The 142,007-nt window shown below is 38.9% G+C and overlaps 5 protein-coding genes and 2 long non-coding RNA genes across 9 annotated transcripts; 3 read left to right on the forward strand and 4 right to left on the reverse strand.

Moving 5' to 3' along the window:
* Positions 1-3,115: 3,115 nt before the first annotated feature.
* On the reverse strand, positions 3,116-4,058 carry LOC122656297. Its single transcript, XM_043850781.1, has 2 exons — positions 3,881-4,058; positions 3,116-3,654 (listed from the first exon to the last, which is right to left on the reverse strand). Exons 1-2 carry the CDS (start codon positions 3,958-3,960, stop codon positions 3,174-3,176), a joined length of 561 nt encoding a protein of 186 aa, XP_043706716.1. The 5' UTR covers positions 3,961-4,058; the 3' UTR covers positions 3,116-3,173.
* Positions 4,059-22,639: 18,581 nt separating this feature from the next.
* Positions 22,640-53,125, forward strand: LOC122656479. 3 transcript variants are annotated; one of them, XM_043851011.1, is made up of 8 exons: positions 22,640-22,675; positions 22,782-22,912; positions 24,198-24,267; positions 24,380-24,539; positions 25,773-25,854; positions 26,729-26,945; positions 52,187-52,251; positions 52,772-53,125. In XM_043851011.1, the coding sequence occupies exons 2-8, from the start codon at positions 22,820-22,822 to the stop codon at positions 53,024-53,026; spliced, it is 942 nt and encodes a 313-aa protein (XP_043706946.1). In that variant the 5' UTR covers positions 22,640-22,675; positions 22,782-22,819; the 3' UTR covers positions 53,027-53,125. The 3 variants fall into 3 exon arrangements, with proteins under 3 accessions (XP_043706946.1, XP_043706948.1, XP_043706949.1); XM_043851013.1 differs by lacking the exon at positions 22,640-22,675 and having other exon boundaries at positions 22,746-22,912; positions 24,198-24,252; XM_043851014.1 differs by lacking the exon at positions 22,640-22,675 and having other exon boundaries at positions 22,746-22,912; positions 24,198-24,252; positions 24,383-24,539.
* Positions 53,126-62,835: 9,710 nt separating this feature from the next.
* On the reverse strand, positions 62,836-63,305 carry LOC122656159. Its single transcript, XR_006332052.1, has 2 exons — positions 63,259-63,305; positions 62,836-63,124 (listed from the first exon to the last, which is right to left on the reverse strand). It is a non-coding gene; the product is annotated as an uncharacterized LOC122656159 (long non-coding RNA).
* Positions 63,306-64,636: 1,331 nt separating this feature from the next.
* LOC122656207 lies at positions 64,637-65,686 on the reverse strand. Its single transcript, XM_043850680.1, has 2 exons — positions 65,264-65,686; positions 64,637-65,163 (listed from the first exon to the last, which is right to left on the reverse strand). The coding sequence occupies exons 1-2, from the start codon at positions 65,558-65,560 to the stop codon at positions 65,068-65,070; spliced, it is 393 nt and encodes a 130-aa protein (XP_043706615.1). The 5' UTR covers positions 65,561-65,686; the 3' UTR covers positions 64,637-65,067.
* A 9,824-nt stretch (positions 65,687-75,510) lies between these two features.
* Positions 75,511-103,071, forward strand: LOC122656861 (thioredoxin-like fold domain-containing protein MRL7 homolog, chloroplastic). Its single transcript, XM_043851543.1, has 5 exons — positions 75,511-76,275; positions 102,389-102,473; positions 102,597-102,708; positions 102,808-102,912; positions 103,010-103,071. The coding sequence occupies exons 1-4, from the start codon at positions 75,515-75,517 to the stop codon at positions 102,909-102,911; spliced, it is 1,062 nt and encodes a 353-aa protein (XP_043707478.1). The 5' UTR covers positions 75,511-75,514; the 3' UTR covers position 102,912; positions 103,010-103,071.
* Positions 77,423-82,569, forward strand: LOC122656862. Its single transcript, XR_006332184.1, has 3 exons — positions 77,423-77,455; positions 78,713-78,717; positions 82,401-82,569. It is a non-coding gene; the product is annotated as an uncharacterized LOC122656862 (long non-coding RNA).
* An 18,296-nt stretch (positions 103,072-121,367) lies between the features above and the next one.
* On the reverse strand, positions 121,368-121,952 carry LOC122655902. Its single transcript, XM_043850284.1, has one exon. It carries the CDS (start codon positions 121,874-121,876, stop codon positions 121,442-121,444), a length of 435 nt encoding a protein of 144 aa, XP_043706219.1. The 5' UTR covers positions 121,877-121,952; the 3' UTR covers positions 121,368-121,441.
* Between the last annotated feature and the right edge of the window lie 20,055 nt (positions 121,953-142,007).

Consider the following 142,007-nt stretch of genomic DNA (forward strand, 5'->3'; position numbering starts at 1 on the left):
AGCATAACCGCGGCACCACAGCCACTGCCTGCACACGCACAAACAACAACTGTGGGATGCTGCCATACGCGTACAGGCAACATCATAAGGATTTTGTACATAGGCCGAGGCTGCCACCTTGCAATTTAAAGGGTATGAAAAGGTGATCTGAAATAATAGTTTATTTTATTACAAATAAAAAGCAAAGCAATGATGACAAAGAAATTCAAAATTTGCATTGACTTAATTTTCCTGTCTTAATTTGTGCAAGATACTATATTCTTGGACTAAGATTGGTAGGCTGGTCCTATATAATATTACTAGGGGGTCGATTGGTGCTTTTTGCTGCTGGACACATTTGTTCTATCAACAGTATGGAACCTAACTTGATTAGTATTAAATCGGGTATAAACGGTGCCAAGAGTATGGGGTTGAAGATTCAAGAAGTGTGGTGCTCAAACGAGCAAATCACCGACGTTCTTCCATCTCCAACCAAACATCCTTGGCCCTGGGAACTGATCAAAGACCTTATATATATCTCTAATAACGCCCCTAATATATGCTTTACTTATAAGAATACCTTCTATATACAACTAGCTGTTAATCTGGCTAAATATGGTCAATGTAAAAACAATGTGTATTACTCTAATGTTTAATATATTCTGTTTGACTTTCATCAAAAAAAAAATTTGCATGGACTTCAAAGACACATCTTTTAAATCGAAACAAAAGTTTTTTTTTTTTGTTTTGAAATCAAATTTCACTATTTTCTTTTTCTTTGCTTCTAATCGGCTACTGTTCATGAACAGTACCAAAAATGATTTTAATAAAAAATAAATCCTAATTGGAAATACATCATTAACAATTAATGGTCGAACATGTAGAAACCCTACCCTACCATACTCTCTCTGAATTCGAACGGAGAAATCTTGCTCTGATGCCAATTGTTGGAATTGCCCCAATAACGCAACGGATTTGGATTAGGGTGGCAATCTTTTTCATTCGGATTCAAGAGAACAAAATAAAAATTCAGAAGAGGGACTTATCTCAGTTACCTTAAAGTCGCAATCGAAGCTCCTCCTCCAGATAATAGTTCTTCCTCACTGAAGCAAGAGGTGGATTGACTTGATCAACACTTTGTCACCATCAATCATCCGCAAAACAAAGTAGGTCACCAATTTCTTGGGTTTCACAAAATCCTCACACACATTCACACCTCAAGTAAAGAGAAGAGAAGAAGAGAAAAATTGAGAGAGAGAGGAGAGACTCAAAAAACGTGGAGTGCTCTCTTCCTCTCCTCTTTTGTATTTTTTATCTCATGATAGATCCTTACTTGGCCAAGTACACTTTCCCAAATTCATACTTGCCAATTTTTCTCTTTCTCACGTGTGGTTTCCAAAAACCAAAGTGTTGCTAAATTGGTGAAAACCTCCACTTTTTTATTTTGTGTAACACATTTGCTTCCATAATGGGAAGAGGTAGAATCTAAAAGGGATTGCTATCTTTTTAATTATGGCCAAACATATAATCTAATTATATTTTATTTATTGTCATAAACAAAAAAGATAATTAACCAATTTAATATTCCCAAATATTGTCATGCACAATTAAACTCTTTAATTTGCATATAAGACATTCCACTAATCCAATATCGCATAATGAGCTATAGGGCATCTAATTAAATGCTGCCACACCCCAACTCATTGTACAAGTCCAATTCAGAGATTCTGTGATTGTGATCGGACGCCCAAAAAATATTTCAAATAAATTTAAATACATAAATAATTATTTTTCATATTATAAAATAGTTTTGTAAACAATTTACAAAACCGACACTGATACCAGATTTCTATCCGATCCATCACTGATTTTATCTCTCTTTGATATTCCCGAATTAACAGCAGTGGATTCCATGTTGAGCATCTCTTTCATTAACAATGCGTGATCAAGTGTCCAGTGCACCGATATATAGTCCGTAGGACGTTAACCATTGGCTTACCAAAACAAGTGATCCAGCACTGCAACGAATAGGATCTCTTAGGTCAAAGGTCAACCGACGGGTATGAATCTCGTTCTCAAACAACTGGCAGTAGCACATGTAAGATTCTTACCAGATTCTTTTCTATACACACACAATGTTTACCCACATTTATGCACTGAAAACTCATTTCTGGTAACATACAATGTGACGACCATATGAACGGGATGCCCGATCCTGTCCCTAGCTGAGAACCGTTTTGGGTGAAAACCCATGGAACAACTTACAAGCCCAATAAAATATATGTCATGCGTAAAAAGAAATAAACACTTTATTAATTAAACCGGATTTGATGGACACATATCCAACAGAAAGAGATGTGGATCTGGAAAGGAGAGAGAGGTAAGAACACTGAGAACTCAGTTTCTTTTCCTATTTGAAATCTATCTTGAAGAAATTATAGACACCCAAGTGGCTTCTATTATAATTACAAATCCATTCCAAAGAAAGCTCCTTTTTTAAATCACTAAGGTCTCCATTATTAGGGAAAGGAGAGTGTGCTTAGCATCTTTTTCTTTCCCCGACAATAGCCTTTTAACCCATTCTACTACTAATCATACCACTCTCTTATGATCTTTTTTGTTTATGCCTAATGGGTTTCTAATGATGCTATTGGCTTATGAATTTGGGTCCCCACATTTCCATCTATTCATGAAATTTTTCTACTTATCTGCCCATCTCATTGTTCTCCTAAAAATGAATACAGATCCCTTAATTAGCGGAAGTTCTTAATTAAGACCTTACTTTACAGCCAGAGACTTCACTCGTGAGTGAGAGAGAGAGAGAGAGAGAGAGAGAGAGAGAGAGAGAATGTTGTGGTGGTACCATCTTTTTGTGGTCCAAAGTTTATTGGAAATGCCAAATTGAAGTTTAGGAATATTTGAAAGAGAAAGAACGATAGAACTATATTTACTGCCATTTACTTTGCTGGTCTAAAGTTTATTTGAAAGTATCAAATGTAAGGATAAGAAAATCCAATCTTTCTCTCTCTCTCTCTCTCTCACACACACACACACAAAAGAAAGGAAAAGAGAGAAGAAAAAGAAACTGCTTTCCTAATGAAAAGAAGAACCAGGTAACAATTCTGCAACTTCAGAACTTGGTCTTTCTTTTTTTAGGGAAAACTTGAAAAAAAAAAAAAAAAAATCAATAAAATTTAATCATCCCCAGCCATAACCATTCTACTAAGAGGACTAGGCCCAAGTTTTCTTCTCCTCATGGAACTTCTCTTCCTAATTACTTCCATCTCATTCCTTCTCCGGGCTTTCATCATTGCTTTTTCTTCCACCACAAATCTTCTCATTAAGACATTATCAGTTACCGATTTTCCGCGGAAAATTCTCCTTCCCTCTGCACTAATTCTTGAACTATTAAGAACCTTTTCTTGAGGAGGCATAGCCAATGGCTTTGTTGATCTTGGATAACTGTTGCTTCTTCTTGGTGGAAGATCAGCTTGAAAAATCTCAGTGTAAGAAGAGATTGGTGCACATAGACAAACTCTTGTGAATGAAGTTGCAATCTTGAGAGAAGTACACTTCTTTAACTTTGAACTACTTGAATTTGTTGTGATCTCAGTGGATTTTGATATGGGTCTCCATAAATTTGCTGCTTCCATTGCTCTCTGATACCAAGGCTTCCTATAACATAAGAATGAATGTTAATTAGCTAATGAGGGTAATTATTTACAAAAAGAAACTCATTTAATTAAGAAAGGACCTCAGTTTCTATGTCTATACATCAATAGACATATAAAGATCAATCAAGCAAGAAAGCTTAGTCAATTTGGTGATGGCTGATGCTTGTGACACTGTGTGTGTGTGTGTGTGTGTGAGAGAGAGAGAGAGAGAGAGAGAGTTTCAATACCTTGTTTGTGAATTCTTTGGATCTTGCATGAACACAAGCAAGATATGAGAGAGTTGGAGAAGAGAAGGAAGGGAGTTCATCTGGAATTCCGGATAGATGGTACTAAAGTGTTTGTTTGAATTGTCAATGAAAGATGACAAGGTGATCCATTTCTTTTTCTCTCTTTTTCTTTCTCAAAGGATTCCTCTCTCTCTCTCTCTCTCTCTGTAGTACAATGTTTTCACTAATAAATATTGAATCCACTTTTAGCTTTTGTTTTGCAATTACAGAAGTACCCTTATCTGGTACAATTTTTCTCTAATTAAATAAGCTTGCAATGGTGTTGTAATCATGTGTGTTGTATTTTAATCTTTCTTTGTATGTAGTTTAGTTTAGTGTTCTTTGCTTTTTTTTTTATTTTCCTTTTTCCTTTTTCTTTAAAGGATGACTTTTAATAATCTATACGAGTATACAAACATCAACGGTCTGTAATCTTCCATAAGCTATAGAGAGAGAGAGAGAGAGAGAGAGAGAGAGAGAGAGAGAGAATCTTGAAGTGGAAATGCTATATTATCCTTATCAAAGGGAATACTTTCACAAGCATAGAGACCCTTAAGAATCATGTAATCATGCTTAGATTATTTTATTGATCGTTTACTAGCATGCTAAGATGGTTTAGAACTTTGGATCAAGACTCTGAAGAGAGAGAGACAGATTGAGATTTGAAGTGGGAAAAGTAAACAGTTGATTTTGTCAATCTTGACAAATTACATAAGTTTCCCATATTTGAAATTGAGATTGAAATTGAAATATTTTATACTACTATTACTACTACTACAATGAAGTTAATCTCACACTAATCAAATCCAGTTTTGATGCTGTCAAAGAAGAACTTTATTTAGGGAAACGTGAAAACTCATGACATTGTACATAACCTACCCCAGCTCTTCCCATAAAAAATAAAAAATAAAAAACAAAAAAAAAACATACCCCAACTCTTACGAGACCGATGTGGGACTATTGTACATAACATTATCTCATCTTTTAACAGCCGCCGTCCTCGTTGGCCCACTCCAAATCAAGTAACCTTTTCTAGGCGGCTCCACCCTACTCCAAGATTCTGCACAGCCCACCCCGAATCATGTAGCCTTTTCTAGGCTGCTCCACCCTACTCCAGGATTCAGCCCGGTGGCAGGTAGCCCCCGATGTGAGACTATTGTACATAACATTACCCCACCTTTTAACGGCCAACGTCCTCGTCAGCCCACTTCAGATCAGATAGCCTTTTCTAAGCGGCTCCACCCTACTCCAGGATTCTGCCCGGCAACAAGTAGCCCTTTCCCAGCAACTCACACTCAGGCGTTAGGTCGCGCCTCCCAAGTAGTCAACCACAAAGGACAGATCAATGAAAACCCCAATGTAACGATTGAAAGAACTCACCCTCATAAACCGATCGACAAGGGAAGAGAACCCAATATTATATATGCCCACACCCAAGCCCTTAAGGGACCGATGTAAAACTATTGTACATAATAGTATCTTTCCTAATTCTGATTAATCTGCCGTAGAAGCTTATTGTGATACGGTTTCACAAAGTATGTTTACCTTTTCCTTATCATTTAAATTGAAGTCAAGGATATTTCCACTTCCCCTGGTGTTGTGGGATAAGAATTAAAAAGGTAAATACATGTATAGGGGAGTATGCGGAGAGTTCTTTTTTTTTTTTTTTATTGTGAAAGTGTTCATCCACCTTCGTTGAAAGAAAAGTATATCCATTAGGGTTAATATTACTCCCTCGTACTATATGAAGTCAATAATGTCCCCTCATTATTCTCAATACCCTTTCCATGCCATCTAAGAACCTTAAGACCCCGTTTGTTTGACGGGGACTCATGTTGGGGGAGAATTGGGGTGTAAAAGTACTGATGTGGCACTTCAAAATCCCACTCCAATCTTGTTTGTTTAACCTGGAGTGATGAACTTACAAAAGCTTAGGGAACAATATTAAATGTTTTGTTTGTTGATGTAGCACTTAAAAATACCACCCTTATGTTATCTAAAATCTCACAAAAAAAATAAAGGACTTTGATTACTATTCATGGAAAAGTAAAAATCTCACTTCTGTTCCCCAACCCACTACACTGTAGAACCCAATCCCACAACATTTCCACCCCATACTCCCCATCAAACAAATGAGGCGTTAATGAAGAAATTCTTCTTTCACCATGGATGAAAGAAAAACTCCTGTCTTTTCTTTTTCTATTACATAAATAATATCCACATGGATGGCATGATGATTCGTTTTGTGGGTGGTGTAATGTCCGCAACCTCAAAAGCTGGTGTTAAAGAATGGAAAAGCTATATATAATGATTAGAGGTCACACAAATAGATACACTTTTTTTTTTGGTTGAAACACACAAGTAGATACACTACAGTGCTATTAAAACCTTGAATCTGTGATTAGTTTCGTAGATAGAGTGGACTGGCTTAATGTGCTGAATTAGTCCGTTAGAGAAATTTTGGGTTAGAAGTATTTTTTAATGGTAAAAAAAAAATATTTTGGAATTAGAAAAGCGAAATATATACATGGTGTTTGGCTTGCGCATGTATAGCTAAGTTAAGCGTAATTGCTATACAAAATTTATCTCCTATCTTGTCATAAGAGATATTTGGATCTAGATTACTTATATATAACAAGTCTTTAATAAGATACCAAGGCCAAGGCGAAGTAGTTGGAGATGGAAGAACATCAGTGATCTTTTGGTTGGAACACTACACTTCTTTTATCTTCAATCCCATGCAACCCCATGCTGGCAGTATGGTCTAGGCCCGTCCTAATACTGAATAGTTCTGATTCCAAAAAAGTGGTGGTTGTAATACTACAGCTATTAACAAAAATCTTCCATCTAACAAAAGAATACGACCATCCTGCCAAACTTACTCCTGGAATCTAAAATCCTGCACAAATTAAAACAGGAGATTTAAGTTTTGGTAGGAAAGACAAGTTAGAAATAGTAAGCACCTCCTCATTGCTATCTATTACAGGGTGGGATGAAAAAGGTGGCGGGGGGGATATTTAAGTATAATAACCAACGATTGACCTGTTTAACTATCCAAATAGCATTTGGTTTAACCCAACTTTTAACCCTATTCGGTTAAAAATTGTTATTATAAAGCGGTAAACACCAATAGAAAATGGATCTTCTTGGGTGCCTCTTTTTTTTATTTTTTTATATATATTTTTTTTTTATTTTATTTTTTTTTTTTTTTTTTGTGAAGTAAGAAATATATAAACTAACGGAAAATAGACGTATCTACATTGTCCATATGGTTCCAAAACATCTAATGACTTTGAATTGCTTCCTCAACAAATCTTGTCATCCAAAAAATTAAAGAGTTTTAAGTAAAGCAAAAAAATTAGTATCATCCTGTACAAGCGTATTGAGATCAACCAAAAGGGGCAAAATATCCCAAGGCCAAGCATTCTTGGAAGGGTGAGGCACATGCCGGAGAAGATCCTTGTTTATAACCCAGATCTTTTTCACACTTAGACCTAGGCTTGATAGCTATTTAAGGCTAGTAACTATCGATGTCACTTCCGGCTCTAGAATATGATTCGCAATCAAAAACCCTGTAGCTGCCAAAAATGAGATATCCTTGTGATGAGATGCAAAAATACCAGGCGGAGGAATCTACATCGGGTTTGAAGATTCCTACGCAAATTAACACAGAAAAATTAAGATAAGGTAAATGAATATCATTGAAAGGTTTAGAGTTAGCATGAGGGCAAGTAAAGCTATCACTCTAAGTTGATAACAGAGGAGGATTAATATTTAAATCTATAATCCAACGATTAATAAGAGACATTGTTCTAATTGGATCAGTTTTAGCTTTCCCATACACAACTTTATTTCTTGTATCCCAAATGAAATAAAAAGTGATAATGAAACACAGAAAAAACCATGTTAGGGATTTTAAATTGAGACGACTATGAATGAGGAAGCTAATACAGAAGATTGCTAAAGATGGGTCGGAGAGAAGCTCTGTTCTCAAACCCAAAGGGCCCACAGCTCATATGTGTTTAGCCCAAGAACAGGAGAGAAGGATGTGTCAGATAGATTCCATAGAAGATCCACAAAATACACAGTCGGGGTTGACTAGGTTGATTCCTCTATCGCATGAAGATCCATGAAAGTTTTGGAATAATTCCTCTTGTTGGAATTGAAATTTCCTTCTTTGCATGCACAAAAAGATAGAAGAAGGGAATATTATTGATCTTATGAACAAAACATTTGGGAAGGTAAGTTGAAAGTAAAGAGATATTCCATCGATGAGAAGGGCGAAAATGACTTACCATATATCCTATCTGTGAGTAGTATTAAGAGAGTGAGGAATTGAGAACTCTTTAATAGATGGTATCCAGGGGTCATCCCAAAAAGAAGTGTTTAAACCATAACCAATTTTTCAAAAAATTACACCTGTAAGGACAAGAATAGTAATGGCAATGTTATTCCAAGTCCAGGAGCCACGCTTGGCCATGATTTTGGGGTTGGAGATGGATTTGTTAGGATAGTATTTCCTTTGAGGACTCTTGCCCATAAGGCGGATGGTTGGGCAATTCAACATCAACAAAGTAACAAAGTTTAAGGATAAGGGCCGAATTGGCAATATAAGCCTTGCAGATACCCAAACTTCCAAATTTGGTAGGCATACAAATTTTGTCCCACACTATAAGAGAAAGTTTCTTGGATGAGGAATTGCCTCCATTCCAAAATTTAAGGCAAATCGAATCAAGATATCTGCGAATTTTTTGAGGGAAGGAAAAACAAGACATAAGGTAAGTTGGAATTGATGAAAGCACCGATTGGATCATGATCCGACGACCTGCATAAGATAAGAAGTTAGTCTTCCAAGAAGCAAGTCTATTAGTAACACGATTACGATGAAACCAAGGTCTTTAACTTTTGAACGGGAATGAAATAAATTAGCACCTAAATAAGTGGAAGACTTAGTCATTTCTTTGATGCCAATAATAGAGCATAGGAAATGCATGTCAAAGGGGGAAACATTTTTGCTAAACCAAAGCCCGCTTTTGTCAAAATTAATTTCTTGACCAGAAAGGTCAGAAAATAGATTTAGAACAGCTTTGATCATTCGTAGATCCTCAGTTGTAGCCCTACAAAAAATGAAAGTGCCATCTGTAAAAAGAAGGTGAGAAATATCCGAAGCAGATCTGGCAATCTTGATACCATGAAATAAGTTAAGATCCCTGTAAGCAGTTAATAAACGAGAAAGGACCTCCATCACAGAGATGAAAAAGTAAGGGCTTAAGGGGCAACCTTGTCGAATACCCCTGGATGCCCTACAAAAATCGAAGGGACTACCATCCATTTTGGTGGAAAAAGACATTGATAAAATAAGAGAATAGATCAATTTTCCCCAATTATCAGCGAAACCTAAAAAATAAAAAATGGCCTTAACAAAACTCCACTCTAATCTATCATATGCTTTAGACATATCAAGTTTGATTGCAACAAAGCCACCCTTTCCTTTTTTATGGTTTAAATACTGAAAAATTTCCTGGGCAATCATAATATTATCCGAAATTTGTCACCCAGGCAGGAAAGCGGCTTGAAAAGAGGAGATAAAAGAGGGAAGATGCAGTTTTAACCGGTTTGCAAGAATTTTAGCCAAAATTTTATAAGATACATTACAAAGACTAATAGGTCCAAAGTCAGATACCTTACACGCCTTATCCGATTTTGGAATAAGATACACGAGAGTGTGATTGACCCCATCAGGAACAGAGGCATTTGTAAAAAAAATGGAGAACAAAGGAAAGCACATCAGTAGATAACAAATCCCAAAATTTCTGAAAGAAGCATGCTTGAAAACCATCCATACCTAGAGCCTTCCAAGGTCCAAAAGAAAACACCACCTACCTTACCTCATCCAAGGAGGGTGGTTCGCAGGTGGATGAACGGTTCCCTTTGGTGATAATGGGTAGGAAGAGAAATTCCACAAAGGAAGGATCCAACAAGTTCATGGTTGAGAAAATTTGTTGAAGATGAGTGGCAAAAGCATGAGCTATACTTTTTGGGTCTTCAAGTTTAGTTCCATCATCATCCAACCGATAATCAATCCTCCTTTTTCACAGATTGGTTATGGAGATTGTATGGTAAAATCTCGTATTGCGATCACCACCCCGGATATACATATTTCCAGATTTTTGCAACCAGAAAACTTCTTCTGCATCAAAAATCCATTTTAACTAATTAGATCTTCGAGACAGATCAACAGTGGGGGAGGGACTTGTTTTCAAGGATAGAGAAGCAATTGAAGAGATTATTCTTAATCAAGTCAATATGTCCAAACACATTACGATTCCAGGTTTGAAGAAGTTTAGCGAACCAGTGAAGTTTGGTAGGAAGAGGGTCAGAACCCAGATCACGCCACTTTGTGGAGCAAAAAAAGAGAAAAGGTTGGGTGGTGTGTCCAAGCTTCCTGATAATGGAACAATCTTTTATATGAGACCCTGGAAGCATGAATTTGAAGGATTAATGGATTATGGTCTGACCCAACAGAAGAAAGTTTGGTCAATCTAGCAAAAGGGAAAGCATTTAGCCAATTTTGATTGGCCATGGCTCTGTCAAGACTCAAGACATTCCCGCACAAGACCAGGGGGTTTCTGCTTGTTCGACCAAGTAAAATCCGAACCCGTCATAAAGATTTCTTCTAGATAAAAATCTTGAATTAGAATCTGTAATGTTTGAGCTATAGGGGAAAGATGGAATTGAGATTCTCCAAGTTTTTTGGACTGTATTAAAATTTCATTAAAATCCCCAATAATCATAAACAATTCAGAAATAGATGAGATGAAATTAGACAAATCCTTCCAACAATCATCGTGCAACGAGTAATGAGTGGGAGAATACAAGCAAATAATCCAACACTCCCCTAATAGGGGTTCATAATACTTGATTCCAATAAAATATGTATGTATAGACTAACAAATAACTTTAATATGTGGAGTCACAAGAACCCAGAGGCCTCCTCTACCTCCCTTTTTTCCATCACTATTGATAAAGGCAACATAGTCAAATTTTTTTAGAAGACTAGAGAATTTCAACGAAGCATGATCATGACATTTGGTTTCACATAAGAAAACAATATCCAGATTATGCTTTTTTAAATGGAACAAAAGATATTTTTGGGTGAGGGATCCATGGATTCCTCTGACATTCCAGGAAAAGAATAGCATTGTGAAAGAACAAAACTAACAAGTAAAAACGATGATGTAAACAAGTAAATAAAAAAAGAAAGTAGAAGAAAGGCAGAAGAAAATCATGGAAAGCAAGCACCGTACAAAAAGGAGAATAGTTGTAGGGAATGAAGGAGAGGTATAGATATCGTCGATTCAAGTCCCACCAGCACAGAGACAAGCTTAGTAGGATAATGAAAAATACAGTAAAGAATTTATAAAAAATTTGATCAAAGAAGGACGATACCCGGTTTGGATTTGATGAGCCAATCACTTCCCTAAGATTGTGAAGACCATCATCCCACACCGAAGGATTTTCAATTGTAAAGCCTCAAGCCGCATCCAAAGATTGATCTGTCACCCAGTCCCAAACAAGGGAAAAAGATCCTCAGGGTTCTGTGAAGAGATGAGCTGATGAGCAAGAAACAGATGGAAGGCGTTGAAATCAGATTCAATTGAGGAAGAAGAGGTAATAAATTTCTGTTTCTTAAACCAAGGAGCAGGGGTCAAGCTCCTAGAGAAACCTTTAAGACCACCAACCGGAGTTGGCAAAAGGGCCCAGGCTATAGAAGTGTTGATTAATTTACACTGTCTGAGCATTAGGGAAGAAACACCCTTGTGAAAGAATTAGGCTTAATAGGAAGAGTTATAAATTCCATCGTAGCATTTGGAGTAGCAATATGATCAACACCCGTCGTCGTCTCCGATTGAGTAGACACCCCAATGTTGGCATTTAGAATAGGGGCCTGATAGTTCTCCTTGAAAAGGGATGCAATAAATTTGTATTCACTATCTTCCTCCTCCAAGGTAACCACGGGAGTTTGAGAAGGCTTCAAAGGAATAGAATTAACATCACACTTTTCACCAAAAAAAAAAAAGGATTAACATCACACTCCATCGGAACCGAATAGGCTTCAAAATCTTCAGTACAGAGGTTGTCCAACAGGGGGTCTGGAAGGCTCTCACTATCTATTTCAAGCTCCTCCATATACCCATGAGCTAAATAATCCAGAGCCATGGTGAATGTAGGATTTTGATGCAAGCCTCAACATAGGCTGCTAGACTTGGATCGAGAGAGTGACAGAAATAAGCTCCAAAAAACTTGAACTCGGATTCAAGATTTTTTAGAACTTCACTAGTTTGAAAAAATGAATATAACTCTCTGTATATTACTCATCATGAGTTCGTTCTAAATCCAAATGAAAGAACACTTGTGGGCTACAAAGTTTGTGGAATACAGTTTTCTCAGATTCTTATTGTATAATGATGAAAATTGGCTGTGGAAATAAGGCTTGTGTATGAATGAATTTTGGAAATGAAAAACAACGAAATAATTTTGGATTTTTGTAAAAGGGATAAGTATGGGACCGCAACACCTCTCTTTTAGGATGTGTTGCAGAACCAAGAGTTTTGTTGCAACTCTTCTAGGAAGCCAGTAACACAAGGAAAGCACCAACTCATCAAGAATGTCTTTTAGGTTTTAATGAGAACTATTTAAGGTTCAAGAAAATGCATCAAGCACTTTGTATTATCAAAACTCAAAGTCTTACAAGAAACATATCTAGGCCTTTTATACACAAATAAAGAAAGCCCTAAAAATTACTGCAGCATCTCAACCCTTAATCTTAATGATGTACCATGGTTAATATTTAAAAAAAAAAACCAAAAGATAACATAAGGGGCTGTACTTGTCATAGATGCTTCTAGCCTCTTTGTATTTTTCAAGAAAGACTCTTGGGGGAGTGGTTGAAGGAGCTTGGACCAAGAGAATCTTTGGTAGAAGGGTTACCACATCATCAAGCACTACAGAGATGGCTCTTCAAGTTATTTGGGCCAGATTTTTGGAGCTGATTGGGGTTGGTTCTTGGTCTTCACTTAGCCTTGGGCCTTGTGGATTTGATGGGCTTGAGCCTTGGTACGGACTAACCTTCTAAGTGGCTCTTGTGTAGCAATGTGCTCCTGTATAGCAATGTGATGATTAGGCAACATCATTCTACTCTTCATTAAAAGAAGTCGTCCTTGAATTCTTGTTCCGCCCAAAGCTATTTGAGCTCTGTCGGGGTCAAATGAAAGCTTAGGGATCATGTCATGCATGAAACAACCTGTAAAAATGGGATTTACGGTAAGGAAGGCAACTCTTGTGTTGGGAATGGTGACACTCCATTTTAGCCTTTGAGTTGTTGGCGTGGAATATTGACAAAGCCGGTGCTCGCCATGGAGTTCTTAATGATTTGGACTAGCATTTGACGAGATGAAATTGAAAATGTCTCCAATAATCGATCAGCATACATACCAAAGGTATTATTCCAATGGTTTGTGTCGTCGGTGCTTCAAACAAAGTTGATAAGTAGATTTTCATTTCATGTTTCTTGAAATATGACTTCAGTCGAAGATAGTGGGAGGTGAACAAGCCTTTAAGCTCAAGTGATGCTATTGTAGACACTGAATTTTGGCACCTTGGAAGTGTGACTCGGCGATGATGATTAAAGCTCAACTGGCTTGCGTGGTGACCAAATGGTAGAAAATTACCAATTTTACCCTTACCCCACTTTTTGTTACCAAACTGTCCCAAGTAGAGCCCAAATCTCTAGGATAGCCTTGTTTAACCATTTTAAGCCCACATGTGAAATTTCACTCCAATCTGACGCCGTTTTGTCAAAATGACTGTCTTACCCCTGGCCTGGTTCTCGGTATCTGGACTGCCCGATTTGGCCCAAAACACTTTGGATGACCTTATTTGGTCATATTAAGCTTTCACGAAAAGTTTCGGCCAAATTGGATAACTTTTATGAAAATGACCATTTTGCCCCTGGCATGGTTCTTGGTACCCAAGCCACCCGATGTGACCTGAAATCATTTGGATAACTTTATTTGGTCATATTGTGCTTACACATAAAATTTCATGTAATTCCGATATCATTTGGACCTTGATCAGTGTGAAACACCATTTACATGCTTTCCTTGATATCCGTGCTATTTTTAGGCAAAATCTGACCATATCTGCCACATGGATGGAAAGTACATGTTGAGACCTTCGCGGCGATATGTGGCGCATCAAAATCGGCCATTCGGATCAAAAGATATTGATGTTTGAATGTGGACCTTTAAAATGGAATCTCTAAAAAGAATATATAAAAAATAAATAAATAAATAAAAAATGGGACAAAGTGAGTTGACCCGAACCGGGTCAACCCAGCCTGACCCGACCCAGCAGGCCTAGGCACACACATGCCCAGGCTGCACAGCAAGCCTAGGCACACGCAAGCCCAGGCCATCACTCACCTTATCCCCAGCCTTTAAGGGCCCAAGGGTCTTTGAGACCTTTCCTCGAACAGATTTTCTCCTATAAATAGGAGGCCATTTGGAGGGTTTAGGGACCGAGAAAATTCATGAAAAAATTATCATTGTGAAGTTCGTTCTCCCCTCTGTCCATCCATTCCAGAAACATCTCCATATCATACTTCCATAGACATATAAAATGCCTCAAATACCCCCTGTTCACCACTCTTGCCATTTGGGGCAAACACACTTGGAGTGGCTTTTGGTGCCTTCTGGCGATAATTCCGGCCATCCAAGGATATGTAGACTGAGCCCAGACACTTCCACGCTTCAAGGGTAGGTTTTATATATCTTTATTTAGCTTTTATGTATTTCTTTTGATTTTCTTTAGTTAAAAGAGGTTGTTTGCAGTTAAAAAATCTTCAAAAATAACACAAGAGTGGTAAATTTCTGAAAATTTTAGGGAAGAAGTTCCCCACTATGCTTGATGTCCATTAATTTTCTTAGCTCCAAATCACGGTTTTTGTGATATTTTTGCCCCTGTGAAAGATTTTGGATTATATAAAATCTGAACCTGTGGGTGGGGATTTGGACAAAATCATTATGACCATGTTAAATATCATATTTTGATTAGTGGGTGTGGGCTCCGTTTTGGTCCAATTCGGATCTGTGATGGAGATTTTGTATTTTTCTTTGTTTTCCCTTCTTTTTAGCATTTCAGAAAATATTAAAAATAGTATAAATGCATAAAAATTCACAAAAAAATTATGGGATACATATTTCATCAGGATTGATTTTATGGGATCATTAATCACTGACATGAATGTTTGATCATTTTCATAGGTGTTCCTTACCATGTTGGGGATGTAGATGTCATTTTTGTATTTGTTGTGAAAATCCAAGAAAATCAGAAAAAATACATTTCTAAGCATTAAATTCTATTTTAAGTTGTTTTAGAATGTTTTCATATGCATACATGCCCACCATGAATCATAACCATGCATAAAAAGTCACTTCTGCCCTCGGGGGTATTTTGGTCATTTTGTGACCAAATCATATTTAGGGCCCTGGAAAGGTTTCTATCACTTTATTTGCATGTTTTAACTTTCATAAGCATGTTTTAAGTATAAGTTTGCATTTTCATGCATATTTGTATTTTTGCCTTAATAGGGGCATTTTGGTAATTTTACCACTTTGTAGTATTGTATATATTTTAATAATTCACATGCATGCCATTAATCATGTTTTAATCATTTCAGCATTTAAATGTGATTTCTTGCCTTTGTATATATTTTGGTCCTCTAGGGTATTTTCATAATTTTGGCCATTTTGGCTCTACATAATCACCTAACTTAGGGGTAGTAAGTAGGATTAAAACATTAATTTTAATTAGCCTAATTAGGTCCATAAATTTCAACAAAGATAATCAAAACACAAAAAATAAAATAGTTTAATTAGGTGCATAATACGCATAACACAACAGTATACAATAGATTTTGGTCTGGGAAGACCGGCCGTCGGCCGGGCGGTTGCTGGGTGCCTAACACCTTCCCAACCCGTAACTTGACACCTACCCAGAGATCTGGAGCAGACCATCCATTGAGTCATTGGAGTTAATTAGCGCCCTTCTCCGAAGAACGGGCACCATTTGTGGGTCCTAGACCCTGATCTAGGTGGCGACTCCCTACACCATCAACAACAATCCCCACACCGCTCCCACACTCGGGTGCACCACGCCAGAAAGAGGTCGCGGATCGATCTTCATCCATTGCGCCTACAGCCATCTAAGCGGAGAATTGGCTCCTCGATCTTCAACTGAGTCTTGAAGAATATCATAACTTACCTCATATTATGTTGGCTTTTCCAAAGATGAATCATGACTTTCCTTTTCTTCATCATGAGGAAATTTTGATTTGGTTGGCATAATACAAAATCATGAGGTGCTTCCAAATCAATTTCTAGTTTGAGCAGGTTGAAGTTATTATGTGCATTGAGTTCTTCCTCAGGCTTTTCATCGAATACTAACGGTGCCCTTGAATCAAAGGAGACACAATCATTCAACTTTAGTGTTTCTGATGTTCCATAAAATGGATAGATATCCGGTTGCACTTCTGAATCAAAATCTGATTTGTTGTCTTCTTCATTTTGATACTCGTCAGAGATTGGATTTGAGCTCCAATCAACTTATTCTTCGGCATTAACATCGACTTGTTTATCAGGGTTATCCTCTGTAAATTTATTGCCCCTTTGAAGGCACATAAAAGGCCTCTTTTTTAGGTGGGTTGTTGTTAACAATTCACATATAATACATTCTCATTTATGACATCTTTGAAAGTATTCAAAATTTAAGATGAAACGTCCTCAATTAAAGGAGTTCTAAGGGGTTTGTTTGAAGGTGCTAGAACAGGTTTTTTGCTATTATAAATAATGAATATATACTCTTTTTACCATCATGGATTGCCTCTCTTTCTTGCTATCAAGGGTGGCCAAGAATCAAATAGCATGCCTCCATAGGAAGCACATCACACCACACTTCTTCAAAGTATCGAGAAGCAATAGAAAAAAAACCAAGTATTGTTTAGAGACAATTACCTCAACATCCTTTTGTATCAATGTGATTTTGTATGGTGTAGGGTGTTTTTTCATCTCCCATTGTAACTTTCGTGTCACCTTTTCCGAAAGAAAATTTCTATGCAACTGGAGTTTATAATGAACCAACAAACCTTGTTGCAAATAGTGCATGTTGAATGAAATATATTGTGTAGCCAACAGTTTCTCTTCTTAAAACTTCTGATACTGCAAGCCTCAAGATAGGTTGTTGGACTCCGATCGAGAGATTGATAGAAATAAGCTCCAATAAACTTGATCTCAGATTCAGGATTTTCCAGAACTATGCCAGTTTGGAAAAATGAACATAACTCTCTAAATATAACTCAGAATGTGTTGATTCCAAATCCAAATAAAAGAAAACTCGTGAGGTACAAAGTTTGTAAATTATAATTTTCTCATGTTCTAATTTTAGGATGGTGAAAAATAGTCATGAAGATAGGGTTTGTGTAAGGATGGATTTTTTAAATGAAACAAAGAAGTAATTTTGGACTTTTGTAAAAAGGATAAGTATGGGACTGAAACACCACTCTTCTAGGATGTGTTGTAGCACCAAGAGTGCTTTTGCAACACTTTTAGGATGCAAGTAACCCAAGAAAATCTCCAGCTCTTCAAGGTTGGTGAGAAACCGTTCTAGGTTTCAATAAAAACTCTTCAAGGTTCAAGGGAATACATCAAGCACTTTGTATTATCAAAACTCAATGCCTTATAAACAACATAGCTAGGCCTTGTATAGGAAAATGAAGCAAACCCTAAAAATTACTACAACATCTCAACCCTTGATCTTAATGATATACCAATGATTGAGATTAAAAGAAGAAATGAAAAAAAAAAAAATCGAAAAGATAACATAGGGTGTTGCACTTGTTATAAATACTTTTAGCCTCTTTGTAGTCTTCAAGAAAGACTCTTGGAGGGAGTAGTTGAAGTAGCTTGGACCAAGAATCTTTGGGAGAAGGGCTGCCAGATCATCAAGCACTAAGGAGATGACTCTTTAAGTTATTTGGGCTAGATTTTTGGATTTGGTTAGGGTCGGTCATGTATGGGGTTGGTTTTTGGTCTTGACTTGGCCCCGACATTGTGGATTTGATGGGCTTAGGCCTTTATATGGGCTGACCTCCTAAGTGGCTCTTGTATAGCAATGTGATGCATTTGGGTTGCATCAGACTTGTATATATATATATATATATATATATATATATATATAAACTAATACTGGTTAAGAATGCCAAAAGCAATATATCAAAACTTTTATTTGAAAGGATTCTTCTTTTTTTGGCTAGAAGGATGGAATTTTACTAAAGAAGAAAAGAAAATGAATATACAAATATTAACGTCTGGGCATTCCCAGATGGATACAACCACAAAGGGAGAATGGCACCCAAAACCTTCAGCATTGCCATCAGCATGGGCCCACAAACGATATCTTAAAAATGGAATCTAGGTCTGGACATAGCATCATATGCTAGCTCCTCATTGATGTGCATCAAGAAGTTGACCATCACTAATGAGGTGTCCGACTTTACAGCTTCCTTCGCCAAAAAATTCACAATTGAATTAGCTTCCCTAAAACCGTGGGTAATTTTCCACGTGATTGAATTAAGGTAAGGCTATAGAAACAATCAGTCATGCACCACAAACCATGGATAACGTAGTATTGGTCATCTTTTAATTAATCTTATTTGTATTTATATTTTTGTAATATTTTTAATCTTTTCCTAGGAAGTTCTATAATTGCAAGAAACTTTCATGTAATCTTTTATATCTTATAATTAATCTTTAATTGTATTTCATCTATATGATGAAGATAATCATTATTTAATGACCGAACCATCCCTAAAGTTTTCCGATGTTATGTTTGTTGATTATACGATCCATTCCTCTATGTTTTAGTGATGAAATAACTTGGATAGTGACACTGGGATTATTAACATGTATTTAATTGTGAAATATCTATAATCAATCCTACATTCAAAGACATCAAAGAGAGTACATGATGGAGTGTATACAAGCATATTGGAGCAAAAGGGAATGGTTGTCTAAAGCTTGAACTAGAGAGCCTTCAAGATGAAGATGAAGAACTTGTCCTTGAAGCATCATGAAGAAGAAGATACCATTAGCATAGGTTTCTATGCTTTAATGTTCATTCTTGTAACCTATTTTGTAAGTAACTCTCATATACTTTAAAGGCCACTAAAAGACACAGAGGACCTTGTTGGGACCGTGTCGTTCATTGCATTTCAGACCCTTGTTAGGAAAAGCCAGCAAACAAAGACCTTTAAATTAAAAGTCGCCATGTCATGCCTCCAAACCCAGAAGGGAGTAGGGACGCAACACCCCATTAAGGGAAATTGGTGATCCTATCTTTCTACTAAATTCCATAAAACTGAAATAGATAGCTGCTGATCCAAGAGAGAGATAACCCCAGGCTTACTTAGCCCCAATCTCCAGATCACCCACAAGTTAGGAACCATACCAACCCTCTCATTATGAATAACATCAGCAACATAACCTAGCTTATTAAAAAATAGGGTAGGGAAACGAATCACCTCAATCTTCAGTTCAGCTATACACAACATCCAGGGAAAACTTTATCAAGATAGACTCCAACGCCTCCTAAGCAGCGCTCTTCTTAACTCCTCTAATATTCCAAAAAAGAGCTTTCATTGGATAACTACAGATTTGGAAGCTAAACGGTCAGACCGTTTGTGAGCCGAAACCTCCACCTCACGCGCCTTCTTCCCTTTGCGCTGCTTCAATTGAGCCTGCATACCAGCCTGCTCCGCAACTACCATGGCCAAATCAGTCTGAGTGACCCCATCCGCATGAACCACCACCATACCATCAATGAGAGTCGTAGGTGCAAGGGAGTCCACCACATGAGCCTCCCCAATCGGAAGCCGAACCTCAATGGAACCACCCCTAGCACGCCCACCAAGCGCATCCCCAGCAGGCCTCACCGAACTAGAGCCACGATTGTTCACAACCCGGCCATGACCCATAGCCTACCACCTTGACCCCGATCCATGCCCAGATTCATGGGCCATATCCACACCCACAACCACAATTTGAGAAGGAAATCTCCCTAAGGGAGAAACGTGGTCAGCACTCCTAAAAGGATCTGCCACTTCATCAAGAATCCCAAGAGGATATTGAGTTGGAGTAAGGATAGCATTACTTTCCAAAGGAGGGCGCACAATCAGGGCATGATTATCTCCCTCCCCTACCAAAGCCGCACACTCCTCATCCTCCCCAAAATGGGAAGAACTTTCCTGATTTGCATCGCCACCTTCACCACCACTCGTGGAACCTGACCCAAACCAGTTTGTGAGACTGGTGACTGCATTGACATTGAAGTCCGGTCACCATCTTTGAAACCAAATGATCTAAGATCCAATCTTAATCAGACTTCTCCGCCAGATCAAAGACATGTTCGACTCCGAAGAGAATCAAAAAATAATAAAACCTTTTCCAATCGGGATCGTGTACACTGACTCTTTCAGTCTCCACGAGTCCCTGATCGCAGAATGCAACTGAGCAAAAGACACTTGCTGCAGATTAAGCCGACCTATTAGAGCAAATTTGAACCTTTGAATCTGTGCTTCGTAAGCTCCTTGAGAGATCTTCACTCGAGTAACACCCCCTTCATCAATAGGACTTGGAAGAGTTGCCATGTCCGGGAAAACAACCTTCCCAACTGCATCTGCAAAAGACTTCCCACTCCCAATGGCAGGTGGAACCACCGTCGAGTCCCCAACCCGAGTAGCCACACCCCTCTCACTCGGAGGATGCTGATCATCCTCATCATCTGCATCTTCAAACGACTCCACCTCCTTCTGAAGCACCCCCGCAAGACTCCCACTCGCCATCCCTCCTCTCTCTCGTGCACCACCAACTATCACCATCATTAGATAAGGGAGAAAATATGATAGCAGAGAGATATTCCATTGATTAGAAAAGCACAAGTGACTTACCAGGTCCCGCGCTAATTAAATTAAGAGAATGGGGAATTGAGAAGTCCTTAATAGACGGGATCCAGGGATCATCCCAAAATAAAGAATTCTTCCCATTGCTTATTTTTCTCAAGATCATGCTTTGAAGGACAAGGAGGGAGTTGGCAGTGCTTTTAAGTCCTTATAAAGGGGGAGAGGAGTTTTTTTTTCCCTTTCAATTTCTAATTATATCTATAATGGGTAAATTTCATGGACACCCCCTGTAGGTTAGTCAAATGGCATGGACACCTCAAAAACTATCAAAATATCAACCTTCCCCTTGATGTTAAGCATAGGTAGCAACCAAAGTTGAAATGTCCATTTTAACCCCTTAGTTATTTAAATTAAAACCTCTGATTCCATCTTCTTGCCTCTTCATACTGTTGGAGAACTACATCATTGCGATCTTGGGCGACTATCACTTGCACAACTCCAACTCTAGCGACAATCAATTGCGGCAACTCCATCTCCGGCGACCATCACCTGTGGATTATGGGAAAAAAACATATTGAGACCCAATTGAATCGAAAAAAGTGTTTGGCGGGGGTGACACAAGTAGTTCATCTTTATCACAAGGAGCAATCCAGAGCTTCAACTTCGACGATATAGTGATAGAGCGGAAATATGTTTCCTTTCTTAGAAGCTTCTGCGAACTTCTCTATATCGTTGTGAGCTTGATGAATTGAAGCACAAAATCACATCAAAGAAAACTAAATTCAATGATCAAAAGCTTTCATTGAACCGAGATTTCAGAAAAGCATAAAACCCCGAATCCATTACGATCGAAAGTTGAGAGAGAAAGTAAGAAAAAGAATGATTTCAGAGAAACCTAAAGCTGAAGCAATGGGAGTATAGCATTTCAAAGTGTGGAAACACGAGTGGGAGCTTGCTGAGCTTCTAGTAGAGAACGAAACCAGAGGAGTTAAATGGGTACTTGACGGAACGAAAGGGGACAAAAGGGTCAGTGTATCCATCTTCAGAGAATTCATTAGAGAGACTGGGATAACAAATTACTACTCTGTTTTTGGATTCAGTAAGTGTCGTTTTGATGTTGGTTCTTCTCTGGAGCCGAAGGAGTTCCTTGTAAACACTAAGGCGGTGTGGGATTCTTGCCATGTTTTCGGTCCGTAATGTCTATTTCTGGATTACTCAGTTTCGGAAACCCTTATAGTCAAACATTTCTTCATTTAGAGTGAAGAATTTCCCCTGATTATGGAAAACACATACCGATCTTGTTGTTTTTGCGTCTTCCGCCTTCAGAGGATGGAAATCGAAGAAAGAATGGTGTCGATTGCAGAAGCTCCCTTCCTTGTCCTTGCTTCTTCCGCCTTCCAACCATCGAAGACGATGATGAGAATGATGTTTGTATTTGGGGTTTAACCTTAAGGGTATTATGGGAAGTTTATCCTGTGGTAAGGGTACTTTCGCCATTAAAAAAGTGTTAACAATCACTTAACTGTACAAACCTAATGGAGTGGACTAAGTTGAAATAAAGTCATATTATAAGAGATGTCTGATATTTTGATAGTTTTTGGGGTGTCTGTGCCATTCGACTAACCTACAGGGAGTGTCCATGAAATTTACCCATCTATAAATAGTTCATTGACCATGCATTTACTCGTGAAAGTGGTTGATTCGGACCATATACTCGAAATTCCAACTGTTGCAACCTGCGAGTAATCTCTCTCTCTCTCTCTCTCTCTCTCTCATATTCAGATTCTTCAGTTTCAAAAAAAAATATTTTGTTTTTGTTTTATTGCTAATCTTGAAACCCATTTGCAGCGTGTTTCGTAAAGAAGCTTCCTTATTTCAAGGAAGATATGGTCTCCAGGTGTTCAGTTTTTTCAAATGAGGTTCAGTTCATCCCTAGTTTTGGTGGAATTCGATACCTTGCTGAAAATCGTTCCTTTAAGGTAACCCAAAATTGAAACTAAGAATTGACGAAGCGAGAAAGTAGAATCCATTCATTAGGTCTTTTTCTTCCTTATTATATATTTTTCCTTAGAGTAAGAATTAAAGTTACAAGTTTGAATAATTTGGCTCAATCAGGGAGGTTAAATCTAGACATCACAGTTTATGGGGAGATTTGCATTCCTTTTTTAAGTCATAATTGAGTAATGTCATTGAAGAAGTACTGTTCTTAAACTTGTGGAATTCGTACCTATTGAAGTTTAATAATAATGAGTTGGTATTAAATCCAAGATAACTCTTTTTTTTTTTTTTTCCGTGTTGAGGATTATATTACAGCTTGTTAACCTAAATTTGGGTGACAGTTCATTAGAAACAATCATAAATGTGAATCTTCTAAACTAGTTCAAGCTAAGTACCTTAGTGATTTCAACCCTTCTTATTTTTCAGAGGTGGTTTGATGAGGATCTTTTTAAAATAATTAAAGGGAGAAGTTTTCACCTTTTTAATCTAGGATACCAATTAATTATCAAATTAAAAAAAAAAATCAATAATCTTTTTTGGTCTGGATTTCCTAATGCTATACCAAAAGAACTTGAGGCAAGGAAATCAAATTGATCATCTTACTCTTGGATAGCCAATTGTTCTTCAACAAAAAACTTAATGTATGTTATGCCCATATGTGTAGCCAATTTCCGGTCCCAATATAGCTTAGTTTTAGACTTTTAGTTCCTTAGGATTTGGTGTTAGATTGATCTCACTCTTGGATAAATGCATGCATGAAATAGCCTTACCTGCATCCCGGTAAAGCAGAAATGTGACATCTGGTTCTAGGCTCCCAATATTTCTGGTATGCAACTGAATGACACATTTGTGGGCAAGACTTAACCTTTTTGACCTCTTGATTCTTCCTGGTTTTTAATTAAATAGTTTAAAATTTTGAACTATTAATTTTGTGGGTTAACAATAACTTGATCCGTGGAACTGCTAAACTCTTTTGGAGTGAAATATTCTGTAATTTAAATTATCTTCTTATTCATATTGGTAATTTAAAGGGTCTTTCAAGGCGCCACTATACCTAGCAAAGTATGATGCTTCACTATTTGCCACTTGGTAGTACATGGGTTAGATGCTTGTCTGGTCGCCACTCATAAGGATGTATCCATATACTGCCAGGTGGCAAATAGTGAAGCGTTATACTCCAGTAAACATAGTGACGTAAAAATTTTCCCTATTTTAAAATGTCTTGCACGCCCTGAAATCTTCTCACATAAACTGGCAAATGTGTAGGCGTGGTTTTTAGATCAGTTTGGAGTTCTTCATGATGGTAAACAACCTTATCCAGGTGCCGTTTCAACTTGTAAGTTTTGAGTTGCTATTTGCATTTGTTTAAGCTTCTAGAATTAGGTTGCTCTTCAGTTGCGTTGTATTAAGATGCTTATAATTGGTTAACTGTATTTTCTGGGTAATAGTAGAAAAACTTGCAAGCAATGGAGCCAAGATGGTGATAATTAGTAATTCATCGAGACGTGCATCAGTTACCATGGAGAAATTGAAGAGCCTTGGGTTTGATCCTTCATTGTTCCTGGGGGCAATCACTAGTGGAGAATTAACGCATCAATACCTGCAAAGGTCATAACTGCCATATCTTCTGTAAACAAGGATTAAGATCTTTTATGATGTTAGGGCATCTGTGTTGTCTAATACTATTATGGAATATGGAGATATACAAGTCGCAATTTGTACTGTTGATTCATCCTGCAAATCACTCAACAATAAATCTGCAGTATTAGGACCTGATCATCTATACTCAACTAGGTTCAGAATTAGCTCTGAAGGACCTTGACCTTAGTTACAAAAAAACTATATTTTCCTCTTCTCTTATGGTTTTAGTACTAGTTAAGGCATTAAAGTTGCGTTGTGCCATTCGTGCTAAAAAACATCAGTCTAGTATGTGCCTTGTTAGGAACTTAGGACAGATATATTCTTTTTATTGGAGAATTACACCCATATGAGGATATAATGAAGCACTTGGGATTCATTAATTTGTATTTTTGACTTGGAGATTTGTTGATCCTATTGAAGGTTGGGAAATATTTGACTTGGTTTTCTTTTTCTTCCCTACAGAAATAGAGAATGTGCTCCTTCCTCTTTGTAGACTACAGAAACAAATCATAGTTAATTTATCCAAATTATGGTTTTACCCGAGTATTAGTTAGGTCACAAACAGTAACTTATGCATATCAATAAGTGACTTGTTTATATTGAAATATCGAAGCCAAAACATGTATTCAGTGAACAAGAGTAATCCCTCATTGCTTACAATTGTCTGAAGTAAATGTGATTGTTTTAAGGAGGTATCTTGGCTGTGGACCCTTGAAACTCAGAGAAATCTCATGTTTCCTGTTCTGGGGTCTGCATCTGGTGGAGATTGATGTATGGTAAGATTGACTCTTAAGATCGTAGGAAAAATTCAATCCCAATAGGATCTTTAAGCTGTTCTGCACAAGTCATTAACTTTCCCTGACAGGTCTAAAAGAAAAAAGAAATGTTATATGTTAGTAACATCCCTTTGAGCCAATCTCTAGTATGGAATATCTATTTCTGGGATTCATTAAGTGGTCGGTTGTATCCTTCTGGCATGTGCACCTCATGTACAATATTTCTCTGAGAATAAGATGCATGGTCTTCATCACCCTGGTATTTCTCGTGTGGATGTAACAAACATACTGGTTTGGGTTTTGGGAACATCCATTTTATTTATTCACATTTTCTTGAAGAAAAATCATGGTATTGTTATCGGTTTTTTTATGCATTGATTGGAATCTGAAACTGTGATGGGGTTGTCGATTTTGATGCAAATAGGAGGGATGATGCATGGTTTGCAGCATTGGGAAGGGCTTGCATTCACATGACATGGAGTAATCGAGGTGCAATATCTCTAGAGGTATGTAAGAGTTGGAGTGGTTTAAAGAGATCATCTCTGCATCTTTATTTTACATTTTGGGGATATCCATGAGTCAAAAATCTCTACCAAAATTTGTTTACAAAATGCAAGCTTCATATGACCATAAAGTTGACTGAACATATGTTTATGAATAATTGTTATTTAAGAGTATCACTCTCTCCAATTTACCTTTCTAGAGACTTGTCCTCTGTTCTGTCAGTGTCTGCAATTCCAGTGTATATCTACAAGCTTCTTGCCTGTCTGCATGAGGTTGTCTTTGTCACCCTTTCTATCTTTTCCTTCAGAGCTTATGAGTTTCCTAAATTGTTGGAACCTTTCCGTTGAAATTGAAGGAGGACCATTGTCCTCCCTTAAGTTTTCTTACCTGTAACTCAAAATACTTCTTTCTGAAACATGAATGAAGATTGACACTAATGGTATGCTAGTAATTAAATGTAATTGAAGCATAATTAGCTGTTACGAATGGAATGGCTATTTGTGAATCCAGATGTACATGATATTTCCAGTTTGAAAGAAGTGCAATGTTTAATCGTCATGTGCATTGGAGATATAATCTTTCTATTCCTATATGTGGACTGAATTCTAACAAAAAATGGTGAACAAAAGTCTCTCCTGCTGAAAGTAATCCAACAGACCCAAAATACCTATCCTATGACTTTTGATACTTTAGTGAACCCTGGCAAAACATCTAGACACGATCTTACTTACAGAAGTTTCCAAATGTCAATTCTAATTGCTGACCACATGATTGTAGTTCATTAATTCTGTATCAATTTATTTAACTACTTCAAAATATGTAGGGAATTTCAGTATGCTGTAGCTGTCAAATTTCCTATATAATTCCTCGTTTCAGGGTCTAGGTTTGCAAGTTGTGGAGAATGCTGAAATTGCGGACTTTGTTCTGGTCCATGGAACTGAAGCACTTGGTCTTTCGTCTGGTGCAACACTTCCTATGAAACTCGAAGATCTTGAAAAAATATTGGAGCATTGTGCTGCAAAGAAGCTTCCTATGATTGTTGCAAATCCAGATTATGTGACTGTTGAGGCTAGGGCTTTGAGTGTTATGCCTGGTAAGGATTCTGACCTAATAGAAATGATCTGACTGGATAATTACTTAAATTTAAAATATGATTCCTATGCTCCTAAGTGCATCTGTATACCTGGCTCAGGATCCCACTGATTCATGATGGTCAATTGTTCAGTTACCTTTTCAATGGCACCTACCCTGAACTCTGGGAGGAACCAGAACTTATAACCTCCTGTGCATAGCTTTTATTTTGGTTAATGGTCCTCCCTATTTGATAACTTAGTGTTCACCTCATAGCAACTGTATATGGATGCTGCCACAAGCCTTATACTAAACCGGGTGGGAAACCATGCATAGCAACTGTCCATGAGTATGAAGCCAGTCTAAGGTAGACAGTTGGGTTATGTCTATGTTTGTAGTTTTTTCTGAAGGATTGGAAAGAGCCCAATAACAACTAAACCTTATCCCAACTAAATGGGGTCAGCTACATGGATTCATGTTGTTAGCAGAACAATTAGAGATGTAATGCTTGAATGATCTTATGATCAACCCAAGCCTCTTATATAATGAAAGAATAAATTACATAGAACACAAATAACCCTACTATAGCCGACCCTATTAAAGAGTCCGTCCTATACATAAAAATAAACTCCAAATGACCAGAATACCCCCACGGTATTCTGGTGTACATAATTCAACACTCCCCCACGAGTTGAAGCAAAGATGTCAAACATGCCCAACTTGACTAGAATGGGATGAAACAATCGGCCAGCCAGTCTCTTAGTGAAGATATCAGCTAGCTGGTCACCAGATTTCACAAATGGAACACAAACCAGTCCTTCCAACTTCTCCTTGATAAAATGCTTCTCAATCTCAACATGTTTGGTACGATCATGCTGTAGCGGATTATGAGCAATGTTGGTCGCTGCCTTGTTGTTACAATACAATATTATAGGAAGACGAACAGGAACACCAAGGTCTTGTAGTAGACCCTTAAGCCATAATAGCTCATAAATACCTTGTACCATAGCACAGAATTCTGCTTCAATACTAGAATGAGCGACTGCATTCTGCTTCTTGCTGTGACAAGTGACAAGATTCCCACCTACAAAAATACAATACCCAAAGATAGACTTTCTGTCAAGAGAACTAGCACAATCAACAACTGTATAGGCCTCTATCCACAGGTGATCATGAGGAGACATAAGAATCCCTTTCCCTGAAATTTCAAGTAACGAAGAATATGAAGAACAAACTCCATATGAGAAGAGTAAGGGTCATGTATAAACTGATTCACATGACTCATCGCTATAGCAATGTCAAGATATGTATGTGAAAGATAAATCAGCTTCCCTACCAAACCATGATATCAACTCTTATCAACAGGTTCACCCTCCTTCTCCTTGAGCCGCACATTAGTATCCTTAGGTGTATTAGAAGGATGACATCCTAATAACCCAGTCTTAGACAATAAATCCAGGATATACTTCCTTTGAGAGAGAAAGATGCCCTTTGAAGATCGGACAACTTCAATTCCAAGGAAGTACCTTAGTTTTCCCAGATCCTTAATTTCGAACTCCTGTCCAAGAAACCTCTTCAGCTGACTGACCTCATTACCATCATTTCTAGTTACCACAATGTCATCAACATAGACTATGAAAATGTTGATCTTATCACCCACCCTTTTGATAAACAGAGTATAATCAACATTACTCTATTTATATCCCATAGAAATCATAGCCTTGTGAAACCTGCCAAACCACGCTCGAGGTGACTGCTTCAGTCCATAAAGTGCATGCTTCAATTTGCAAACTTTGCCCTAGGTTTTGTCACATGAGAAACCTGGTGGAATATCCATGCATACCTCCTCATCGAGTTCTCCATGGAGGAAGGCATTCTTCACATCCAACTGTTGCAGATCCCATCCCAGATTTACAACACTAGACAACAATACTCTGACAGTGTTTAGTTTGGCAACTGGAGCAATGGTCTCCTGATAATCAATTCCATATGTCTGAGTGAACCCCTTGTAATGCAGACTCGGGGTCAAATAACCCTTTATCGGGTTGCTTGTGGACCCACCCAAGCAAAGGAGCACCTAAATTCAAAGTTGATGGCAAAATAGTAAATAGTTTGAAGATTTGTAAGACCAATGGCAGAACTGTAATTAATCTGAGATGGTAAAGGAGTGGCCGAACTGTAATTTAATGGAGTCGACTAGAAAAGAGAAAAGTGAATAGGCTAATAACGTGTTAATGGGAGGGGTGTTCTTGGAATTAGACAAATAAATGGGATAAACAGAATAGCATTAGAAAATATGGGGATTTTATGCAAATAATATGAGTTTTCCTCACTTGCAATTTTAAAGACTTATTATGTCGTTTTCAACCTTGCAATAACACGATAGAAAGAGTTTCTGGAATAAAATTGCAGTGCCAAGGTCTGCCGATTCCAATGAGAATTAGCCATAAAATTCTGCTTGCAATCGATCAGTGAAATCTGAAATCAGGGACTGATATTGAAGATGATTCCAGTGGAGAAACCAGATCTGCTTTATCTTCAACAAGGGCTTTAGGAAGAGAGCTCCTGGAGTTGAAGTCGCTTCTGGTAGGCAAGTATAAACCCCAAACCTGAGATTGAACAGAGGGAAGTTCAATCGGTTTTTGCAAAGGCCTGACGGTACTGTACTGCTGAACAGGGTTCCATGAGTAAAGGGTGAAGATACTCAGAGAAGAAGAAGGAGATGATGAAGATGAAGAAAATCAGGAGAGACTAGGGAGGTACACACACCCAATGGCAGCCATTGGTTAAACTCAAAATAAAATTTATTCAAAATTCTCTAATCTGAATCATATGCTGGTTACAAGAATATATTTAAAGACTCAACAATCCTATTCCTACCATGAAATTGAAATTGACTTCGACTCTACTCTGGACTCTAAAATTGAAACAGATTCTTGCTACTAATGACTCTAACAAGATAATAAAAATAAAAAAGGAAAATTACATTATTATCCCTTATTAAACCTGCGCCTAATTGCATCAACTCTCCTGGTCTTAAAAGAACTTGACTCCATCGAGTTAGGTTGTGAACCCAAGATGCTTTGTAATTATTTCGACGATGAGGTGGCACATATCTTGAGGTAGACGATCGAACTGCAACTCCATGAGCAGGGAGGAGAAAGTGATCCATAGCTGGAGGAGGAGAAAACTGTTGTCGCCACGGCATATCCTTCAATGCATGAGAAAACATTAGAAATGTACACCCTCCTTGCCTTACTTTGATAGTGTTTCGTGCACCGTCATAGAGAATACTAGCATGCCGTTGCCAAGGTCACCCTAGAAGAATGTCGCAATGCGCCAACAAGGTGACTAAGCAAGGCACATGGTACTGTAATGGCCCAAACTGTAGCTGCATTCAAACTATTGCAGTGGCCTCTTCTCGAGCTGTAGGTCCAAAACCTCGCACATGAATGTTCTTGAAAATTTGTTTCTATGGAAGGTTTTGTGCTCGAACAAAATCGACAGAGATGGAATTTGCTTTTGCCTAGTATCTACAATTGTATGAACATCTGGAGAACTAGTCGTACAGAAGAATACCCTTCTACCTGAAGAGGGGAGCTTTATCAACAAGTCCATTTGCGAATGATGTAAGGCTGGCGGAGTGAGCTTCAACTTCATCATCATCATAAGTATTATCATTCTCATCCAAAGGGTAAGGGTATAAGTTTACATCATCAACATCATCCTTCGCTGTTGGTTGTTTCTATGCTACATTTATGGGGCAAGTTCTGGGAACATTTGTTGCCAAAATGACCCTTTTCGCCACAATTACGGGACACAATGTTCTTCACCGAATCATTGCCTTTGTTAGATTCCGGCTTCTTTTCTTCCACTCTGCGGGGTTCATGCTTCTTTTCTTCGATCCATGGCAGGGGTTTATAAGCTGAAGGAGTCTTGAGCATATCCTTCAGATAACTATACTTTTCTTCAGCTGTCTTGGCATGAGCTGCAGCCAAATCAACGGACCTGAATTCAATGTTAGCCAACTCTAATCGAATCTCAGTATTAACCTGCTGATATATCTCATAACCCGCTATCGATTTGTCTCCTGAAGTCGGCACCTTGAAGATAATTTGTGGAACTCTAGAGTATAAGTATCCACATCCTTGCTGCCTTGCTGAAAATTGAACAATTTGTGAAACAATTCCTTCTAATAATTAGGAAGAACAAATTTCTCGTTCAAAATCTGTTTCCTGACCTCCCAATTGGTAATGGGTCCAAGTCGTCTAATAAGCCTCAAGTGTAATACATCATCTCACCATGAACATGCATACCTGATAAATTTGGTGAGGATTAGTTCACACTTCTTCTCATCCGGAAAGGATTTATAAGCAAAGACCCTTTCAACCTTGGTAAGCCAATCAAGAAATTCCTCTGGCCCCTTCTCACCACTAAACTCTTGAACCTAAATAGTCCCATAGTTGTCATCTTGACCTCTTTGATTTCTTCTTCGACTCTCTTTCCTCTCGATTTCTTCTTCCTATTTGATTTCTTCTTCCTCGATTTCTTCTTCCTCTTCAATTTCTTTCGATTTCTTCTTGATTTCTTCCTGCTTCTTTCCTCTTGATTTCTTCTTCTGTCTTCTTTCCCTCTTGATTTCTTTCGATTTCTTCTTTCCCTCTTGATTTCTTCTTCGATTTCTGAATTTTCTTCTTAAAACTTGAGAAACAAAGAAAAAATAAAACATGCTGAGTATACATCTATTAACACATTAAAAATGAGAAAATAAAAATAAAACATGGTCGACATGCTGCCATGGCGCCATGGCGGCGCATGTCGATATTCGCGGACACCCTCCGACTTGGATCCGGACCCGACAACTATGCATAGTCCCTATCAGAAAATTATCGGGTGATGTCCTTGGGTATAATTGGATCAGGTTGTCTTTGAGGTGTACCTTCAATCTGTAAGGTATGAAACTGAGGAAGTGGTTTAGACGTTCCCACTTCAACTTGTTTGTCGATTCTCCTCATAAAAGCAAACATCTCTTCCATAAATTTGTCAAGTTTAGCCTCATTCCTTTCAAATCTAGCCTCAAGCTTGGCTTCACCTCTCTCAATTCTAGCCTCATTCTTTTGTAGATTCTCAACCAATTCCCGATATAATTTGTACAACTCAATGTTGGTGATGTGGCCACCCGCCATGGTTAGTAACTGCCCGAAATTTGGCTCCAATACCAATTAATGCAGACTCAGGTTCGAATAACCCTTTATCGGGTTGCCTGTGAACCCACCCAAGCAAAGGAGCACTTAAATTCAAAGTTGATGGCAAAATAGTACATAGTTTGAAGATTTGTAAGAGTAATGGCAGAACAGTAATTAATTTGAAGTTGTAAAGGAGTGGCAGAACTGTAATTTAATGGAGTCAACTAGAAAAGATAAAAGTGAATGGGCTAATAACGTGTTATGGGAGGGGTATTCTTGGAATTAGACAAATAAATGGGATAAAACAGAAAATATGGGGGGGGTTATGTAAATAATATGAGTTGTCCTTACTTGCAATTTTAAAGACTTATTATGTCGTCTTCAACTTTGCAATAACACGATAGAAAGAGAGGCGGTGAACTGGAGTTGTTCCTGCAGAGGGAACTCCCTCATATGAAGATCATTCTTCTTGCAATTTCTGGAATAAAATTGCAGTGCCAAGGTCTGCCGATCGCAATGAGAATTAGCCACAAAATTCTGCTTGCAATCGATCAATGAAATCTGAAATCAGAGACTGATATTTAAGATGATTCCAGTGGATAAACCAGATCTGTTTCTATCTTCAACAGGGGTTTTAGGATGAGAGCTCCTGGAGTTGAAGTAGCTTCTGGTAGGCAAGTATAAACCCCACACCTGAGATTGAACAGAGGGAAGTTCAATCGGTTTTTGCAAGGGCCTGACAGTACTGCTGAACAGGGTTCCGTGAGTAAAGGGTGAAGACACTCAGAGAAGAAGAAGAAGATGAAGAAAATTAGGAGAAGGAAGGGAGGTACGCACACCCAATGGCAGCCATCGGTTAAAACCCAAAATAAAATTTATTCAAAATTCTCTAATCTAATAATACGCTGGTTACAAGAATATTTATAGACTCAACAATCCTATTCCTACCATAAAATTGAAATTGACTTCGACTCTACTCTGGACTCTAAAATTGAAACAAATTCTTGCTCCTAACGACTCTAACAAGATAGCAAAAATAAAAAGAAGGACAATTACATTATTATCCCTAATTAAACCTATGCCTAATTGCATCACCTTGGCCACAAGTCGTGCCTTATATCTATCCACACTACCATTCACTTTCTGCTTTACCATAAATACCCACTTACATCCAACTGGTCTTTTCCCTAGAAAAAGAACCACAAGCTCCCATGTATCATTTTTTTGTAAGGCTTTCATTTCTTCCATCATTGCTGCCTTCCACTTTCGATCTGTTAAAGCTTCCTGCCAATTCAGAGGAATATGAACAAAAGAAAGAGAAGAAACAAATGGACAAAAAAATGGAGAAGGAGAGTCATAAGAGACAACATGGGATATGGGGTGCTGAGTATAAGCCCTAGTACCTTCACTAAGAGCAATAGGTAACTCAGGAGAAGGGGTCTTACCAGATGGAGAAGTCGGCTCTAGATCCAAGGTTGGTAACTGGATGGGTACTGGTGCTACAGTGGATTGAAGCTACTTGCTTCTGGTACGACTTTTCTGATAGACTTTAAGATTAGAATCATCAATTCTCCTCTGAAACTCACCAATGGTTTTCTGAACTGGAGTGGACTCCCCTTGAACAGAAACATCATCATCACCATTATCCATAGTCTCCCTCTATATAGGATCCCCTTCACCCGAGACAGTGAGAGGGGCAGCTGTAGGTGGGGTAGCAATAGGTGGAGCAGGAGGATCAATGTGAACAATAGGGGCAGACTCAGGTTGGGCATACTGAAGAGGAGCCTCAACAGTCAACACATCTTCACTAAAGTTCTCCCTCTAAAGAGGTGGTGATGAATAATAGGAAAGGGCCTCATGGAAAATAACATCCATTCTCACCAAAGTACGTTTAGTGGGAGGATAGTAACACTTGCATCCTTTATGGGTTGCAGAGTATCCAAAAAAAAATGCAACGGAGCCCGCGGGGCTCAAGTTTACCAAAGGACCAAGTATCCCTAGCATAACACACACAGCCAAAGACCTTAGGGGGAACTACAAAGGAGAAGGAGCCATGTAAAAGTTCAGCTGGGGTACGAGAGTCAAGGACCCAAGTAGCCATCCTATTAATGAGGTATGTTGTAGTGAGGACAACATCCCCCCAATATTGGGCAGGAACATGACGGGCAAACATAAGGTGGCCCTAGCCACTTCCAATAAGGGGCGATTTTTTCTTTGGGCCACTCCATTCTGGGCTGGTGTAACTGGTCTAGTGAATAATCCCATAGGCAGTTAGGTATTTTTGGAACTGACCTTCCATATATTCTTTTCCATTGCCACTTCTCAAGATTTTGAGGGTGGCATTGAACTAGGTCTAAACCAATTTATGAAAATGCTGAAATTACGAAAAAACTTCACTTTTTTGTGCATCATATACACCCATGTATTCCTAGAGTAACAATTAATAAAGGAAACAAACCAATGATGGGCAGAAAGCAAAGACTTATGACTAGGACCTTAGTCCCACCTTACACATCAGTATGAACCAGATTAAAAAGAGAGACTTTTTTTATTAGAAATTGAATAAGTTGAACGAGTCTGTTTGGCCAGAACACAAGCCTCGCAAAAAAAAATCATCCTTATTACATTGCTTAACTAATACTGGAAATAAAAGAAATAAATTTCCTAAGGGGGGTGACCTAATCAAGAATGCCAATGCTGTAATTCAGAGGAGACCGAGGAATTCAGATATAGTTGAGAAGGTAATGCAGCCGGAGGACAACCATCATCAAGCAAGTACAATCGACCATGCACTCTACCACATCCAATCGTTTTCTCCGTTACCAGATCCTGAAAACACAATGGGACGGAAGAAAGTTACTTTGCTATTCAAATCTCTAGTAAGACTACTAATGGAAAGAAGATTAGTAGTGAAGTTAGGAATATGCAAAACGGAAGATAAAGTAATGGAAAGGGAGCAGTGGATGGAGCCCTTTCCAGAAACAGATGAAAGGGAACCATCGGCTACTCTGACTTTGTCTTGGCCAGAAGTGGGAGAATATTTGTGGAAAAGGTTAGAGGATCAGTCATATTATCAATGGCACCAGAGTCTATAATCTATGGACTGGAAACTGCCGATGCACAGTGACCCACAAACGAAATACCTGAACGGGCAAAATTGGAACCTGATGGGGTGGAAGAATTGGCAGGAGTCGATGTGGTAGATGCAGCAGAAGCCTTTAACATACGATGAAAAGCCCGGAGTTCTTCCTGGGAGAAACCAAGTTCAGAAGTGGAAGCAGTGGTAACAACTTCAGTGTGATTAGCCTTGTTTTTAGATTTTCCATGACCACGTTTAGCCTCAAAATCAGTAGGTTTCCCATGGAGTTTCCCGCAGGTAGCTTTGGTATGATAGGGTTTGTTGCAATGTTCACATTTCACAACCTCCTTGGTAGAATCAGCAGCAGTGCGGGGAGGCCCATCAGATACATAGAACCAGATCCGGTTTGGAGGGCAGATCTCTCAGTAGAGAAATGCAACATAGCAGCTTGGCGGCTCTCTTCAGTATGAACCAAGGCATGTGACTGCTCCATGATGGAAAAGGAGACCTGCTAAGTACTTGAACACGAATCTGTTCGTATCCAACATTCAAACCAACAAGAAAATCATGTACCTTTATTTTATCCACATTCTTGAAATAGGCAGCAATGTCGGTTGCATTGGTAGGCTGTGATGGAACCGCTTCCTCTAAAAGGCCGACCTTGTAGGAAAGGGAGGAAACAATATATATGTCATACAGGAGCTCTAACACGGCGGACTATCCAAAGGGGGACACGGGTGGATAAATAATTCAACACCTGTCCGCTCCTAGGGGGACTCGATACCGTGACCCCTGCCTGCTCTGATACCATGATGGAACTACTTCCTCTAAAAGGCCGACTTTGTAGGAAAGGGAGGAAACAACATGTATATCATACAGGAGCTCTAACATGGCGGACTATCCAAAGGGGGACACGGGTGGATAAATAATTCAACAGGCTGATAATCAGAATAATGGTCCAGTTGTTGCCATAAACTCCTAAGGCAGCATAGTATTGGGAGATGGTTAGGTCCTTCGTGTAGTGTTATGAAGCTTCTTACATATTTCATATACCTGAGCATCATTCCCCACCTACCTGTAGGTTTCCTTTACAGCAGTCCATATTTGGGTGGCTATATCAAGGAATAAATAAAAACTAGAAAGCTCCGGTTGCATGGAGTGCAGCAAAAAAGACATGACTATAGCATTATTGGAAACCCATCAATCCTGAAGAGGACCATCATTAGCTGGCTTCTCAGTAGTTCCAGTGAGATGTCCAATAAGACCATGACCAGCAATAGTCAGATATGTAGATCTGGACCACATCAGGTAATTAGTACCATTGAGTTTAATGGCAGCCGTGAAATGGAGATAGTCATTCCTTGTATGTCCTTCAACTCCGGAGGTAGCAGTAGTAAGATCAGACATTATCACACAATCTAATCACCAAAAAATCCAGTAGCAGATTGGTGCAGGTAGAAAACACCAAAATTCAGATCAATATCTGGGAAAAATAGACTCTGAAAAGGAGGCTGAAATTAAGGTCGAGTGCTCCTTTAGGAAGGGCAGAACTTCCCCAAAAAAATCAGCTCCTTCTAAAATGTGCTTCCCCAAAATCGATGTGTTAGGGTTTTGCAAAACCCTGATAGTTGAGATCGATATTGGGTGAAAAAATTCTGTTGGTGATGGAAAATGAAAATAGATGCTGTCCACACTCCACAATGCCTGATATGGGTCTCTAACAAGGGAGTACTCGATCTCCAATAGAAGAACTTCGAGCTCCAAAAAAAAAGGAAGACTCCAAAAATCGCAGAAGAGAAATAGCAGCTATTGATCAAAAAACTTCTAAATCATTGAGGTAAGGTGGAGGGCAGCAACTATATCAATTGATTACCTCATTAGTGCTGCCCTTTGAGAAGGGTGAGAACCAAGGGAAGAAAGTGTTAGTTATTAGACTAAATGTATAAGGGTAGTTCTGTCATTGTCTTATCATTAGACATGGCCAAGGTTTAATATTTCGCGATATCTCGGTATCTCGGGCCTACCGAGATACCCGAAATATCGCGAAATATGACCGAAATATTGCAATTTTTCTGCAATATTTCGGGGGGTCCATCTCGGGGGGTATTTGGCCATATCTAGGCCTGAAACTTCATGGACAGCCTTATTTAAGCTTAATAAACACATTTAAACCATAAAATTGTAAAAATGTGAATTCAAATTGGTGTTTTGGGCTTGCACCCTTGATTGACATACGGTCACTGACCCTAATGTATAAATAGTTAAATACATATAGATTAGGCAGTTAATATTTAATAATAGTATTTAACTTCATCACATATCAAGTTAAAGCCAATACACATTGATGAGTACTATGATTCTCATAAACTCCATAATATTCAATAATTCGCTTAAATCCTTAAAGGCAATACACTTAAGTGTCAAAGTTAGTAAGTCACAAGACTCGCAACTCGCAAGTCACAACTCACAAGTTCATAGATCAATGAAATCACAACTTTAGTTACAAATTACAAGTGCTAAACTGCTAATAGTAGTTGCTGTGCCTCCCTGGATCAATCCCGCTCATGCCTCGCTGGAGTCGACGTCCATTGCTCTTTGTTTGAAGGACATATGTGGACCACGGTATAGAATCGGAGACGAAACGAGTGTAGTCATCCACAAGTGTCACGTAAATGGAATCATCAACATACTGTAGGTAACCTATCCTAGGATATAAGCTAGGGTTACTTAAAATACTTAATGTAGATGCACTTCAATTGACACTTTTAGATTATTAATACACTTGTATAGTTTTTTAACAGTTTTCCCCCAACTCTTATATTTTTCACATAATTAAAACCAATTTTTTATATATAATGTTAATATAAGTATTGACCTAACACAACAAAACCAAAAATTAGTAAACATAATATACATATAATGCATTTCAAAACATATAGAAATAACTTTCATATTTTTTCATTATTTTTTAAACTTAAAACTCATATTTTTCCTTATTTATTTCTGTTTTTTTATTTTATTTTTTATATATTTTTCTTAATTTCTGAAAATTAAAATAATTATTTAAGAGCAGAAAAATAAATCCGACACCGTGAAGCCGTAGATCGGCCGTTGGTGTCTAATATATATTTAATTCATTACCATCTAAGTCATATTACCCCTAATTATTTCATATTTTAATTGTAGAAAAATGAATTTTTAAAACCAGAAAATTAAAAAAAAAAAATACATATGGAAAAAAAATTTCGACTCCGTGAGGCTATAGATCGGCCTCCGGTGTCTAACATATATTAATATCATCACCATCCAACAAAATTTGTACATAGTCTTTTCAAAAAAATAGTTTTAGAGGAATAGGATTTACCTTAAATAGTGGAAAAAGGCTTGGATGATGAGCTTAGATGACCCTCCGATCAGTTTACCGGCGAAAATCCGACAACAATGTGCTTGAACAATGGTTAGAGTGTTGGATGAGAGCTTGGAAGAGTGGAAGAATAGGCAAAAGACTGAAATTCCTTAGCAAATGCAGCTCTCAGTCGAAATATGGACCGAAATCTGCGAAATATTGTATTAAAGCCCCCCTTCACGTGACACTTTAACCCAAAATACCATATTTCGTCGATATCCGAGATATCGTCGATATCTCACGAGATATCGACGAAATATGGTATTTTTTCATTTCGACCTGATTTTGCATCTCGGTAAACTCGAGATATACGAAATTAAGCGATATTTCGGCGAAATATCACGAGATTTTAAACCATGGACATGGCTAAGTTGTATGTTTTGTTATTTCTTCTTTATTTCTATTTACCTCCCTAGGGAGGTCCATGTAATTCTTAGAAGTGCTTAATGAAGTAAATAGGTGTGTTGAGTAATACTCAACACACAATTGATTTTCCCATCCTCTTCTTTTCTTCTTCTCTTCTCCTCTTCTCTTCTCTCCTCCTCCTTCTTGCTGTAAATCTCTTCTCTCTTACTAGATTCGATCTATCTTTAAGTTCCAACTTGGTATCAGAGCAAGGCAATCTGGTTTGAGAGTCGACTAAGCTTGGCTGTCTTGTTCTTCACCTCTATTTGGAACCCTAAGAGGACAAAGGGTTCTATTAAAGGCTGTACTATGTGAAGTATACACATACTACACTCTTTGGTGGTTTATTCTTCAAACCAACACACCATGGATGGAGTTTAGTGGCTGTTTATGAAGATTGAAGCTCTTCCAGCCACCCAGTTTTTTCCGCCAGCTGAAGAAGTGGTTCCCCTATTTCTCCCTCATCTTCCCGTCTTTTGGGAAGGGGTTTGCTGCTTGTGGATTGCCTAGAGGTACTCTTTTAAACCCCCAACCACTTGGTTGAAAAGAGGAGCAGTTTGAGGAGCATAGCTCCAAACTGTGATGCTCTCAAGGTACTGCCAGCTCTGTTTTTTTTGTCTCTAGTTTGATCCTTTTTTGAAGCTAAGTATATTGGATGTGTGTGTTAAGAATAGTGTTATCAGGGGTATATATGTACATAACCCCTCTTTTATGTATTCTATGTGTCATTTGTATAAGGCTAAGGGCCTGTGTGTAATTTTACATTCTTTTCAATATAAGCTTGTTTGTCTCTAGTTTAGAGACATAACAGATTTTCCCCAAATCGTGTTTGAACTCTTGGCTCTCTTGGAGCCTTTTTTCTTCCTTCTTCATCTACTCTAAAACCTAACATGGTATCAGAGCTGTTTGTTCTTGGAGTTTGAAGGTGTTTGAAGGTTGCTTGGAAGGCTAGGGTTAGGTTTCATCTCTTGGTTCTTGCTGGTATTTGAAGGTAACCTTAGGGTATCTTCACAAAGCTGTTTCTCACTTGTTTGGCATCCAAATGGAGAGCAACCAGATGCTCTAGCTTCGTGAGGAAGTCCTCTTTCTTCTCATTGGATCATCTCCAGGCTATTGGAAGCATCAAAGGGTAGAATCTGCATTTCGGCCTGACCTATTCTGCACCTTTTTCCGCCAGCCTGGGTTCTAGAACTGACAAAGCTCATCAGTAGAGCTTTGTTTGCCGTTTTTTCTGGGCCACTTAGCATCGTTTTTTGATAAGGGAGGTTTGTCTTTGTCACTCCGCTGCTGTTTGATGATTGTTTGAGGTTCTACAACCTTTTTTTCAGCTTTCTTGTCTCTGTTTGTCTCTGTTTTTTACTGCTGTGTTTGAGGAGAAGTTGTTGTGGTTAAAGTGCTGTTGTTTGGACCTATCAAGTGTTTGATTTGAGGTCAAAATGGGTGAAAAAAATGTTGAAACAGCCTTGCCTATACCTGCAGACCCAACTGTTGCATCACCCCCAGCCCCTTTATATGAGAACCCAAATGTGCAGCTCCCCATTGTCAAGTTGGACAATTCCAATTACCTGGATTGATCCCGATCCATGAAATTGATTCTTCGGTGTAGGGGGAAGATGGGGTACATAAATGGCAGCATCAAGGCCCCCCTTCCTACCGAACAAGGGTACTCCAAATGGGACACTGAGAATTCTCTTGTGATGGCTTGGCTTCTTTTCTCAATGAAGCCTGAGATTGGAAGGAGGTTTATGGGCAAGGAGACTGCCAAAGACATTTGGGATAGTGTGGCCCGTATCTTTGATCGAGTTGGTGACTCTACAAAGGTGTACCAACTTCTCCAACAGATTGTTAGCCTGTGCCAGGGTGATAGAAGCTCTCTGACTACTATAGTCTTATTGTGGGCCAGTGGAAGGAGTATGATCACTATAGAGATCTTCAGTTGTGTCCTGATGATGAGCTCAAGGTGCACCGGTTGTTTGAGAAAGAGAGGGTCATATTTCTTCTTGGCGGCCTTAATTCTGAATTTGAGTCTCTTAGGGTACAAATCCTTGGCCGACCAAGTCTTCCCTCACTGGAGGAGGTGTGTGGATATCTACAGAGTAAGGAGACCCGTAGGGGTGCCATGGGGACTACTCCCAACCTCATTGTTGAGTGTTCTGTTCTTGTTTCTTCCACCCCTCAGGACTCTACTAAGGGAGCTGATAAGGGGGCTGCTAAGGGATCTACGAAGGGCCGATTTTTATGTGACCATTGTGGTAAATCTAGGCATACAAAGGATTTTTGTTGGGATCTCCATGGGAAGCCCCCTCCTGGTTCCTCTGGGGGATTGAAGGGACAGCGGAAGAAGGGGCCTAAGGCTCATGTTGGGCTCATGTTGGGGTCATTGAAGCTGATTCATGTTCTCTTTCCAAAGAAGACATTGCTGCATTTCGCCGAGTTGTAGCCCACTTGGATGGGTCCTCTGCTACTCCTACTTCCACTGCACTACAAGCCTCCTCCTCCTCCAGCACCACACCTTGGGTCATTGACTCGGGTGCCACGGATCATATGACTAGTAGGTCTCAGCTGTATAATTCCTATTCTGTTTGTTCTGGGAAAGATAAGGTAAAAATTGTTGATGGTTCCTTCTCGTCCATTTCTGGTAAGGGAGATATCCAGGTTACCCCTTTTTTACCTTTGAAGTCTGTCTTTCATGTTCCCGACTTTGCCACTAACCTTCTTTCAGTTAGCCAATGGACTAAATCTTTAAACTGCTTTGTCACCTTCTTCCCTACCCATTGTCTTTTTAAGGATTTGGTGACGAGGAAGGTGATTGGCAGTGGTCGTGAGACTAATGGCTTATATGTTTTGGAGACTGGTGCTTCCCCTGTTATGCAAGCTCAATCCTATGTTTGTGGGCAAGAAGGTGGACGTACTCAGGAGGATATTTTGCTTTGGCATCGTCGTTTGGGACACCCTTCCTTTTCTGTTATGAGGAAACTGTTACCTCATTTATTTACTTCTTTTCTTGTCACTCATGTTTTTCATTGTGAGCCTTGTCTATTTGCCAAAAGTTGTAAAACGGTTTATGCATCTAATAGTAAATTGGTAATAGATCTACTTCACCGTTTCATCTTATCCATACTGATGTTTGGGGACCTTCCCCTGTTACCTCTTTGCGTGGCTTCTGCTACTTTGTTTCTTTCATTGATGACTATTCTCGGGTTACTTGTGTTTACCTATTGAAACACAAAAGTGATGTCTATGTTGCATTTAAAAATGTTTGTGAGTTAGTGTATACCCAATTTCAAACTCGGATCCAAATTGTTCGTTCTGACAAAGGTGGGGAGTATATGTATAGTGGCTTGGAAACCTTTTTTTTGGACCATGGCATTATTCATCAGGTGGCCTGTGTCGATACCCCACAACAAAATGGGGTGGCGGAAAGAAAAAATTGCCATCTCCTTGAAGTGGCTAGGTCTCTTTGGTTTACCATGCATGTTCCAAAAACTTTTTGGTCTGATGCCCTACTAACTGCTATCTTTCTTATTAATCATATGCCGTCCAGTGTCTTGAACTTCAAAGTTCCTCTTAATGTCTTACCCTCACGTTCTTCTTCCTTCTCTCTTCCATCAAGGGTGTTTGGTTGTATTTGCTATGTACATATTAGCAAATCTGCCCACACTAAATTGGATCCTAAGGCTCTAAAGTGCATCTTTCTTGGGTATTCCTCCACCTCCAAAGGGTATAAATGCTATCATCCTCCTACTCGTCGGTGGCTTCTCTCCAAAGATGTCCATTTCTTTGAAACCATACCGTATTTTCAGTCACCTCTTCAGGGGGAGTGTTCATCTCTTGGTGGTGGTGTTGAGGGTGAAGAGGTTCCCGAGTTTGTTTCATTTCTTTTCTCCTCTCTTGGCCCTATTTCCCCTTTTCAGATTGACAAGGGAAAGAAAAATTCTGTGGATACTATTGTTGAGGGGGAGCCTCCTAGTGCACAGGTGAACAGAGAACAGGGGGAGCTACTGGTGTATACGAAGGACAGGAGAAATCCTTCTTCATGGCTTCCTATAAAGAAGACCTGCCAAAATCCTTCTTCGTCTCCTCATCCTGAGCCTCCATCCATCGAGACAGGTATACCTCCCTCTACTTCTACATCCTCAGACTTAGATCTTCCTATTGCTCACCGTATGGGAACTCGGGCATGTACTAATCCCATTGCCAAGTTTGTTTCCTATTATTCTATCTCCCTTACAGGTATAACCTTCACTGTAGCTATCTCATCCATATCTATTCCCAAGAATGTAGCAGAGGCTATGGCAGATCCAAAATGGAGAGAAGCAATGAACACAAAGATGTTGGCTCTTGAGAAGAATCACACTTGGGACCTTGTTGAACTCCCTAAAGGGAGAATCCCTGTTGGATGCAGATGGGTATTCACAGTCAAGTTCAAGTCTGATGGTACTGTGGAGAGGTATAAGGCAAGATTTGTCGCCAAGGGTTATACACAGGTGTATGGCATTGACTATCAGGAAACCTTTGCTCCAGTGGCCAAGCATAACTCCATCCGTGTACTTCTCTTAATGGCTGCAAATGTTGATTGGCCATTGTACCAGCTTGATGTGAAGAATGCATTTCTCCATGGTGATTTAGAAGAAGAGGTATGTATGCATCCTCCTCCTGGGTTCAAACATACTGGTGACAATAGGAAAGTGTGTGTCTTAGGAAGGCGCTTTATGGTCTCAAACAGTCTCCTAAGGCCTGGTTTGAGAGATTTAGACAAGCCCTCCTACAAAATGGATTTACTCAAAGTCAAGCTGATCACACATTGTTTATACAAAGAAAGGGCAATACTATTACAACTCTCATTGTTTATGTTGATGACATTGTGGTCACGGAAAACAGTGAAGCTGAAATCTCAAAGCTTAAGCTTTATTTGGCTCGGCAGTTTGAGATCAAAGATCTCGATCCATTGAAGTATTTTCTGGGGATTGAAGTTTCAAGATCCAAGCAAGGGATCAATGTTTGCCAAAGGAAGTTTGTTCTTGATCTACTTACAGAGACAAGCTATTTAGGATGCAAACCAATCTCCTCCCCTATTGAGCAGAACCACAAACTAGGGAAAGATTGTGGTGAACCTCTTGTGGATGCTGAAAAATATCAGAGATTAGTAGGCAAGCTAATCTATCTTTCCCTCACCAGACCTGACATAACCTATGCTGTTGGAGTGGTGAGTCAGTTTATGCATGCACCTAAGATGGGACATCTTGATGCAGTCTACAGGATCCTTAGGTATTTGAAGTCATGCCCTGGAAAGGGCCTTCTCTTCTCCAAGAATGGTCACTTGAGAATTGAAGTATATACAGATGCTGATTGGCCTGGCTTTATTTCTAATAGAAGGTACACCTCTGGATACTGTACTTTTATTGGGGGAAACTTAGTCACCTGGAGAAGTAAGAAGCAACCTGTGGTAGCTAGGTCAAGTGCTGAAGCAGAGTTTAGAGCCATGACTCATGGTGTGTGTGAAATCTTGTGGTTGAAGAAACTTGTTCAAGAATTGGGGTTTGAGACGACTGAACCTATGAGCTTATACTGTGATAACAAGGCAGCCATAAGTATTGCTCACAATCCGGTTCAACATGACCGGACAAAGCATGTTGAGGTTGACAGACACTTTATCAAGGAGAAGATAGAGTCTAAGACTATTTGTACTCCTTTTGTGAAGACAAATGAACAAGTGGCAGACATCTTCACCAAAGGACTTAGCTCTCATCACTTTAATTTTATGTTAGACAAGCTGGGTATGTATGACATATACCACCCAGCTTGAGGGGGAGTGTTAAGAATACTGTTATCAGGGGTATATATGTACATAACCCCTCTTTTATGTATTCTATGTGTCATTTGTATAAGGCTAAGGACCTATGTGTAATTTTACATTCTTTTCAATATAAGCTTGTTTGTCTCTAGTTTAGAGACATAACAGATTTTCCCCAAATCGTGTTTGAACTCTTGGCTCTCTTGGAGCCTTTTTTCGTCCTTCTTCATCTACTCTAAAACCTAACAGTGTGTTGGTTGATACGAATGGAGTTGTTTGTTCCTTTTACACTTATTGTTGCTATGGACTGAAGGCTATTAGGTGTTAGAGTAGTTTGGTTGATGTTATACAAGCCTTTACTCCCTATATACTTGCTGTTTTTTGGTATTGGTTCTCTGTTTGGTTGATTTGGCTGTTTGGAGCTACTTGTTTGCTGGTTTGCCTACTTTCTTTGGGTTGAGGGTATTCCCCATTTGAGCAGTACACTATTGATTGTTGAAGTGTATGCCCATTATGTCTACTGTGTCTGGACAAGATTCTGAGGTTAGTGGACCTACTACAACTGTCAGCCTGAGTAGTGGTTTCCCAACCATGACTTCCTTTGATAACCCCAACACCCAAATCTCTGTTGCGAAATTGGACAATACCAACTACTTGGATTGGTCCCATTCTGTGAAGTTGTCTCTATGCAGTAGGGGAAAGTTGGGATACATTATTGGGTCTATCCAGGCTCTTGCTACAACTGATCCAAGCTATCTCAAGGGGAGACTGAGACCTCCACTGTTATGACTTGGCTGATTTTTTCCATGAAACCTGAGATAAATAGGAGGTTTATGAGTAAGGAGACTACAAAAGATATCTGGGATAGTGTCTCCAAGGTTTTTGATAGAGTTGGTGATGCAACAAAAGTCTATCAAATCCTCCAAAAGATCATCCATATGAAACTGGGTGATAGGAGTATATCTGACTACTACAACATTGTAATCAGCCTTTGAGAGGAATATGATCACTACAACAACCTCCAGCTGTCTAATTCTGATGATGAGGCAAAAGTCTATAGGAGCCACGTAAAGGAAAGGATCCTTATTTTTCTTTGTGGTCTTAACTCAGAATATGAGCCTCTTCGCTTGCAAATCTTGGGGAGATCTCCCTTCGCATCTCTGGATGAAGTCTGCAGCTACTTGCAAAGTGAAGAAACCAGGAGAATAACTATGGATATTGCACCAACAACAGAGAGATCCGCTCTTGTTTCTAGTTCCCACAGAGACTGGAAAAGTGGGGGTAAAGGCCAGGACCAACTCGTGGAGATCACCATGAGAGATTTAAATGTGATCACTGTGGAAAGCTTGGACACACCAAGGACAGGTGTTGGGATCTTCATGGACAGCCCCCTGGTATGCGTGGTGGTTCACCTAGTGCCCATGGAGGCAAGTGAGGGGGAGCTAGGGCTCGCTCTGTGACATCTGAGTCTGAGACATCTGGACCCCAGCTTGCTCCTGAGTCTCTGTCACCGCACGGTATTGCAGCCCTCCGTCTGCTTATGTCTCACCTTGGAGGGTCCTCTACTAGTTCTACCTCTGGAGGGTCAGCTACTTCTGCCTCAGCTCTACAAGTTTCGTCTGCTCCTCCCTACTGTACCCTCTTGGATTATTGACTCTGAAGCCTCTGATCACATGACTGGTATGTCATAGTATTATAATTCCTACTCCTTTTGCTTTGGCTGGGACAAGGTAAGGGTTGTTGATGGTTCCCTTTCTTTTGTCTCGGGTAAGGGTAATGTGAGAGTTACCCCTTCTATTTCCTTTGAGTCTGTCCTTCATGTTCCTGATTTTGCTACTAACCTATTCAATGAGCCACCTAACCAAATCCTTAAGTTGTTGTGTCACTTTCTTTCCTTCCTATTGTCGTTTTCAGGATTTGGAGACAAAGAGGGTTATTGGCAGTGGGACTGAAAAAGGAGGACTCTATCTTCTTGAACAACAGTTACCTGATCGATCTAATGCTGCAGCTTATGTTTGTGGTCGGAGTGACCGTAGTACTTTGGAGTCTGTAATGTTTTGTCATCAACGTTTGGGTCATCCCTCTTTTGTTGTTATAAGGAGAGAGTTACCCTACTTGTTTACTTCATTTCCTTCTTCTTATGTTTTTCAGTGTGAATCTTGCATCTTTGCTAAACATTGTTGCACATCTTATCCTTATTATGGTAATAGATCTACTGCATTTTTTTCTCTTGTTCATACTGATGTTTGGGGGCCCTCCCCTACTACTTCCTTGCTTGGATTTCGTTACTTTGTTTCTTTTGTGGATGACTATTCTAGGTCTACTTGGACTGTTTTGTTGAAACAAAAGAGTGATGTTTGTGCTGCTTTTAAGGATTTTTATCAACTTATCAGTACTCAGTTTGGTACCCTGATCAAAATTGTTAGGTCTAATGAGGGTGAGTACATGTATGGGGGGCTCCAACAGTTCTTTACTGATAATGGCATCATCCATCAACTGGCATGTGTTGACACCCCTCAACAAAATGGGGTGGCTGAGAGAAAGAACCGCCACTTGTTGGAAATCACAAGGGGACTTCTCTTTCGTATGCATGTGCCTAAGACCTTCTGGTCTGATGCTCTTCTTACCGCTGCCTTTCTTCTTAACCGGATGCCAACTCCACTCCTTGGCTCCAATCTCCCCTATCTCTTCTTTCTCCTCAATCCTCAGTCTTCTTACCTCCCAAGGTCTTTGGTTGTGTTTGCTATGTTCATGTCAACAAATCAACCTGCACCAAGCTTGATCCCAAAGCTTTCAAGTGCATCTTCTTGGGCTACTCTGATTCCACCAAAGGGTATAAGTGTTACCATCCTCCTTCTCGAAAGCGACTTCTCTCCAAAGACGTCACCTTCTTTGAGTCTATTCCGTATTTTTCTTCTCCTCAGCATCTTCTTCAGGGGGAGAGTACTAGAAGTGAACAGGATGCTGATGTCATTCCTTTTCTATCTCCCTTGCCAATTTCCACTTCCCCATTCCTATTTGATATTGGAAAATATAAAGAAGTGGATAATGTTGATGCTGATGGTGTTGTTGATATTGATGATAGTAGTGGTGGTGATGCTAGTAGGAAACAAGAATATAAGGGAAAAAGATTCAAAGATGTTGTATTCACAAGAGGTGAATGCTTGTTGAAGGAAAAAGGAAAGCAACCCTGGTATATGTTGAAGGGAAAGCAACCCTGCCAAAACCCTTCTGTAGATCCACATCCTCAGTCTCATGACTCTCATCCTCCTCAGTCAGGTAATACTTCTTCTGAATTAGATCTTCCCATTGCTATGAGAAAGGGGAAGAGAGCCTGTGCTAATCCCATAGCCCAGTTTGTTTCCTAGGACTCTATTTCTCCTACAAGTATTGCCTTTTCCACTGCCCTTGAGTCTTCTTCCATTCCCAAAAATATCACAGAGGCCTTATCCGATAAAAAATGGATGCAAGCAATGTTTGAGGAAATGGTGGCTCTGGAAAAGAACAATAATTGGACTCTAGTTGATCTTCCCAGGGGGAGAACTCCAGTTGGATGCAGATGGGTTTATACCATCAAGTATAGATCTGATGATATTGTGGAAAGATATAAAGTTAGGCTGGTTGCAAAAAGGTATAGTTAAGTGTATGACATTGACTACCAGGAGACTACCCCTGCAGATAAGCATAACTCAATCTGGGTTCTTCTTCCAGTGGCAGCCAATAAAGATTGGCCAATGTACCAATTAGATGTGAAGAATGCATTCCTTCATGGAGACCTAGCAGATTAAGTGTACATGCAGCCTCCACCTGGTTTTAAGTGTCCGTCAGCTGAAGGGAAAGTGTGTCTCTTGAAGAAAGCTCTCTATGGCCTCAAGCAGTCTCCTGAGGCCTGGTTTGAGAGATTTAGACAAGCCATCATGAAGAATGGATATTATCAGAGTCAAGTTGACCACACATTGTTTATCAGGAGAGGTAATGGTACAGTTACAGATCTCATTGTCTATGTTGATGACATTGTGGCAACTGGGAATGATGTTGCTGAGATAAATAGATTGAAGTCTTATTTGGTTCAACAGTTTGAGATCAAAGACCTTGGGCTCTTGAAATACTTCTTGGGTATTGAAGTATCTAGATCAAGGAAAGGAATCAACATCTGCAAAAGGAAATTTGTCTTGGATCTTTTGAAAGAGACAGGCATGATGGGGTGCAAACCAGCAACTTCCCCCATTGATTCGAATCATAAGCTTGGTAATGAATGTGGTTCTCCTCTTATAGATGCAAGTAAGTACCAAAGATTAGTTTCCCAACTAATCTATCTCTTTTTTACTCGACCAAACATCTCTTAGGCAGTTGGATTGGTGAGTCAGTTCATGCATGCTCTCAGGAGTGGACATTTGGATGCGGTGTATCGCATCATTAGATACTTGAAATCCTATCCAAGAAAAGGTCTCCTATTTGCTAGGCATAACCATTTGCAGATTGAAGGCTACACAGATGTTGATTGGGCTGGTTTAGTCTCTGATAGGAGATCTACTTCTGTGTACTGTACTTTTGTGAGTGGTAATCTAATTACCTAGAGGAGCAAGAAACAACCAGTTGTGGCTAGATCCAGTGCAGAGGCTGAGTTTAGGGCCATGGCCCATGGAGTGTGTGAGCTTATATGGCTAAAAAGACTTCTTCAAGACTTGAGTTTTGAAATTGAAGGGCCAATGAGACTTTATTGTGACAACAAAGCTGCTATAAACATTGTCCATAATCCGGTTTAGCATGATCGAGCCAAACATATTGAGATTGATCGACACTTCATCAAAGAGAAGCTAAATTCTGGGTGCATTTGTACCCCCTTTGTGAAGACAGGTGATCAAGTAGCAAATTTCTTCACCAAGGGCCTCATTTCTAGTCTATTTAGTACTTTTTTGTGTAAGCTGGGAATGTATGACATTTATTCTCCAGCTTGAGGGGGAGTGTTAGAGTTATTAGACTAAATGTATAAGGGTAGTTCTGTCATGTCTTATCATTAGACATGGCTAAGTTGTATGTTTTGTTATTTTTTCTTTATTTCTATTTACCTCCCTAGGGAGGTCCATGTAATTCTTAGAAGTGCTTAATGAAGTAAATAGGTGTGTTGAGGATTACTCAACACACAATCGATTCTCCCATCCTCTTCTCTTCTCTCCTCCTTCTTCTTCTTCTTGCTGTAAATCTCTTCTCTCTTACTAGATTCGATCTATCTTTAAGTTCCAACTGAAAGGAGAGAAGAAAACGAGAGACGATGGAAGAAGGTGGCTGCTCTGTAACCTAGATCAGAATTTGTCTCTGATACCATGTTAGCAGAACAATTAGAGATGTAATGCTTGAATGATCTTTTGATCACCCCAAGGCTCTTATTTATAATGAAAGAATAAATTACATAGGACACAAATAATCCTACTATAGCCGACTCTATTAAGAGATTCGGCTATAAATAAAAATAAACCCCAAAGACCAGAATACCGTGGGGGTATTTTGGTATACATAATTCAACACATGCAAAGCCAAAGAAAATAAATAATACAAGTACAAAGAAAGGAAGACAGCAACAACAACAACTCAGCAAAATCTCACCTAATTGAGATCGGCTACATGAATCCTCGCCCTCCACTCAGCTCTATTCGAGGTCATACTTGATACAAGGTCTAAGCTATGCATGTCTTTTCTCACTACTTCTCCTAGGGTCATTTTTGGCTTGCCCCTACCTCTTTTGGTTCCTTCGATCTGGATCAGATCACTCCTCTATACTAGGACATCCCAAGGCCTCCTTTGAACATGACCATGCTACTTCAAACGACTTTCTCACAGCTTATCATGTATTGGAGCAACTCCAAACTCAGCTCTAATATGGTCATTCAGTCATTCCTTACTTTATCCGTCGCTGTTTTACCACACATCCATCTCAACATCCTCATCTCTGCTACACTTAGTTTATCTATATCCCGTTTCTTAATTGCCCAACATTACGCCCGTAGATCATAGCCAGTCGTACAACTGTCCTATAGAATTTTCCTTCTGAGTTTTAAAGGAATTCGACAATCACACAACACTCCGGACACTCCTCTCCACTTCAACTATCCCAGTCTAATTCTGTATGAAACATCATCCTCTATACCACCTGGCATATTTTATGGTTTATTGATGAAAGCATTGGTTCATAGACAAATCTTTTGTGGCGATTTTCATTTTTCTTCTTGTTTTTTATTTATTAAAAATTTCTGTTCATGGGTACCAGTCATGGTCCCACAGCACTACCTGATTTCTTATTCCTCCCCTAATCTCTTCTATGTCTTAAAACCTTAGCTTTAGCATTTTCTCCACTTCCATTCCTTGTAGTTCAGCCCTGGAAATTAAAATTCCTAGATTGTCCAACATCAACAATCTCTCTTAACATTAAATCCATGGCATGTTTGGCAACTCAGGTAAGATCTTTTTTGATTAGCGTGCTTTTCCTTGTCTTCCCCAAACCAGGCATTGCATGGGTTCTTCCACTTTCTTTACAGAAAGTTTAGGGGTACCAGTCAGTGTCGTCAACGACCTTCTCCAATCTGCACTATCAATATTTCTGACAGTCTTGTGTGTGGGTTTTGTGCTTAAGAATGTCCCAAGGGAACTGAAATTTAGATTATTGTGAAAAATGGGGCTGCTATGAGTATTGCTCGCAATCCTTTGAAACATGATAAAGGTTGCCAATGAATTAGGCACAAATTTGTTACGGTAAAACTGAATTTTGTGAAACATTAACTCCCGTCTGTTAAGAGCATATCAACTAGCTGCCATATTGACAAACGGCTTATTCTTGATACACGTTTCCATTATATGGCAAGCAAAGCATGAACAATATCTTTGCACCAGCTTGAGGTGGAGTGTTGAGATATAGTATGCTACACATGAGACAATACATTATTGTAAATCCTTCACATCTTGTTTTGGTACATTATTGTAAATCCCCAGTTATGACATTAAGACTCTTTTTTTTTGGGGGGGGGGGGTGGGGAGGGAGTTGAAAATTGTGACATGACTATGCCGCCTTCAAATCCTAGAAAAATCAAAGAAAGTGTTTTACTTAAATTAGATACTAAGAAAATCATAAAATTCTTTCGAACTTGATTTTGGTATCTGTTGGTTAAAGTATTCATTCATAGATTATGTCAATGTCTTGTTAACAGTATAACAGAGATTAGAGACAATGGATCTGTCACGTGGCAGATATTTGGGCCGTCATGGTAAGCTGGAAAATTTTGCCCCTTCAAGAAATTCTGCATTAAGGCTTTAGTTATAGTGTTTCTGCACTCACTTCACTAGGTGACTTTATCATTCTTATTCCTGTACTTTGTCTTGATCTATTTATTGACCATGATAGGTACACTGGGAGCCAAATATGAGCAGCTTGGAGGTGAAGTGAAATGGATGGGAAAACCTGATAAGGTGATGTCTGAATATCATAATTGACTTTGGTACTGGATCTGTTGACATATCGAGATGACTCTACCCATCTACTATCCCACCTGAGAGAGAGATGTCCAAGTTGGAACATCTAATGCCTAGTCAAGCCCACTAGGCTGTTCACATGGCTTATAAAGTGATGGGTTCCATTTAGACAGGAGATGCAGGCCAAAAACAACCTGAGTGGATGATTTTACCAAAACAGTGATCTGGGCCTCTTTGTGGTTATCATATAGAATTGAAAAATTAAATGATTGGTAGGATCATTTGATTAGACTGATTGGTCAAATTTTGTCCTAGTACATTTCATAACCTATAAATGGCGAGTCCTCGATAATTCTGCATTTTGTGCTATTACATTATTCTTGGGTACTCGTGCTATTGCATTTAGAGTGCAAAACATGGGGGTGAGCAATCTTCTGATAAATTTCTGTGTTATGTGTTATCTGATGTCAAATACTTAAGTTGTTTATCAAGTGTTTTGTCTCAAACATTTTAACAGGTAATTTATGAAGCAGCTCTGGCCCTGACTGGTGTGGATGCTTCTGACTGTATAGCTGTTGGTGACTCTCTCCACCATGACATCAAAGGTGCAAATTTAACTGGAATCCAATCTACATTTATCACTGGAGGGATTCATGCAAATGAACTTGGACTTCATAGTTTTGGAGAGGTTGCAGATCCATCTTGTGTCCAAGCTCTTGCATCAAAATATGATGCTTATCCATCATATGTATGTCCTGCCTTTACTTGGTAGTCTAATCACTCTCTTGATGATTGTTCTTTCTTTCTGTTCCAATTGTGTAATAAGAAATTACATATTTAAGAAACAAATTCATACATTTCATATTGCAAATCAACTTTCATGGATTAGGGTCCCACCTGGTATATTCTTTTTCTCTGTGCCTCTTTCCTTCCTCAATCCTAAGAGAGAGTTCTTTCATGGAAAGCCTGACAATTTATTCTAAAGAAGGAATGGTATCTCTGATTTATGTGCAGTAATTGCTTCCCTCTCTTCTTAAAATGAAATTGGGGCTTTATCAAATCATAACTAAAATTTTTGCCTGAATATTATTTATTTCTCTAGTGGGGTCTATTGAGGGGAGACAACTGTAGAACAACAGAAAAAAAAGGTTTAGGTAACATAGGAACATCAAATTTATACTGGGCATCAAGCTTTATTGCAAGCCACTTATGGATGTACTTTTGGGGGCGATATGAATGATCTGATCATTGTTGCAAGTTTATTGTCATTCCATCAATAAAGGTAGTGGTGGGAAGAGACAATGGCTATATAGCATAGCTTGTCAGGTATGTAGGAAATAAATAGTACATGATTATTCTTTAGGTATTGTTGTCACTGAAATCTGAATGGGTGACTGGTCATTAAGGAGATTTGCACTCCTTAAACCAAAGAGTGAGCACAAGAAAGAGACGGAGTCGGACTCTATGGGGGATTCTCTGATGTTTAAGTCAGAATCTGGACAACAAAGTTAAGAGAGCAGTAGTTAATGGAATGGTTCCAGATCGTGTTTAGAGAGTTTAACTTGAGCTTCACCTTCTTATTTACAAGAGAAATGGTGAATGAGCATGGCGGTGGAGTGTCTAGGTCTGTTTGTCTGAGGGCAGTGAGCTCAAACCTTTTTGCGTGAAGCTTCTACATGAAGGGGGATGTGCCAAACCTTTCTGCATGAAGATGACGCGCTTTGACATCCCTTAGACACTGAAGCGTTGACATATTGAGTCTGTATAGTAGTCATTCAACTATCTCATTCTAATCTTACCACGTGTCAACTTGCCATCATTTATGATTTTAGGTATAATAGTCATACAACTATCTCATTCTAGTCTTACCACGTGTCAACTTGCCATAAGAGGATTGATTTTTGGTATATAAGGTATGAATGAAAATAGGACCAAATTTTATTAAAAAAAGGAGAACTACTTATTATCAATAAAGCTTTAATCTTAGGATACTTGAGCATTAAGTAGGAATTATCTATGTGGTTAAATATAGAGTATCATTGTGCAAGTGCCTCTAAAGTTATTATGAAATAGAATTATACAAAAAAAAAACCCTTTAAAAAGAAGGATTGAACATCAATCAAATTGATGGGGGAAACAATTGTAGGTAAAGGAGAGCATCTAGGGTACGTGACAGCCTTGTCTAAATGACATCAGGCTTTGTTGCAACGTGCAAGGCACATATTATTGATTTATTTCTTGAGGTATTATATGGATTGTCAAAGCTGGTTTTAGTGTTACAGTCTACCCGTCAACAAAGTCCTAATACGTATAGCACACAATACAACTCCTTAATGTAAGTTAATGATGGGAAGAAGGAGAAACCGAAGAGACTATCTCTCTCTCTCTCTCTCTCTCTAAATTTTTATCCTCTGTTGTTCGCTGCCCAAACAGCACAGTACTGTCCCCTCATATGGGGCGCAAAATGACGACTTAACCTCCCTCGGGCAATGTGTTCGGGCAGGGAGGTTAAGTCATCATTTCACCCCAATGTGAGGGGACAGCAGGTGCTGTTCGGGCAGCGGACACTAGTGGATAAGTCTCTCTCTCTCTCTTTCTTCTTTCTTTCACTATTTTCTTCGAATCTAAAGTTGTTGTACAGAATAGAAGCTCTTATGATATTTTAAGTGTGCATAAGACAAGCCCTCGACATGTTGTCAGTGTTGCTCAAGGCCATGTTGGAATGAGCCGTAGTTAATCATAAATCAGCCTTGACATTTGTTGTAATTATTATACCTGTTGCCGTTTGATTCTGACCTGGATGAGGTGGATGACATGTAGAAGTAATAGGGAATGGTCGGTTGAATCCGAGGTTAACTCGTGGTAACTCCAATGATAAAGTCAAAATTAGGCAATAGGTAAGCAAGAGTAAAATACGGAAAGAGTAATAAATGTGAATACCTACCTTTGTCAGTTAATATTCCTTTTATACTCCGGATCAGTTTATGTTATAACCCAGTTGAGTGGATGGTGAGCTGTTATAGCTGACCGAGTTAGGTCAGTCGCCTTGACTCGCCTTGAAAGTTATTAGAAGGCAATATCTCAGGAGTATTAATTATATGGGACTCATTAGGTTTTACATAGATAGTAGGACCTTCTTGTTATGCTGCCATGTGTACAGGTATATTTTATGTATATCAGATGCCCCGACTCCCTAGACCACTGAGGCGGGATAAGAGAATAAAAAAGAAAGAAATTTCAACATATGCAATACATATTCATAAAACTAAAAATTGATGGAAAAATGCATTGAAAATATAATATGAGAAGGGATATATTAGACAAAGAAAGATATTTTTGTATGAACAGAATGTCAAAATATTTTCCCAAGAAAAAACCTTAGCAATTAATGAATGCATTGCTAATACCAATCCTCGACAAATAATACCCGGCCTTGACGCCAAGGCTATGCAAATCTAATGATTCGAGGATTAGAATCCTCGGCAGATAATGCCTGGCTTCCATGCCATGGCCTGAAGAGAAAAATGGTCCAAGGATTAAAATCCTCGGCAGATAATGCCTGACTTCCATGTCTTGGCATAAAGAGCAAAATGGTCCGAGGATTAAAATCCTCAGTAGGTAATGCTCGACGTCCTTATCGTGGCATTAAGAGCAAAATGGTCTGAGAATTAAAATCTTTGGCAGGTAATGTCCGATTTCCATGTCGTGGTATGAAGAGAAAAATGGTCCAAGGATTAAAATCCTCTACAGGTAATTCCCAGCTTCCATGCTATGACATTATGAGAAAAATGTTCTGAGGATTAAAATCCTCGGCAGGTAATGCTCAGCTTCTTTTCCATAACATTAAGAGCAAAATAGTCCGAGGATTAGAATCCACAGCAGGTAATGCCCAGCTTCCTTTCCGTGGCATTAAGAGAAAAATGGTCCGAGGATTAAAATCCTCCGCAGTTAATGCTCAACTTTCATGGCATGGCATTAAGGCAAAATGGTCCGTCAGCAGGTAATGCCCGGCTTCCATGTCGTGGCATCAATAGCAAAATGGTCCGAGGATTAGAATCATCAGCAGGTAATGCTCAACTTCCTTATCGTGGCATTAAGAGCAAAATGGTCCGAGGAATAGAATCCTCGGCAGGTAATGCCCAGCTTTCACGTCATGGCATTAAGGCAAAATGGTCTGAGGATTAAAATCCTCTGCGGGTAATGCCCAGCTTCCATGTCATGGCATGAAGAGAAAAATGAACCAAGGATTAAAATCCTCGGCAAGTAATGCCCGGCTTCCATGCCATGGCATGAAGAACAAAATGGACAGAGGATTAAAATCCTCGGCAGGTAATGTCCGGCTTCCTTACTGTGGCATTAAAAGCAAAATGGTGTGAGGATTAAAATCCTCGACAGGTAATGTCCGATGTCCTTATTGTGGCATTAAGAGCAAAATGGTCTGAGGATTAAAATCCTCGATAGGTAATGCATGGCTTCCATGTCGTAGCATGAAAAGCAAAATGGTCCAAGGATTAAAATCCTTGGCAGGTAATGCTTGGCTTCCATGTCGTAGCATTAACTGAAAAATGGTCCGAGGATTAAAATCCTTGGCAAGTAATGCCCAGCTTCCTTTCTGTGGCATTAAGAGCAAAATGGTCTGAAGATTAGAATCCTCAGCAAGTAATGCCTAGCTCCCTTGTCGTGACATTAAGAGCAAAATGGTCCAAAAATCCTCAGCAAGTAATGTCCGACTTCCATGTTGTGTCATGAAGAGCAAAATGGTCCCAGGAATAAAATCCTTAGCAGGTAATGCCTGATTTCCATACTGTGGTATGAAGAGCAAAATGGTTTGAAGATTAAAATCCTCAACAGATAATGTCTGGCTTCCATACCGTGGCATTTAAGAGCAAAATGATCTGAGGATTAGCATCCTCAACAGGTAATGTCCGGCTTCCTTTCCATGGCATTAAGAGCAAAATGGTCCGAGGATTAAAATCCTTGGCAGGTAATGTCTGGCTGTTATGTCGTGGTATGAAGAGCAAAATGATTTGAAGATTAAAATCCTATGCAGGTAATGCCCAGCTTCCATGGCGTGGCATTAAGGTAAAATGGTCTGAGGATTAAAATCCTTAGCAAGTAATGCCCGACTTCCATGCCGTGGCATGAAGAGCAAAATGGTCCGAGGTTTAAAATCCTCGACAAGTAATATCCAGCTTCCATGTCGTGGAATAAAGAGCAAAATGATCTTAGGATTAAAATCTTCAACAGGTAATGCACTGCTTCCATGTTGTAGCATGAAGAGCAAAATGGTCTGAGGATTAAAATCCTCGGTAGGTAATGCCCGGCTTCCATGTCATGGCATTTAAGCCCAACGCCTTTTAATCATTTTCTTTGAAAGTTGAACTATAGAAGCATGAAGGAGATACTTTTGGATAAACAAAAGATATTTCTCTATTAGCAAGACTTAGGCCCATTAATACAGGGTAGAAGTATTAATTGAATTAAGGTAATAGCTATCGTTGCCTAAATCATTACTTCATTTGACAATTGGAGGCGATTTTAACATTAATTGATGTGAAGTGATAGTCATCGCCACCTAAATCATTATATCAACTGACAACTGGAGGCAAAGTTAGCTTTATTTTGAATCCTTCAAAGATTTTTTATACCTCGAGAAGTGAAAACGTTCATAATTGCCCAAAAATCTCTTTATAAAGAAGTGAGGGTCATCAGTTGGGTCTCATTCTAAACTTCCAAGTTTTCTAGTTTTGTCCGGAGATAAATTGAGTCGAGTGATCGTTTATAGAATTTGGTCATCAAGGGATCTAACTTGATTGGGTCTACTTCGTATCCTGCAATCAGTAAGTTATCCTATTTCCCTCTTTCTTTTCTTCAAATGTATTCTTCCATACCTCGAGTGTCCGAGGATAAAGATTTATCCTCGAGTATCCGAGGATAAAGATTTATCTTCGGATGGATCCTCTACTAATTCATCATCTAGCTCTTGGACCCAATCAGATAATGGGACTGAGACTTCAACGTCATACTTTGAGAGAGAATGTGGAGGTAAACTACTTTGAGGATTAACTAGATGCGGTGGCATCAGCTGATTATCCTCCCTAAGTAGATGCTCTTATGGAAATGCCCATTTTAAAAGCTTTTGACCTAGAACATATTAAAGTGATTTATGCCATTCCAGACTCGTTCAAAATTAGGCTTCCTTTAGATGCCGAGCAGGCATGTTTTAGGAAATATGACGTAGTTTGTTCTTATGAAGATGACTTCAAAGTTGGTCTTCGGCTTCCTGTATATGAGTTATACCCGAAGATATTTGCACATTATGGCGTTGTTCCTGCCTAATTAGCTCCCAATTCATTTAGAATTGTAACTGCCTTCGTAGCATTTGTGAAATGGCTAAAGGGGTAACCTACCATAGAGCTCTTCAATAATAGTTTTTTGTTCGCCCCTCTTCCTAATTCAGAAGGTTGGTTTTATTTTCGAGTGAGAAAGCATATATAGTTATAGATAGGATCATTTCGTCCATCCATGATTGGAAAATAAATTTTTCTTTGTGAAATCAAGAGAGGGATTTTCCTTTAATACTATATGGGTGGAACCAGAGTCAAAATCAGCCAACGAACTTTGGCCCTTGAGTCCTGGGGATGTTCAGATCTTAAGAATGATTAGATCAAGGGAGTATTCAGTAGTCCGATGCGATCGTATCGAGATGGAATCGTTTCTTTGCCACTATGGGTTTACCCCGGGTGAGTCTAATTAGTGATATACTTTGTTTCTTAACAAACTTCTAAATAATTCATAGTTTATTCTAACCAAGCATTTCTATTGTTCTTGTAGTGAGCATCGATCCCAAAGCATTTTCAAAGATGGTTCTAGCGAAGAATGAGGAAGCCAAGAAGAGGAAAGTAGAGGAGAGGCTCGAGAGGTGTCAAAAGAAAAAGAGGAGTACCAAGGAATCCAGCCAAAGTAAAAGTAAAAAGAAGAAAGGCATCGTGGGTGCGGGTCCCCCGATGGCAATTCAAGCCTTAGAGGCCACAGCAGGAGGATCCCGAATAAATGTTGTGGATGAAGGTCTGATAGAGGATTCTGCAGCTCATGTTCGTCAGCATACTCCTTAGGTCAACATGAGAGTTGTTCCTTTCATCGCCCCTTGGAATTTAAGGACTACAGATAGCAGTCTAGCAAGTCCACATACTGCGAGGGAACTTGTGTGCGAAGGGCGACTCCCCGTTGATCATGAGAAGGTGTGAGATATGCCCAATCTGCATCTGGCATCATCCACGTATATGGCGATTGCGGGGTAAGTGTATGATTATATTTTGTAGAGTATGGAAATACGCTAATGTATAATGAATTTTATGTTCGATCTTGACTGTGCGGGTTTCGACGAGAATTTGTAGAAGAGGATCTGGTATGGCTGTTGTCGGCTTGCTTTGGACTGACTGGGTGTGGTTGTGCATGAGCTTGTGCTTGGGTAACCACCTAAGTGTTCTAATTGACAGCCATGGTCAAGGTTAGAACTTGTTGCTAGAGGATTTTGAATTGGGATTGGGTAACAATGCCTTGTGGAACGTGGGGAATGCTCGAAAGTGGTTGATTAGGTTGGTTATCCCGATTATCTTCTAATTGAGATATGTGTCCTCTGATTTTACCCCCACGGATTGTAGTGCATGGGAGTGTCGTAGGAGTTGAAGCTTGAATGATCAGAGATATTATGGTGGCGCTGTTAGTGGCGAGATGTTGATTTTGCTCTTGGGAGGTCTCATATTGAGCTTGCAGATGATTTGATGTCGTCAATCAGGAGGCTCTAGTAATTACTGCCTTTAGTCTCTGTAGGTTGGATCACAAATACTCTTGTTGTTCCTATAGACGTCGCCAATCTGTTGCCATTTGATTCTGATCTGGCTAAGGTGGATGACATGTAGAAGTAAGAGAGAATGATCAAATGAACCCGAGGTTAACTCATGGTAACTTTGATGATAAAGTCAGAACTGGGCAATAGGTAAGTAAGAGTGAAATACGGAAAGAGTAATAAATGTGAATACCTACATCTGTCAATTACTGTTCCTTTTATACTCAGGGTCGGTTTGTGCTACAACCCAGTTGAGTGGATGATTAGCTGTTACAGCCGACTGAGTTTGGTCGGTCGCCTTAACTCGCTTTGGAAGAGATTAGATTCCTTAATATCTCAGGCATATTAATTATATGGGACCCACTAGGTTGCACGTAGATAGTAGGACCTTCTTGTTATGTTACCACGTGTACAGGTATATTTTTATGTATATCGATACCCTTATCATCATTTACAATTACTGTCATATCCTACTCGTCTAATTGATTGGATGTGATCAATGAATCGACTTATTGTTCAGTAAGGATGTTCTTCAGCTTTTCTCTGTCATCATTGATTTGGCAATACTATCTTTACTGATTAAATTCTTCTTCTTCTTCTTCTTCTTCTTCTTTTGCTTCTTCTGCTTCTTCTCTCTCTCTCTCTCTCTCTCTCTCCCTATGCATCCTTTTTAGAGATTCCAGCTCCCCCTGTCCTCCCTCTCCCTCAATCCTTCTAGAGGAAATTTTTTTCCCTACTTTCGTATTCGGGTAGCCAGTGGATACTGGGTAACTTGTGGGGGTAATACCCTTGCTCCTTGCCTTAGCAAGAGTTGAAGCAGGTAAGTTGTCTTGAGTTGTAGTTGTGACTGTGACACCATTGGGGGTAAGACCCTTGCCCTTGAGTATCAAGGGTTGAAGCAGACAGTGTAGGGTCTGGACTTTGGGTATAGTTGAAACCGAGTATTGAGTAGATGTTGAGCCAAAGTTAGAGCATTAATCCATGCATATAGGCAACTTGTTAAAGTACGTATATCTTGTGTTGTGATCGTGTATGCTTGTATTGTGTATTAGAGTGTTTATCTATAGGATGGGTATATACATCGGGTAGACCTTGCTACAGGTATTGTATGTCTGCATGTGGTTGAGAGGAAAGGTGTGTCACATGACTATGTGTCAGGGACAATACCAGTCTGTGAGTGGTAGTAGTGGACAACATAGATATATTAGCATTTGACAGCTTTGTTCACATCAATTCTGGGTAGCAGTGTGAGTTTGAGCAATGTCAATTGAGTAGTACTACCTATGTAGGAGTAGTTAGTATGAGAGCCAATTGTGAGTGAGAGAAGTGTTGAAGATTTAGAGAACTCCAAGGATGTGTTGGGAATTGTTTGAGTGGTTTTTAGTGACCCTGGTTTAACCCTCCAGTGTCAACATGGGAACAACAATTGGTATCAAAGCTCTGATACCCTAGAAAGAAAGCTAAACAGCTTTGGGTTTGGACTGAGAGGTTGATCAACTTGGTACAACATTAAAGATAGCAACAAGTGAATGGATTCAGTGAGTCTAATTTTGGAGCACCTACATTTGAGGGTACAGATTTTGTCTTCTAGAGATTTAGGATGAAGCCTTAACTAGGCTCTTCGGAATATGATATATGGGATGTAGTGGGTCGTGGCCAGGTAGACTCCAGATTTGAGTCAAGGGCTAGGAGAGCAATTCTGGATGGACTATCTAACAATGAAAATGTCAGAGTCAGTGGTTACAGAACAGTAAAGGCTATATGTGAGAGATTACAGAGCCTTTATGGAGATGAGTTAGCACTCAAGGTTGGCCAGTCAACTAAGACAAATTCCACATCAGACACACAACAAATTCTCAGATGTGTGATCCACCAATGGATCATAGGATAGTGTTACAGAGGTTGACTCGATAGGAGAGTTGACAACAACACTAAGGCCCCGTTTGTTTAGAGGGGAAAGTGGGGAGGGATTGTTGGGAATATGAGACCCACATGTTGATGGGGTAAATGACAAGAATGGAATAGTTGTGCAAAAGTTATACTTTTCCACCCCATGCTTGTTTGGTTGGCTTGGGAAAGTTGCACTTTACCACCCCATGGAATGTTTGGATATCAAAATTTGTGATTGATAGGAAAGTTATTGAACTACAATATAATTACAAGAATACCAGTACTTCCATAGGCCCTCAAATATTTATCATGAATGCCCTCCCATACGATACTGACATGGTATTAAAAAGGATTGGTCGTATCGGACAAGTTTACCCCTGATTTTCTTTTTAAAAAATAGATCTTTGACTATTTTACCCCTTATCTATACCATTTGATCGATACAATATCAGCCAAGTATCAATATCAGTCACCTTAAAAACCATGAAGTATCAATCATATCGGGCTCCACTTACTCTCATACCAATCGTGGACCATTAATAGTGGATCTCCCCTTATTAAATCATATACAATTAAAGTAAAATACTAAAAGATAAGCAACCATTGGCCACTTCTTCAGTCCATAGAATCATTCTACATTGTTTCTGGTCATTACATCAGTTGGTCTACCTCCATAGCTAAAACTATGAAAACCAACAATTCTTATTCCCTTTGTTCCTGCTCTACCCAGCTGTATTTGCTTCAGGAATCTAAAAAAGATATGTGAAATCGACTGTGTGAACACTTCAAATTTGGCTTTCCATTAGGTCATTTGAACAAAGTGGAAGCATCACCATGGGTAAAGCATAAACCAGTTTCTAATGTTTGCCAACTTCTCTAGAAGCTATATACATAATATGACTGTACATCTTATCAGTGGAGAGGTCTTTATATTTTGGGAATTGAAATGAAATTATTAATACAAAAGCAAGAAAGGATGATAAGCTAATGATGAAAGTAAAAGGAGACCCCATCAGCCTCGCTCGATCTATAGTTGTATCTAGTGCCCAAATGTATTCTTCCCGCTGTAGGTAACATAGAGGAATCCATCTCCATCCTTCTTCTCGTCGTATATGGCAGACATTATTGCCCCTGTTAACAGCCAAATGCAAAACCAGCCTTCTACACACAAGTCCAGCTGCTTAAAATTAAAAAAGCAACATATTTTATTGTCCAAGTTGGAAGGAGGGGTGTAAAGAAGCAACAAAACATTTGTAAATGTTTACTAGTTGGAGGGAGGACATTGTCCACAAATGAAGATATCCATTTCTGCAGTCAATTTGATTCTTTTGTGGATAACATAGACAAATAGTCCCACTATCAAGTCAGCTGGGACTAAGTAGCTGCAGTTTTCTTCTTTGGAATATCAAGACAAATCTCACTACTACAGTAAGAGCAACAATGCAATCAATACAAAGTAATCAGTTCTGATTCCAATTGATTCTACTTCTTATGTTAAATTTTACAATGGACAAAAAAACACATGCCAAATGAATTCAAAATTCATAAAATAAGTTATTTGGAAATACATGATTTTCTTAACATTGTGAAAATATCCAGAAAACATACAAGTGAAATCATATGAGACAAGGCCATTAGTAGCATGAAGTGAAGCTTACTTTTTCTTATCGATGTTTAGACTATCACTTCTCTCAGCCTTCTCTAAGATCACCTTAAATTAAAAGCCCATGTATAACAAAGTAATCAGAACAGGTTCCAGTAGAGAGGAAGATATGTAGACAGATTTTTACTCGACCGACTAATTATGAAGGAGATGGTCAAGAGACCAAAGTGACAAAGTTCTTTCTTAAAACCCACACAGTTGTTGGCAACCTTGTTGCTTAGTTGCTAATCGATATTGCTGGAAAAGAGTCTACCCTGTTCTGGCCACCAAATACATTAAGCATAAATCTTGTAGATAATAGCTAAAAAATACCGAAGACACAACAATAATGAATGAAAACCTTTTAGAGATGATGGGCCTAGCACAAAGTTGATAGAAGATATGGTATGACCTCTCTCCCTTGGCTAGTTGAACCACTCTAGACTGCTCAACACTGGAAAGAACTTCTACAATCAAAACAATCATCCAAATCTTTCACCAGAAGCATCTATAATCATCACAAATTTCGATGATTGAAAAATTATTGCCTTATTAACAAAAAGGAGCAGCAATATGACAATATCAACTAGAAATCCCTTTATGCATCTTTGTCATCCTATAGCCTTCTATTACATCTTCACATCATATATCACTACAAAAAAAAAAAATTGATATAACTTCCAAGATGCATTGCATTAACCTTGTGTTTAATTTGTCCAAAATTTTGCAGAACAGTAGAACATCATTAAACTGTAAGAAACCATTAAATACAACAAAATACATCCCACTGAAGCATTCTATTTCAAAACTATGAAACAGAAATAAGATCTTCAACCTGGAACTAGAGCTCCAATTACATAGTTTGAAAAAAAATATATACCCAAAGAATTCATTAAAGACAAAAATACAACATCCATAAATCTGAACAACCCTTCTACCCGCTGGGGTCTTGTGAATGCCCAGTGCCTCAAAAGAAAGTCTACCCTATGTGAGATATCATATGACATAAATATATTAGCTTGCTCTAGATTTGCATTCAAGGATTCAAATGACCTACTTGCTATGACATCAGAAATATCAGGGATCTCTCGTATGGCTCGGAGTATAGGTGTCAAATCCATCTGATAAGGGTTGTGCTGCTTGAGCGGCTCTCGAAGTGCAGCTGTCATATCCTTGATGCCTTCAACAATGGTGTCTAGGTGATCAAAAATCACACTTAGCTTCTTTTTCTTTGGCCTTGGAGTATATCGATTCCCACTAGACCCATCTCCAGGTGACGTCATTGGATGTTGGGCGGTAAAGAAACTCTCTTGTGAGTCCCCACCCACCATATTTGCATCTGATTCCTTGGCAATGTCATCGGAATCCATTGGATCCCTACCCCTGCCTCTGATTGACTTTGGCTATTATTATGTGTCTTTCAAGTTTGGGCTCACTGACCAGTTGCAATGTCCTCACAAAAAATGTTCTCCCAAATATCAAAGAACTCAAATTTCTTGTTTTTATAGTACTTGGCTTCAGGGTACTCCTACAACATAAATAGCATATTAAGAGTCAATAACCTAGGATCTAAAATTTTTAACTCACAAAATTCTATGAATCCACTACTATGAAAGGTCACAACTTACTAATATGTACGAGTTCCACATGCTGTCTTCATGGTATGTCAGTTGCTTGTGTTCAGAATTCCAGCCAAAGCCTCTTTTATTGACAATTGCACGGAGGGTCCTATAAACCTGCTTCTTTACACTTTTTACTCGATTTTGTATATGCTCTTTGTTGACATTCAATCCATGGGAAGAATTAACAACATGAGCTACCTGCACATATGCTGCATCCTTAAATCCATTTTGGGCTTTGTTGCCCTCTGGAACTTGGGTATCCAAGAACTCAAACAAAGTTTTGTCCATATCTAAGTCCCACATTTGATTTCTTTCTCTTTTGTTGGAGTCATAGATGCTAAAGAGTCATTTATGGGATCCATCTAGAATAACAAATTAAAACATAATCTATGAGTTGTCAAGAACAAAATATAATCCAACTGGGTGAAGCAATGCCTTATACTATAAGGAAAAATAAATGCAAGTGAATGTCTATGACAACCATCCCTAGCATTACAAATTTGGTTAGAAAAAAAAAGATATAAGCATTGAGAATATAGCTAAACAGGACTACTAATCCCAAAAAACACCCTAAAAAAATTATTGTCTATATCATGTGCATAAATCAATTTCGACGCCGACGACTTGCTTGTCACAGCCCACATTTTATGCATGATCTGATCCCTTATTCTGGTCCCTAGTCGATCATTCTCGCCCCTTTTGATTTGTGGCTCTACTGTTGGCTCTGGATCGGGAACCTGGTTCAAAAGAGATCTATCCACTTCATCCAAAAGCACATCATGTGGCATTACTCCCCTAATGAAATTGTCCATTGACGTACAGGCTAGGACACTATTGATCTGCTTTTCCCATGAGTATGTTGTTTTTCACTTAATATACTGAACCTCATCTTCCACACACCGAAGGTATGCTCAATGACATTGCAAAGCGACAAGTGCCTATCATTAAATAATTCTTTTTTTGTTTCTAGTACTCGGCCTCGTATCTCATTGAGATGATACCGGGTGCTTCGAAATTGAGTAATGAAGTGGCAAAATAATGGAAAACCAGCATCAGCAAGATAGTACTTACCTAATATCAACGCCGAGTAAATATTAAAGGTTAGTCCATAAAGGGTTAATAAATTTAAAATAAAAAACAAAACTAAACCAAACTATCCATTATAGTGCCATTCAACCACCTGGAGGACATACAATCCCATTCTCCATGTTAATAGCATTGGCCAATATCTTCGAGTCTGAGGCTGACCCCTCCCACCCAACTAAAATCATAGTGAACTTAAGATCAAAATCATAAGCTGCCAACACATTTGGTGATAAGCATTGCTTTCGACCAAAAAATCTATCCTCAATCTCTTTAGGTACCTTGGCCGGAATATGTGTCCCATCAATTGCACCTACACAATCCTAAAAGATCAATTATTTATTAGAACAACCTAAAAAAATCTAAGACTTTGTTGTAAGAACATACTACAATTTTATGAATTTCATACCTTGAAGTACGACCACCATCGATCATTTTCTTTGATATATGCATGTCGAGAACAGAATCCAAAACCATATTGAAATACCTGCTAGTAGTCTCTCTTGGTCTCTAAAAATATTGTCTATTGCAGCGGTTCCAAATGCCAAATGCAATAGTGTGTAAGAACATAGCCACTTGTTCTTGAACCCTATAATGAGTTGTGTCATGGAGTCTACCAGATGCTCTGAACAAGAATGTGAACCTATTAAATCTATCTCGGTTCATCCGGAGCATTTCAAAACATTGCGTGTTGCTCCTTTCAATGTCTTCTAAAAAAATCCTTTGGAGTTAAGTATTTCTAGGTGGTGCTTCTTCCTCGTCCTCGTCGTCATAGTCACCATCATCCAACATGACAAGTATCGCATTTATGGCAGCTATAGCAGCCATACAACAAGCTGTTGCTGTTGCTGTTGCTGCTCTTTTTCATTGCTGATATATTGCAACATCCATAACCCGTATATGAAGGAACAAACATTGTATGCAACACTATTGAAGTAACGACATTTCACTAAGTATAGAGGTGAAACAATGGGAAGTTATTCAATCTATCAAACCTAGAATAAGATCACTACATTAAAAATATATATAGTTAATTCTATTATCTCAAATAGAATCTCAACCATTATAACAATATTAGCGTGCAATGAAAGAAATCTAACAAGTAACCAACCACTACAGATAAATATCATTGTCAACTTCATTCAATGAAATAAAAAAAAAATTGCATAATGTGAAAAACAGATTAAGAAATGGTGGCCCCCACTAACAAGAATATAAAATTAGGAATTAACCAAATTATTAAATCCAGTTGCAAATGATGATGAAGCTGAGCTTTTAGCCTAAGCAAGCATTACATCTATGTGAGTGTAACAATTCTGATCAAATGTATGCAACCCAAGCTAGAAACCAGAGACTGGTTTGCAAACACAGGATCTCCAATAACAAAGAAAACTAGATAAATTGATGTTTAGAGAGAGAAAAAATTATGTTATAACAGCAACTAAAAACTTCAGATTGACCTGAAACTCAAGTTGAGTGTTTAACTTGATGGCATTACTAGAATTCAAAATATATTAGAATTCTGAGTTTTAGATGAAAGTTGGGCAGGTCACTCAAGGCAGTGATACTAGAACTGATATTCTAGCTAATCAAACTCAGGAACTCACACCAGAAATCAAGAGAACAGATATGCAGGAACTTAGGTATCAAATAAGAAGCAACTCTAACCAGTTACTAGAAACATAAAACTACTCGAAGCTAGTTGAAAATAGAAAATTAAACAGTGTGTTGTGGGCTAATTCTAGTGAAAGACATAAATTAGAAAGCAGTAGAAGGAATAGGAGACCATGAAATCCACTTGTGATGCTACTGGAATCCCACATTCATGGAACAAAAAAAGTGAAATAGTTCCCATCGTAAATTAATCAAACAATTGGTATTCATTCATTATTATTATTGTTATTATTTCAAATTTTTGTAACGCACTCATTGATTCATACATACATGAAACAATATTTCTATGGCAAAAAAGAGAATCCCATGAATCTATCGAGAGGGAGAGAGAGAGAGAGAGACTCTGTTGGGGAGTAATCCAGCTTCTCTAGGAAACCAATGGCTCAACAACAAATAATCACACAAGCTCTTTCTCTGCAAAGTCTTTGGTTGCTGTTTAGGAAACTAAAATAGGGTTTTAAAAGAAGAAAATTAAAAAATTGAAAGAAAAAAAAAGTAGCTGAAGATGCTACCGGCCTACTTAGCCCTTGCTGGTTGAAGAGGACAACCAAGGTTGAGATGGTTCTATGGAAGAGGGTTTGATAGAAGAAAACGAAAAAGGCAAAAAAGAAAGAAAAAAGGCATAGTTGAAGAAGCCAAAGTTTGGAGACGGTTCTGTAGAGAATGGTTTTGAGAGAAAAAAAAAAAAATGCTGCAAGAACAAAAACTTTAGTTGAAGATGCCAAGAATGGACTTCCTTGTAGGTGAGGACAACAGGACTGCTATGGAGGAAGAAAGATCATCTCGTTCTACATAGGGTTCCACAATTAGGAATGAAAGGCGTTGGACAACCCAAAAAGGCTTGTACAGCGGCGGATTACAAGATTTGTGGGACCTGCTGATACTACCTCATCCAACTTTTAATGAATCTTGTATTTTGGAACATTCACGAAATTGGTAATAATCATCTTCCAGGCATTTAAGATCCATTATATTGTCTTTTAAAATTGATATCGTAGCTATTGTAGATCCTAAAATCCCTTTCTCGAAAGCTGTATCTATTATGAGGAAAATTGGCATGGAGGCTATATGCTCCAATGGTTTAGAATGTGGGGAGAGAATCTGGATTTTTTGGAAAAGTTTGTTTCAGGTTTAGGTTTTGGAAGGTCACCCTTAATATGTCATTTTGGAGTGCACAGATACTTCCTCAAGTGACAAGTTTTGTGTAACATTGGTCCACGCAATGTGTACAGTTGTGGATAGGCGTCTTCTTTAGGATAGGCTAGTGCTTTCTCAAGGACTGTGCTTTCGGCCGTGGGCTGTATGTGGGGATTTTAATGCTATTCTGGCCCCGTCCGAGAAGGTGGGAGGCAAACCTCCGTGTGCTAAGTCGATGGAGGATTTTGGTAGGTTTGTGGATGAAGCTGCTCTGATTGATGTCGGATATGAAGGTAATGCTTTCACTTGGTCCAATAATCAAAAGGGCAGGGGAATGTTAATGGCTCGCCTTGATCGGGTTCTCTTCAATTGTCTCTGGCCAGCTTGTTTTCCTATTTTTCGGGTTCACCATCTTAATAGGACATGCTCGGATCATGCCCCAATTTGGTTTAATTGTGTTGAAGTTGTTGGTAACAAAGTTTCAACATTTAAATTTTAACAAATGTGGATTTCTCACCCTGAGTTCAAATCATTCGTGAAGGAGAAGTGGGCCCTACCCTACTACGGCTTTCCCTTCATGTATTGTTCTTGAAGTTTAAACACCTTCAAAGTCAACTCCGAGTTTGGAATAGGGAGTTAATTGGAAATATCCATCAAAATGTGCAGGATGCTGAAGATAATGTCTATAGGGCTGAGGCAGAGTATGATCAGAATCCTAACGATAATGCTTAGTGTACTTTAAGGGCCACGAGAAATCTCCTACAAGGTGTTCTTCTTCAAGAAGAATTTTTTTGGAGACAGAAGTCTAGGGTGAAATGGCTCAAAGAGGGAGAAAGAAATACCAAAATTTTCTATACTATGGTGAATGTTAGAAGGAAGAAGTCAAGTGTTGAGAAAATTAAATCCAATGATGGGGAATGGATTATTGGTGTGGACGGAGTAAATACAAAGGATCTGCGGCATTTTTCGAGCATCTTCTCTTCTCAGGGTTGTCAACATGATAAAGTTTTGCTTGATAACATTCCTAGGCTTGTTTCTAATGAAGATAATATGGTTCTTCTCTCTTCCCCTTCTATGGACGAGGTGAAAAAGGTTGTTTTCACCCTATCCATTGGTAGTGCACCAAGTCTGGATGGATTCTTTGGGCATTTTTTTTAACTTCATGTTGGGAGGTGGTGGGCCATGATGTATGGGATGCGGTTAAGGATTTCTTTTTTGGAGGTCTCGTGCCAAGAAGTTACACGTCAGCTCATCTCATTCTCATTCCTAAAAAGGAAAACCCTAAGGTAATGTCAGACTTTAGACCTATCAACCTTTGTAATTTTTCCTACAAGATTATTGCTAATATTATTTCTTCAAGATTGTCTATTATCCTCCCAATGTTGATTTCAAAAGAACAAGGATCTTTTGTTCAAGGCAGATGTATCCATGATAATATTGCTTTAGTCTAGGAGGTTGTCCAAGACCTTAATAGGAAATCTGGCCGGGGTGGCAATGTGGTTTTGAAGCTGGACATGGCTAAGGCTTACGATCGTTTGGGGTGAGACTTTCTCTATGAGGTCCTGAACAAATTCGGGTTTGGCGGAGCTTGGATTGATTTAATCAAGAAGACAATTAAAAATTATTGGTTCTTGGTAGTTATGGATGATGGCCCATTGGAATACTTTAAATCGTCCAAGTGACTTCATCAAGGTGACCCTTTGTCTCCCAGTCTGTTTATTTTTGCAGATGAAGTTCTTAGTAGGGGCTGAAGGCGCTCTTTGCGGAGGGCCGAGCGGTCTTCTACCAGCTCCCTAGAGGATATCCTGGCATTTCGCATAGCCTTTTCGCAGATTATACGATTATCTATACTAAAGGATTGAAAACTTCTTTGAGACAGATCATGGGGTTTATTAGCATATATGAGGGATTCTCTGGACAGCTTGTCAATAGACAGAAAAGTTGCTATGTTATAAGCTCCAAGGTTTTGGAGGTTTGTAGTCGTATGTTTGGTGTTTTCACAGGCTTTGCAAGAAAATCCCTGCCGATTATCTATTTGGGTTCTCCTCTTTATACTAGAATACTAAAGTTATGTTACTTTGATGAGATATTGGTGAAGGTCAGAAACAAGGTGGCGGGTTGGAACGGAAAATTTTTCTCTTCAGGGGAAAGATTAGTCCTTCTCAAACATGTGCTCCGCTCTATGCCCACTCACATTCTCTCCATGTTGGACATTCCCAAATCAATCATGGTTATATTCTACCATATGTGTGCGGATTTCCTAATCGTATATGGTCTAATTCCTTACATATTGCATGAATAGGTAGGCTGATAGGACAGAACGGGACACCCTTGACAGAACCGATATACCTATCGCTCATATAACGAAGCGAGTTAGGGGTCGTGGTTCCTTTGATATAATAAAGGAGTATATCAGTCGGTCTCAGAATGGTCAAACTAGTGCCTTTTTTGAGTATCGAGTGTACTCCACAACACACTAGTGACCACACCTCGTCGATGATTTTAAACCCGAAAACTACAAGATCAAGGGTGTGACTTAGCTGTGAATTACCTATGACTACACATAGGTTCCAACGACTAAAACCACATTGCCAATGAGTGTGTGCTTGAAGGTGATACAATTATGATACAAACAAAGGGTTAGTTAAACATGTTATCATACAAATAATATTTGAGAGAGATTATCTTTGCATTTAACAGAAGCATCTAATATTGAAAGATTGACCATAAACTTTTCCCAGTGGAGTTGCCACTGTAGGTACAACATGGGTGCAGACACTTTGCAGGTGTCGGGAGTGCCTTCTTGGGGTTGGTCCCTTTGTTAGTGACTCAAATGAAAAAGAAGGGTACAAGAAGTACAATTTAAAAATAAATAAAAGAAAAGGAGTCACCACCTAGGTTGTTATGGGGCTAGAATCTTGTGTGGGTAGCCCAAATCCTAGTTAAATGATAGGGCTACGATTGATTCCATATGATCTGGCTAGAGTTTGGGTATGAGGTCAGGTTACGGAGGTGGGAAGGTTTTCCACACCACAATCCACCTGGATGAGTCAGTCTTTTTACTAGATGCAAGATATAAATATTCTCTCAAAATAAAATGTTTATACCAACATGCGAGGTTAACATTCGTTTACAATCATGACATAAATCCTATACTATTCATATGAAAATACCCTAAATATTTACATTAAAAGCAAGTTACTTTAAAAGCTTACATTATGCGAATTTTAAACGAAATGAGGGGTAGACATACCTGAGTACGACTCTTGACGGGAATTGGGAAAATAAAGGTCCCCTGGCTTTCTTGGCAAACATTTGCGAAGAAATTTTGGCAGGACACTTTGACTTATTCGAACGAACTTTATTGGAGAAAATTTGGCAGAACCCTAGCTCAGGTGGAAGAGGATTGACTATTTCTCTCTCTTTTGAAGGACTATATCTCCTAAAAGGGGTTGGACTTAGAAGTGGAACACACACGTACTTCTAAGTCAAATCGGGTAGGTTCCCTTTCTTGCGGATTCGGGACATCGAGGGACTTATCGAGGGACTATCCATAGAAGAAGGAAACTTTGGGGTGTCGAAAGACTGCTGAGAAGGGTGGAAAAACTTCCAAAAAAAGGCTTTGGGAACTAAAGAACTTGAATCCTAATGAATAAGAGGGGGTTCTCTATTTATAGGGAACCAAAAAGAGGCTTAAGGGGTAAATGGACCGCCATTTAGGGTCCACCATTTAGGGTCCACAGCTCCGTGGAACCCTAAACGGATCTTTGGATCGATAAAGTGACCCAAGGATCACTTTATGATCCTCAAGTGCCTTTGGTCCGGTTTTGGATGTCAATTCGCGTCCTGACAGTGGATTTTTTTGTGCAATATAACATTGGATTCATCTTTCCAAGCACTGTCCAATGGTGTAGGTGGTGGTCCATGTTTTGATCCAAAAATATTTTAAAATTCAAGACAAGTATTAACACCATTTCAGTATCAAGGGATTTTTGACACTTTTTAAAGCTACCTTTGCACCACTGGCTAACGTCAAGTATTTTGCACTCAAAATCGTTTATCCGAACTTTATCGGGGTAATTACAGTTGTCATCATCGCCAGGGGAGGGGGGATGACCAAATTCAATGCCTACACTCTTCCTCAATTCAAAGTTTAAGCCTCAAAATGATAATGTGGTATGAAAGTTTGAAACCCCAATCAGGTGTGAGTTGAACTTGATGATAACTTAATGGTTCAATCCTCATTAGCACTAAATAATAACAATTGAATAAATAACCAATAACCCTTTGTTTTTCTTTGTAATTACAATATAACTCATATAAGTTATAACGGTTGAGTATTAATTAACCCTAAATAAGCAATCTTATATAAGTTATAACTATTAAATATGAATTAGCCTAAATAAGCAATTTTTTTTTGGGTCAAAGACGAAGAAAATTTTATTAAGAGAAACAAACTGGTTTCTTATCTGATATCTTTTATATCTTGTATTTTCCATTTTGTTCCAAGGGAGATCAACACTATGGCTAACTCCCTGGCTCGGATGGCTATCACTTCCATGCTCGACAGTTTGGCTTGTATACTCTCCTTGGTTGCATGAGTTATGTTCGCTCTCGAACCTTGAGTTGTCGCATGATACTCCTTAATAAAGTTCCTCTATTTACCAAAAAAGAAAAAAACAAACCAGTTTCTTAAGAAACTCATCCCAAAACCGTCTCGTTCCATTAAATAATCGGTCGGTCCCAAAATAAGCTCCTAAACCATCTCATTTTAATTAGGGTAATTTACACATACCACCCCTAAGGTTTGACGAAAGGATAATTTTACCCCCCAGTTTTGAAAAATTCTGCGTACCCCCTTGAGGTTTACAAACGGTAACAAATACACCCATGCCGTCAATTCATGACTAACAACATTAAAAATATGCTGTGAACTGACAGAATTGCCCTTACAAAAAGAAAAAAAAAATAAAAAACAAACCTGCAACTCGTCTTCTCCAAAATCGATTGAGGAAGAGGAGTTGTAGGTATGGGAACACCATGAAAACCGAGATAGTGGCATGGCGAGCGAAGGATCTGAAGCACTTTGGAGCAGAGTTTACCCAAGCCCTAAGCACTACTTTAAGCTGATCAGTCTCAACTTCTTGCAAGTAACCGCAATACATCCAATCCCCAAATCGAAAATCAATTTACACCCTCTCTTGCAGAGTGTTAAGCTTTCCATTCTATAATTTATAAGAAAGATGTTGCATATTAATAAGTCAAAGCAATGCCAATGCAGTGAAATTGATAACATACCTGTCGATAGTATGATGTAAAGTGTCCAAGTTCGATTGCAAAGTTCTCATCCGAAGTAACCTCTGCACATTCCTTTGCTTTTGGATATACCTGTATTTGGATTCAATTAAAATAAAAACACACAGTGAGAATCAAAAGTTGAAAAATGCCAAAGGGAAGTGAATTAGGATTTTTTCTAGTAACAGATAATTGTTAATCAGGTTATGAGCTTTGCCTAAGGTAGGAGTCATCCATCGTATGATTTGGGCAAGGATCATGTGAGAGATGCTATTAATGAATAGGGATGAGAGTTAATAGAAGAAACAGAAGCGGCGCCGTTTGTGTGCAACCCTAGAGTCAGGGTTTATAGGGTTTGGAGGAAGGTAGATGGTTGTGATTTGATTGTTGAATGGAATGTGAATAGAAGCCTCTTCTCCGATTGTTTACCTGTGTATGTCCGAGGTGATAACTCAGATTTTGTGACCACCGATACCATGAAAAATACTGTAATTCATCCTCTCTCTTGTTCTTCTTCTTCTCTGTTATTATTGCTTCTGGTTGCTTTGATCCTAAACCATAATAGATAAAAAAAAAAACGAGAGGACTGGGTAAACTCTGCTCCAAATCGCTCCTGATCCTGTGCCACAGTCTAGGTTCCCATGGTATTCCATACTTGCAACTCATCTTTTCCAATCGATGTTGGGGGAAGACGAGTTGCAGGTTTGTTTTTTATTTATTTATTTTTTTGTAAGGGCAATTCTGTCAATTGACAACATATTTTTAATGCTGTTAGTCATGACCTAACGGAATGGGTGTATTTGTTACCATTTGCACAAACCTCAGGGGGTACACAGAATTTTTTAAAACTGAAAGGTAAAATTTTCCTTTCCTCAAACCTCAAGGGTGATATGTGTAAATTACCTTTTTAATTAATATATACATCGAGTAGATTTCTGTAACCTTTATCTGGGCATTCTGTTTGGCCTTTGATGACCCAAAAGCATTCGTAGTCTTCCAATAAAATTGGTTCAAAAGGTTTGAGTTCGAGCCTTTTAGATTTTGTGCCCGTCCCGGGTGAGCGGGAAAATGCCTCTCTTATCAACTTTCCCAAGAACCTTCAGTCCCTCCGCAACAATAAACGCTAATGCTGTGTTTCAGCCCTCCTTCTCCCAAAACCCTATCCCTACCTCTTGTTTTCCCTCATTCTCCATCTTCTCTTCTCCTCTATGCCCCAACATTACCCTGAAACGTCTTCCTCTATTCACTGTCTCAGCAACCTCATACCCAAACCAAGACCCTAATTCCAAGCCTAAGACTAAACGTGGCCGTCCAAAACACAAAATTCCGGATGACCCAGTTGAGAATTCCAGTGAAATCATCCCTACAACGAAGCCTCGCAAGCCGAGGCGTGGCAGGAGGAGCGAAGCATCTGCAGTTGAGGATTTCGTTCGTGACTCACTGGAACAAACTTTTGCGTCCATCAGACATCAGAATTCTGAAGCTTTGGGCGATAAGAAAGTTTTGAAGGATAGGGTAGAAAATGATGAGGATGATAGGAATGAGGATGAGGATGAGGATGAGGATGCAGGTGTAAGCGGGAAGATGGGGGTTGTTGAAGAAGACAACCCAGATTGGCCGTTGGATGCGGATGTTGGGTGGGGAATTCGGGCTTCGGAGTACTTTGAGAAGCATCCGATTAGGAATGTGGTTGCAGAGGATGGTGTTGAGATTGATTGGGAAGGAGAGATTGATGATAACTGGGTAAAAGAGATAAATTGTTTGGAATGGGAAAGCTTTGCCTTCCATCCTAGCCCTCTGATTGTTCTCGTTTTCGAAAGATACAACAGGTAATCTCTCTTTCACTCTCTCTTGTTTTTCCTCTTTCCAATGTTGTCTGAAAGTTGAGAATTAAAGCATGATTATGTCTAGGTGTTGATCTTCTATTTTGCTTGACCATTGTTTTGTTGAGAATTAAAGCATGAGGACCCTATTATTATGGGGCAAATTGTAATCTAAATTCGAGGAGGATCTTTTTTGGATTTAGAATAAGAATTGGAATGAAATAAAACAAATTCAGAAGCAAAGGGTGTTTTGAATAAATTTATATAATTTGTCCTTATGTGTAAGTTCAGAAATTATGTCTTCTACCTTCGACAATGACAGTCACGGTAGAGCCAAGGTGGGAGATAGAACTACAGCCCTTGAAATTTGATTCAAACAACTTTGAAACGCTAGAGTTAAGAGTCACTTAGGCCTACTAGGTTGAACCAAACCAATAAACCTTGATTAAACAGGAATATGAAGACTCAATTGAGCTGGTTCAGAAAAAAAAATTGCAAACAGAGCAGGTGTGGTCTAAAGGGATTGTCTCACAATCCACGCAAGTTTCTGAATCCAAATTGCAGAAGCAGAGTTTCCCCTGGGGAAGGTACCATTGTCCCAAATTCAAAAGAGGAAGAACTTGGGATGAGGGAGATCGATCAAATCCCTCTTAGTTCAGTGGTTCGACAATAGCAAGAAAAAAAATAAGAATAAGGAACAGAATACGATGAGAAAGAGGGAAGAAGAATAATGGGAAAACAAGAGCTGAAGAAATAAAGAAAGGAAGGAGGAAGGAAACACTGACCTGAAGTAAGAAGATAATGCAATTTGAAAATCCAGATTATGGATATTTGATGCAAGTAGATCCAATGATCAAATATGTGATAAAGGAAGCAATTGCGTTGTCAAGGAAAGAAATCAGATCGATGGATGGGGTGGGAAAAGAGATGACAATTGAAATCGATCTTCTTGGGAGGAAAAAGATATGGCATCTTTCTTCTTGGGAGGAAATAGAGAGAAGAAGAGAAGAGAAAAGATCAGTTACGGGATACCAACCCCATATGCATTGGTCAACAACACAAAAATCTTAAAACAACTTATTCTTTTCTCAAATCATCTCCAATTGATGGGGGTGTATTCATAGTTGTCAAGGGCCCAAGGCGTCACCCAGGTGACCGCCTTGGCATCAAGACGCTTTGACAACTAGTGTTGCCTAGGTGCCCTAGGTGGGCATTTTGGTCGCTTGCGTCTAGGCCCCCCTCCAACCATGGTTCGAGGTCTCGGCTTCGGGCATTGCTTCGATCAGGCCGAACTGAGTTGTTTCGGCTGAAACTATGTATTTTTATTTTTCAAAATTTTAAACTTTGGTTTCGGGGGTCATATGACCTAATTAGGTCATGGAACTTGCAGAACAGCCTATTTTTGTCCATATAATCATAGTGGAGCCCTTAGATTTTTAAAAATCACACCCAAAATGGTAGTTTGACTTCGGATCCTAGGTTGACAGTGTACGTTGTATATAAACACATTGATACGGCCTATTCCCAAGGTTCAAGAACTCGGTTTTGGTGCTGGTTTCGGTGGGTTTTAGACCTAGTTTGGGCTTAAAACTTGGTACTCAGCCTATTTTAGGCCATTTAAACACAATGGCACTATCAGATGTTGCAAAAACAAAGTCCAAATAGAAGTTTGACTTAGTGGGAATCTAGGGCAGACACTTATTTATGCCTAATATCATTTAAGTAAGATATTATTCATAAATACACAAATACCCCCTATATGAATCTAATAAAAATCGTTAAAAAATCAATTTCCAAAAGGATAAAAAGTCAACCCCAGGTCAAGAACAAAAATTGGATTTTCGGCGGTAGGTGCAATTTTCAACTTTTAAATGCTGGGGTTTTTCTCAATTTAAAAAATTCCATAAATCTTAATATGGTAAAACATTGCTAAAAACCAAAAGTGTGGTAAAATATTCATTTGTTTTGATGTCTAAAAAAATATTTTCATTCAGAATGATTTTGACATCATTTGCGCACACCAAATTAGGTTTGACCGAAACATAACTCCTTCAATTTAAATTAGTTTTAAGCAGTCTTGGATTTATTGGAAAGCTTAATTTAGTGTGTGCGAATGCTGTCAAAATCGTTCTGAATGAAAATATTTTTTTAGACATTAAAATTCAAACAAATGAATATTTTACTGCACTTCTGGTTTTTAGCAATGTTTACCATATTAAGATTTATGGAATTTTTTTATTTGAGAAAAATCCCAACATTTAAAAGTTAAAAATTGCACCTACTGCCGAAAATTCAGTTTTTGTTCTTGACTTGGGGGGTTGATTTTTCATCCTTTTGGAATTTGATTTTTTAAATATTTTTATTGGATTTAAATAGGGGGTATTTGCTTATTTATGAATATTATCTTAAGTAAATGAAATAACAAATATTAGACATAAATAAGTGCATGTCTTGGTTTCTGGCATAAGTAAGTGTCTGTCCTGCTTTCTGGCATAAATAAGTATCTGTATACGAAGGTTTGCATAAATAAGTGTCTATATACCAAGGTTTCCCACCGAGATGACCGAGACTACCGAGATCTCGGTCGAGACACTATATTTCTCCATTTCGCCTTCATTCTCGTCTCGGTGTTTGAAAAAATCAAGATATTACCGAGATCTCGGTGAGTTCTTGAACTATGCCTATTCCACACAGTCTTTAGTATTGAAGCATATATAAAGGGCGTGCACGAGACTCACTTCTGCGGGGTCTAGGGGGGTCATAATATACGCAGCCTTACCCCTGCTTTCACAGAGGTGGTTTTTCAGACTCGAACCCGTGACCACTCGGTCACAACGGAGCAACCTTTACCGTTGCACCAAGGACCGCCCTCATTATTAAAACACATATAAAACATCTTAAATAAGTAATAAGATTGAACATACAACAAATTATAAACCATTTCATTAATCATACATCTAACATTGTTTGTTACAAAGTCAAATATATTGAAGCCAACATTCAACAATACAAGCAACAACTAACAAGTCACCCCTATGCTCATCCTATAGTCCTAGATTTCTAGTATTGGAATGAGTGTTGGGTCAGATCAAAACCACTAGAATGTTGTTGATGTCGAATCAAGTTTTCCTCCGATTAAATCACAAAAGTTGGCCATGTCGTCCATAACAGCAATATAAATAGAATCATCAACGTACTTGAGGTACCTAACCTAGGGTATATATCTCTGAATTGTGCAAAATTTGAGTGAGAGCTGCTACTACCGGATTGTGCATGTGGAACTAGAATCAATATGTATAGCTATGGGGCTAGGAATCCAAAGATGTTGTCCACAAAACCTGACCCAATGCGTGATTGACCCTCATACTCAGAGGTAGAGGTTGATGATGGTGAAGAGCTAATCTGCCCAAACTGACCATACCCAGAATAGTGACTATAGTCGGAACCCGTGCACTCCGTGCCAAATCCATATGACGATGCACATCACTACTCTCCATACTCATGCCTTTAAGATTGTCAATCAAGCTCTTGACACTGATGTACATGGACTCTAGTGTATCATCCTCCTCAAGTGGTGGTATGAATCGATTATGTGGGCCTTATGAGTAGCTTGTAGGTCTTGCACGTGTGGTGGCATGTGTACTGTGGTCCTCATCCTGTGTGGCATAGTATACTGAGTCTTGCCTTTGAAGTGCATCGGCTCTAGCTCCGGTTCCGGCTCAAGCTGGTATTGATACCTCTCGCGCATCCACCACCACCTAGTGATACTTGGGATTGAGATAGTATGTTGATAAATACATAAATAACTTGTAAGTGCTTATTAATATGTAAATATATTGTAAATTAACTGAAATATCTTTCACTTAACATATAAAACTCACCAGCTTTATCTAGTGGATGTTGCAAGTGCTTCTCCCATCAGTTTGTAGGCCTTCTCACCTCGAGGTATAGCAGCTCTCATGCGTTCCTTCATCAACTCCATGGCAGTATACATGTGTCAAGGTAGGCTTCTTGTTTGAGTGTACCATCCTCAGTACCCTTACCATTGGGTCCAAAATAAGAAGGACCTTCATATCCTGCCAGAACTGGTCATTGGAGATGGTTGCCTGTGTTGACTTTCCCACTAGCGAACCCGACTCCCTCCAACTAAACCACTCCTCAATAGCAAACATGGACCTTAAGCCAACCATCTTCACCGGAAAGCTCTACAATGCAATATAGTTAGTGGCAAATTGAGTAATGCTAGGCCTCACCAAATTCCTTTCGCACTTTTCCCTCAATAAATGTAAAGAAAACCCATGGTTATAAACAAATGTGGTCACTTGTCTTCCCCGCTCGACAGTTATTTCTGTTGTCCGTCACCACTTGGACAACGTTTTGTCCTCTTTCAACAATATATATACACACAGTCACACACACACACACACTCACACACATTGCATCCTTTTTTTTTCCCTTGGATTCATCTACTAATTTTAGGAAGACAGTCTTCCCATCACAATAAACCATGAATTTGATGATGGATTGTCTAGTAGGTCTAGTCCAACCATCACACATCGCAGTAACTCCATAGGTCTCCTATGAAGGCTTTAATGTGTCTATGTACTCATCAAGCTCCTTTTGTTGGGGCAAATAAACATTTATCAATTCCCAAGGAGTGGGCCCTTTACTCTTCGGCCAGCCCTCCTTGCATTGTCAAACATGGCCTAATTGTATGGTCCTTGAGCTGTATTAGCTGGGATGCTATAGTAGAATAAGTACTTGGAAACAGCATCACCAAGTTTTGCTTTCATATTATCCCAGGCTTGCTTTATAGTTCTCTGTCAGGTATCCTTCTGATTGTATACTATAGGATCTTGCTGAAGAACTTCAATGGGATAATCATCTGGGGGCGGGGTGCCCTCACATTCTAGGATCTCCTGAAAAGCAAATGCCCTGCCTCTGCTTCTTCCTCCTTTCCCTTGCGGGCCTTGCATATGAACTAGCTGCTCTAGAACCAAAGCCACTTGCTCCTTTCCCCATCTTTGCAGCCCTAACCCTCTCCATCTGATGCGAAAGCCGGCTCTGTCTTCTGGCCTGCTGAAACTCTCTCTACTCTGCCTGTGTCTCAAAATCCTCAGGCTTGTAATCACTGTCAGAGGCAGCCCCTGCTTATGAATGTCTCTCTAAGACTGCCCCATCAAGCTCTTCTTCTGGCCTCTGCATTCTTCTTCCCTTTAAGTGCTTTGACATGGCTTGCAAAGTCTACTGCCAAGATCGAATCTGGTTTGTTTGAGATTTAAGAAAAGGGCCACTGATGGGAGAAATTAAGGAGGAATAAAGTTGTAAATGAAGGAGGATGCAGGGGCAGATTGTAATGATAAATGAATGAACTTACTTGCTGATTTGGCTGCTGTAATTGATAGTTTACTTGAAATGGTAGAAAGGATAGATAGCTTTAGACAACTAGAGTCTCACTAGTGTCTCACCATAGGAGTCTCACCTAGTCCGCTTGATAAACTCACAAATATTTCTCGAAGAGAAGAAGACTGAGTCTTAGTTTGATGAAAATCTGGAATGCCACAGTAGCCTTCCACAAATTCTATTTATAGGGGAGGAAGAGCTCCCGAAAGCCTCTTTACATGCAAGATAATAAATAGACTGTTGGTCTTCCCAATTTTAGTGGAGTTTCCACTACATGGAAAACTTTCCCCATACATGTAAACTATCCCTAATACACCTAGGAACAATAAACAAGAACTTAGGAACTAGTAACAAGAAATAATAAATCATTCTAGAAAGCTGAGAAGTCACAAGACTTCTTGATGACTTGTGGGCCAAAACCTGGCATTCCCAAGAGTCCACGATTGGACTGGTTGGCCCAAAAATAAATTCAGTTCTTGCTAGGCCCGAGTGGGAACTTGGGCTGGAACTTCATTTTGGGCTGGGCCTTAAACTGCAGCTGGGCGGTGGGCTTGGACTGGGCCTTCAGCCGAGAGTATTTTTTTGGCAAAGTAGTAATCCTGCCTCCTGTTGCTGATGGATCAGCAGGATGCTCTGCATCAAACTTGGCTGCATTTGGCCACATCATTGTACCCACTGGCCAAATGCTGTTTCAATCTAGTGACCACTCCAGAATTTAGCTCCTTCAGACAATACCTACACCTTGACTTTTTGTCGTTTTCTATAGGCTCTTCATGTTTCCATGCTATATCTCCACCTCCACCCTCAGCCATTGTGCTACAATCTTAAACTTTTACACTGTTACATAAAAAATGCACACATTATTAGCTTTTCAACATCATTTCAAACTCCTAAAACAATCATGTAGCGCTTTCCTATTTCCCCCCCAACTCTGTATTTTTTTTCTTAATTAGAAATAATTTTATATTTTTTTAAAAATAATAATATTATAATTTATCTAAAAGTATAATAATGGAGTGAGACATGAATCATCATTTTGATTTTGAAATACGACAATGCTTTCATTAATTTTCAAGAATTTTAAAACCAACACAGAAAAATTCCCCTATTTTCTGGAATTTTCTGTAGTTTTTAAAATAATTTGAAAACTACAAGAAAAAAAGGGACTCTGTGAGGCCATAGATTGGCCAACGGTATCCAATAAACACCTCCAAACAATAAGTATTAACCTTATTTTTTCAAAATTTTTTTTTGTAGAATAATTGAAAAATATTTTAAACAGAAAATAAAATATGACTCCGTCAAGTTATAGATCAGGCTACAATGTTTAACATATAAAAAGTTGAATTACATCAACCAAATATTGATCATATTTTTTTTTGCAAAAATTAATTTTGGAAAAAAAGTGTGTTACCTTCAAGTTCAAATCTCCTCCAAATCTTCTTGTTGGGCTGCAAATCGCTTCCAAATCTTGTTGTTGAGCAACAAATCCGCTTGTTCCAAGCTTTTTTGGGTAAGATTTAGTCAAAAGGAACAAATAGGAGATTTGGTGGGGTTTTCTTCACTAACACAAAACCAGACGAGACAGCTGACATTTGGTCGAAATTTCGACCAAGTATCGTCGAGGTATGGCATGTAAATGAAGTGCTTTGTATCATTTTTACCTGAAACAAAATATCAGACTGAAATTTCTTTAAAATGCCAAAATTGTGGTCGAGACCCTGTTGTTTTCTTGTTTTGATGTTGGTTTCGACTCGGGGGCTGGCGAAACCAAGATTTTTTCTGAGATCTCAGAGAGACCTTGTACCATACCTCCAATGCCTTGGGTCTCCTAGATGCCATGACAACTATGTGTGTGTATCATAGTTGTCACGGCGTCACGGCGATCCAAGTCGGTGGAGGGGTGTCACGTCAATATATCGACATATCGCCTGCCATGGCAACGCCATGGCGAGCATGTCGACCATGTTTTATTTTTTATTTTCTCTATTTTTAATGTCATTTAGTATGCTATAATATATATCCTATAACATAAAAAATCAGCATGAAAGTGTACTAATATACTATGGTTTAATTCATGAAAGTGTAATATCCATTAGTGTACATGAAAGTATGAAAACATAGATTAGCCTATCAAATAACTGTGTATGTGTGCCTGTGTGCCTGTGTGCAAGGTAAGAAGAAAAAATATAAAAAAACACCATCTCTGTGACTGTGCAAGCCTGCAACTGCAAGGCAAGAAGAAAGGGAAAAAAAAAAACTGAGAGAACTACTGGCTGTAATAAATCCCTCCCCCCCCCCCCCCCCAATTCTGTCTCTCAACTCTCTCCCTGTCTCTGTGTTTGTAATTGTGTATGTGTGGCTGTGTGCAGGGCAAGAAGAAGATAAAAAAAAAACACCTTCTCTTTCTATGTGCAAGCCTGCAACTGCAAGGCAAGAAGAAGAAAAAAGTAAAAAAAAAAATTGAGAGGTCTGCGACTGTAAGCAAGCCTGCAACTGCAAGGCAAGAAGAAGAAAAAAGGAAAAAAAAACAAAAAAAACTGAGAGGTCTGTCACTGTGTGCAAACCTGCAATTGCAAGGCAAGAAGAAGAACTGAAGAAGAAGAAGTTAAGAAGAAGAAGAACTGACTGAGAAAGTTGCCGGAAGTGAAGAAGACGAAGAAGTGAGAAGAACTGAAGAAGAAGAAGAAGAAGAAGAAGAACTGAAGAAGAAGGATTGAGTCGCACTCGCCGGAGGACTGGGAGGAGATTGGAGAAGAAGAAGAAGAACCAAATAAATAAAAAATAAAAAATTACTTACCTGGAGGTTGCCGGAGGGGTTCAAACTTGCCGAGAGTTGCAGACTTGCAGCTTCAGTTCTTCTTCTTCTTCTTCTTCTCACTTCTTCGTCTTCTTGACTCCTTCAGTCTCCAGACGTCTCACGGAGTCTCTCTTCTGTCTCGACAAACTTTGCGATTTCTAAAATCCCCAAATTTCAATTCCAATTAGGGATTTAGGGAATACTACTAAAGTGTACTGTTTAATCTTTAATGGTTTTAATTTTTAATGTTAATGTGACCAATACAAATGAAGGGAAAAGCATTTAAGCTTTTAAATGGTTTAAAAAAAAAAAAATTTAAAACATAAGTTTTTTAAACTAATATCGATGCGCCATGGTGACGCCATGTACGCCATATCGGGCGATATTTATACATTAGCCATGTCGAAGGTCGATATGCCAGTTTCTCCAGCGCCAGGACGCCATGGCGGTGCCATGGCGACGCCATGACAACTATGGTGTGTATTACATATATAAAGACCTAAACTTCTTAAATTGACTCACAAAAGGACTCTTAATCACACTCACACACTCAAGAAAGTAAATAAACTCAAAACAGAACTCTTTCTAGCTAATAAGTATTCTAATCTAACTCAAATGCTTAATTTAACTACTAATCCCGTGTACTAACTTTATTTTCACTTATGGGATTATAAATTGGTCCGTTACAATGAAACCTAAGAAAATAAAAGGACTAAGGCCCATAAAACTCCACCATGGTCAAAATAAAATCTTTTGAGGCCCAATTGAATACCGTAAACTGCAATATCTTCTGAAAACCATTAGTAATCTCTTGGAACTCTGTTCAGAGATCACGAAGCCCATCCACAAATCTTTTCGTGCTCCTCTCCATGCGAAATTGAAGCGTAAGATTTGAGATTCAAGTAAACCCAAATCAAGGTTTTAGGTCTTGGTTTCGCCAGGCCACGAAACCGAGATCTCGGCAAGATCATTTTTTTTTTTTTCTGAACTCAACAGTAGGTTTCGGTGGCCATATGGCCAATAGAGGGGCTGAAACTTGACATTCCCCCTATTTTAGGCCTTCTTAACACAGTGGAACCATTAGTTTTTACAAATTCAAACCCAAAATGTTACTTTGGTTTGGTAGTCTACGGCGTGTTTGAGGTCTACACTAGGCTATTCCACACAATATTTAGAACTCATATAATTAAAGTAGAAGATTAGCAGTGCAAAACAACTTAAATAAGCATTAGGAACTAAAATACATCAAACCATAAACCATTTAACCATTACATACTACATAGATCGGTGGACAATGTATAACATATAAAAAATTCATAGCCAACAAACAAGTTTCAATCATGTTTCTATGAAAAATATAGTTTTTGAGATGAATAGTTACCTTAGGTTCTTGAGATGCAGCTTGGAGGAGATTAGCAGCTTCAATCTTCAATGGATCAAGCTTTGATGAGGTGTTGGAGGTGTGATTTGCCAAAAGAAATGAAAAAAATGACCCAAAGATGGAGTTTCCCCTTCACAGAGGCGAGACAGGCGAGAGAGAGAGAGGCGAGAGCGAGTCGAGATCTCGTCAAGTTATGGTGTATTATGCAAGGTTCTAAAACTTGGGTTTCGACTAGGTTTCGACCAGCCAGAAATCGAGTTCATCTCGGTTTCGACCATATCTCGGTCGAAACCTGGGACTTTCTCCAGGCTAACTCGAACCTTGGTTTCGAGGCCTAGAAGTTGTTTTTTTGCCCTGATTCTTGTTATGCTGCCTATTTTTGACATTTTAAACCCAATCCATGGATTAGTTTCACATAGAGAACACTAAAAATATTATTTGTGGTTTTGATCCACGTTTGATAATGTATATCGTTCTTGGACATGGTATCGAATAAGGTTTGACCGGAACATAACTCCTTCAATGTATATGAGATCTAAGCAATCTTGGATTGTTTAGAAAGCTTTGTTTTGATAGCTTTCCAACTAGTCCAAGATTGCTTAAATTTGATTTATATTGAAGGAGTTATGTACCGGTCAAACTTAATTTGGTGTACGCAAATGCTGTCAAAATCGCTTTGAATGAAAAAAAAAATTTGGACATCAAAACAAATGAATAGTTTACCGCACTTTTGGTTTTTAGCAATGTTTTACCATATTAAGATTTATGGAATTTTTAGATTTGAGAAAAACCCCAGCATTAGAAAGTTGAAATTTGCACCTACCATTAAAATTCTAGTTTTTGTTCTTGAACTGGGGGGTTGACTTTTTTTCCTTTTGGAATTTTATTTTTTAACTATTTTTATTGGATTCAAATAGGGGGTATTTGCTTATTTATGAATAATATCTTAAGTAAATGAAATACATTTACTTAAATGATATTAGACATAACTAAGTGTCTGTCCTTGTTTCTAGCATAAATATCTGTCTGTCCTAGTTTTGAGCTAAGTTTCCCCTAGTTTCGATGAGTATATGTGTTGAAACCGCCTAAATATAGTCGAAACCATCAAAACCCGGTCGAATCCAAGGATTTTATAAAATCCCCCTTCAACTCGTCTCGGGAACCTATGAAACCGAGTTAACTCGGTGGTTTCAACAGGTTTCGGTCAAGTTTTTCTTTCATGGTATTATGAGCTTTTAATAAGGTCTGGTTCGACGGAGTCGAACCGAAACGAGAAATAGCTCGAGATCTCGGCGAGATACCAAGATCTCGAGTGAGATATGATGTTAATTCTGTATCGCTTGTCATCTCGACTTGAGATGCTACGGAACCGAGATAAAAGCGAGATCTCGCCGAGATCTTGAACTATGACCCAAATCAGTAGCCATAGGGTTTTTGGCTCTGTTACCCAATAATCTAATCTGAAGGATCTCAGATACAAGCATGCCCAATGATCAAATCAGTGACGAATAAACAACTATGTTATTAAGGTAAGAAATCGTTCGATGGTAGGGGAGGAAAAGAGATGAGATCGATCTTCTTGGAAAGAAGAAGAGAAGAAATCAAGTATGGGTTACCAAATTACCAATCCTGTGTGCATTGTCAACAACACCATAACTCTTAATAAAATTCATTCTCAAATCATCTCCAATTGATGGGGGTTGTATTACACTATTACGTATATAAAGACCTCCTAATTCAAGTGACTCATAATGGACTCCTAAGCACTCTCACATACTCACTAAAATAAATAAACTCAGAACAAAACTCTATCTTGCTATAAAGTATTCTAAGCTAACTCAAACACTTAATTTAATGACTAATCCTGTGTACTAATTTTATCCTCACTTTATGGTCTTATAAATTAGGCCCGTTACAATGAAATCCAAGAAAAGTCTTTTGAGGCCTAGTTGGCCCGATTGGACACCCTTAACTGCATCAGAAGAGGTCGGAGAAAGGAGGGGGAAAACTGGAGCACCGACTGGTTTAAATGAGCAAGCCACGTAGGCAACAACTCAAACGACTCTGCAATATTCAATCTGTCCGTTACGTTGGATTGCTTACTTATATAAAAGAAAAGACATCTAATTATATTCTAAACAAATGTACAAAGTAAATAGAATTTGGAAGCAAATTGGACTCAATCTCCTACTTTACCAATGCTACCTAAACTCGCTTATAAAATTAAAGTGCAAAGTACAAAAATAACCCCAAGTAAATAAAATAGACCTATCAACCCCTATTGGACCAGAATTGCCTTGTCTCGGTTTTGGTTTCTAGATTGGGTCATGCCGGTTCAACCACACACATGCAACTGCATCAGAATACCTGTTGCATACAATTCTCAAACTCTTTACAATTTGATTCCTAAATGGATCATCTATTCTTGGAAATTGTTATATTGTTGTAGCATCTCGAGGTCACAAAGTTCTGAAGTCACTTGCCAGTGCCAATATTTTGATTACTGCTAACAACCTTTATAGTACTACTTGAGGGTCCTTTTTAAAATATGGGACTATAACAACTTGTACAGTAGCTCTACATACCCTCGAATTAATTTTTTGTGGAACCAACTTTTTTGTAGAGTGCTAGATACACCTGTGGTGCTAGTTTAAATCAAGGTATAAAATTTTGCAATATATCGGTATCTTGGGCCTATCGAGATATCCGAAATATGTCGAAATTTCGCCGAAATATTGCATTTTTTCTGCAATATTTCGGGAGTCCATCTCGGTGGGTTTTTGGCCATATTTTGGCCTGATACTTCATGGACACCCTTATTTAAGCTAAATAAACACATTTAAACCTTCATATTGCAAAAAAATGAACTCAAAGTGGTGTTTTGGGCTTGCACCCTTGATTGACAGTATATGGTCGCCGACCCTAATGTATAAATAGTTAAATACACATTGATAGGCAATCAAAGACAAAAGAAATTTAAACAAACTAATTAAAACTCATAAGATATATCCGGTGTCTAACATATATTAATATCATCACCTTCCAACATGTATTGAACATACTATTTTCAAAAAAAATAGTTTTAGAGAAAAAAGAATTACCTTAAATAGTGAAAAATCCTTCACAATCTTGCTAGGAGGTGTTTCCGACGTGTTTTTGGCGATGATCCATCGAAGAAGATGAAGAACAAGTTGGAAGATGCTTAGAATCCAAGTTGAAAGAGTAGAAAACAAAGAAAAAACCCCAAAAACAGCCTCTGTCCAGCTCTCGGTCGATATTTCGACCGTTAGCTGGCGAAATATGGTATTTATAAGGCCTCTTTAATGAGTCTCGCAAGGTGTTTTGTAACATTTCGGCGATATTTTGGTATATCGCCGAAATGTGCCGAAATGTTACGAAATATCGTCAAAATTTTGTCCTTTTTGGTTTCGCCTTCACATCTCGTCTCGGCCCACTCGAGATTACCGAAATTTCACGATATATCGCCGATATATCGCGAAATTTTGTACCATGGTTTAAATTTGTATAGTACTTATGTAAAACTTGTGTGTACAAATTTTCATAGTTCAACAACTCGCCGAGATCTCAGTAATATCTCTCTTTTTTAAAAAAGCGAGACGAGACTTGAGGCGAAATGAAATATTAGCCCAACTCGGTCGAGATCTCGGTTCGACCGAAATTTGGACCAACCTTACCTTTCTCAACCGAGACAGTTGAGATCTCTCCAGAACTCGACTGTCTCGGTGAACTCGATAGAGAAGTGTGCATTTGACCTGATTTTTAAGGATTTTCGATGGTGGTTTATGATGGAGATATATGTAATATGTTAAGATTAATGTATTGTACACTTTTACGTTTGTATGTTTATTTAAGTTCTTTTATATTTATTGTATGATTTGATTGCTTTCAATTACTAAGTTATGTGTAGAATAGGGCCTATTAGTACATCGTCGCCTACCAACCTAGGATCCGAAGTGAAACTCCTATTTGGACTTTGTTTTTGCAAAATCTGATTGTGCCATTATGTTTAAATGGCTTAAAATAAGCTGAGTACCAAGTTTCAGGCCCAAACTAGGTATAAAACCCACTAAAACCAGCCTTCGAGTTAAAAAAATAAATAATTACACCAACTCGCAGAGATCTTGGCCCAACTCGGTTTTTTGGCCGGGCGAAACCTGTACTGAAACCGAGTTCTTGAACCTTGCAAATTTTGAATGAAGTTTCTTTATGCCATCTTGAATCCGAAGATGTGGAAAATAGTTGTGTTTAATAACTACGCATTTAAAATACATAAGATGCATAAAACATGTACTTTATCTATTATTAAGCATGAGTGGAAGTTTCAATTGTATTATTACCTCTTTAGAAAATGACTTGGCCAGCATGGTGAATTAAGATTTGAATGACTTCAGTTTGACAATAGACATGATTTTGAATTAGTTGACTGGTAAAACAAGACCTGTCACCTATGTGGCTGGCCCCACTTAGTTGGGAAAAAGCATAATTGAATTGATTTGAGTATTGTTACCTCTCTAGAACTATCAAACTCAAGGGTATACTGGGCCATAGTTTGGCCATCACTAAATTCACTAGCTGTGCGAACCACTATCCTTGATTCTTGTTCCAGGCCAATTGATGGAGAATCAAGTTTCCAGAAGCAGAAATTAGATTTTGAAATTTGACTGTGACATCACACTCATCATAGCAAGCATGACAGCCACCATGAAAGCCACTTAGTTGTGACATGACAACACGTGGTTGTGGAGGTTTCTAGATTCTACAAGCCTTATCCTTGCTCCAGGTCTTATTTTTTTTTTAAATTGCAAGTGTTAGGATCGGAGACTCTGAAGAGGGGGTGAATTGAAATTCTAAGTTTGAAAGACTGAAAATGAAGTTCACAAACTTATAAAAAGAACAAAGTGGAAGCAACTAGTTTTTGAACACTCACCCACACTCAATAAGTAGTGAGGGAATAAGAGAAACAAGCGAAGGAGAGACATAGAGTTTTATAGTGGTTCAGGCAACTTCCCTTCGTCGACTACCAAGGCTACACAAGCACTTGGATTTCCAGTACTCTCAATTGCTTTCCCAGGCAGCAATCAAACCCTTACAATTTGCACTTTTTCCACGACTCACTACAAACCCAAAGGTGTTTTCTAGGGTCACACCAAAACCAATGACAATGTCACCACCATAGTTGTCAAGGCGGTAAGGCAACCCAAGGTGGTGGAGGGGTGTCTAAGCGCTTAGGCAACAAGTCGCCCAAGTGTTGTTTTTTATTTCCCCTCGTTTCTAACATTCTTTAGTATGCTATAATATGTACCTTATATCATCAAAAAATCATCATTAAGCCACATCAAGTCATCAAAAATTAACATTAAGTCACATCAAGTCCTCAAAAATCAATATTAAGCCACATCAAGTCATCAAAAATCAACATAGAAATAGAAGACAACAGAACTGAAGAAGCAAGTTATTGGAAGTTTGAAACAATCAAAACATACATTTGGTTTATATGTTCTTGGAATTAGTCATTTCCAAGCATACCTAGTCTCACATTTGGTTTATACTGTTCTTAGAAAATATGATCTTATCAATAAGTAATTAACCTGCTCTCAATTTTGAGAAATGTTTTTGTTCTCTAAGAAATTTGATTGATCAAATGATTTTACTTTTACATGAGATTTTTTGTATTAGGTAGAGCACAAAACCAGCTTTCCAAAAAATCCAAGACTGCTTAAATCTGATTTATATTGAAGGAGTTATGTTCCGGTCAAACCTTATTTGGTATGCATGAATGCTGCCAAAGTTGATCTGAATTAAAAATATTTTTTAAATATCAATACAAATGAATATTTTACCGCACTTTTGGTTTAGCAATTGTTGGTCCATTGGCAGTAGTGGTAATGGGTTGTCATTGTTGGCAACCGAGTGCAAACATGTTCGTAGGTGTTTTTAGGAGGTTTTGGAAGTGTTCAGGGACATTTTAGTCCTTTTGCATCACTCAGGGGCAATATGGTAACTTGGAGAAAGAAATTGGGTGGTGGGGCCGCACACATTGTGGACCCCACAAAGGGTGCCTAACCTGGCTCTGATACCAATTGTGGTTCCCAGATCGACACTGAGAGGGGGGGGGATGAATCAGGGTCTAAAAATTCTTTCCAATTTTTGCTTCCAACCGTGCAACACTAAATGACCTATTAGCTTGAACACTCAACTACTTGCCACTGAGCTTGTTTGTGCAAACAAACATACACAATTCACATGCACACCCGCACTGCAACCACTATGTGGCTAGGCATACCAGGTGTACTCCCCATCCTGCAAAACACAACACTTCTAAACAGATACACGAACAGAACACAAGATATACGTGGTTCGGCAAATTGCCTACATCCACGGAGTAATACCCTAACCAGGGTTTTGTATTTACTCAACACAGACTGCGAATTCAACTGCAACGATAGTTTAGGTGATGCAACACCTGCTTCCACCTAAGCACCCACTAAGGCTAGGGCACCTACCCCTCTTCCAGTCAAGCACCCACTTAGCTGGTTACAATATATATGAATCAATAACAAAGTAAATGCAAGTCTCACCCCCCTTACAACATATGCCATAGATTTATCAACAATATTCAATCTATGCAAAAATACAAAAGAACTTGCAAGTTTCGAAGTTACCCCCTTGACAATAGCACTTTGAGTGGCTTCACAGAGGTCTCCAGGTATCACTGGAATCTTCAATTGACCCCAAGATAGAGGAGACTTGAATCTTCAAGTATACTGACACCCGTTCTTGTTTCCACTTGATCTTTGAAAAGCTTCAAAGCAACATTCCCACTCAACAATCAACAATCTTGAGCTCTTCTTCTTCAATGGAGCACCACCAGACACATCCTCACTTCAATGGGCTTTCAAAACCATGCTCATCATGATTCATGGACTGATTTCAATGCATTCTTCGAAGGGAGGAGAGCTTCCACTAAGGAAATCCGAATTTTTCAATGAATAATACCCCTTTTCTTTTGTTACAGGGAGATAGGTCTCTTCAAAATTAGCACACTGCAATTTGGATGGACCAAAACGGCCATCGGATGAGGAAGTTATTGCATTTTTATTTCGACTAATGAGAAGCTTTAGAATGGAATCTTTTGCGCGTATGTATGGTGAGCTAGCGACGCATAGAATCAAAGGACCATGAGGGTGTACCAGATAATTCATGATGAAAACCATTAGATTGGCATTGGAAGATGTGGCACAACAAAGATCGTCAGATCAAGGTCAAAAAGTAAAGACTGATCACATCAGTGGTCAGATGACATGTCGCTCTATGGTTGGTCGTACGGCCATGGCCTTTCATCTTGTCTCCTTTGGAGATAAAGCATGTTGACCTTCAGATCTGGATCTGTACCTGATGTAAGAGACATCAACGAACCAGGGCTGTGCTGTTGGCATCTTGAGAGAGCATTTGGAACACGTGCCTCTCACATAGTAAATGAAGTACTTGGAAATTGAGAAAACAACTTTAAGAACTTCCAATCAGATTCCAAGACATGGAATCTAAAGACTATCTTCAAAAAGTCTTCATAAATTTACTCAATAAAGCAGAATTTTGAGAAGCGTGCCTTATCTTTCCAAAAGCTGACATGACTTCTTCAATACTCAAGTGCAATCAACCATAACTTTTTCAAACCCAATTGGATTCCATCAAATGGAATCTTTTAAAAACTTCATTCGTTGAAGACTTGTAGCCTTAAACCTTGATGTTTGTAAATTGCAACTAAACCCATATCTTCATCTTTTTATGCCACTGTAGACCAAATTATTAATAAATAGCAATGAAAAACCTTTGATGCACAAAAAAGGCTCAAAATGATTACAAAAGCTCTATAAGGAAATGAAGCCAAAATTTGGGTAAGTATAGGAAGCTCTTTAAGCTATGGACTTCAAAAGTGTAGCAAATGCTGTTCATTTAAGCAATGGACTTCAAAAGTGTAGCAAATGCTCAAATTGTTTTCTTCTTTTGCCTACACCATTACCAGACCACATCACCTCAAGAAAATTGTTGAAAATGAAACTGGAAAGACAATAAAATGTCTGAGGTCAGACCAAGGCAAAGAGTACACATGGAGAAAATTCTTAGATTTTTGTGGTGATCATGGGATAAAGATCCAACACTCTACAGCAAGGACTCCACAACAGAATGGAGTGGTGGAAAGGAAGAACAGAACTGTTTAAGATATGGCAAGAACAATGCTCTATGAAAACAATGTTGCAAAAAGGTTTTGGAGAGAGGGAGTCTATAGTTCTGTGCACATTTTAAACAGGTGTTTGATGAGACCACATGAAACCAAAACTCCATATGAGATGTGGCATGGAAGGAAACCTACAGTGAAATTCTTTAAAGTATTTGGATCTAGATGTTTCATCAAGAGGAAGGAAGAAAACTTGGGAAAATTTGATGACAAGGCTGATGAAGGTATATTTTTGGGTTACTGTTCCAAGAGCAAGGCATACAGGTGCTTCAACAAGCTACTGAGAAAGATTGTAGAAAGCTCAGATGTAAAGATAGATGAGAATCTAACTAACCCTAGACCTGTTGTAACAGAGGATCCAATTTTTGAATTTGTTGAAGAGGATGAAGTAATGGAGACTGAGAAGCCACCTGTAGTAGAGTCTGATGATCATGACACTGATACAGAGGCAGAGAAAAATGGCAGACCAAAAGATAACAAGTGGACAAAAGTGCATCCTCCTCACCAAATCATTGGTACTCTAGATGAAGGAATGCAAACAAGAAAAATAAGGAAAAGCAAAGCCACATTTTCATTGATATCTCAAGAAGAGCCCAAGACAGTCTACGAAGCAAGTAGAGATGAACACTGGGTCAAGGCAATGAATGAGGAGCTGGATCAAATAGAGAAGAATGATACTTGGGAATTGGTCCCTAGACCAGTAGACAAGAATGTCATTGGCACCAAGTGGGTGTTCAGGAATAAGCTGAATGAAGATGGACAAGTTATCAGAAACAAAACCAGACTGGTGTGCAAGGGATATGCACAAGTGGAAGGTATTGATTTCGATGAAACTTTTGCTCCAGTGGCTAGACTGGAGTCTATCAGAATGTTCTTGGCATTGACAGTCTTCAAGGGATTCAAAGTATATCAGATGGATGTGAAATCTGCTTTTCTGAATGGTGATCTAGAAGAAGAGGTCTACACTGAGCAACCAGATGGATTTGAGATTGGTGATAACCCAGATATGGTATGTAGGCTCAAGAAAGCTTTATATGGTTTGAAACAAGCTCCAAGGGCTTGGTACTCAAGACTTGACACTTACCTGCTACAGTTGGATCTGAAGAAAGGAATAGTTGACAGCAATCTATATGTCATGACAGAGGACAGCAGTCAGTTAGTAGTTGTTGTGTATGTGGATGACATTATCTTTGGAGGTCACTGTGACAAGGTATGCCAGAAGTTTGCAGAAAAGATGAGGACAGAGTTTGAGATGTCCATGCTTGGAGAGTTGTCCTACTTTTTGGGTTTGCAAGTGAATCAAATGGAGAATGGCATTTTCATATCTCAAGTGAAGTATGTCAGGGAAATGTTAAAGAAATTCATGATGGAGGATAGCAAACCAGTGGGAACACCTCTGGTAGTAGGTTGCAAGTTGAGCTCCAGTGATGAGTCACCCTCAGTTGATCAGACTCAGTACAAATCCATGATTGGGAGTCTTTTGTACCTAACAGCATCTAGACCTGATATTCTACAGTCAGTGTGTCTAGTAGCTAGATTCCAGGCTAACCCAAAGGAAACACATCTGCTAGCAGTAAAGAGGATTTTCAGGTATTTGAAAGGGTCAATGGAGTATGGATTATGGTATCCTAAGACTGAAAAGTTCACTCTCATAGCCTTCTTAGATACAGATTGGGCTGGTAGCATTGATGATAGGAAGAGCACCAGTGGAGGTGCATTCTACTTGGGGAAGATTTTGGTTGCTTGGCACAGTAAGAAGCAGGAGTCAGTGTCATTATCTACAGCAGAGGCTGAGTACATAGCAGTTGTAGCCAGTTGTACTCAGGTGATTTGGATGAAGAGACAAATTTCTGATTTTGGCATTCAAAGTGATGAGCCTGTGGTTATCAAATGTGACAACATGAGTGCAATCAACATCTCCAAGAATCCGGTGCAGCATTCAAGGACCTAGCATATTGACATCAGATATCATTTTCTGAAGGAAAAGGTGATGGAAGGTGAAGTGAGGTTAGAATTTTTTCCCACAGAAGATCAAGTGGCTGATATCTTCACAAAGCCGCTTCCCAAATATAGTTTTGAGAGACTAAGAGAAAAGCTTGGAGTTGTGACTGCAAAGGAGAGAAGACCTATACAGTAGAAGGCAAAGGTGTAGGGGGAGCAAGTGAGAGAGTGCATAGAACACCAACTCTCCATAGGATAGGAAGATGCGGTGGGTACTCTTATGTTGAGTCTATGTAGGGAGAGCTCTCTTGTAGGGGGAGTTCAGTTACCCTTAGTATTTGTTGTCAAAGGGGGAGAGAGAGTACACTTGTGGTTGTTGCCAACAATTCCAAAGGGGGAGATTGTTGGTCCATTGGCAGTAGTGGTAATGGGTTGTCATTGTTGGCAACCAAGTGTAAACATGTTCGTAGGTGTTTTTGGGAGGTTTTCGAAGTGTTCAGGGACATTTTAGTCCTTTTGCATCACTCAGGGGCAATATGGTAATTTGGAGAGAGAAATTGGGTGGTGGGCCCCACACATTGTGGACCCCACAAAGGGTGCTTAACTTGGTTCAGGTGGCAGCCAAGTGATCAGACAGTGAAATGGTTTAGGTGATGTGGTCTAGTAATGTTGTAGGCAAAAGAAGAAAACAATTTGAGCATTTGCTACACTTTTGAAGTCCATTGCTTAAAAGAACAGCATTTGCTACACTTTTGAAGTCTATAGCTTAAAGAGCTTCCTATACTTAGCCAAATTTTGGCTTCATTTCCTTATGGAGCTTCTGTAATCGTTTTGAGTCATTTTTGTGCATCAGGGGTTTTTCATTGCAATTTATTAATAATTTGGTCTACAGTGGCATAAAAAGATGAAGATATGGGCTTAGTTGTAATTTACAAACATCAAGGTTTAAGGCTACAAGTCTTCAACGAATGAAGTTTTTAAAAGATTCCATTTGATGGAACCAATTGGGTTTGAAAAAGTTATGGTTGATTGCACTTGAGTATTGAAGAAGTCATGTCAGCTTTTGGAAAGATAAGGCACGCTTCTCAAAATTCTACTTTATTGAGTGAATTTATGAAGACTTTTCAAAGATAGTCTTTAGATTCCATGTCTTGGAATCTGATTGGAAGTTCTTAAAGTTGTTTTCTCAATTTCCAAGTACTTCATTTACTATGTGAGAGTCACGTGTTCCAAATGCTCTCTCAAGATGCCAATAGCACAACCCTGGTTCTTTGATGTCTCTTACATCAGGTACAAATCCAGATCCGAAGGTCAACATGCTTTATCTCCAAAGGAGACAAGATGAAAGGCCATGGCCGTACAACCAACCATGGAGCGATATGTCATCTGACCACTGATGTGATCAGTCTTTACTTTTTGACCTTGACCTGGCGATCTTTATTGTGCCACATCTTCCAATGCCAATCTAATGGTTTTCATCATGAATTATCTGGTACACCCTCATGATCCTTTGTTTCTATGCGTTGCCAGCTCACTATACATGGGCACAAAAGATTCCATTCTAAAGCTTCTCATTAGTTGAAATAAAAATGCAATAACTTTCTCATCCACTGGCCGTTTTGGTCCATCCAAATTGCAGTGTGCTCATTTTGTAGAGACCTATCTCCTTGTAACAAAAGAGAAGGGGTATTATTCATTGAAAAATTCGGATTTCCTTAGTTGAAGCTCTCCTCCCTTTGAAGAATGCATTGAAATCAGTCCATGATGAGCATGGTTTTGAAGGCCCATTGAAGTGAGAATGTGTGTGGTGGTGCTCCATTGAAGAAGAAGAAGAGCTCAAGATTGTTGATTGTTGAGTGGTGATGTTGCTTTGAAGTTTTTCAAAGATCAAGTGGAAACAAGAACGGGTGCCAGTATACTTGAAGATTCAAGTCTCCTCTATCTTGGGGTCAATTGAAGGTTCCAGTGATACCTGGAGACCTCTGTGAAGCCACTCAAAGTGCTATTGTCAAGGGGGTAACTTCGAAACTTGCAAGTTCTTTTGTATTTTTGCATAGATTGAATATTGTTGATAAATCTATGGCATATGTTGGAAGAAGGTGAGACTTGCATTTACTTTGTTATTGATTCATATATATTGTAACCAGTTAAGTGGGTGCTTGACTGGAAGAGGGGTAGGTGCCCTAGCCTGAGTGGGTGCTTAGGTGGAAGCAGGTGTTGCATCACCTGAACTGTCGTTGCAGTTGAATTTGCAGTCTGTGTTGAGTAAATACAAAACCCTAGTTAGGGTATTACTCCGTGGATGTAGGCAATTTGCCAAACCACGTATATCTTGTGTTCTGTTCATGTATCTGTTTAGAAGTGTTATGTTCTGCAGGATGGGGTGCACACCTGGTATGCCTGGCCACATAGTGGTTGCAGTGCGGGTGTGCATGTGAATTGTGTGTGTTTGTTTGCACAAACAAGCTCAGTGGCAAGCAGTTGAGTGTTCAGGCTAACAGGTCATTTAGTGTTGCACGGTTGGAAGCAAAAATTGGAAAGAATTTTTAGACCCTGATTCACCCCCCTCTCAGTGTCGATCTGGGAACCACAACAATGTTTTACCATATTAAGATTTATGAAATTTTTAGATTTGAGAAAAACCCCAGCATTAGAAAGTTGAAAATTTCACCTACTGCAAAAAACAGAGTTTTTGTTTTTGAACTGGGGGGTTGATTTTTTATCCTTTTGGAATTTTATTTTTAAACTATTTTCATTGGATTCAAATAGGAGGTATTTGCTTGATTATGAATAATATCTTAAGTAATGAGATAAAAACATTTACTTAAATGATATTTGGCATAAATAAATGCCAAAACCTGGTTCGATACCAATTAAACTAGTGCAAGGCGCTGCCTAGGCGACGACCTGACAACTATGGTCACCGCGTGACACTTCTTGTGTGGCCCAAACCTCCACACAAGGGAACAATACTTTTGCAAAGTGAGAGAAGAAAGATTACAACCTCTAAGAAGTTGAATAGCGAACTAAAAGCACAAATCTCTCACAAACACTGATGCCCAACGAATTAAAGAATACTCAGTTAATGCTCTTTAAACAGTGTTATAATGGTTCATATTTGAATGTCCAAAAGTTCCCTTTAAATAGGCCAAAGGTGTTATGAAACCTTGTATTCAAGCAAAAACACCACGTGGATGACCGCTCGGGTTATGCAGGCTTCTGTTGGCCTTTAATGGTCCCAAATATAGCCGTTGTGTTCCCAAGAGTCAGAAATATTACAGTTGGATTTCTGCCATGCATACGTATGTAGAAGTTCGCAGACGTCTGCATCAGCTAGTGGATTTTTGCGAAGGATTGCGGACATCTGACTAATTCAGGTACCTCTGACATGTCTTGAGAGTCAAAGTTACTGGATAAGCGTCTGCGTGATTAAGCAGACGTCTCCTTAAGAACATGGATGCCTGCATCTTTATGTGGACGTCTCTGACTCAGAGACCCAATTTCAAGCTTAACGCTAATTGGGTGTCTGATGGTTATGCAGACATCTGTCCAAGCAAGTGGATGTCTCCTTCCTTACTCGGATGAGCTTCAACAAAAAACCAGAAATTTTCCTGTTTAAGCAGACAACTTCGCCAACTGTCTGAACAGATTTTAACCCTGATTTTTAGCCACCCTTTAGGGATTAAACCTTTTAGGTCTTTAGTGGCATTTAGTGGGCTTTAAGAGAGTAAGATATATTAATGACATAGGCTTACTAGAATTACAACTTAAAGCTCAAACACCTATGCCTAATGGAGTCTTCTTCTTCATGATGCTTCTAAGACTTAGTTTCTTCAGTTTGGGTCTTACTGAAACTTTTAGTTACTTTAGTTTGGGACTTGGTGAAGCTTTTCAGTTGAACTTGAGACTTCCATTGACTTTTGCTCTCCTTGATGCTTGTATACACCAAATATTATCTTGTATGCTAGTATGTATATGGGATTGACTTGACCTTTCACATTTGACCACATGTTAGTAATCCCAAACTTATCATCTTCCAAGGCGGTTTTATCATGAAAACATGAGGCATGGACCCTATGGTCAACAGTAAGGCTTATCTTGGATGGAATATTTTATTCTAGTATGAGTTGGTTATCTTTTTCTTATTGGTTGCTAAGTCTTTAACAGAGCTTTTCTATTGGTTGGATGATGTAGTGGGTTAGATTAGAGCTTTCCTATTGCTTAGATGATGTAAGCTCTCTCCTAAGCCAATTAAGGCTTTTGGGAGTGGGTATAAATAAATTACTGGCCATAGTCCCTCACCATGATTCGAAGAAATTAAACATTCAGTTTTTCTGATTTGGTCCTGTGGATTCAGGCTGTACTTCTGTAGATTCAGTGGTGTTTTACATGGTGGTATCCTTAGTGGAAGAGTGTATTCTCTTTACAGACTTTGGTGGATTCCTAGTCTGAGGGTTAGGTGGATTCCTAACCTGTTATCTATCCTTTTCTATCTATTCTGTTAGCTGAAAATTTGGTCATATCTGAACTAGCTATATCCTATGGATAAGCTATTCTGTTAATCTTTCCATTCTGTTTGCTTCTGTCATATTCTGTTAGGTTGTCTTCAGTAGTTCAGTTCGATTTTTTAACCCCCCCAGTTTAGTTCTCTCTGATTTTTTTTTTTTTTTTTTTTTTTTTGGGATCTCTGAATCCTTCTATCAATTTCAGTTGTGTACTTGCTCTTAGTTTCAGAATCTGCTACTACTTTTAATGCTTGACCTGTGCTTTTAATCTGCTATCAAATAACTCAAATAATTTGTGATTCTATTCTTCCTGTGCTTCTGTCTCTGTTCTGTTAGTCAAATTCTGCAATTATATTTTGCTTTCTAGTTTTCCTAGTTACAGTAGGATTTCTCAGAATACTGCTATTTTGTTTCTCATTTTTTGTCAAGCTTTACAGGCCATTCTATTTCCTGAAATAATCCATCAAGTACAGTTTATGACCTATCTGAGTTGTGTTGTTGAAGTTTCCCTTATTGGATTATGGACTCTTTACTCTGACTGTTCTAATTATGATCCCTATTTGAGCTAACCTTCCAATGGATATTTACTAGTTTGAGTTTAGACTTCATTACCAAAATAGACAGCCAAAATCACTGGCTGCTCAATATTTGAAGGATGTACTGTGTTCTGATACAAGTGGTACTCTTGCAGATTTTGATGAAGTTAGTTGAATCATTTTGGTCTAAGGCATCCAGTTCATCCATGTCTGCTGCTAGTTCTGTGTTGCTATGTCTTAGAAGCAAAACTGTTTGGTCTGGTCTTTCTTGCCATGGTTGGATCCTCTATCTTTACTCGGTCTTCTAGCTCAGTTCACCTCTCCTTTGACTTAATTTGATTTATTCTTTTTGTTGGCTGAAGATGTTTGGAACCTTTCAAAATTGGATCCTTAGATGCATCATCTTCATGTGGTATATGCTTTTATTTCATATCATTTTCTACAGTTTTCCACTAGCTAAATTTGGATAAAATGAAACATTGTTAGGTTTGATTTGTTTTAATGTATAGTATTAAGAATGATTTTTGAGAAATTTATTTTGGTATAGCACCTTAATTAATGTAATCATTTTTATTGATACAAACTAAATCTAGAATTTCAAATGCGTTTTTCCTTTATTTTTCACCTAACTTTACAGAAAGTGACATTTTGTTTCTAATTGCATATGTCATGGGAAACTAGCTTGTGTAAGTCGCTTTAATATTGCTAGAGTTCTACAGTAAGACAATCAGAGCCTTAGAGTGGACTTGTAGAGCACCATCAAATGGAGTGAGCTGGACCTATGATATACTTAAGAATCAAATAGACCTGGATTTCAATCTTATAGCTACGCTACCTGGACAACATAAAATAGGACCCACCTGTGTCGGAGACCACTTTTTAAATGTCAAATTGATAGTCAAATCATATAATTGTGATATTTGGGAAAGGTACTATAAAAGAAAGTTAGACTGAGGTCTTTGGTTAGAAGTGACGTAAAACAAAACTTTCAGCGGTAAAGTGAAGTGAAATGAGTATGTTACATGATTGTTCTTGGTAATCACTGCAAAAACTTTTTGTTTTATTTTTCTTTGCTTTACATCTGAACAAATGTGGCCTTAGGAATGTGTATTATCCTGCAATGATTACACTTATTTTGCTTCCTTATACTTCATAGAGAAATTAAAGAAGTTTATTTATTCTGGCATGTACTACTAACCAAGCATGGCTGGTATATGGGGAAACTTTAAATTCCACTGAACCAATCTCGTTGCTGATATTATGACTAATTACCTTTACTTGTTCTTTTATACATAGGGCGACAGAAAATTGGAAGCTCTTGAAGGAGCTGGAGAATGCAATCAAGGTCTATTGGGAAGCAAAAGACCGATTACCTCCTCGGGTATTCTAAACTTTCCATCTGCCATGAAATGCCAATTCAGTTTGTCTGCCCTTTTGGTGTTTCGGTTAGTGTTGCCAAAATGTAAACCACTAAGAAACTTGATCTTCTATTTCTATACAACAGGCAGTTAAGATCGATATCAACATTGAGAGAGACTTAGCTTATGCCCTAAGAGTTAGAGAATGTCCACAACTATTATTCCTACGAGGAAACAAAATCTTATACCGCGAGAAAGGTAGGTGAGGTAGATGTGCAAAATCTTTCAAAAACCCTCTGATATTTGCTTTAGAATCAGTGGGTTGAAGTTCCATGAAACATGTTTGTGGATGCACAGATATTCGAACAGCAGATGAGTTGGTTCAGTTGATTGCACATTTCTACTATAATGCAAAGAAGCCTTCATGGATAGTTGATGCATCTTTATCTCCACCATATTAGTCGTTCCAGGTACTCAACCTTTATATGAAGCTTAAAATTTTTTTAGTGGTCTATTCCAAAACAGCATATTCACCTTGTTCTAACACATAATTAATATATTTTCTCACGGTCCTTGTTAATATGCCTCTGATAGTTGATAATCAGGTTTTGGGCTGTGATGGATGCGGCCGATTCTCTTAACTGATTGAACAGTTACGATAACTGCATCAACTGCCCGATGCTTAACTTACAATTGCAGGATGCAGGACTGTCTTTTTCTTTTTCTCCCTTTTTCCCTGGCCCAGGAAAACAAGCAGAAGCATTGTGGTGTTGGATGTAGTCACCTTCAGATCATAGGTTCAACATATAGATCTGCTTGTGGCATTCTCATGCCTCTCATCTTTCAGTCTGTACCCTCCCTATGTTCTTCTAGAATTGCTTTCCTTCCTTATACTTCAATCTTGTGATGTCTCTATTTTCACTTAAGGACTTAATGTTTCATGAATTCTTTAGGTCACTAAACAATCCTGTATTCCTGTCCTAATTCATTTCTGTTGTTTCTGCTCCTGTAAATCAGAGTCCATGCCTCGTAGAAGCTTCATCTGATGCTGTCTTTATTAGATTAATATTTAATCTTGTAGTGTTTTATCCAAGATTCCTCCTTTTTCTTTATAGTTATACTGGGTGCCATAAATTAGTGGCAAATAACAGTGTCTTGTACATGACAAGAACTAACTTCAGCTGTACATGTCACTGTTGCTTTCACCAGGCGTTCAATAACGGTTTTCCATGTCAGAGTTCCCATTGGTTGAAAAAACAAAATTCATTGAACATTGTAAGATGTATAAATGGCTATCTCCTTTTAGTTATTTACTTATCTTTTACTATTGTGTCGTAAGCTTTCCAGAATGTTACCACACTAGACATTGGAGTTTGCTTGTCAAGGTCTTCAGGTCTTTTGAGTGCCAAAAAGAAAAAAAGTCCTCAGCTTGATCAATAGCCATTCTCTTACTTGAGCTAGATGTTAGTCTTGTGGTTCTTCTGTAGACAGCTTTTAACAAGGTTAAAACTTGAAACAGTTCAGGCCAAGATGAGGAATACAATAACCACATCATGGTGCTTTCAGAGCTTGAGATTAAGCTTGTCTAAGATTGCTAGCTAGGTAAACTTCTACGTGGTTGTTTGCTTGCCAGGCAGAATAGAAGACAGCTTTATCCTTCTCTTCAAATGTGTAAGAATTCAATTTGTAATTTTGTCTAATGTATCAACTAATTTTACTTGTCTGCTTATAGTATGCAATGGACATAAATATCATGTAATTAGAAGTTAGGTTTTGAGAACCTTGTATTGTCATCTGATAGTAGACAAAGAAAATCCTTGTGTCTGTGATGGAGGCCAGGCATGATCTGTTGAGGTTGCTTCACTGCAATGTCTGCACCTACTCATGTTCAATGAAGCAGTTGTCAAAACAATAAAAGGACGGGATTTTTTCTGGTTTGGGGGGGGGGGGGGAATGGTGTGATGTTTTACCAAACCAAATGTACAGAATGGCAGTGTTGATTGTAAGGGTGTCAAAATGAAATCGAAACTGTTTACTGAAATTGAATGATGCCGTTTACACTGAAACAGTGATACCGTTTAATAAATGGTTTGGTCTTGATTTTAGAATTGAGATCATTTAGTTAAAAAGGTTAAACCGAATCGAATCGTTTAAACCGTTTTGAAAACTATTTAATCCAAAATAAATATTAGTAATATGTAATGACAATTTAAGCATTAATGGTAATGTTATATAATTAGTATATATGTATAACCTAAAAAAATTACATCGAACCGTTTACACTAAAAGATTGAACACCCTTAGCTGATTGCTGAATTGGTTGTTGAAGATGGCTTATCTGGTGACCAATTAACTGAATTTTCTGACATTTTCGAACCCTTGAAATTTTACATTTGCTTGTAGTAAACCTTATTCTGCCCCATAGAAATAATGTAGAATATATATGCCAAAATAAAGGATTTTTTTCTTTTTTTTTGTTTTTTTGTTTTTAATGATAATGAAAAGAAATCTTGAAATGTGTAGAGTACTGTACGTAAGTTCACAGTTAGCTTCGATTCCCTGGCCTTACAAGCTAGGTTGTGAGCCACTGACGCAAGAAGTCTATCCTGCTTAATCATAGTTTTAGAACCAAAATTAGTGATATAAACTTGGACAAATCCATCAACAAAGCAAATAAATAGTTCTAAGGCTAGAAAGTTTAATATTGCTGATCCATCCATCCCATCATGTATTACAATCGGTTCAAACTTCTACATCCTTGCATCTTAATTCCAATGCACCTTCTAAGCCTTGTTGTAGTCCTCTTGCTTCCAGTCTCTTGAACAAATGTCAAATCTATATATATGCCAAGACATTTTTCTTTTGTTATTTAGTAAAACGAGGCACAATCGGCTTCCCCTGTAGCAGGATCTAGCTACCATCACAAATTAGAATTGGATGATTCTCAGTAATAAATCTTTGGTAGTCATCATGGGATAGATGCAAAAAAATCATAGATGAGCTGAAATTAAGTGAAGGAAAGATACGTAACTCAGAGACACCCATTTACCAATATTTAATTAGGGAAAATTACATGATTAGCTACTTTTGGGTTTTCAATTACAAAACTGTCCACCCTATGTTTGAGTTGACAAAAATAGACAAAAACAAGTTTAGTTTTACAAAACTAGGCAAGACAGTGACTCTCCTTCCTTCCTCGGCAATTCCCCTTTGAAAAAATCTTTTTTTTTTTCCCTCTGTTACTTGGGGTAGCAGAGAATGGCGGTGGCTGGGACAAGGGTAGGGTTACAGGTAGGGGTGTCAATGGGCCGGTTCGGGCTTTTCGGTTTCGGTGTGACTTTTATAGAAACCGAAACCAAACCATTAAGAACTGTTCGGTTTCGATGCGGTTTGGTTTCGTATCGATTTCGATTTATGATAACGGGTTGATATCGGTTTGGATTCGGTTTGGTACCGGTTTTATATAACTAGTAAGGTCCGGTTAATGCTAATTTTTCTTCTCTTTCTCTTTTAAGTACATAAAATATTTCAAATACAATGCATCTTTGTATCCTATGTCCTATGGCCTATGGATACAATTGGTTGGGTAATCACTAACAAAGGATATGAGATAAAATGAGAAACTATCACAACACATTTAGGGGGCAATGGGGCATTAGGCATTTATTGATTTACTTATTTATCGGGTTAGGTCGGTTCGATTAACGGTTCGGGCTACCGGTGCGCTGTCGGGCTAGCCCAAACCAAACCAAACTGTTTGCCTCTCTGGATCCACAAACCGAACCCGAATCATTAAGAGTTCGGTTCGATGTGGTCCGGGCTCGTTCGGGTTGGTTCGGACCGGTTTCATCCATTAGGGTTGGGTATTGACACCCCTAGTTACAGGGAACGGAGGATGCCGGGGCTAGAAGGCAATGACAGGGGTAAAAATGTCTAAAAAAGTAAGTGTGGGAGGGAGAGACACTATGGCTCTGTATAGTAATGCTTCTGTTTTTTTTTAGTGTTTTTGGGCCCAGAACACTTTTGTGTTTCTATGTTTTTTGAACGTTTCAGGATCCTAAAATGTTGTATGGTAAACTTGAAAAAAAAAACGTTTCTGAAATTTAGAAGAAACAGAAATCTATATGAGTTGCACTTAACAGAATCGCTTCTATTTACCAAAAATTACGTAATTGCCACCTACATCATGATTTTTATACTTATGATCAATTATTGTAACTTATCAGGAGACGACTCCACAAATCCATTCACAGCCAGTCCTAAAAGCATAGCTTTCCAGGTGGATATACCATTTTCCTCCAATTTAGAGAAGACCTCCAGTGCGTTTTCCACACACCCACATTTCATATACATGTCTACAAGGGTTGTACCAAGTATGGTGTTGATCTTTAGGCCATATTTATCTATATAAGCAAGAACCCATTTGCCTTGGTCTAAAGCAGCCAAGTGGGCACAAGCTGAGATTACGCTCACCAGTGCGGTCTCATTGGGCCTGGTTTCTCCAAGCTGCATCTCATGGAACAAGGCCAAGGTCTTTGCAAACTGATTGTGTTGTACATAATCTGAAATCATAGCACTCCATGATAGAACATCCTTGTTGGGCATGGAATCAAATAATTTCTTGGCATGTTCAATTTGACCACATTTCAAGTATCCAGAGATCATAGAATTCCAAGATATCTGATCCAATTCCTGGTTAGCATCAAATAGTCTCTGTGCTGCAATGAAATCCCCACATTCCGAATACAAGTGAATCACTGCATTTTGAAGATTAATATAGGTTTCAATTCCCAATCTAATTATAATTCCCTGAACCAGTTCTCCTTCCTTAATAGCTGATGGGCCACCACAAGTAGAAAGAGGAAGAGGTGTAGAGTCTGTATGGTAAGAGCCCAGATAAAGGGTTGTGATGGTTGCTTTAGATTCCTTGCCCAACCTGAAGAATCAAATAAATGGTTCAACACAAACTTTAAGATCATTAAACCAACATGAAGTCACTACTCAACAACAACTCCCAAGCTAAATTCAATTTCCCAAAAGAAATTCTTAGCTAAGCACATCATTAACAATTCAAGTTTCATGTGATAAATTTGATACCCAAGAGACTCCCTTTGCCAATATCATTAAGCACATGATTGACAACTCAAGTTTTTGGTAGAAAGTTTCATGCATTAGATCTTATTGACACCATGATGTATCTGTTTATCATAACCCAAATTTCCAGATCACTAAACCCCAAAAAAAAGTCACTTTTCAAGTAGAAACTGATTTAAATGTGTCAAGTCAGGGAGATTCAATATCCCAAGAGACTCGACGCCCTTTGCCAATATCATTAAGCTCATGATTGTCAACATTGACTGGATTGCAGACATCAAAACCTCTAACTAAAACAGGTCATTGGTAGACAGTTTGGAGGGAAAATATGAAGATACACTCCTACTTTGCAGGTCATATTCACTCATAAACCCATCCTTTCTCAACCATCTCTGAAGCTCAACGATTTAAAACCAGCTTAAGGATCAATTAACCAGAAAAAGGTTGAACTGAATCTAAAATCATTTATTGACAATTAAGTCCAAACAAAAGCTAAACAGACCAACTTTTAATCAAGCTCTTCAAACAATGAACAACCCGCATGTGTAATCCATGCATCTAACATCAACCCACGAATCACACCAATCGCATCCTGCATATCAGAGTCAAATATGTATACAAACGTAATGGAGAACGAGGATCTATGGGCCATCTCCAGAGATCGTAGCACTCAATCACAGTAACCATAATCAGATAAAATTGACAAAGCAAAGAAGAGAAAAATAAACAATAACCATAGAGGTGCTCAACAAGAACCATTGTGTCATAACCCAATTCCATCGCTCTGCAGCAGCAAAATAAAGGGTCAAAATGGATATAACTCATGAATTTGTTAGGGCCAGTAGGTTAGAAAAACCGTCTTTAACGAATACTAATGAAAATAGATCATTATGATTGCACAAGCTATTGATGGCCCAACCCAATGTTCTCAAACATCTTTACAATAATGATAATCAAAGAGACGACACCATTAATAAGACTGTAGAAAGGAAAGCAAAATAAATTAAATTGAAAACTAAGGAGCACAAAACAAAAGTTAACCACCCAAGGACAACAATGTGAAACAGGAGCCAAGGTCCCTCTAACTCTTTAGCAATGGTTGCTTTAGATTCCTTGCCCAACTTGAGCGGGATGGAGAGTTGCAGAGTCTGTAAGGTAAGAGCCCAGATAAAGGGTTTGATGAAAGAGGAAGAGGTGCTTACCCAAGCAAAGAATCGCTGTGTATTCTTATAATCAATAGAGAATTCATCATGGCTGGTGGCTTTGATGAGTGCCGATTCAAGATCTGGGTGTCGAAAGGGTTTGAGAGTTTGTGAAACCCTAGGGTTTCGAAAAGGGGAAATGCAAGAGAAGTCGTCGCGAGTTGCAGAGGCCGTCGAGATTTGCAGCAGTCGTCCTCCTTCTCTTCGTGTAGATTGCAGAGGACAGCGGCTCTTCCTCTTCTCCCTTCTCACCTTCGTTCTCCAGAGAATGGGGAAGGAGCCTTCTCTTCATCGATTTGTTATGTTTTAATGCCAATAGACAAATATACCCTCACTCACTTAAGACGTTGTGGTGTTTCTCCGACATTTTGTTAGAAGTGTTTCTCACATGTAGAAACATCAAATTGGTGTTTTGCAAATGTGTGCCAAAAGTGTGCCCAGTACCCGGTTCATTTAAAAAAATCAAAAAATCAAAAAATCAAACCGGACGTACCATACAGTTTTTATTATGTTTCTATTTCAAAAAAAAGGAAAAACACTTGTAGCAGAACTGAATCTAAAACCTAACCTATAGCAAGACAACTAGAAGAAGAAAGCAAAGACGAAGAAGAAGAAGACGAAAAGAAGAGAGAGTAAAATCGAGAGAGAAAAGAAGACTTCTCACGATTTAGTTGAATTACTAAATCGTGAGAGAGATGTTTATTTATAATAAAACATTAATGAGTTACAATAGAAAACCCCAAAATACCCTTGAGACATAAAACTAATTAGAACTAACTAAAAGGAACCACAAAAGACATTAATAACCCCAAGCACCTAAATACGATAATCTTAACACTCCCCCTCAAGCTGGAGCGTAGACATCACCAAGATCCAGCTTGGACCAGCCACTTGCAAACTGTGGTTGAAACAAAGCTTTGGTAAACATATCTCCAAGCTGAAACTAGGACCGAACAAAAGGAGTAGTAATCAACTTCTTTAGAACAACATCGCGAACAAAATGACAGTCAACTTCAATGTGCTTGGTTCGTTCATGAAACACCGGGTTGTTGGCAATATAGATAGCAGCCTGGTTATCATAGTACATCTCCATGGGCTGATCAGTGAAATAACCAAGCTCATGAGTAAAGGAACGAACCCACATCAATTCAAGATTGTGTGAGCCATAGCTCGACTGACCTCCCACGTAACGAGCAACATAGTCTGTTTCTTGTTCTTCCAAGTAACTAAGTTACCACCAAAGAAAGTACAATAACCGAGTAGTAGATCTACGATCACCATCGAAACCAGCCCAATCGGCATCAGAAAATCCAACAATGCTAGTGTGTCCATGACGGCGATAGACAAGCCCCTTGCTAGGAGCACCCTTAAGGTAACGTAAAACACGACACGTAGCCTCCCAATGAACTTGCTTAGGTGTCTGCATGAACTGATTAATAACACCCACAGCAAAAGAGATATCAGGACGAGTAATTGTAAGATAGATAAGTCTACCGACCAGGCATCGATACTGGTGTGGATCACTAAAGGCTGTGTCATCAGAAGCACCAAACTTGACATGAGGATCCATAGGAGTATCAATAGGTTTATAACCCATCATACCTGTCTCATCAAGTAAATCAAGAACATACTTCCTTTGGGACAAGGTTAGACCGCGAGAACTGCGAACAACCTCAATGCCAAGAAAATACCGGAGGTTACCCAAATCCTTAATCTGAAAATTGTCAAGTAGATATGTCTTCACCTGTGCAATCCCAGAAGCATCATTACCAGTGATAATAATACCATCAACATATACTGCTAAGATGACCACATTAGACCCCTGTCGTCTAACAAAGATAGAGTGATCAGAGTAGCACTGAGAAAATTCACAACTAGCAACAACACTGCTAAATTTATCAAACCAGGCACGGGGAGACTGTTTCAGTCCATAAATTACCTTATGAAGGCGACAAACTCGGACACTATCCTCCCCTTGAGCAACATACCCAGGAGGTTGCTCCATATACACCTCCTCCTGCAGGTCACCATATAAGAAAGCATTCTTCACATCCATCTTCACATCCTCCTGCAAAATATGAACTGAATTCAGCCGTGCAACAGGAGAGAAAGTCTCAAAGCAATCGACCCCATAGGTTTGGGTAAATCCCTTGGCAACCAAACGGGCCTTGTGCCGCTCCACAGTACCATCGGGATTGTACTTCACCGTGTACACCCAACGACACTTAACAAGATCCTTACCAGGTGGGAGATCAACCAAAGACCAAGTCTTACGAGAGATGAGAGCCTCCATCTCCACATCCATAGCATTTTTCCACTCAGGGTGAGACATAGCAAGGGTATAAGAAGAGGGAATAAAAGTAGAATGTAATGCAGTAGCAAAAGCACGATAATGAGAGGAAAGATGAGAAACAGACACATAATTTGCCAGAGGATAAAGAGGACGGGTAGTGCAAGTACGAATACCTTTTCTCTGAGCAATAGGGAGATCATCAACATCAACAGGAGGATCCACAGGCAAAGAATCAGCTGGTGGCGGTAAAGGTGGGGGCCGTAATAGGTTGAAGTGGGAGCAGCGGCTGCTGTTGGTGACGACGCACATAAACCTGTACAGGTGGGGCAGCTATCGGCAGAGGAAGAGGAGGAAGAGGAGCAGGGGTAGCAACCCGACCAACTTCATCAAGATGAACATCAACAGAGGAACCAGCAAAATAAGGGGAACTCTCGAAAAAGGTAACGTCAACAGAAATAAACTGTTGGCGAGTAACAGGGTCAAAACATCGATACCCCTTCTGGGTATGAGAATATCCAAGAAATAAACACTTAACAGCCCGAGGAGATAACTTATCAAGCCCGGGGCGAAGCACATGAACAAAACACTGACACCCAAAAACAAGAGGAGAAAAAGAGAAAACAGCCCGATCAGGAAACACTATTTTGAAAGGAATTTGATTATTTAGAACAGATGAAGGCATACGATTAATTAGAAAATAAGCTGTCAACACCGCATCTGCCCAATAGAGTTTGGGAACATGCATAAGAAACATCAAAGAACGAGTGACATCTAACAAATGGCGATTCTTGCGCTCGACCACACCATTTCGTTGGGGGTGTATAAGAGCAAGAAGTTTGGTGAAGAATGTCATTGTCAGAACAAAACTGAGAGACCTCACGCTGAATTAATTCAAGGGCATTGTCAGTACGCAAAGTTTTTAAAGGAACACCAAATTGAACTTGAATTTCATTATAAAACTGTTTGAAGACAAAAACAAATTCAGATCGATCCTTCAAGAGGTACAACCATGTCATCCGAGAATGATCATCAATAAAACTAGCAAAATAAGAAAACCCTAACCGAATTTTGACCCTACAAGGACCCCAAATATCCGAATGAACCAACTGAAATAAAGAAGTACTCCTAGACTCTGGACTCGAAGGAAAAACAATACGATGATGCTTGCCAAGCTCACAAGCTTCACACTTGATATGGGAGACAGACTTGCAATTGGGAACAAGGTGCTGCAGCTTAGATAGAGAAGGATGTCCTAGCCGATAGTGCCAATGTAAAGGAGATACGCCAGGAGAAGTAGCAACCGCTGCAGTGGATGTAGTCCCCAAATCAAAGTAATATAGGCCTCCCTTCTCATACCCGCCACCAATCTTCATCTTTGTTGCAAGATCCTGAAAGACACAATAAGAAGGGTGAAAGGTTATAGAACAATTCAAAGTTTTAGTTAATTGACTAACAGACAAAAGATTAAGAGGAAGCTTGGGAACATGGAGAACATTAGTTAAAGATATGTCAGAAGACAAGGAAACTTTCCCATGACCAGTGACTGGTATAGAGGATCCATCTGCAATAGAAATTCGAGATGACATAGAAGGTTGTGTGTAAGATGAAAACAAATTAGGCTTACCGGTCATGTGAGAAGATGCTCCGGAGTCAATGACCCACGGAGAGGATGAGGACGCGAAACAAGCAGTAGTACCTGAGTGGGCAAGGACAACGGTAGATGTAGAAGAAGAAGCCTCAAGTTGCTGGACTCGTTGTAAGAGTTGAGAGACTAGATCATTAGAAGAATTACCACCATCAGTAGAGGATCTAGGGGCAGTGTCGGAAGAGTGCACAGAATCAGCCCCACCATCAGATACAGCAGAGTTTGCAAATTGCTCACGGGCCCACTGTGGTTTGCCATGTTTGAGCCAACACTTATCAATAATATGATTAGACCGATTATAATGAGTGCACCATCGAGAACTAGCATCAACAGAACCAGAACCAGCAGTGTTAGACATATTCCCACGACCTCCAGAACCAGCTCCACGACCACGCCCAAGCCCAAAAGTAGAACCACAACCACGAGAAGAGGTACCACCACCACCACGGCCACGCCCTCTAGTAGAAGTGAACAGGGCAGAATTATCTTTGTTGGTAGGAGCTGAATTGGACTTCACCATTGAAGGGGATACAACTCTTTGGAGCCGACAATATGCTTCATTCATAGAGGGGATCTTCTCTCCAGTCAACAATTGACTTTTGACGGATTGAAGATCAGAATCTAACCCAGAGAGAAATTTGGCAACCAAAAATTCAGATCGTTGGGACTTAATTACAGCAGCATCAGTAGAGATAGGTTGGTATACATTAAGTTCTTTCCACATCCCCTTCAATGAACTGTAATACTCACCAAGGGATTTTCCATCTTGTTTAAAAGAGAAGAATTTCTCATAGAGATCATAAATTCGGGACAGATTTGTATCTTGAGAGTAGCTTTGCTTGAGTTCTTCCCAAACACCCTTGGCTGTTTTATGGAACATAACATTAGAAGCAATGGAGGGTTCCATGCTATTCCAAAGCCAGCAAAGAAGGGTTGCATTCTCAGCCTTCCAATCATCATATTTGTCATCAATGGATGGCAAAGGGTCCATGGTAAGGTATTTCATCTTCCGACGAGTAGTGATATAGACCTCAAAGGCTTGAGACCAAAGTAGATAATTAGAATCACCATTCAGCTTCACACTGGTAATCTGAATGTTAAAGTTGTCGGTAGAAGACTTAGTATTAGCCATTAGGGAAATTAATAGATGCAAACACCAATGCGATAACAGCCCAAGAGAAAAGAAACAAAAACCCTGATTAGGGTAAAATCGATAGCCTTGAAGAGTAGGGTAGAACAGCCCAATACAGAAGTATAATCTTTGATAATAACCAAGCACTAATGATGTATAATCACTTGTAAATCCAAGACAAGGATGAAGAACAGATCCCGAGAAAAACAAACAAATCGATTTCCTCGGAATTTTGGTATATCGATTGTCGGGGTTTTAGAGCAAGCAAGGAACCAATCTTCAAGGGCTTGAGCAAGCAGGGACACACACAAGCAGTTGCAGCATAGTAGAGAACTCTAGTCCTTCATGAATATATGACTAGAGTTCATATCAATATAAGTAGCATATGGTTGCTGTAGACCACGATATAAACAAAGAGGTGAAAACCCTTCAAAACAGAAGCAGCAAGGAGAATTTCGTGGATCAGAATTCAATGCTCTGATACCATGTAGCAGAACTGAATCTAAAACCTAACCTGTAGCAAGACAACTAGAAGAAGAAAGCAAAGAAGAAGAAGAAGAAGACGAAAAGAAGAGAGAGTAAAACCGAGAGAGAAAAGAAGACTTCTCACGATTTATTTGAATTACTAAATCGTGAGAGAGATGTTTATTTATAATAAAACATTAATGAGTTACAATAGAAAACCCCAAAATACCCTTGAGACATAAAACTAATTAGAACTAACTAAAAGGAACCACAAAAGACATTAATAACCCCAAGCACCTAAATACGATAATCTTAACAACACTTAAAAAGAACGTTACCATACAGAGCCTATTTTGCCCAGTTTGGAAAACCTTGACTTGTTTTTGTCTATTTTTGTTAACTCAAACATAGGGTGGACAGTTTTGTAAATGAAAACCCAAAAGTAGCTAATCATGTAATTTTCCCTATTAATTATGTAGTATAGATGTTGGTTTAAGTGGAATATAGCGAAAAGCATTCTGATTTCTGGCCGGCCATAAAAAGTAATAGGATAAATTACACGTCACCCCCTGGTTTTCAAACGAAACTCAGATCACCCCTTGGTTTTTGAAAAAACTCAAATCACCCCCTAGTTTAGACCCCAATATGACAAACTAGCCCCTACCATTAGTTTTATGCTGTTAAGTGATGATGTCAGCCAATTAAATAAACTTAAATCCCTAAACTACCCTTGACCAATGTTGAAGACGAAGGAAGGGTAGTATTGTAAATTTAATTCTAATGTTTTAGTACAAGGGTAAAATAATCCTTTCACATCAATAACTAACAGCAGACTAACCGCATTACTGTAGAGGGGGTGATTTGAGTTTTTTTCAAAAACCAGGGGGTGATCTGAGTTTCGTTTCAAAACCAGGAGGTGACGTGTAATTTACCAAAAGTAATAAGTTGTAACAACGATAGAAAAGATTTTAATCGTTTAAGATTTAACCTTAGATGAGTTAGCTACAACTATTAGAAGTTCACAATTGATTAAGTTGTAACAACGATAGAAAAGATTTTAATCGTTTAAGATTTAACCATAGATGAGTTAGCTACAACTATTAGAAGTTCACAATTGATTGAGACTGGAAGCATTCAGTACGTAATCCCAAAGGTCCCACAGCCCAGATGTGTTTAGAAAAATGAAGGACAAAAATAAATCCTAATCAAATTCTATTTCCTTGTGACAGAAAATACACCAAGGATCCGTTTTAAATTATGCAGATTCCTTCATAATCTGTATGGGTCTATGTAGGATTGAGTGTAATCCAAGAGGGAGGGTGAATTAGGTTGTGACCGGTATCGGATGCTTGATGTAGAGCATAAGGATTTAGAGTGGTTCGGAACCAACTGTCCTACCTTCATCACCTTGATTACAGACCAAGGATTTCTCCACTCTTTGATTCTTTTCCTAGGCAAGAATCAAACCTTTAAAAACTCAACTATTCTTTCAGATTGAGCAACCCGGACTATCCTGCTGAGTTCGAGTGGTAGGGTTGTTCTGCTTAGGCATGTGCTGGCATCCATGACAATCCACCTAATCTCCACGCTTGACGTTCCAAAGACTGTGGTGAGAAGGTTTGAAAATCTATGCTCCAATTTCCTTTGGGGAGAATCGGAATGGGGTAAACGTCACCACTGGGTAGGGTGGGGAAAAGTGTGTAGACCATTACAGGAGGAGGGCTTGGGCATAAGAAGATTGGAAGACATGGGGTTAGCCCTTCGTTTGAAAGGGCTGTGGAGGGTGTTATCTACCGACTCTGCTTGGTGTGCCTTCTTTAGAGCGAAATTCTTCAAAATTGAACATGCGGTCTTAGCTAATCAGCGCCTAGTGGGGTCTATCTCTTGGCGCCGTGCTTTGCGTTGCATGGACGTTCTCTTGGCCCACTCACATTGGCTGATTGGGAGGGGGGAAATCAATTTGTGGCTGGACAACTGGTCCAGTTGGGGTCCTTCAATGGATCACGTGGATGGTGCTGTCCATTTGAACCTCTCAACTCAGGTGAATGCTGTGCTTAATGAGGAGGGGGAGTGGGACCAAGGTTTTCTGCTGCAAATCGACTCAGATGCGATCAGAGACGATATTAAAATGGGGAAGTTTGTAATCTCCAATAAAGAAGACCGTCTGATTTGGATGCCATCCAGGAATGGTGTATTCACAAGAAGTTCGGTTTGGAACCTCATTAGACCAGCCGCGAGCGAGGTGGGTTTTGCTAAATGGGTATGGAACCGATCCATCCCAACTAAAGTTGGTTTTTTCTCCTAGCAGATTCTGTTTGGAAGGATCCCCACTGACGACATCATTAGGAGATTGGGCATCCCAATAGTCTCAAAGTGTAATTGTTGTGGCAGACCGGCTAGCGAATCTACCTCCCACTGCCTGGTTTGGGGAGGAACGGCCTCGAAAGTCTGGACCTTCTACACGCAGCTCATGGGGGTGGAGAACATTCCTTTTCAATATGTTAGATCGAGGATTTCGCTCTGGCAAGGACAGGCAAACTTGAGGACTCAAGTTGGGGTTATTACCGGCTATCTTCCCGCTTTTATCATTTGGGAACTTTGGAAGGAACGAAACAATAGAAGGCACGGTGAGAGAGCTCGATCAGCTAGCTCGATAGTAGACGCTATTAGAAGTTGGGTGAGGTAGATTCCCTTTGCTCGCTCAACGTTGCAAAGGGAACCCAGGGATAGGAGGGGGGGAGGTGGAATTATTAGGAATCTGGATGGGGTTGTCCTTGCGGCTTCCTCCAAGTTTTATGGTGTGACCACAAATTCGATCGCAGAACTGAGGGCGGTGGGTGATGGCCTTAGACTATGTGTTAACATGGGATTAGATGATGTGGAGTTGAACTCGGATTCCATGGCAACTATTCAGGCCTTGGCAAAAGGGGAGTGCGGTTCGTGGAAGGAGTGGTATTGGTTCCTGGAAACAACCAAGCTGGTTAAGGCTCTCAGGCCGAAGATCCGTTTTACCTACAGGGAAGGGAACCGAGCTACGGATTGGTTAGCCAACCACGCTTGTGCTATTGAAGCTCACCGTGAGTTCCATGGAGAGCATAATCTTCCAATTGAGCTACTGCGAATCGTGCGTGAAGATGCTATTGGTTTACCCAACTTAAGGTTATAGTTTTCTGTGTCTCAGGGGAGGGGTTAGTGTTTTAGCCTGAATGGGCCGAGTGTGTGACCATTGTAATTGAGGGTTTGGAGTAAGGCGGGTATGTCTCCCTTTTTGTATTTTGTTTATTGATTGTTTTTTAATAAAATTTGCAGGGGCTGCCCCGGGTCCCAGAGAAATTCGGGTTATAAAAATAAATAATAAAAACAAAAATAAAAAAAGCAACCCGGACTATCTTGATCAAAGATTTCCCATCAGGCCACACATGCCAAGGATTTCCTCCAAGCCACATAGGCTTAACTTACACCAAAAAATGGCTTCTTCTTCAAACATGATACTGTAATACTCTTAAGCACACTTTTGATCAACACAAGCTTTATCTTTTACACTATACACGTTGTAGCTCTTGTTCTTAGCCTTCTCAAGTTGATATAACTCTTTAAACACAATACACATCAACTTTCCAAGGTGATGTTAACAATGAAGCACATCAACTTTCCTCAAGAAATTGATAAAATTATATTCTTTGCCCATGCTGTATTGTGCCGTTGATACTTGAGATCAAGTGACTCCACTTTTTTATAAGCAAAATGAACTAGCCTTTAGAGTCAAGTTAAGCTTTTCCTTTAAACATTTGAATTCACCTTTCATTTCCAAGATAAACAAAGTCGTTGGAGAACTACTTTCAATTCAAAATGGTTGGAAATATTAAACTATTTTAGTCTCCAATATTCAACATTTGATTTTCAAGAAAAACTAGATGTTAGAGTTCCTCAACATCACTGAAGATGTTTAAGAGTTCCGCTCAAGTAGTTAGAGTCCTAGTTGTTATTAATAATAATAATAATTCAAAAAACCTTTCAAATTCCTAACCACGAAGCATTAAACGCTATCGCACGGAAGACTGCACGATAGTCACGGAAGACCGTGGCTGCAAACACTCGAGATAGTCACTCTCAGACATGCATAGAAGATGATCAAGGAAGAGTGTAGCATCGTTCGCCTGGGAAGACATAATCTCATACCTCTCGGACATTCATAGAGAATATATTGGATCTGCCAATTAAATTTGATCGTCCGATCCTGTTCACGGAAGACCGTGGACAAAAGACTTAGACTTCTAAGTCAAACCACCTAGCTTTTGTACACTCGTGGAGTTATGATTGTAACACTTGTACACTTGTTCGTTTATGGTGTACTTGTAGTTGTAAGTTGTAAAATTTTGACACTTAATAATAGGTAAAGAGATCGTTGCTTGGACCTCTAGAGCCTCTGCACGTGCACATTGGCCAATAGGAGCATGTATGTAAACATCATCTTGAGCAGCATTTCCGCCTTTCCATGGGGTAACATGATACTTCGCGTGCTTATGTGTCTAGGTGCAGGAGCCACGCATGCCATGCAACCAAATAGAGTTCTTTTCTCCTTAATTATATTAAAGGAATTTTCTCCATTTACAATTGCATATGTTAGTTGTTTTTATTTATTTTTGTATTTTATAGTATTAAATTATGTGTAGCACAAGCTGTATTTGAGTATAGTTAAGGTACGTCATACACGGCCAACCTAGGGTATGAAATCAAATTAATATTTTGAATATGTTATTTAACAATCTAAAAGTTGCATTATTTTTAGAGATAATTAGGGTATCCATGGTTTCGAGCCAAAATATGGTCATTTGACCACTGAAATGGTCAAACAAAACCAACCACCGGAATGTGCAAAGTTTCGACTGAAATTTGGTGATTTCACAAAATATTTTGGTTTTGACCAACATCCCAACTTCTTGAACTTTGTTCTCAACTATGCTATTATGAACCAATACCCCCTAGGAAATGCCTAGAGCATGAAACTGAGTCGATCAAAAATGGTATCCAACCTGATCCCTATTTATGTTAAATGGGTTAGATTTTAAAATAAGATCCATACAACAAACTCAGCCTTATCCCAACTTAATGGGGTCAGCTACATGGATCCAAATAAATAAATAAATAAAAGTCTACTAAATAGAAAGAGGAAAGAGGACCGTCTAGTAAGTCGGGAAAAACTCAGCTAAATGGAGTTTGCTACATTGATCCTTACCTTCCAATAGGCTCTATCTGAGGTCATACTTGGTAACAGCCCTAGACTATGCATGTCCTTTCTCACAACTTCTCCTATGATCATTTTAGACCTGTCCCTAGCTCTTTTAGCTCCTTCAATAGGGATCATATCACTCCTCCTTACTAAGGCGTCCCTAGGCCTCCGTTGAATGTGGCCATGGAATTGATTCATATGGCAGGATTTTAAAATTTGGATGGGATTGATTGAGGTCATGGAATGTTGGAAATTCAACATATACAGCATTCAGAAATCTTGGAACTGAACTCGATTTTCAAGAACCAACTCATGGGCTATCCATATTGCTGACTCATTTGTGTCTTGGGCACAATATAAATCTAAGTCAGATGGTATCAAGAACCATATCAACTAATATAATTTTGATTTAAATTTGCATCATGTGCATATACCTGATTCATTTGGTTTTGAGCATGGATCTGAGATTGGGATCCAAATGTTCCATGACCTAGTTGTGGTACTCTTCCAACTGTTCAAAGTCAAAATCCTCATGAAAAGGCAATTCAAAGTAGAGTCCCTTCCAACTGTTTGAAGTCAAATCCAAGGATAAGTACTCCCCCTAACAAGCAGTTTGTCACACATTTTCTTCTCATGAAATGGCCTTTTCAGACCCTTCAGTTCAAAATCCCAAGATGCAAGCCTCCAATTGGGCTTCCTAGCTGTAAGTCTATCAAAAAATTCTCTGTTCCCTCCAAACTCAAGAACAGAAACTAATTTAAGATTTTGCAGATTAGTAATACCTTCATATTGGGAGGGGTTCAAATAATGCAATCAGAAGGTACAAATTGTCTCCAAAATCAGAATCAGTAGCTGTAAGTTATCATTTGTGATAGACAAAGCTATACAATTATAGTGCATCAGTATCACAATAAACAAATACACAATTTATTCTCTAAAACAACTCAAGCACACAAAGTAAAAACTGGATTTGGGTGCATTTCATCTCCAAACGTAGACAAAAAAAAAGGTCAAAACAAATTCACTCTAAAGGACAATTAGCATCCTAATGCCAGAAACTGGATAGGTACCACCAATTTTTGACAAAAAGTAACAAATCCACACATTACAGGAACAGAAAGAAAAGAAGCTTCATTAAATCAATAGAAGATATAAAGGAAGACAGCCACATGAAAGGACATTGCATGAGGACTTGGAAGGATATCTACAGAAACTTATAAGCAGCTATTCTGACAAAGTCATAAACAAAACCATCAAAAACTCTGAATGGAAATCGGGATTCACAAGCAGATATCTTATAAGCAGGTAATACATAAGGATTATCTCACTGACTAAACCTTAATACAAATTGTAACTCATATTCAACATCAGGGTTTGTTGGGGTTCCACGCGGTAGGCGGAGAAATAGTCCCACATCCGATATGAATGGAGAATGTGAGGGGTTTATAGGTAATTGGGCACCTTCTCCTTAACGGCTAACTTTTAATGATGAGTTCTACCCAAGTCCCTAACAAGTGGTATCGTAGCCAAGGTTATGGCAGGACTCGCGTCTAGAAGGGGAGATTGTTGGGCTCTCAATTTCAAATTCAAAAATGAGGAACTCAAAGTAGATTCTCACCTCAGTGAGATACTAGCTTTGTCAGAACCCAATCCAGTTCATTTCCAAAACATTAGCAATAAAAGAATCATCAATTTTATGAACATAAACAAAGCAGCCCTAAAGGTATCTACCGTAACTGATAAGCTGCTATTCTGATAAAACCATAGACAAAACCAACAAAAATCCTAATGGAAAACAGGGTTTTTAAATCAGATATCTTAGGAACAGACACTATTTAAGGAATATCTCACTTGGCTAAACCATGATTCAAATTGTAACAAAGGTAACTATCCAGAAATGTCGAATTCATAGTAGAAATAGAATCTAGCCTTAGTCATCGCCGAAAGCCCTAAATCTGTAACGCTCCCGGTAGGGACCATTGAAGAAGAGATCGGCCTCGAACCATTTAGGATAGCGAACAAGGTCTCCAGCAACGAAGCTCATGAAGCGTTCGCTGCCTTCGGGAACTACTCTGACCTCTCCTTCTTCGATGTAGACAAGTTGGTCTACGTGCCAGTCCCATGGATATTTGCACTTTCCTGTCTTCCATATCGACCACCTGTGGACACCAAGCTCATGTAGCCGCTCCTTTGATACTTCTCTCTCTACTCTCACGTTGTAGAGCTCTTCCAGTGGCTTATCCACCTTCATCGCCCTTAATGTGCCAATCGAGCTCCGCTGGGCGACGGCGGCGCCATGAATCCCAGCGAATGGAGGACAGGGCTTAGAGGCGGTGAAGCTTAGAGCAGCAATTGGGACGGCCATCTGTGTTTTGGCTGCCGTTGAAGTCGGCGGATATTCTTATCCATAATTCTTTTGGGACTAGGGACTTTAGTTAAAACGGAACGGCCCAAAAACACACAAAAAAGACCTTTACTCGACACACGGTTCAAAACGGTTTAAATTTATTTTTAGAAGATCAATTGAGCGTTTTAAAAAAAGGGTTGAGCCACTTTGCCTCTGTATGGTAACCTTTCTGTTTCTTTTTTAGTGGTTTTGGATTCGGCATACTTTTATGTGTTTCTAAGTTTTTTTAGCGTTAGGGTGTCAAGTATTTAGAGAGCCAATAAATTAGGGTGTCAAGTACTTGCAAAGCCTAAATATGTAATTTTATATCACCTTCCTTAATAGGAGGTAACACTAACTTCCTCCTGCTCTGACGTCCTTGAGGCCTGAGGGCCCTAGCTTCAACAAATATGATCGTTGAGGCGAAGATTGTTACGTGTTTGGATAAAAGCAGCAACGAGAGATATTATTATGTGGTAATTTGTTGTTCGTTATTATGTAGTTATTGATATAGTTATTTTATTAGTCATGGGAAGTTATTATTAGTGGATAATTGTGGAAGGAGAAGTTATAGGGAGAAATGGTGGAGTTACATAACTATTTGTGTACTTATATATTGAAGTATTTGATAAATGAAAGGAGACTTCGGAAAATTAAAACTAATGTTGAGTTTATCTTGAGAGAGGCCGACTGCCTCCCAACAAGCCAGAGGTCATTGTTTCATTTGTAAAGCAAAACTCTATCCCAAATTTATCTCTTTTCCTATCTTTCTATCCCTATAATTTCTCTTTTATTTTATTTTATTTTGTAGATTATCTCGCACATAACAAAGATGTTGTTGGTTGTGATGACGAGCGTTGGAGAGGTTTCGATGAAGGTCTTAGGTTTTGTGAGCTTTGAATTGCAGGTTAAGGTCACCGTAACTGGTATGTTCTTGGCTTCCAAGAACCTTAGCAGAGGAAGGATGATGGTGTCTCGAGTGCTTGCTTGGGCTTGATTCATCTCACATTTTCACGAAGAGAAAGAGTAGAGAAGGTAAATGACCTCTCAAATAGAGAAGAAGTGGTCTAATCAGGTTGCCTAACATTGTAATTTCGTGATGAGAGAGAAAGACCCTGATTCACGGGCAAATGCGGGATGTTGCAGAGGAGGGTGGACGCAGGGGCGATAGAGAGTTACTTGAACCGTCTCTAGAAGAACAAATGTAAATTCACTTAACAATAGGGCTAATGAGCCTATTTAACTCTCCCACTGCTTAAACACATTAATTTCACAACTGATTCTTGTCTAAGAGGTTCATTACAAGAGTAAAACAAAAAAATTTCTCAGTTGAGCTTTCATCTAAGAAACACCTTCCAAAGCTGTTCATCTAATAGGAACCAAAAATTTCTTAAATGGGTGTTCTCAAAAAGCCTTGGAAGGTAGAAAATGGAGCGGGAAACAAGAAAAACTGTCCTTGGATAGCAACTAACAACAATAATGAGGCGAAAGGGTTAAAAAAACACTATCAAATGGGAACACTAGTCGCTAATCTTGGGAGCAATTTGCAAAAAAAAATTCAAAGAATAATGGTGGAGAAGCTCTTATGGGATATGGAGATGGTGGGAGCAAAATGGTGGGATTTGAGAAGGTTTTGAAACCCCATTGCAGAAATGCCGCTGCTTCGTTTTAGACGAGAGAGGGGTTCGAGAAGAAGTATTATTAAGATTATAATTGTACCCTTGTCTTAAGGTTAATTCAACATGGGATCAAAAGGTCAGGAAGAGAAGAAAAAACAGTTACAATAGTCACTCGTAGTAACCATAGTCACTTGTAGTAACCATCACGGTTACAAATAGATTAAGCCAAAAAACAAAAAAGGGACAATAAAGTACGCATTTTAAATGTTTAGATTTTGGGAAAAGGAATGCAACTTGGTCATGTGTTGTGGCGTGTACCTGTTCCAGATACAGCCGGATGCAAAACGATCGGCACACCTCTGCCTTTCCATAGGGGTACAGTGGTCATTTCACAACTGGCTGTGTCTGGGCACAGGTACACGCTACAACACACGACCGAGTGGCATTCTTTCTCCCATAGATTTTTTTTGTACTAGATCATAGAAAGGTCAAAATCAAGCACAAAAGAGAGGGTTTTGACATTTTAATAAGAAAAAAAAATGAGAAGGTTGGATAAGCCACTAGCTTTCAGTAAACTAGTGGCATTCACCAATCACGAGATTGGACATAGGAGGGCAGCAAGAGGATGACACATGTTGGGCATCCTGACGGCGTGCCCAACATTTTCTCTATTAAGCACTTATTTCAAATTCCACATGTCATTCCAAATTCTACAACTCATTCTAATTTCAAAGCCCAAACGTCAAATATATCAAGAAAATCTATCAATTTTGTAGTATCGAATGCAACCTAAGAGGGTGAATTGGGTTGTCACAAAATAAAATAAAATGTGACTAATTAAACACAAACCAAAAACTAAATCGAAGCACATCACACAATGACACACAATGACACAAGCTAGAAGACAAATACGCAACAAGCAATAGTAGAGCCATAGAGGATATTACTAGTTTGCTTGTAGAGATGCAATAGGGAGAGAGATAATCCACACCAATGAACACAAAATTTAGAGTGATTTGGACCAACATGTCCTACATCTACTATCTTGATCACAGACTAAAGATTTCTCCATTATCTAATTCTTTTTCTAGGCAAGCCCTTACACGCTCAATCACAGGTTAAGTACCTAAACCACACAGGCTCAAAGGATTCCCTACCTAAGTCACACAGACCAAGAATTTCACCAACCATACAAGCTTCCTTTTAAAGTACAATATGGCTTCTTCTTTCAAATTTGATAACTGGAAGTAATTAAACATACTATTGATCAATATAAGATGTTTTACTTTTGAACTAAATACGTCGTAGCATAAGTTTAAACCCTTCTCTAAATGATCAAGCATTTGAGCATACTCACAATATCTTTCCTCAAAATGATGATGTCAATGTAACACACTTCTCTTCTCAAGATGATGAATCAATTTGAGCACTTTGTAGTTTGTTATAGATTGTATTCTTGATTGACTGATCCATCACATCAAGTGGCTACATCCTTTTATAGGCAACACAAACTAACTATTAAATAAGCCGTTAGAGTCAAACATAGCTTCTCCTTTGAACATTTGAATTCAACTTTTTTCAAGAGAAAGTAGTTTTTGGAAAACCGCTAAAACATCAAAATGGTTAGAAGCATTAAATTCATTTTGGTCTCAAATATTCAACTTAAGATTTTCAATAAAAATTAGCAGTTGGATCTCCTCAACATCAGTGAAGATGTTTAAGAATTCCACTCAAGTGGTTATGATTCAAAGATCATAAATAAATAGTCAATGAGTTTCTAATATATCATAATACTCAATAAAATAATATTAAATAATAATAACACTCACCATCTCAATGTAAATATTATTAGAATATTCATAAAAATATTAAAATATTTATGGACATCTAATATAATATTAAAATAATGATGACATACATAAGGGGTGTTATATCGGATGAATGAGATATAAGTGTTTTATCGACAACGTGCAAATGATACACAAATCTGATCATACTCACTTGACCAAAAACTTGCGATGCATATATCAAGGTCATACTTGACTTGGTTAAAACTCAAAATATAAAGTTATAGAACTTCAACTCGTCTTTCTAATGCCACCAGAATGAAGTAATTAAGAAATCAGATGAGTGAGATGATCGTTTTACTGACAACACACAGATGATAGACGAATCTAATCCTGACCACCTGAAAAGAAATTTGTGGCACATATATAGAGGTCATATTCATTAACTTGGTTAATACTCAAAACATAAAAGTTATACAATTTCAAACCTTCTTTCTAATGCCACTAGAATGAAGTCATTCCGACATCGAATGAGTGAGATGTGATCATTTTATTGACAACACATTGATGATGATGAATCCGATCTTGCGGATTTTGCCCTTATTCTTCCTCAATTTTATTTTGTAGAAAGATAGAGATAGAAAACCTAAACCATAATTTTATTTTGGCAAAACCTTTATCAAATTAATGTGTTCATTGAAGAACCCCACTCTGATACCACTTGATAATGGCAACAAAAGTGATACAATATGAATATCATTACAAAAATTTAAAGGAAGCAGGATCTCGATGAATACATGTGATAACAAATCAATATTGGGTTTATAAGTTACCTAGAACGCACAACTGACATGTTTCTCCAAAGAAACACAGCATAAGATTATGAACTTCATTTGATTGCGCCACTCCAATGGCTGAAACCCTTGTTTGAGGAAGAAGACGACCATCTTTTCTCTCTCAAGTCTCTTCTCTAAGAGAATATTGTGCAAAACAATGTTTATTGTAATTTAGTGTTTGTGCCAAGCTTTTCTTAAATAGAGAAAACCTACTTAAGAGATTACAATCCAACAAAAAAGATCGTGCCAAGTGGTATGATCCTAAAAAGTAGCTTTTAAATTGTCTTTAGTTCCACAGTAGAACGACACTACAAAAGACCTAACTTGAAAAACCATTGGCATGGATAATTTTATTACACTTTTTTCCCCACACTACCAACATCCACAATGGACTTGCAATCATGGAATAAAAATAATCACCATGTAAACGGGTCCATTGCAATCAACTGAAGGGGTGTCTTGGCTAGTGATTGGGACAAAAAACAATTGAAAACGCCTTCTCAAACAGAATATATTTTAATATAATAATAAAAAGGGAGAAAGTTCTCTATAGGGGAGTGTGTGTCCTGCATCCAGACACAGATGAGGGAGAAATGACCGCTCCACCCCAATGAATGATAATAATGACTGATCACAAGATGCCTCTACGTATGCTTCCATTGGCCCCAATGCATGCACAGGGGCCACACTCCCCCACAGAGAACTCTTTCCCTAATATTTTATAAATTCTTTATAAGACGACTACCTAGGCCCAACTAGTCACAGTTCGACAACTCATTTACTTGGATATTCTCTATTAACGGGGCAGTGGGAACTATTAAGCTTCACATTCATTATTATTCATACCATGTACGCCGAGCAACAGGTGTGTAGTTAGTCATGTCGATAAACATCAACCATTAGCTTACCACAAGGCACAAAATACAAATGTAACAATAAATGCCTCTCAAGTATAAGAAAGAGTAACTACTAGAAATTCTTATTAGACAATTGGCAGTGAATTATCAAGAATTTCAAATGGATCAATGTTCAACACATTAAAGTTCTTGTATTTATATTTCCATCCAATCTCTATTAGGGAAATATACAATACACCAACCCTAAAATAGAGTACCCAAGTTTGTCCATAGTTGCTAATAAGTAGCAATACTATTGGGTTGTTGCATAAAGTATAATACTTATAATAAGCACATAAAAAAAATGTTATTAATAAATTTAATCAAATTAAATTAGGTTTGATGGACACACATAAAATGCAATAAATTCAACACTTGGGCTATGAGTGTGTGATCCCAAAATTATATCCTTAGATAGTCTAACACTGCTTAGAGATGTATAGTAGATGGCCTTCCAATTAGAGATCAACTGCAGAAGAGAAAAATTCATCACTCCCTATCACTGCTTCTGTTGGGCAAGTCTAGAGTAGAGATCCTTTATTTTTTTAGTGTGGCTTAACTATTAAGATTTAGGGAGACATTCTCAAACTTTGTTTGCCAACTAGGCGTTCGAGTAAATGTGCTACTCTTGAGGCTAAGTCAGTAGGGAAGACCTTCAAATTGGGGGCATAGCTTGCCTAGCTTTTTGTTGCACCGTCTCTCATATTTGGAAGGAGAGGAATTACCGCATCTTTTGTAACAAAATTAGATCACGTCCATCTAACATTAGTGACATCGAGCTGATGTGAAAAATAGACGTGAGGTTGAACCTCCTAGAGAGCCTAAAAACCCAAGGAAAACAGTTCCTTGTTCAGAAATGGGGTGTCCTACCAATTTGGACCTTGAGTTGATGTCTACAAGGTGGCGGTCTCTGTGTGGTTTGCTTGTGAATTCTAGTTTGACTTTGGACTCTTCCTCTTGTGGTTGTCAGGCCGCATACATGCTTTTATGGGGCGTGTCCATAAGTAGCATATATGTAGGGTTGCCTTCTTTTGTAAAAGTTTCTCCTCTTTTTTAATTAAGCCGATATTACCTATCATCAAAATATATATATATTCCAGCCTTAATAAAGCACCAAAATAAAGAAATTAGAAAGTAGATATGAATGATAAAACTTAACCAGTAACTGTGGCATAATTAGTGACCATCATGCTGGTTGTGACAATTGTGATGTCGCAACAACAGTTTTATTCTTTTTTCTGTTGGAATTTTGCATAAACTCTCCCCAGCTTGAAAAACGTCATCCACGAATTTTGCAGAGACGAAGAATTAGCTTGGTATGATGAACATCCATCTTCAATCTAAAATAGAACTCTAGTAACATACAGACAATAGCAATGAAATCCACAACCCTTGGTGTACTCTCCTAGAAGAAATTTGGTGGAATCACGAACGATACTGCATCAACAACAAGAAAAGCATCCGTAGGCCTATCATAAGTTGTGTCCTTGACGTCTTCCACTACTTGTACCTTGTCTTCATTAGTTTCATCAACAGTCTTCCACAATAGAATGTTCTTTAGGTTGGTCATCCTTCTCAGAATCTTCTAACACTCCCTCTTCTTCTTCTTCTTCTTTTTTTTTTTTTTTTTTTTTTATTTATTTATTTTTTATGAACTAAGAAAATATTATATTAAAACATAATAGAAATGTTGTTAGCCATACATGTGGATGCTATCTGAGAAGTCCTAGCATGTTGTACTAATTTATGTGCAGGTAGAATTAAAGGTCTAGGTTGCTTAATTAATATTACAGACCGGAAAAAAACTGAAAATAGTTTTGATATCCAAAAGTAGATGATAAAGTTCTCAAGGCCATGGATTGGTGGCCGCATTTGTCAGTCAATTCTTAAGTTCTTCAGAATCCGTCCAAATTATTAATTCTCTGCATTCAAATAGAAGTGCCCCTTCAAGCCCTTGTTTGAGTCCTCCAAGCTCTATTTCTTGTGTTGTCCCTACAAATCCAAAATTTATTGAAGATGGATAGAATTGATTTTTGAAAATTAGAGCAGATCCACACCCCCTGGTTTAGAGGTGTGGTTAAAACTCCCATCTATAATCAGAATACCGGAATCCATGGTCTCCAGATCCAAGTAAAATTCTATAGGAAACGGAACCTGTTGATGTGAAAGATTCTGAGAAGATTGGATGTTCTCTGCACTTGTGTTGACCAGATGATTATCATTCACCCATCTATTTATTTGCTGTAGAATAATAGAGGGATGGAGTTTGATGTCCTAAAACACAGATCTATTCCAGTTTTGCGAAATGAAGTAAAGGGTAATGCTAGCTATTCCTAGCACTCTATCGCCATCAGATTTTGTCAAAGATGTGTCACCAAAATTCAGATATGAGAATGCTTCCCTCAGATCATTTCCTTGTACAAATTCTGTTCTCAAACCCAAAGGTCCTCCTACCCATATTCTTTTTTACAAAGAGCATGCTAGGAAAATGTGCCAAATGGTCTTGGTTGTCTCATTACAAACAGGGCAGAAAGCCAAATTGGGATTTAACTCTTGTAATTTATATCCTGTGGATAAACCATCTATAAGGTCTTTCCAAAAGAAAAGTTTGAACTTAAGATGAATTTTGAGCTTCCAAATACTATTCCAAAAAACCTTTTTTTCCTAACATTGCCTCTTTGTTATCACAAGTCACTGTGCTTTTCCTTTGTTGAGTTATGGTAGTCTTTTTATTAGAAAGTCGCACGAGTTTTCCAGTATCATCACATCTTTGTCTGATCATCTCAGCCATTTCATTGATGGAATTTTGAACATGGGTAAAGACTAAGTCAAGGTTCCTTGGTTCACTGCTAGCCCTAGCTCTAACACCACAAATAATGGAGTTTCTAGATCACCAAAGGATTAGGGAAAACCTCATGCAAATCCAAAATCACAGGGATTAGGAACCCAGGATGGAAACAAGAACTTAGAAACTTTCCAGCAGTATAATCAGGATTCAGAAATAGGAACTTTAATAGGTTCAACTTTTTTTTATGGAAAGAAAACGTTATATTACTTAAAACGAAAGATGTACATCACAGGAACTTTTTTTTTTATGGGATACATCACAGGAACTTGGTATAATACAATTACCATGAAACCTAGATCTAGCCAAACCTAAAACCGTATTATAAAATGTTTTGTTACTACACGTCTACACCATTTAAAACTAATGCTAGAAAAGTTTGCAGTTTCATCAGCTAGACTAAAGTAGTGATTAAGTAAATTCCAATGTAAACACCAATTGTCAGCAGGATGAAGGAGAGAGCATAGTTCTTTGTTGAAGCACCACACTTCTTTGAGGTTAATATTAGTCTCACCCCTGCAAGAGTCCATAAAGTTTTGATTCCTTATCTGTGGTTGTGAGACTACCTACAGATGTCAAAACATCCTGGCCAACTAGCAAAATTGAAAAACCCAACTACTTAATCTTAGTTCAGGATCATAAATGCCTGAGCAAATTAAACCAGGTAATTGTAAATCAGGGTTAGAAGCCTGGTCTAATCCATGAGATGAGTGTGTGCAAGGTTCAACTTAACTTAACAGCAAGTACCTAAACCGTACCCACAAGCAGAACCGTAAAGGTAGAAAATCCAGCAGAACAGCGGGCTTGATAACTAAGGAACCAGGGTTTGGATCAACCCCAAGTTCTAATATGGAGAAACAAAATAAAAAGTAAAGCCTCAGATTTAATAACTAATACCTAACAATCTGCTAGACAGATCAACACCAGATTTGAATCAAATGCAAGGTCTGTCTGATGGATGGATACATCCTCCCAAATATCTCATCAAACTGATGGTTAGATTGAGAGATAAGAGTACAGATATGGAATTAGAAAGTAGCATAATGGAGGAAGAAGAATGATCTTCACTTGATCTCATATCACAACCAACAATACTCCACTAAAATGGCACCGTAGGACAGTAGTGCAACTTCAAACAACTTCAAACCAGTGCTGGGATTGCAAGGAAAAGGTACAGTAAGAAGGAAAGTGAAGGGGGATATGATCAAGGCCTCCCATCTTTGGTCTTGGTCATCATCTCACTAAAGCTCTAAGGCCCTTACAGTATACAGAGGGTAATAGTGAAGTAAAACAACAAAATAGAAAGTGCTAAATAGGCCCAAGCAAGTAATACTGGTGCCTTGTACATTAAGAAACTAGAAAAATAGAAATAACAGAAATAGAAACTAAATAGTGACTACTAAATACAAAATTAGTAACTAATGCTAACTAGTAGCAACTACTAAACACCCTCCCCCCACGTCTGGTCTGGGTGAACCAGAAAAATACCCAAACCAAGGCTAGTCTGGCCTGAACCAAAATAGGTTCAGTTGGAGTCTTGAAGAACAGTGGCTTAAGGAAAGGCCTGGTTCATCTTCTTCTTGCGGATATAATGATTGACACACAGCTTGTCTGCATCACTTTAGGAACCCAAGATGAAAACTAGAATTTAAAAACTTTCGAGAAGTATAATCAGTTTCAAAAATAGTAACTACGTTGAGAGTAGAAATAGAAACAGAAACAGAAATGGAAAGAAGATCCGAACCACATTTAGAAAGAAGAGTTGGCGATTATTTTAAGGCATGCACACGCCTCATTGTTGGGTGGTCTTTATTACTATTATTATTATTATTATTATTTTGTCTTATATAAATGTTTTGCAAACTATTTGATATATACAGTTTTGTTACACCATGATGCACGGACTTCTCTGCTTCGCGCCTTCACTTAACTATAGTTTTCTGTAGCAGCAACCGTGAGTCCACAACAAGAACCCTCACTCTACTCATGGCCTTGACAAGTACACTCTAGGCCAATCTCAAGGAGAAGATTTATGCGCTGATGAGCTACCACCGCCAGGACGACGATTCATCTACTCCCAACTCCTCGGTATTGATTATATGGTGATGAGCTGCATGATTGAGAGAACATCAGTTGCATAGATTAACTGGCACAGACTCATGAGAAAAACAGGGGGTAGGGGGAGGGAGACAGACAAGCATAATTCTCATGCCTAGGTCGCCCAGGTGCTTGCCTAGTCAACAAGGCGCCTGGCCTGGGTCGCCTTGTCACCTTGACAACTATGTGATGGACAGAATTAGTAACTAATGAAGATAGTAACCAGCAGTAAATCTCAACAAACAGCAACAAACTTAGTAAAAAGGGCATACACAAAACAGCAAATAGCTGCTAAATCGATAGCCTGAATCTGGTTCTGAAAAGTGAAGGAAAATAAAATAACTAGAAGAAAGATTGTTCAGGAATCCCACCTGAACTACAGAGCAAGAATCCCACCAAAACCCAATCCTGGAATCCCACCAGGCTACCTTGACATCCCACCAAAGGCTTCATTGCATCTCACAGCAAAGGGGCTCTGAATCACACAGCACTAACAAGCAAAAGCTATGTTTGAGTCTCAAAATCATGGGGGAGTTGTGTAGCCCTTCTCTTTATTTATAAAACTAAGAAATAACAGAATTAGGAAACTCTCCATGCGCAGGCCAAGGAGAATTCCTATTAAAATAGAACTATTGAAAATAGAAACTTAAAAAAATATAAACAAATCAGGGCTGGAATTTATAGTAACTATTCCAGCCCTAAAAAACAACAAAGTGAAAAATTAGAAACCAGATATGAACAGTAAAATGTGAACAGTAACTGTGGGCTGTCATGACAGCTTAGTGACCAAGGTATAAGGTTTTGCAAGATTTCAGATTCGACAGTTACTGAAATGAAACCATATGCAATATATAAGTTATACAAAGTTTCGAAACCATATGTGATATATAAGTTGCACAAAGTTTCAGTACCTTTTTTCGTTTTGCCAAAATATCGACCAAAACATTACAGACCTTAATTATACCAAGTTTCAAACGAAATGGATCGAAATTTCAACCCATTTCGTCTGGTTTTGAAAGAAAACCCCCAAATCTCGGATCTTCTTACTCTTTTGACCAAATCTATCCCACACAAGCTTGGAACTAATGCTTGGGCACTAGATGAACACATTGGAAGTGCAGATTTGTTGCCCAACAACAAGAATTGTGCAAGATCCAAACTTGGAGGTAACTCACTTTTCTCCAAAACTATTTAAAAAAAAAAAAAAAAAGGAACAATACTTGGTTGTTGCCATTCAATTTTTTATATGTTAAACATTGTAGCCCAATCACAAAACTGGCTTTAATTTTGTTTTAAAATTATTTTTTAAATTTTCTGCAAAAAATTGATTTTATTGCAAGAAGATTTAAAAAAAAAAATTTGGGTTAATACTTGGTGTTTGGAGGCCATTTTTATATACGTTAGACACCGTTGGCCGATCTATGGCCTCACGGAGTCCTTTTTTTTCTGTCTGAAAATTAATTATTTTAATTTTTTGATATTTTAAAATTAGTTTAAATAATTATATAAAATTCAAAAAAATAGAGAAAATTGAGTTGGGACCAAGGGCTAAGCCAGCGACAATGGCACCTTACAGGATGGACCCACCAAAGCAAGAAGAGCTGAGGCAATTGAGGGAGTTGTTGGATGCCGGATTTTTTCAGCCATTAAAGGCCCCATATGGTGTACCAGTGCTGTTTCAAAAGAAGCACCGATGGGGAAGCGAGATGGGGTATGACACAGGAGGGGCAGGGTTGTCATTTCAAAGGGAGGAAGAGAGAGATAAACATAGTAGGCGCTAGCTTATGGTACACCAATGGTGTGCCTAACCTTTTCCCCTAATAAACATAATAAAATTATAAAAACTAATTTTAGTTAAAAAAAAAAATGAGTTAGGAGAAAATAGGAAATAGTTATATGATTGTTTTAGGAGTTTGAAATGATGTGAGTAGCTAATAATGCATGCATTTTTTATGTAACAATGTAAAAAGTAAGAAAATTGTTGCACAATGGTTAAGGGTGAAAGTGGAGGTGTAGATATAGCATGGAGGCACAGAGTGCCTATAGAAAACAGTAAGAAAAAGTCAGAGTGTAATTATTGTCAGAAAATGCTAAATCCTGGAGGGGCCACTAGCCTGAAGTGGCATGGTTGGTAGGTACAGAGATGTGGCCAAATGCACCCAAGTTCCTTATGAGGTGTAGTGGGCCATAGCTAAGCACTTAAGGGAGGAAGACTAAAAAAACCGAAATGCAAAAGGCAAGAGGTGAGTTTGATGATGCAATGGTAGACAAACACCCACTGACTGCTTCTGATGACTTTAACAGTGATTACAAGCTTGAAGATTTCGAGACACATAGAGTGGAGACAGTTCCACCGAGATAGGGAAGTGAGCCGAGTCTCACATCAGATAGAGAGGGTTAAGGCTGCAGAGATGGGGAAAGAAGCAAGTGCCTCTGGCTCTAGAGCAGTTGGATTAAAGGTGGGGCCCAAAGGGAAGAGGAGGAAGTGTTTTTTTGTAATATGGGTATAATGGTAGATTTGTCCTTAAGTGTGCAACTGTACGTAGTCATTCTATTATATTATAAATAAAGCATGGTTGTTGTCATTCCAGACACAAGCCATTATTCCCTGAAAATCATCATGGTATCAGAGCAAGGATACACCTTGGGATCCAAACCCTAATACCACTGTGGAGCTGCCACAACCATAGCGTCGTCCCCCTCCCTCACTCTCTCTCTTACTCCCCACTCTAGTCTCACTTCCCTCTTGCCTCCATTTCTCTCGCCTATCTTTCTCTCTCGGCCCATCTTCTCATCGGGCTGCACCACCTCTATCGCCTCGGCGGTGATTTTCTTCCCATCGAGGGTTCTTTTGCCTCTTTTATGCTATTTGGCCTGGATCTATATGGCTTGAGAGCCCTTGTTTGTGGAGATTTGACTGTTGCGAAGATCGGTTGCTATCGTTACTAAAGTATATGTACTAGAGATATTTTTCTCTCTGTTTGTAATTCATCTGGGATCAGCAATCATGTCATACGTTACTACTATAGTTGTCATGGTGTCGCCATGGCGTCCTGGCGCTGGAGAAATGTGCATATCAACCTACGCCATGGCGTCTTGTCGCTCTTTGCCTCTTCGATCTCTTCTTCTTTAATTTTTTGTTTCTTCCCCAACCTTAGACCCACTCCCTGTTTCCCTAAATCTCCTATTTTAGCCTTGGTTTCTGAGTTTTTTCTTTTTGGGCGGTACTACCAGATTCTGGAAAGCCATCATAGGATCCTTACACAAACATCGACTGGTTCTAAGATTTGATCCATAAGTTCTTTTCTCTTGGGCGATCCATACCTGGATGTTTCATATCCAAAAGTCTCTCTTTCTATGAGATTCAATTTTTTGAAGTAACCCGCAACTAAGACATCTGCCAGATCTGACCATTCAGTTGCCAGCAGAATTTTGGGGCTATTTCTTATTGGGATCGGCAGACCTTGGTGCTGCGATTTTGTTCAAAAAATTGCAGGGAGAATTGTCTTCATAAGGAGTTTCCTCTACTGGAACTACTCCAGTTCACAGCCTCTCTGCCTTTGTTAACAAAACAGAGAAATAGGAGAATGCTTGAATGATCGATATGATCAAACAAGCCATATATTTATAAGATGAAGAGTTACACCCTAATGACAATAATACCACACAACATAGTCGACATAGCTAGGCAGTACATAAACATAAAAACAAAGCAATAAAAAGACCAGAATACCCCCCACGGTATTCTGGTTTACATTATTCAACACTCCCCCCTCAAGTTGGAGAAAAATTGTCAATCATGCCCAACTTGACTAAACTAGGATGACATAGCTTTCCAGATAATCCGTTGGTAAAAATATCAACAAGCTGGTCAGTAGACTTGACAAAGGGAACACAAATCAGCCCTTCTTCCAATTACTCCTTGATGAAATGCCTATCCACTTCAACATGCTTGGTGCGATCATGTTGTACCGGGTTATGTGCAATGCTAATTGCAACCTTGTTATCACAATACAACATCATAGGAAGACGAAGAGGAACACCAAGATCTAGGAGCAATCCTTTGAGCCAATGTAACTCGCAAATACCTTGTGCCATAGCACGAAATTTTGCTTCGGCACTAGAACGAGCAATCACATTCTACTTCTTGCTACGCCCAAGTGACAAGATTGGCACCTACAAAAGAACAATACCCAGAGATGGACTTGCGATCTATAGAACCAGCCCAATCAACATCAGTGTATGCCTCTATCCGTAGGTGACCATAAGGAGACAGGAGAATGCCTTTTCCTAGAGCTAACTTCAGGTAGTGAAGGATACGAAGAACAACCTCCATATGAGAAGAGTAGGGATCATGCATAAATTGACTCACAGTACTCACAGCAACAGCAATATCAGGACGTGTGTGTGAGAGATAAATCAACTTCCCCACTAGTCTTTGATACCGGCCTTTATCAACAGGTCACCCTCTTTTTCCTTGAGACGAACAGTAGCGTCCATAGGAGTATCTGAAGGGTGACATCCTAACAAACTGGTTTCAACCAATAAATCTAGGACATACTTCCTTTGGGAGAGAAAGATGCCTTTAGAGGATCTGGCAACCTCAATCCCAAGAAAGTACCGTAGTTTCCCTAGATCTTTAATCTCAAACTCCTGCCCAAGAAAGGTCTTCAACCGGCTGATCTCATCACTATCATTGCCAGTAATCACTATGTCATCAACGTAGACTAAGAACAATGAGTTTTCCACCAACCCTCTTTATAAAGAGAGTGTGATCAGCATTACTCTACTCATAGCCCACAAAAATCATGGCTTTGTGGAACCGGCCAAACCATGCTCGAGGTGACTACTTCAGCCCATAAAGTGCATGCTTCAATTTATATACTTTACCTTGGTTTTTGTCACAAGAGAACCCTAGTGGAATGTCCATATTACACCTCCTCATCCAGTTCTCCATTTAGGAAGGCATTCTTCACATCCAACTGTTGTAATTCCCATCCAAGATTGACTGCACAAGATAGCAAAACTTGAACAGTATTCAGCTTTGCAATAGGGGTAAAGGTCTATTGGTAATCAATGTCGTATGTCTGAGTGAACCCCTTTGCCACGAGTCGTGCCTTGTACCCATCCACAGTGCCATCCACCTTCTGTTTCACTACAAACACCAACTTGCATCCAATAGTTCTCTTTCCAGGTGGAAGAATCATAAGCTCCCATATGTTATTTTTTTTCAGGGCTTCCATTTCCTCCATCATTGCTGCCTTCCACTTTCCATCTGATAGAGCTTCCTGCCAATTGTTAGGAATACGAATAGAAGAAAGAGAAGAAACAAAAGCATGAAAGGATGGTGAAGGGAGTCATAAGAAACAACATGAGATATAGGATGCTTGGTGCAAGCCCCCTTTACGAAGAGCAATAGGTAAATCAGGAGAAGAAACATTACCAAGTGGAGAGGCAGGTTCTGGAACCAGGTTCGGCAATTGAATGGATACCGGTGCAACAGTGGATTGAAGCTGCTTCTGTTTCCTTGTATAAGTCTGCACATTAGATTCATTAATCCTCCTCTGAAAGTCACTAATGGTTTTCTGGAATGGAGTCCGGGTTTTCTGGACTGGAGTTTGCTCCCCCTGAATAGGAATGTCAACAACATCATTTGTGATGGTATCCTCCTATATAGGAACCTCTCCCCCTGAGGCAAAGGGAGGACTAGGAGTAGGAGGAACAGGAACAGACTCATTGTAAACAGATTGGAGGGGAGGTTCTATGGTCAGCACATCTTCACTAACACTCTCCCCCTGAAGAGGTGGGGACACATAATAAGAAACAGTCTCATGAAAAACAACATCCATACTGACCAATGTACGTCTGGTAGGAGGATAATAGCAATTGTACCCTTTTGGGTGACAGAGTATACTAAGAAAATGCAACGGAGACTACAGGGTTCAAGTTTACCAGGGGACCTAGTATCCATGGCATAACAAACGCAGCCAAACACCTTAGTAGGAACAATAAAGGAAGAAGAGCCAAGTAAGAGCTCGACAGGTGACTTGGAGTCAAGAACTCAACTGGGCAGCTTATTAATCAAATAGGCTGCAGTGAGGAAAACATCTCCACCATAAAAAGAAGGAACATTGCGAGCAAACATAAGTGCCCTAGCCACCTCCAAGAGATGGTGGTTTTTTCTCTCAGCCACACCATTTTGGGCTGGAGTATTAACACAGTTGGTCTGATGCAAGAACCCATGGGCAACAAGGTATCTTTGGAACTGACCTTCCATATATTCTGTCCCATTGTTACTTCTTAAGACCTGGAGAGTGGCATTGAATTGGGCCTGAACCATCTTGTGAAAATGCTGAGAACAAGAAAAAACTTCATTTTTGGAGTGTAGGAGGTAGATCCAAGTGAACCTGGAATAACAATCTATCAAAGTGGCAGACCACCAATGACCAGAAAGAGAAGCTTTTCTACTAGGACCCCACACATCAATATGAACCAATTGAAATAAGGAAGAAGATCTTTTACTACAAACTGGATAATTTGAACGTGTCTGTTTGGCCAAGGCACAAGCCTTACAAAAAAAATCTTCTTTATTACAACTTTTAACTAATGCTAGAAATAAATGGGATAGAGTTCCTAATGGGGGATGTCCTAGTCTAGAATGCAATTGATGTAATTCAGAGGAGAAAGATGTAAGATGACAGAACCGAGAAGGTACTGCTTACGTAGCAAGAGGGTCTCCATCAAGCAGGTACAGTCCACCATGCACTTTACCCGATCCAATCATCTTCCCCGAGTCTAGTTCCTGAAAGACACAATGGGTAGGAAAAATGTCACTTTACAATTCAAATTTTTAGTAATACTACTAATAGAAAGAAGATTAGTAGTGAAATTGGGAATATTCAATACAGAAGACAAGGTAAGAGATGGGGAACAATTAATGGACCCTTTCCCTGAAATGGATGAGAGGGATACATCAGCTATTTTTACTTTATCCTTGCCAGAAGTAAGGGAATAGGTGTGAAAAGGGCTAGAAGAACCTGTCATGTGATCAGTGGCACCGGAGTTAATAATCCATGGAGTGGAGACAACCGATGCACAATGACCAGCAAAGGAAATACCTGAACGGGCAAAGTGGGAACTTGAGGGATTGGAGTAACCAGCAGCAGATGTAGTAGAGGCAGCAGAGGTCTATAATATACGTCAAAGAGCCTGAAATTCTTCCTTGGAAAAAACAGTTTCAGCAGTGAGGGCTGTAGCTACACTTTCAGTGTGATTAGCCTTGTTTTTAGTCTTAGGACGCCCATGTTTGGCTTCAAAATCAGCGGGTTTCCCATGCAATTTCCAGCACTGAGCCTTAGTGTGATTTGGTTTGTTGCAATATTCACACTTCACAGGCTCTTTTGCTGAAGCAGCAAATGCTGAACCAGTACTCTCTAAAGTAGGAATAGGGCTGGAGTCTACAGCACGATGTGTTTCTTCACTGTGAACAAAAGAAAAGGTCTCCTCCAATGTGGGGAAAGGAATCCTACCAAGAACTTGCACACGAATGAGGGATCATAATCAGCATTAAGGCCAGCCAAAAAATCATACACCCGAAATTGGTCCACATAAGTCTGATAGGCAGTGATGTCGGCAGTCGTAGAAGGCTGAAATCGAGCATAGTGATCCAGTTGCTGCCATAAACTTTTGAGGACAGCATAGTATTTAGTGACAGACAACTCCTTCTGAGTAGTGTTTTGAAGTGTCTTCCTGATCTCATCATAGTTTGAGAACTCCCGAGATCTCGCTGAGTTCCTCGGTTTTTTGAAAAAACGAGACAAGACTTGAGGCGATTTTCCAAAGTGTGAGACCTCGCCGAGATCTGGGTTTGATATCTCGTTTTGAACCATTTTTATTAGCCATCTTGTCGATATCTCGCCAAGATCTTGGGTCGATATCTCGATTTGATCCATTTTTAATGCCCACCTAAGTTACTCTTTTAATGCCCATCTACCCTTTTAATGGCCCTCCGCCTCTTCTATACCCTAGGATAGGGGAGTTGGAATATGTTGATGACAACACTTATATGAGTGTTGTGGCCAACTATGTGCAAAACTACAGCAACACTATGACATGGGAATTCTATGTGGATTGTGGATATGGTTGCGATTGAATACATTAACATATCATATTTTATGTCACATTTGTTTAAAGATTGACGTATTGTACACTTTAACATTTTTAATGCTTATTTAAGTTGTCTTACGTTAACTGAATGTTTTGATTGCTTTCTATTACTAAACTATGTGTAGAGTAGGGTATTTTAGTATGTCGTCGCCCCCGACGCCTACCAACCTATGGTCCGAAGTGAAACTCATATTTGGACTTTGTTTTTGCAAAATATAATAGTGCCACTTTGTTTAAATGGCCTAAAATAGGCTGAATACCAAGTTTCAGACCCAAACTAGGTCTAAAACCCACCAAGATGAGGCTTCAAGTCGGAAAAAAGAAAATGCACCAACTCGGCGAGATCTTGCCGAGATCTTGACTCGACTTGGTTTTTCCCAGAATCGAGTTGGTACCGAGATCCAAGTTTTAGAACCTTGGATCTCATAAACCTGAGCACCATTACCCAATCGGCCATAGGTTGCCTTGACAGTAGTCCATATCTGTGTGGCAGTGTCAAGGAGAAGGTACTGACTGAAGAGGTCAGGTTGCATAGAATTTAGAACAAACGATATAACCATAGCATCATTAGCAGTCCATCGATCCTTAGGGTTGCCCTCTTTAGTTGGCTGTTTAGAGGTGCCAATAAGATGGCCAGTAAGTCCTCTGCTAGCCACAGTTAAAGAGAGTGATCTGGCCCACAGGAAATAATTGGTTCCATCAAGTTTAATGGCAGCAGTATATGGGAGGAACTCAGTCCTGGACTGACTATCTCCTCCAAAAGTAGCTGTAGTAACCTTTGATTCCGGCATGATGATGGCAAAGGCTTGGCAGAAAAATCAGAAGTAGAAGCTGAATAATATGGCTAATAATACTCCTGGCAGCAGCAATTATTGTGAAGAAGAAAAAGGCAGCAGCAAACAGCCCTAACCCAAAAAATCTATAAGGCTTAGGGTTTTGAAAAAAACCTTGAAAGAGGAGATTGATTGCGGCTAGGGGTCTTCAAACAATCTGAAAATAGGTGATAATCTTGTCGAGTACTCCTTGAAGCAGTGTGAAGATCTCCAAAAATCAGCCAAAGCAAAGATGAGAAACCCAAAAATGGATAAAAGTCAGGATTTTGAAGTGAGATCGATAATGGCTATGGCCTGCAAATAACTTGAAATTCCAATGATAGTTACTGTCCAATACTGCTATGAGGGATCTCCAATAGGGAAAATCAGCATCCAATGCAAAAAAGAGCTCGATCTTCAAGAAGGGGAGAACTCCAAAAAATCGTAGAGGCACAGGGCAGCAGCTATCGATCTGATATGTAATTAAATCATTAGTTGAAGAGGTTGGATTGAGGACAACAGCTAGATCGATGATCACCTCATAAGTGCTGCCCTAGTGAATGAAGAGAACCAAGGAAAAAAAAAGGAGAGAGAAGATCGAGTGGAAGAGGGTAGAAGAGAAAAAACGATGGAGGGGATGGGGTTTTGAAAACCTAGATCAGAGTAGTTGGCTCTGATACCATGTTAACAAAACAGAGAAATAGGAGAATGCTTGAATGATCAATATGATCAAACAAGCCATATATTTATAATATGAAGAGTTACACCCTAATGACAATAATACCCCCCCAGCATAACCGACATAGCTAGTCAGTACATAAACATAAAAATAAAGCAATAAAAAGACCAGAATACCCCCCACGGTATTCTGGTTTACATTATTCAACAGCCTCTCTTTCTATCGTGTTATTGGAAGGTTGAAGAAGACATTAAGTCTTTAAAATTGCAAGGACAACTTATATTATTTATATAAAACCCCCTATATTCTCTTTTGCTATTCTGTTTAGCCCATTTAGTTCTCTTTAACTCCATTAAATTACAATTCTGCCACT

The sequence above is a fragment of the Telopea speciosissima genome, chromosome 3 (genome assembly GCF_018873765.1).
Source record: "Telopea speciosissima isolate NSW1024214 ecotype Mountain lineage chromosome 3, Tspe_v1, whole genome shotgun sequence".
Classification (NCBI taxonomy): Eukaryota; Viridiplantae; Streptophyta; class Magnoliopsida; order Proteales; family Proteaceae; genus Telopea; species Telopea speciosissima.

What these genes read in the sequence shown, in the direction of transcription:
- LOC122656297 (XM_043850781.1), bottom strand. Translation starts at nt 3,960, where the DNA reads ATGAACTCCCTTCCTTCTCTTCTCCAACTCTCTCATATCTTGCTTGTG. An exon ending in CCAAAGAATTCACAAACAAG is followed by an intron (nt 3,655 to 3,880) that starts GTATTGAAACTC and finishes CTTATGTTATAG; the next exon opens with GAAGCCTTGGTATCAGAGAG.
- LOC122656479 (XM_043851011.1), top strand. Translation starts at nt 22,820, where the DNA reads ATGGTCTCCAGGTGTTCAGTTTTTTCAAATGAGGTTCAGTTCATCCCT. An exon ending in CTGAAAATCGTTCCTTTAAG is followed by an intron (nt 22,913 to 24,197) that starts GTAACCCAAAAT and finishes GCAAATGTGTAG; the next exon opens with GCGTGGTTTTTAGATCAGTT. An exon ending in TCCAGGTGCCGTTTCAACTT is followed by an intron (nt 24,268 to 24,379) that starts GTAAGTTTTGAG and finishes TCTGGGTAATAG; the next exon opens with TAGAAAAACTTGCAAGCAAT.
- LOC122656207 (XM_043850680.1), bottom strand. Translation starts at nt 65,560, where the DNA reads ATGTGGGACTTAGATATGGACAAAACTTTGTTTGAGTTCTTGGATACC. An exon ending in TGTGGAACTCGTACATATTA is followed by an intron (nt 65,164 to 65,263) that starts GTAAGTTGTGAC and finishes TTTATGTTGTAG; the next exon opens with GAGTACCCTGAAGCCAAGTA.
- LOC122656861 (XM_043851543.1), top strand. Translation starts at nt 75,515, where the DNA reads ATGCCTCTCTTATCAACTTTCCCAAGAACCTTCAGTCCCTCCGCAACA. An exon ending in AAGACCGATTACCTCCTCGG is followed by an intron (nt 102,474 to 102,596) that starts GTATTCTAAACT and finishes TCTATACAACAG; the next exon opens with GCAGTTAAGATCGATATCAA. An exon ending in AATCTTATACCGCGAGAAAG is followed by an intron (nt 102,709 to 102,807) that starts GTAGGTGAGGTA and finishes GTGGATGCACAG; the next exon opens with ATATTCGAACAGCAGATGAG.
- LOC122655902 (XM_043850284.1), bottom strand. Translation starts at nt 121,876, where the DNA reads ATGGCCGTCCCAATTGCTGCTCTAAGCTTCACCGCCTCTAAGCCCTGT.